Source organism: Lycium barbarum, chromosome 1, assembly GCF_019175385.1.
Source record: "Lycium barbarum isolate Lr01 chromosome 1, ASM1917538v2, whole genome shotgun sequence".
NCBI classification, from domain to species: Eukaryota; Viridiplantae; Streptophyta; class Magnoliopsida; order Solanales; family Solanaceae; genus Lycium; species Lycium barbarum.
In genome coordinates, this window is record NC_083337.1 from 156399726 (window position 1) to 156543904 (window position 144179).

The window sequence follows — 144179 nt, forward strand, 5'->3', positions numbered from 1 at the left end:
ATGCACATGAGCAGGCTTAATGTTAGGATACTTGTACATATTATTGGTACGGTAGCACAAATTTGTATATTTAAAATAGATTAATTACAAGTTTAATGACAATACAATTAAAGTAATTCCGGGCTTGTGTGACCCATACAACGTCAAAAATAAGTAGAATATGGTACCATGAGTATGGGATAAGTTTAAGGCATCGGGTGTTGGTCGCGTCTCTTTTAATCTGGGGGTGACATTAATACTGAAGAGTCTCAAATAAATGAAATAAATAATGATTGAGATAAATTGTTTCTCGAAGTAACTATTACCAATACAGCGACAGAATCATGGCCAATTTATTTAAGAAATAATAATAATGCAAAATTATGTGATAGAGCTACGATAAAAAAATTATCTTAAAAACTTTTCATATAATAAATATATTATCTATTGTAATGGATTAGTGATAGATTTACTATCACGATTTTAATTTATCTGATCATTAGAGATACACAGTGCGCTAATCATTACAAAAATTGTATTGAATATATATTTTGGAATGGTTTTTTGAGTTATGAAGTAGAAATTAGAACATATAAAACATATTCGACGTAAAACATTTTTCAAAATACTTTGTTGAACATAAAATTTATTATGCATTTTTCAATTTTGACTCTCCAAATTTTAAGTTAACTTATTAAGTGGGCGTATGGCCATAGAAACCAAATATTTTTTACTTTATTTGACATTTCTGAAGTTGAAGTTGAAGATGGAGTTGTGTTTGGTTATAGTTTTGTAACGAATATTTGATTATTTGAATGTACTAAAAGTGAAAACAAGGTTTTAGGATTTTTCCAAATACAACTTCAAGTTGTATTTGAAATTTTCATGGTCAAACGGTGATTTTCAAATAAAATGAAAAAAAAATCCGAAAAAAGTGAATAATTCTCATGACCAAACAGGCACTAAGCTTTGTGAATTTTAAAAAGAGCATACATATCTATGTATTATTATTATAAAATTTAAAAATACTTTTCATATTATTTTGGTGCTATTTTGTCATTTCATTTGCCAAAATACCTTAATATATATTACATGTATACTTTATATAATTTGAGTATTAATTTTATTTATGTAAATTAAATACATATTATTTCTTAAAGTACAAAATGTATTTAATGTTTAGAAAATTACAAATCATTTCAAAATAAAGAATTGTCTAATTACATACGTAGTTAAAATTACTAACTTATAACTATTTACGGCTTATTACTATTCATTTAGTCTATTTACGGTATTTAATGTTAGCTTGTTTAGTCCAAGAAGTTTGTTTAATTTATTTGATAGATAATTAAATCTCATTTTTAATCAAATTTGGTCAATTTTTAAAATTATATTTGAATTTGGTTTAATTGTGCAAGAAATTGATATTAATTTAAAACAAATTGACTATTCTGGAAACTAATGGCTATGATTAAAATAATTTTGGCTACGAGTTAAAACGAATTTGGTTACAATTGCAAGATTCAGATAAATGAAATAAAAAATTATTGAGATAAATTATTTCTCATAGTAATTCTTACCAATACAGTGACAAAATCATGGGAAATTATTTGAAAAACAACAATAATAATAATGCAAATTTATGTGATAGAGTCTCGTAAAAACCTTTCTTATAATAAATATATTATCTATTATAATGGATTAGCGATAGATTTACTATCACGACTTTAATACAATTGATCATTAGAGATGTGTAGTGTGCTAATCATTACAAAAATTATACTGTAGTGTGCTAATCATTGCAAATATATATATATATTAGAATGATTTTTGAGTTATGAAGTAGAAATTTGAAATATAAAAATCTATGACGTAAAACATTTTTCAAACTATTTTATTGAACATAAAATTAATTATGCATATATGTGTAGACATCATATTATAACTCTCCACATTTTACGTTAATTTATTAAGCTCCGTGACCTCTAAACATAGTAGAAATATCTATTGATTACTATTATAAAAGTCAAAAATATTTTTCATATTATTTTGGTGCTATTTACCATTTCATTTGGCAAAATACCTTAATATATATTATGTATATATTTTATATAATTTATATTAATTTTTTTTATGTATATTAGTTACATATTATTTCCTAAAGTACAAAATGTATTTGATGTTTTGAAGTATTAATTTTGTGTATGTATATTAGTTACATATTATTTCCTAAAGTACAAAATGTATTTGATGTTTAAAAATTACAAATCGTTTCAAAATAAAAACTTGCCTAGTTACATACACATTTAGAATTATTAAGTTATAACTATTTACGGCCAATTACTATTTATTTAGTCTATTTACGGTATTTATAGTTTTATCTTTGTTTAGTCCAAAAAGTTTAATTAATTAATTTGATACATAACTCAATTTCAATTTTACTCCAATTTGGTAAATTTAAAATTATATTTTAATTTGACTACTGGCAACTTAATGGCTATGATTGAAATAATTTTGCCTATAAATTAAATAGAATTTGGCTACAATTGCAAGGTTCAAATAAATGAAATTGAAAATGATTGAGATAAACAGTTTCTCGCAGTAAGTCTTACCAATACAGTGACAGAATGATGGCCAAATAATTTGAAAAATAATAATAATGCAAAATTTTGTGATAGAACTACGACCAAAAGAAAAAGAATTGCTCATATAATAAATATATTATGTATTGTAATGGATTAGTGATAGATTTACTATCGCGATTTTAATATAACTGGTCATTAGAGATGTTCAGTGTGCTAGTCATTACAAAAATTGTACTGAATATATATAGACACACACGCACACACATTCGCACAGTCAAGTCTCTCTATAATATTGTTCGAATTTATTTTTAATTGTTATACAGTCATAACAACATTTGACATTTAAATAATAGTTGGTCGTTACAGCAAAAAAGATGCATAAAATCGATTTTTTATCTTTTAATGTAATAAAAAATAATAAAATTATTTAAATATTTAACCTCAAAGATATGGATACTTCACTAATTAAACATTGAAAAAAGTTAATACAATTTCTATAAATTCATGATTGAATGTATAAAGTTTTTAAGTTCTATGGCCCACATTTTAAATCTACTTGAAAATTAAATTCTTTGAAGATTGATGGAAGAAATTTATAATTATAGCTTGTTTAAAAAAGATTAGAAGTAATTAAAGATTTGTTTCTTTGCTTGCTCTAAATAATAGGATTCATACTCCTTATTCACTTTGTTTTCTTTCTTGAAATATTTATAAATAAAAATAGAAGACAATGATATTTTTAGATTACAAATATATATATTCATATGTAATATTTTGTCACAAATATAATATATTAAATTAAATATGTTTAATTTAAAATCTCTACACTTGTTATAGTAATCATAGATATTCTATTTTTTTTTTTAAATATGGTCAATTATTATATTACCAAAAAAAGAATATAGTTGTTATAAGAGGGTTTACAAAGAGCGTACTGTTATAAAGTTAGTTGTTGCTGTTATATGTAAAATGCTGTCATAGAGAAGTAAAGTGTAACATAAAATATCTATTCCGAAAAATTTAACTGTTATAGAGAGGTGTTGTTATAGAAATGTCTGACTGTATATATATTTAGTATGATTTTTTGAGTTATGAAGTAAGAATTAGACCATATAAAATATCTATATCCAGTAACAAAATTGAAACATTTTATTGAATGTAAAATTAATTATGCATATATGTGTTGACATTCAATTTTGGATCTCCACGTTTTAATTTAATTTATTAAGTTTCATGAATTTAAACTGATTAGAAATATCTACTTATTATTACTCCTATTATAAAAGTCCAAAATAATTTTCATATTATTTTTGTGCTATTTTGTCATTTCATTTGACAAAATACCCTAATATACATACATAATATAGATCAAATAAATTACATATTATACAAAATGTATTTGTTATTTAGAAATTACAAATCAGTTAAAAATAATAATTGTCTGATTACATACATATTCAATCAGAAAATTACTAATTTATAACTATTTACGGCTTATTACTATATATGTAAGCTATGTACGGTATTTGTTTTATCTTTGTTTAGTCCTAAAAGTTTAATTAATTAATTTAATACATAATTCAATCTCAATTTCACTCTAATTTGGTCAATTTTTAATATTATATTTGAATTTGGTTTAATTATGCAAGAAATTGATTTTACTTTAAAACAAAATGACTAGTCTGGCAATTAATTGCTATGCTTGAAATAATTTTGGCTACGAGTTAAATAGAATTTGATTACAAATGCAAGGTTCAAAATTTGGCCTAATTGTCCAACGTTTGGCAGTCTAGACCCTATTCAATGCAACAATCTGCTTGTGTGTTGCATGTTTATTGATGGATAAAACTCTAAATTTTATTTTATCAGATTAAAGATATGTCTATCATTGATGATCTTTCAATTTATAATTACAAATGTTTTTCGTAGCCAATAATTTCACTACTCAACTATGAAATTTATGAATTTATGTCGTAACCGTTTGAAATATGTATTTTCTGTGACAAAATTTCGTCGTCACTAAATTTTAGGTTAAATAGAGACAATAATACGATCGTAATAATTGTTTCAACTATTAGTGACAAAAATAAAGGTTACAATTAAATACAAAATTTTTGGCTACAATGTACAATGATTAACTACAAATACTAATTCATCATTATTGTATGAATGTATTTTTTGTGACGAAAGGTTTTCTTGTCTAAAATTTAACTAATTTAGGACAAAAAATGGTTCGTCACAAATTGGGTACATCATTTATGACAAAATAGTGTGTCACTGATAATTTTAAATTTGTGGCTAATAGTACTCAATAAATGGCGCCAACTCATTTTTTGGTGGTAAATTTTAGTGGACAAAACTTTGCTACGACTTTTTGTGTTTCGTCATTAAAAGTATGTGCCTCATGTATTTAAAGACGAAATATAATTTTCATCACGGAAAATGAATAATTGGTGACGAATTCCATGTCGTAGCTAGTAATTTCGTAGCTATATATCACATTTGTTGTAGTGCACTCACCCTTTCACCGCCACTCACCACCCACCACGACTACAAAACATCTCCACCATTACTAGTAAACATAAATGTTTCATTTTTTTAATAAAATAATATTTTATTTTATTAAATTTTTATTTATTTTCTACTATTTAGTTACTTTTTAATTTGAATTGTATATTTATTATGTTTAAATAAATACATTATGCACATTCAGATATTGAAAAACAAACAGTCTTAATCATTCAGTGTTCAGACCTAGAGACAACGTCTTAATCATTCAGATGTGCATTCAGATTCAGACGTCTTAATCTTAATGAAAATAAATGAGGCCTAAGTGTTGTAGTATATTTGTTGTTCACCACTCTAAGTTGAACAATATGTACATATGCTGTTGGATTTCTTTTTCAATGGCTTGCAGCTAATTGATTACGCTTTAACATGTATGCTTTCGTTGATGATTAATTTCTTTTATCTATTAAGTGTTTTTAATTTATTAAAAAAAAACTAAAATAACAAGCTTGCATGGAAAAACATGCATTAATTTACCATATGGTACAAAATCATAAACACCTCTTGCCTCTTGCTGCATCTATTCGTGATGATTTAGCGACTCTCCATTTTTCTAGCTATAAGGCCTTCCTTCATTAGGAGCTAATCGATAAAAGGGATAAATTTGAAGCAGTGAAATCAACAGAGATTTTTACATATATAGTAGGGGTGGACATAGTCTGGGCCAACCCGAAATCTGAATTTTTTGAATTTTTGGATTATGGATTGGATTGCGGATTTTATTTTTAAAATTTATGAATTTTGGATTGGATATTAAATTTAGTACTACGGATATGGATATGGATATCCGAAAATTCAAATTTTTTATACCTTTTATTCAACCCTACCCATATAATATGTGTCCAATATATGCAGGCCAATAATACTAATAAATCTAATTTCGAAAGGTCCAATATATTAATATCCTACGGGCTATGACCCTACCTATTATAGTAATAAGTCCAAATATAAAATGTTCTACTAAATCAATTATAATATAGGATTTTTCTTACGTTTTGATACAATCTTATAATTCCTGTATCTTGCATATCGCCTAAAATATTTGTTTACTTATAAATCATCTAATTAAGAATAGAATGAGAATATAAAAGTTAATTATTTATAAATACAAACTATTTTTAAGATTAATTTAAAAAAGAAAAATATACCACATACCCCTCCGTCTCAAATTACCCGTCTCTTTTTATTTTACACGGCCCTTAAAAAATATTAATTAAGAGCGATATTGACTGTTTTGCCCTTATTTATGTCTAAGTTATTTATGTGTCATTTTTTCATTTACGACAAAATTCTAATAAAGAGCAAAACAGAAAAAATACTAATTGCGTCTTTGAACTCCTAAAATGACAAGTAATTTAAAACGGTTATTTTTAGTGATCATGACAGATAATTTGAGACAAATGGAGTAATTGAGACGGATGGAGTAATATTAAAAGGCGTAAGGGCAAATATGGACTTAGAAGTAGAAACTACAAAACTATAAAGCCCAAAAAGTAAATTGGTATGGAAAACTGAGAGATAGAGTATAATACAGTAACTCTTTTGACGGAGAGTTATACCTTAAGAAGGAATGTGTGTACCTAATTTACCGGGATATATATATATATATAACACAGGTGGCGGGATTCATGTATGCAAACGCCTTCCCTGTTCTAGCGCCGATCAAATACCCTCTCTCGAGAATTAATCAATTCCCTTCTAAGCTTCCCTTTCTGTCCATAATATTATACATACAATCGAGTCCAACTGGATTTGTGTGGTTTTTGACGTTCAATAGGTGAAGGACGTAGAGAGTGTTTGAATAATGGAGAAGAAAAGTGGTACGTTAGTAAAGAAGTCAAGTGAAAAGAGAACAATATATCCGATTGGATCGGAACAGTATACACTTTATGAGGAGATAGGGCAAGGTGTTAGCGCGTTGGTTCATCGTGCTCTTTGTATTCCTCTCAATGAGATCGTTGCCATCAAAATCCTTGATTTCGAACGTGATAAATGTGATCTGGTACCCTACTTATTTGCCTCAATTCTCACTATTCATTAATTCTCAACGTTGAAAAGAATTAATGCCTTGGTCAGCAAGTTTCACCTTTTATTTATGCACCCAAGGGTACACTGAGGTCGCAGGTTCAAATACCCAAGCTATTCCATCCTATGTATTAAAACACATCTGATAGTTAAGGTGTGTTTTAATACATAGATGGTGGTAATTCAGGTAGAAAAATGGAACAGTTGATAGTTGGGGTGTGAAACTCGCGAAAAAAATAATAATTCAGATGTATTTCTGACTATTATCTCTTGTTTTTATGTACTTATTGCCTTAATTGTCACAATTGATTAAAGTAATTCTAAATGTTGAAAACAATATGAAGTACTGGATGCTTGTTAGTAGTATTTTTAATACCTCGGTCACAAAGTTTTTTTTTTTTTTTTTTTTTTTATGTACGTCAGATTGCTCATTCTCCACAATACTTTAGTCTTTTGTTTGGTTTATTTTTTGTGTGTGATCACAACATTTCAGATGTTAATTGCTGCACATTGAAATGCCTATGGATGGCCGAACTAAAAGCAGTCTTTGAGTTCTGAAGTTTTACTGAGTTCTAGCAACTTGTGTTTTCAGTACTGAAAATAGCTGAACTGACTATTCATAGAGGTCTTATATCCATGGTGGGAGGGATATTCAGCTTTTCCATTGAGTTATTACAAGATAATACTCCCTCTGTCCCAATTTATGTCACATACTTTCCTTTTTAGCCAGTCCCAAAAATAATGTCACCTTTCTATTATTAGAAATAACTTGACTTTAAAATCCCCTTTTATCCTTAATGAAATGATTTGTAGCCACACAAATGTTTGAGGTTTGTTTTAGACCACAAATTTCAAAAGTCTTCCTTTTTTCCTTGAACTTTGTGCCAAGTAAAACGGTGCCACATAAATTGGGATGGAAATTTTTGCTTTTCAAAAGAAGGGATTGATAAGGCTTATGACTTTTATCCTATACCTGGTAGAAGGGTCTAAGTAAGGTTCCCACCTTGAAGATGTTTGCCTTTGTTACTATTGAGACCGTGATTAGAAGAATAAGTTGTGCTATCAAAAACTCTGTTTTGCAATTATCACCTTGAACAAGCTCCTTGATCTTTGCTTTTCCAGGTGAATCCTAGCTTGCCAATCTATAATTATTGAGTTCTTATCATCTTGGTGAAATGTGAGCATTGAATGTGATGCATTTTCTTTATCTTTTGATGAATAATCTTATGAAATATTTACTTCTCGAAAATGCTAGATTTCTAGATATTATCAGTTTGTTTGCGTTCTGGTTGCTGATAATTTGAATATATGAAGAAACAATTGGTTGAATTCATTTTCACATTTATATCCAGAGCTGTGTGTCACGGGAAGCACAAATAATGGTCCTAGTTGACCATCCCAATGTTCTAAAATCACACTGCTCCTTTGTCTCTGATTACAATCTATGGGTTGTCATGCCTTACATGGCTGGAGGTTCCTGTCTCCACATACTGAAGGCTGCTTATCCAGATGGTTTTAAAGAGGTGGTTATTGCGACAGTTTTACGTGAAACACTAAAGGGTCTGGAATACCTTCATGATCATGGCTATATTCATCGGGATGTCAAAGTAAGTCCAGCTGTTACAAAAATCCATTATTAGTTTTTTTTGCAGCAGCCGGTTTTTGAGAATTTCATGAGATTACATCTTCATGCATGAGGTTTCATTGTTAGAATTCTTGTGCTGCATTACATAAGGCGTCTATTGGACTTCCATTGCAACTTGTTAATTAATCTCATTTGAGGATCTCTATGGAGTTTGGACATGGAATCAAAGAAGAATATTTAGGATACCTTTTGTGTTTTACATCTCATGCAAATATAACAAAGGACAAATTCTTAACCCCTAATGGTAGTTTAGCAACCACATGGACAGTTAAACATCACTAAGTTGTTCAGGACGATAACTTTTCTGGAACATTTGGAACTTGAAGTCACCATATTTTTATGGTTATTGTAGGCTGGAAATATTCTCATTGATTCACATGGTGGAATAAAGTTGGGAGATTTTGGCGTATCAGCCTACTTGTTTGATTCAGGTGACAGGCAGCGTCTGCGGAATACATTTGTTGGAACTCCTTGTTGGTATGCTTTAATCCAGAGATTGCTTCTGTCTTTTTCTCTATTCAGCTTATGCAATGTATATAATAGTTGATAAGCGTGAACATTGGCTTGTTTATACATAACAATGAACATATGTTGCAATAGATATGAGTTTACAATGTGCACATTCAGAAACTTAGACATTAAAAATATTGATAAGTTCTGATTCAAAGTACAAGTTGTTGTTTCTCCGTAATTTGAGATTTCTTTTACAGGATGGCACCGGAGGTCATGGAGCAATTGCATGGTTACGATTGCAAGTAACATTTCTTTGTTTTTTAATATTCTGCTTTTCCTAATTATTACTTTATACAGTATATGGGAAGTATTTTATTTTAAAAAATATATTTTGCAATGGTTCCCCACAGAGCTGATATTTGGTCTTTTGGCATAACTGCTTTAGAGCTTGCTCATGGACATGCTCCTTTCTCAAGATACCCTCCAATGAAGGTACACTGACAGTGACATTCTATATTTCCTTTCCTTGTGGAACCTTTCTGAATTTTGACCACAAACGCATTGCATATTTTTCACTTCGCAGGTGTTGCTAATGACATTGCAAAATGACCCCCCACGCCTTGATTCTGAGAGGGACAGGAAGTTCTCGAAGGTATTTATCAAACCATTAATGTTTATCCTCCAATAATGTTGTTAACATCTGTGCAATCTTTGTCCTTCTCAGTCCTTTAGGCAAATGATTGCTAGTTGCCTGGTAAAAGATCCTACAAAAAGGCCCTCAGCCAAAAAGTTGTTGAAGCATCCTTTCTTTAAACAAGCTAGGTCCAATGATTATATAGCAAGAACATTGTTGGAAGGCTTGCCAGCTCTTGGCGATCGCATGAAAGAATTGAAGGTCTGTCGCCATTCCACAATAAGATTCATAATTCCCTCATTTTTGAGGACATATATGTTCCATCTAGATGACAACATTGCCTCAGTATTTCTATGGTAACAAAAACCTTTTCTTAATTGTAGAGAAAAGAAGAAGACATGCTAGCACAAAAGAAGATACCAGATGGGCAGAAAGAAGAAATGTCACAGGTTGCTGCGCCATAACCATAGCCACATCACTAGTAGAAGACTCTGATGGTTTTATATATGTTTACTATGATATAATATATTACAAGTGGCATTTGTGATTCTATAATCATAAGGATTATTAGCCGTGCATGAGTAATAATATATGGTATGGTATACACATCGTTTTCTAGAGTATGTATCCAGCATTAGTCTATAAGATGGTTCCTTTTATATAAAGTGCTTCCAGAAGTACAAGTGGGTAACTCATACAACTCACTGGGTTAATGCAGTTTAATTAATTTTTCCTGCATCTCATCTATGCTGTTTAGATTTGATATACCAGATGAATATTAGGCAATACTTTTTGGCGTAGACATAAAACAGGTTACAGGCAGTTTGCTGGGAAAAGATATTGAGGGATTATATTTAGTTCGCCCTACATATTCTTTTGGTATGTTTTATATCTAAAATGATATCATTTTCCACACAGTTTCAATAGATTTACTTCTAGGAATTTAAACAATACCCCCACCTTTGTTTTCCCAGCAAAAAGCTTCATGAGAATATTAGGATTGGCACTTCATGGGAAAAGCCTTTCTGAACTTGGATATGATAATTCAACCCAGACAGAGATTTGTAATTGTAAGAATACAATTTCTAGCTGAGAGTAAAACAGAAAAGAACTTAACTATGTCCGGAACAAGGGAGAATTTTGCTTAAAAGCAAAGATAAGAAACGAACTTAAAAATGTATTTGTTCCCTGCCATTTTCCTCTATTTCTGGCCTGTAGTTAAGCTAAAATTGAACCTTACTCTGCTTCAACATCATGTGCAGAATGAATATAAACGTGGGATTAGCGGCTGGAGCTTCAATCTTGAAGATTTGAAGGCACAGGCTTCCTTGGTATTTGAATCTATATTTTATTGCACTTGTACCAATAATATCTTCATATATGTGCTTTATCCTTTGATTTTCCGATGAGAAATGCATGTAATGCGAAGAGGGCATAGGGGCGGTTGAGTTTTCTCAAGCATAAATTAGTCTTAGTCTTTTAAATGTTAATTTTCACCTTGGCAACTTGCTACAAAACTATTTCACATCTGGATTATCCATTCTGGATTTTTTCTCCTAAAAGCAAGGGAAATGAATGCAAGTTTGCGAACAATACCTTTTATTTTCTTCCTTTTTTACTTTTAGATTCCAGATGAGGAAATTATTGGTGAGAATGACCAAGGTGATAGTACAAATGCTCTGCCGGGGCTTGAGAACCAAGGAAACCGGCTTCAATATCAGTTATCTTCTCTAACACTTCCAAAGCTTCAGCATCAATTCTCCTTTGGAAGTCAAAGTTCAGATGCTACAGGATTTGTATGTCTATGTCCCTTGGTTTTATATAATAGGGAGCAATTTTGGGTTTCTCCTCCTAATAATACATCTTTCAACAGGATGATAACAATGCATCTGCTCCTCCTTCACCTGCCGAGCGGACCATGGCTTGTACCAGGTAAACTTATGTTGAGACTCTCACCTTCTTGTATCAAGTTTTTTCCTAATTCAAAGGACCTACCAAATTTATACTTTTCAGAGCTAAATTTGAGAAGTCTGATGATGATTTAAGCATTGCTAGTTCGTTCCATGAAGCTCAAATTTCACAAAATTCTTCTCCATGCTATGAGGAGAGGAATTTACTAGGAAAAGGTGAACAAGGGACTCATGCAGAAACATTTGAGGGCATGCCCATAAATTCTTGTCAAAGGTATGATATTAATTTTCTCAAAACCCTCTTGAATATTTCGCCGAGGTGGTGTATGTCCTGTCTAAGGAAGCTAACATTTTCCATGTGAATTTTAAACCTTGTGCTGTAGCATCTATTATCTTCAGCATTTTATTTTTCTTGACTTATTAAGTATCAGCTCTTTGTTGCTCCAAGTGAATACTTTGACTGGGATTCTGTTCTCATACTAGTACATTTGAATCGGCAGGGTGTTGTACTCTGCCTTAATTTTGGTAATAGAGGATGCAAGTGACTATTGAATTTCCATTCCTTGTTAGATAAGGAAATAAAATATATTTTCCGAATTGCTCACTCCAACATTGGGGAAGTCAGTGTATGGCTGGCTTGTGGATTTCTTACCACATTTCATATCCCTTTTGCGACAATGTCTTACTACCAACTCCTTCTCCTTGTGATGCTTGTGAGCCTCGAGCACCTCTAAGGCTCTAACACCATCAAGCCTTGTGATTAAGTGTCTCAAAAAATGTATATATCATGTTTTTTTTTTAAAACTGGTAATGCTGTATTCCTCAGCATTAAGGATATGCTAGAGACCTCCAAAAAGGTAGTAACAAGCTAAAGAAGAAAGTAAGTAATTACAGTAAACCCAAAAGATCCACTAGCTGTTCAGCATCTTCTATACAATGTTCTTTACACCAAAAGTAGAAAGTTGCAATGCAGCTCCCTTTGATTTTCAGAATGCTGTTGAATCTATCTTCAAAGCTTGTCCCATTTCTCTTCCTCCAGATAGTCCACCAGATACAGTGTGGAATTATTCTCCACCACTTCTTCTGTGTCTTGCTTCCCTCTCTCCTAATCCAGCAACTTAACAGGTCTGCTGTGTGCTCTGGCATTGACCATTTGGTCTCTGTTAGACTGAGGAATAAAGACCAAAGCTGAGATGTGACTTTGCAATGGAGAAACAGAATTTGTCTCTCTAGCCTCATTGCATAGCATGCATCTGGACACAAATGACATTCCCTTTTTCTGTAGAATCGCATGAGTAAGGCAAGCTTTCCTTATTACTAACCAAGCAAAACATTTAACTTTAGTAGGAGCCATACTTTTCCATACTTGCCTCCATGGACCTATTTTGTTCTGATGCATCCTGGAAACCTCCTACCTATAAATTCTGCTCACAGAGAACTTGCCATCCTTCTCATGCTTCCATCTAATGGTGTCATCCTCTGTAGTAGTGTCTTTGAATCCACCAATCACCTGCAATAGCTCCACAAACCTGCCTACTTCCCAATCATTCAGATGCCTCCTAAGAGAGATGTTGCATCCCTGAGGGGACCAACTATCAGCCACTGTAACCTCAAGGTTAGTGCAGATATTAGCCAGATCAGGGAAAGCTTGCATCAAAGCTTCCTATCCAATCCTTAAGTCCTTCCAGAATAGTATTTTAGTACCAGTTCCCACCTCATAACAAGTAGTCCTTGCTAATCTAGACCAAAGATTCCTGATAGATCTCCATACGGATGTTCCATAATTAGAGATATACTAACTAATTATGGATATTGTGAACAATGAAAAAGAAGGTTTTACCAATTATTGATCTACCTCTACAATGAATAGGTAGCAAATCGGAGGCCATTTGGGTGAACCGAACGCTTAAAGAATCAGAAAATTCTCAGTTAAAATTGTCTTCACTTGTTAGACTGAAACTCAGATACTTTCCAGACTGATTTTCATTGGATTAAAGCTAATTTCTTTACTAAATTACCGATTTTCAGGCAATTAAGTAGGTAAAAGAGTGAAATGCCTGGGACAATTTATTCACAATTTTCTTTAGTCGATTTATTTTGATATGTTTTTGTGAACTGCGAAATTCTTATTAGTATACAAATTGAGTACATTGATTTCTAAATTCCCTTTACTTGAAGTCATTTTCCATGTGCGTAATTGCCTATTTCTTTAGTTTGATAAGCAACCATTTTCTGCAGAGTTTAAAATTGTCTTTTCTTTTCTGTGTTGAGTGATAAAAGTTCATCCCAAAACGTATCCAGTTGCAATGTGGCTTTTCCTCAAACAGCAAATGATTTGCCAGCTGAAGCATCCATTAAACATTCAAGAACTTCAGGCAAGTTATAATGATACAGCATGTATTATTGATCTTATGAACACACACTTTCATCTGAGTACATTCTTGCGTTTATTGGTTTAATATTTGCTTGCTAAATAAAGACTGTATATAGCCGGTAGCAGTGAAGATTTTGAGGAGAAGACTAAGTATCAAGTTGTTCAGCAGAGGGGACGATTTAAAGTTACCTCTGAGAATGTTGATGTGGAAAAGGTGAATATATAGAGCTTAACTTTTATTCTTAGTAATAATGCTATTGCTGAATATCCCTTAAACTGGTGAATATCTCTCTATGTCATTTGTTCTTTCTCTAATACATAGTTTCTTAGCTTGTGAACAGAGATGATATGTAATCTCATTTGCTGTCTCTGCTTTAGTGGATGTTCGAAGTATTCAAGAATCTCTTGAGTTTTGTAGTGGCTAATATCGTTCTCATCATTAATATGGACTGCGTTGCTAGTTTAAGTTTTAAGCATATCATTGAGTTCTGTAGTAGTTAATGTCATTCTCATCAGTGACAAGTATGTCTCTTCATGAATTTCCACTGATATTATAGTAACATTTAATTCATTCTTCAGGGCTGTTTAATAACATTGCATCAAATTATTTAATAGTTTGGAATTTGAGCTTTGGGATTGAGTAATTGATGCAGTGATAGAGTTTCAGATTGCTTGTTAATGTATGATGAATTAGAAACAGAGAGATAAGGACTATAAACATAAACCAAGTTGATAATTCTAGAAGTCTAGTAAACCACTGATCTTATCCTCTCTCTTTTTTTTTTTCCCATTTTTATTGTATTTATCAAAAAGAATTTATGGATTATACAGGTGACTCCAGAAAATCTGGCTGCCACTCAACCATTACCACCTGATCCTACACCAGCAAATCTTTCTTCCCAGTCCATATTTCCAATGTTGCAAAACGCTTTACAGGCAACTATTATTGGAAGAGTAAGAATGGATCTAGAATTATGACTTGCTAAGATTTTCTGTTCTGCTTAGAAACTTTGTGAAACTGATTTTATTCTAACAGGAGAGTATTCTTAGTGCAATGAGACAAGTGACCCGTGGTGACTCCACAGGTGCGGCAATATTTGCCTCTAGAATTTCGTTTTTCTTATCCATATAAAAGGTCTAACTTGATCTGTTCAGCTAACCTTGCAATGGATGCGGGATGCATTCCATCAAATTCAGCTGGAGTAGAGAAATCACTGGTACGGATTTGTACTAATCTTGTGCAACATCCTCTGCACATTCAACTATATTAGTGACTTTGGCATCTCAAACCAGGAATTACTGTTTGTAATTTCTCTCGTTTCTTCATTTTTGTGGGGGCATCCAACATACTATATGACATCCTTCTCTCTTTCTACGTAGTTGGAGGCAGCTCTTGAGAGGGAGAAGGATTTACATCGTGAAAATGCTGATTTACGGTGGAGGTATTATGATTATACATTAATATTGCATGTGTATTTTGGCAATTATATCTAGTGGTCTTGAAGCTTCTATTTCCTTGATATATAGGCTCGAGCGCGCACAGGAAGAGCTTCAAAAATATAAAGCAGAAAATAGAAGCTCGAAGTGACATTTCTACATCAAAGTGTAGAAGGAGATAGCTGACTTTGTAAATGAGATATCATAGTTAATTGTTCCTCCGTACAATTAGTTTGTTTCTTGGAGGGGGTAAGTTGTTTTTTTTTCTTTTTTTCTTTTTCACTTTCCTTTTTCACTTGTTTCTGATTGTTCTTGTTGTTCTAGGCTGATTCGTGTACATGCTGAAGTTTAGAGAATATAATACTTAGTGATATTGATTCATATATTTATTTACAACCTTAACAAGAATTTGCTGTTTTTTTTTTGTTACACCATAGGAAAGATTGTAGTTGGGGGTGGTAGTCTTTGTAACTTAAAGTACTTTTTAATAAAAAAGAATTGATGGATCTGACTATACTTGAATACATTGAAGTCCTCCATTAGCACGTCATTTTAGCTATCTATTTCATAGCGTGTGATGTTCTTAAAACCGAGTGGGACATTGTTTCTTATTATCTAACCATCCTTGGTTTTTTGATCTTGGTTATCCTGGTCTTCATGATCCAACTCCATACCTGTATAATTAAGAGACAGCAAGAGATGATACGTCCAACTGAACCAGGAATTGAAGGAGGAGAAGATGATCAAGTATGAAGGAAATCGCATCATTCTTGCACTGTTACTGCAAATGTACATATCAAACGTATTTATACAAGTAGTTTCAGTTGCTAAACCTCAGATAAGCACTGTGGTTTCAACAGAAAAGTGCATATTGGTTTACTAAGTACTCAGTAGGTATGCTCAGACACTTTTTGAATAGGCGAAGTGTCAAGTGCGTCGCCCATTTGGTTTGTTGCTAACTAGTTCTTAATTGGGTTTAACATATATATACTAATTATCAAGTCACCTAGAAGATAACTGCACATAACATAACCGTTCATAAATAGTGGGATTATATAGGCAGGCCACCAGCTACAACTATATTTTTGCCTGATTTTACTTTTCGCATGAAGAACACTAGGAGCTGAGTTGAAGAAATTTTAGTGCCATTGGATGCTTAGCTTCAGAGAGTTGATCAGGCTTTATAATTTCTACAATCTCCCCATCAACAAGCAGGCACACTACATCAGCTATTCTCTGTATTTGCTTGATGCTATGAGAAACTATCACAATTGTCATCTTCTGATCCTCCTTCAGCTTTACAAGAACGTCCTCAATATTTTCTATTGATATTGGATCTAATGCACTAGTTGGCTCATCCAGTAGCAGAACCTTGGAAAAGATGGAATAAAACGTCAGAGTCCTCTTTCCAGTCGATTCACTAAAGTTTCCTTTAATTTGCAAAACATACGCAGACTTATATTTGTATTTCACTCACCTCTGGTTCATTAGCTAGGGTCCTAGCAAGTGCGACTCTTTGTGCTTGACCAACAGATAGTTCCCCGCCTGACTTGTTGAAGAAATATGCGTCCAGGTCAGCTAGAGTCAGCAACTTGTTAACCTCGTTGTCACTTAGTTTATTTCCCTTTAATTTTGGCCCGTATTGTATATTATCTGCCACTGTACCTACAAATTCATTAATTAAGCATCAGTCATTGAGATTGTATCAGGCACAAAGTATGATCTTTCAAATTGGTCAAGCTCAAGACTGTCTAGTTTATGGCTGTTTCTATATGGTATATATGAGGGTCGCTGCATTGTGTTTGCTGTTAATATATTTGCCTGTTTCCAAAGGGGTTTATAATTTTCCTGGTCACTCCACCCATAATCTTACCCCCTGTTTGGATGGTGGTTTCCGTGGTTCATTAATGTATGGTTTTCTATGAAATTATATTTGTTTTCATTGTTCTTAAAATTATGTGGTATGGTGTTATAAAACCGTGGTTCATTCCATGGTTATATAACCGTGAAAAGTCGCAATTTTTGTAACCACGGATTTGGTGGTTTTTCCGTGGTTATGCATTTCATTTTTCCATTATACCCAACCCTCAACCATCCACCCTACCCCCACCCCCGCCCTACCACCCACCCCACCCCAACCACCACGCACTACCCCTCACCACCGCCCAACCCCACCCCACAACAACTCACCCCCATCCTCATCCCACAACCACCCACCTCACACCGCCCACCCCCACCCACTACCTACTTATTTTTTTAAAGTTTCTATTTTATTCTTTACCTGAGTTTTATTAATATAAATTAATTTCTAATTAAGAGTTAAAGGTATTTTAGTAAACTTACAAGTTATTATACAGTACCATACAGTCAAACCAAACAATACAAATGTTATTAAACCACAACAAACGATACAATCTATCCAAATATTGTGTTCATTAATACAGTACAATACAATACAACACCATGTTGTACCATACCATACTGTACATTAATGAACCACAGGAAACAACCATCCAAATAGAGGGTTAAGGTTATGAACCACGAGAAACAACCATCCAAATAGAGGGTTAAGGTTTTGAGTTGGATATTCAGATTCTTTCACATGGTAATTTAGCCAAATTTTGGTAACCTTGCTCACATAACCATTTCCCTCTTCGTGTTCTATTGCTCTGATCTTTCTCTCAACTCAACTGATGGAGCTCCTGTGGGCTTCTCATCTCTCTCTCTTAATTTAGGCCCGTTGAGCCACTAACATCATTTTTTTGCATGGATTGCCCTTCTTTTGGGGTGGTCTTTAAATTTTGCCCCTCATATTTGTAGTCTTTAAGTTTTGCCCTTCGCTTGGGTACTTGAGGTTCTGGGTTCGAACCCCCGCTCAGGCATAAAATAAAGAAATAATTTCGCAAGACAGGGCTGGGGGAGTGTATGCCGGATCCGGCATACAATCCTTAAGGAAAAACCAAAGTTATGCCGGAGGGGGCAGACTTTGCCTTAAGGCATATATTTTATTTTATTTTAATTTTTAAGGTAAATTTTTAGTTATGCCTTAAGGAAAAGTTCCGTCTTATGGGGCATACTTTTAGTTATGCCTTAACTAAAAGTGTGCCCCATAAGACATAACTAAAAGTATGCCACATAAGGCGGAACTCTTCCTTAAGGCATAACTAAAAGTTTGCCTTATAAGGCAAAGTCTATACCTTAAGAAAAAGTTCTGCCTTATGGGGCATACTTTTGGTTATGCCTTAATTAAAAGTCTGTCCCATAAGGCATAGTTCCTTAAGGAAAAGTTTTGCCCCATAAGGCATAACTAAACTATGCCTTGAGGAAAAGTTATGTCCCCTTCGGCATAACTTTAGTTTTTCCTTAAGGACTTTATGCCGAATCCGGCATACACTCCCCCAGCCCTGCCTTGCGAAATTATTTTTTTATTTTATGCCTGAGCGGGGGTTCGAACTCAGAACCTCAGGTATTCAAGCGAAGGGCAAAATTTAAAGACCACAAATATGAGGGGCAAAATTTAAAGATCATCCCCAAAAGAAGGGCAATTCGCAGAATTGCTCCAGGCCTACTCAATAGCCTACTGAGCCTAGTTTGTCTCCCTCTTATAAGGCCCACTAATCATGTTGAGCCTTCTCTCTTTAATACAAAATAGGAAAAAAAGAAAAAAAATCAAATCCACGTGTAATCCCTAGAATCATGTTACACGGGCCGGAGGTGTTAGGTAAAATACATTCATCCCTCATCCGTTATTAAAGGATTTTCAAAGGGGTTTAGAACATCTTGAGCACTCCACGCATAGATTGTAAGTTGGATGACCAGATTCTTTCACATTTCACTCATAGTTGGAGTTTTGACTTACTATCAATATTAAGTCCAAGGAAATGATTTAACTTTATCCTCTAGAACAGTAACAAATACTCGATGAAAGAATCGAAGTGCACACAAGTTGACCGCAGGGGCAGATCTACAGTAGCGGGTGTGGGCTCCTGGTAGATCTTGTAATCATATTGAAAAATATAATAAGCAGATAAGTATTTTGAGTAGGCGACCCACAACTAAAATGGCAAGATGGTCCAACGACAAGAAAGGAAACGCAATGTAGATCTTGTAATCACATTGAAAAAATATAATAAGCAGATCAGTATTTTGAGTAGGCGACCCACAACTAAAATAGCAAGATGGTCCAACGTCAAGAAAGGGACCCCAGAATTGCGTTTTGCCCATTATGCACGGGATCGATTCCCGCTAAACACGGTTTTTAAGGTTAAAATATTGTTTTAGTTCTTCTTCCAGCCCACTCCCTTAGGTTCTGCTCCCACATTCTCTTTTTGTTTATTTCTCTCTTATATTTTGCGTTTATTTTCTATTTTTCTAGTGTCTTCCACATCCTAATTTCCTCTTATATTGCTTATTTTCTATGTTGCTAGCCCACCCTCTGCGTTGATAGTTGATATCATTATCTAATTCTTTGGTTTTCGATATTCTATTTTAGAAGTTAATTTGTTAAGTTTAGTTATTTATTTTAAATTAAATTTTTGTTTTTAAATAGGTTGAACTTGTGAAATGAGAGTGATATGATTAAAAAAAAATAAAGCCTCAAACCACTTCCAATTCTCCTTCGCTAAGCTCTCCTTCATGTAATTTGTTCGATTATTATGACATATGAATTTATTTTACTAGGAACCCACAAGCTTAAAATCCTAGATCCGTCTCTAGTTGACCGTACATTATTATGTTGAAAAAAAATGCAAATACTGTCCTAGTTGATTTTGCATTGCAATTGAATAAAGCATAGTGGATCCTAAATTTCTATTGGAAGTACTGTAACCATACCTTCAAATAAAACTGGAAGCTGGAATAGCATGCCAACCTTACGACGAAGACAGAGTACATCCAGATCACAAATATCATCACCATCCAAAAAAACAGTGTTCTTAGGGGGTTCCCACAATCTGTTTAGTGCTCGTAAAAACGTAGATTTTCCGCTACCACTGGGGCCTATGATCCCCATGATTATTCCTCTTGGTATGTCAACACTGACACTGTTCAGTATAAAATCTCCCTTATCCGATACCTTGTTCAGACCCCTAACCTGAATCTTTGTTTCTGCTTCACCCTTTAATCCATTTTCAGTCATTTCCACTGCTAGAAGATGTCCTCTTTCTCCTGCTCACCATCATTCAAAATATTCATCAGCAAAATAGTTTGACTAGCTCAGCAGAAAATAAAAAATCCAATGTTAAGCATTTTGATGAACACTAAAAGTATGGTAGGACCGTAGGAGGTGGCAGGGAATTAGTTGATGTATTAGTTGATGTGCATGTAAGCTGGTTGAGACGCAACTATTATCAAATAGAAAAAGGGAATCTTGAAATGACAACCAAAGGTTGTGCTGGGGTAGTAATACCTCTTGATCCTTAACTAGAGGCCTCATATTCTGGGAATGAAATCACTCTTGTTTGGAAGTATTTTACCTCCAAACTGTAACTTTTCGGCGCGAACCCAAATTAGTTGGTACCCAAATCAGGTAACCAAGGGTGGAAAACTGGAAAAATAATCACGAAATGGATAAATAAAACTTTTTAAAAATTATTGGACTAGAATCATATTGATGATAAGATGAGTTTTGCTTCAACGAACCTTGTGAAATCTCCAAGGAGGGTAAGCTATCGAGCTGAGGACTACAACCATCAGGATTACTTTTGCTCCAAACTTGTGATATCTCCATGGTATATGAGTTATCAAGCTGAGATTAATTCAGTTGTCAATTTATCTGCAAACTAGAAGTTAAATGAAAGGATGCTAAATAGTCAGTTTGAGTTATAACTCGTGCCATAGTGATAATTTAAAGTCTTATAGGACAAATCTACCTTCCCTAGTTCGTCCTAAAGTTTAGTAAAGTCATGTCATCAATATTAATTGATTTAATAATTGCTTTTAGGGTTCGCAACTTAAATGACTCAAAAAGTGAATTTGGAAACATAAATACCGGCAAAAAAAAAAAAGTAACAGAAGTGCCTTTTAGTGCGCAAAAGACATTTAATAAAACGCTCCACCATCTTCCACACCCGATTGGTCCCCCACCAATTTAAAAAAAAAACCGCCATTAACAAGAAAAGGCGGAGGTCCCACCTTCCAAAAATGTCGTTTTCGTGTTATTTTTTAACCCGAAAGTCAATATTCTTGATATATTCAAGTCAAGGAACAAGTTTATAAGCTTGAATTTCAGAATAAAGCGGCGTAGAACTCGATTTCAAAAACTCAAAAATAACCTTTAATCTAGGTATTTTACTATGAATTTTCTATTACATTGTTAAACATATTATTATCCAAAGTATGATTAATGTTTAATAGTTGTGGATTTCGAAAAAAAATATTACGCCAAAAAACAGCGCGCAATAGGGTTGTCTAATGCGTTTTTTTCGTTTAAAAAAATTATTTGTTAATTATTTGATTAGCTATTTGTTAATGATATGTTAATCTTTAATTATTTGTTAATTGTTTGATTAGATAATTGTTAATTATTTGATAATGATATGTTAATCTTTAATTATTTGTTAATTGTTTGATTAGCTAATTGTTAGTTATTTGATAATGACATGTTAATCTTTAATTATTTTTTAATTGTTTGATTAGCTGATTGTTAATTACTTGATAATTACATGTTAATCTTTAATTATTTGTTAATTATTTGATTGTTAATTACTTGATAATGATATGTTAATCTTTAATTTTTGTTAATTGTTTGATTATAGGAAAATATACTAATCTCCTAATAATATCTTTATTTGTTAATTTATTTATTTGTAAAATTATTTAATCCATGTTAATTATTAATGTGCTAATTAGTTATCTAATTTTATGTGTTAATCTAATTTAATTTTTTTATGTGTTAATCTAATTTTATGTGTTGATGTGCTAATTAGTGGTAATTGTTAATTAGAACTAGTTAAACCTTAATATCCTTAATATTATATTTGTTAGTTAATTGTAGTTAATCCTTATTTTAGGATTGAACATCCTTAGTTTAAGATTAAAAATATCATTAATATAATATTAGTTAGTTAATAATAGTTAGTATAATAATTAATTAACAATTATTAATTTGAAAATTTAAATAGTTAATATAATTTCCGTTAAAGGATTAGTTAGTTAGTATAATTTTTAGATAAAGGATTACATACTTAATATTACATGTTAATGATTAATTAAAAATTATTAATACATTTACGACACCTCCATGGATCCCAACTCTCTTCATCCGTGGCCCCTCGATACTTTATTACATTATCTACAGGCTACTCATAGGTCCCAACTATTATGGAATAAGCTGATAGTGTAACACCCCGAACCTTTAACCTAAGCTTTGACCATGATCCTAGACTTAGAAAATCAAATAAAGAATGTGAAATTGAAATTTCCCTGTTTAGTTATAAGATAGTGGTTTACGCCCATGAACAGTGACCATATTTCAGTATACGGCCCGTAATCCAAGTCGTAAACTGAAACCAAGGATTTCTGAGCATTCTGGAATTTGGCAATTTGATGTCAAATGGTTAAATACGGATCGTATTTCAAAATACGGCCCGTATTTCAAAACGTATTTGGAATTTGGGAAAACTTCCTTCATAAAAGTTATAGATATTTGAAATACCTTTCCAACGGTATATTATGGGGGTCAAACGGACATCTGTGCAAAGAGTTATGACCATTTTACTGAAGAGAGGCAGTGCTGTCCGTATTTCAAAATACGGCCAGTATTCAAAATACGGCCCGTATTTTGAAATACGGCCAGTATTTAACTGGGCCGAAAAATTTATTTTTCCAGAACAGTATATATTCGTCCATATCAGTTCAAATCATTATTTTTCATTCCTTCAAGCTCTAGAACGACTTCCTACCCTCTTCTATCATCAAGAACACCAAGGTAAGCCTACTCTAATTATTCCAACTCAATTATAATACCTATCCTTGTAATCTAAACAAGAAATTATCATTCTAAAACTAGGGTTTTCAAGAAAACCCATCTCAAGGTTCAAGAATTCAAGATTTTGGAAATCTTCTTCAAAGCTCAAGTCTTTAATTTAAGTTTTGGAGCGACTAAGGTATGTAGAGTTACTATCTACGTGTGGGAACATCATTGTTCTTCCCCACGCCTCATAATCCATAAATTATGATTCTCTACTAAAACTAGGGTTTCTATACCATGCTCATGATAACTCTAGGTACATGTCCATGATTATATTATGTATGAATTATTATAATTCCATCATTGAATTCTTAATATTTCTTTATGATTATTGAGAATCCCTCCGTAATCCATGAAAACCCATGTCTCGTATTCCATGGGTTCTTGCATGCATGTTTTTAAATAAAAATGATTATTTCATGAATATCCTACATGTGTACAAGTTTTCATGCAACTATATTATATAATTACTTTCATGCTATGATACAAGATACATACATACATACTAAATACAAGTTATTTCATGAAACCATATTTACAAGTTATTTCATGAAACCATGTTTACTAGTTATTTCGTGAAATCATGATTGCAAGACAAGTACAAGTTAATTCACGAAAATCATGGGCTCTTAGCCAACTATATTATGTTCATGTTTTTGGGAGTTGCACGAATTACCGAGAAGGCTCAGATAGCCTGAAACTACGTAGCCACCGTAGGACAAGGATCGCTCCGCCCAGATAGGACGATACCTTAATTTTACACTGAATGGATCCATCAGGCATGATACCACGTTATACCCTGGCAAGGTATGGGGGCTCTGCTGGTCCGGCGAGGTACCAGACTCCACGTACCCACGTGGTGATATCACATGTCGGTTTATGAAATGCTCTCCCTACTTATCATGTTTTGCTTATATATATATATATATATATATATATATATATATATATATGTACCCATGCTCATGCTCATGCTCATGTCCAGGTTTTCAGTTTCAGTTCTTATCATGTTATTCCATATCCTATGTTATTTCTTTCAGTTGCTTTACCAGTACATTCAATGTGCTGACGTCCCCTTTTATTGCCCGGGGGCCTGCATTTCACGATGCAGGTACTGATATATAAGACGACACATCTGCTCAGTAGGACAGCATTCGTATCAGCTTATTGGTGAGCCCCATCTCATTCAGGGTTTAGTCAACTTTTGTTTTATGATTAGTTATGCATCTAAGGTATGCTAGGGGCCTTGTCCCAGTAAGTATGTTTTCCAGTCAGACTCATGATAGAGGTTTCATAGACTAGACAAGTCAGTTATGTTATGTCAGACATCCGGAGTGGTTTAGCCATTTTGGCTCATTCATGTTATTTCCGCACTCATGTTTAAATAAGTATTTTTATTAAGTATTATGACTTACTACGTTTTATAAAGGCTCATCATGCATTCACGTTATATTCCGCTCATGTTATGCCTCATGATGATTCAGCAAGCAATGTGATTCGCTCGGTCACATACAGTAAGGCACCGAGTGCAGTGTTTCGCCCAGGCCATGGTTCGGGGCGTGACAGATAGATTCCAGTACGTTGTTCTATTCCCGTAGGGTAGAATATGCGTGGGATCTTTTAGGGGCTCGGCCTCCACATCGTCGCGTATTAGATATACTTTATCAGGGCGGTATCTACTTTTGCATCGCTATTGGTCGGGTACAGCATGATAGGGCTCTTGTAACGGCCATGATTGAGCGATGACGACCAGAGACCCACATATTTCATCTCCGTACTGGTGAGGCCACTATCACGCTTTGAGGGTGTGGAGATCATATATGGTATACACGTAGATGGACGCCCATTATACATTGAGGAGCCTCAGCAGCTCAAACCGTATCGGCAGGAGTTGACTAGGCTTACTAATTTCGTGCCAGGGGAGCGTGATCTCTGGGGACAGACTCGGTTGTCGTTGGTTGCCGTCTGTACTCACTTGTGCCTCATAGACATCCAACATCCTATTACTGAGGACACACCTCAGGTGCAGGTCGATCATCGTGCCCGTCTATACTTACTCATCATATTCGGGGGCATTTGTTCCCAAACACATCAGGTTCCCATGTGAGCTTACGGTATTTGCTATATATGGAGGATCTGGGCGAGTTGGGATGTTATAGTTGGGGAGCTGCTGTTCTGGCTTACTTGTATCGATCATTAGGTCAAGCTTCTGCGGGCGAGCGTGTGGATGTCGGCGGATTTCACGTGTTCCTCTAGCTAATATATTTAAGTGTGTGTAATTTTATTCTAAATATAACTTTTTGAAATGACGACTAATAAAACTTTCTTTTAATAACCCTTTCAGATATGGGTGTGGTCTAGGATGAGGCCTTTTCAGATCGTAGTTGCACACCCTCGGCCTGACTTTATTGCTGAGGGCATGCCCTATGCTAGGAGATGGACGAGAGGCATAATCCGAGATGTGGATACGCACCACAGACTTCTTTCGTTCAGGGATCAGCTAGATCGTATGACGGAGGACATTGTAGGTTACTATCTTACTTTTTTTTTTTATAATTTTTATCTTGTATTGTTTACTAATTCATTTTTTTACAATTTTTTATACGGAGGCCGTATGACCAGATTTTGGATCAGTTGCCGGTGTTTTATAGGGCTGGTGAGCACATGTGGAAGTCACGGTGTCCATCGATACACATGGATATCATTGAGGATCACGTGCCCCATCGCGTCTTACGACAATTCAAGCATGTACAGAATATACCTGAGTCGGTTGTTTGGGAGCACGACTATTGTACGCGGGACGAGTATGCGGTAGTCGATGCTGCATTCTTGGCCTTTATGCAAGAGCAGCTCCATCGTTGGGATCATAGGATGGGGTCGCTAGCGGTGGTTAGACATACGACTCCGATCCTCGAGTACATAGAGTGGTACCGGCAGATCACACGCAGTTTGACTGACTACCCCAGGACGCGTCACGCAGAGAACTGAGGATATGAAGCACTCGCGGGACAGTATGAGGCATTAGTAAGTTTACCCCACTTAAACTTAATTAATCTTCTTATATATTACGTTACAAATTTATCCAATCATTAATATTTGCAAACAAATGCAGCTACGGACCGCACAGACAATGAGCTGGGAGATCATGGGCCATATGCATTCCCCCGAGATAGCAGGATACGCAGCCTGGATGGTTCAGCTAGCCGATAGTGGTATGCAACAATCACAAGAGCTCGGACGTATCCATGAGCATGTTCCAAATATCCCGTATCAGGCCCTTCTAGCACGTGGTCGTGATCGTGGTCGTGCTCGTGGAGGCGGTGGTGATAGAGGTGGGGTGTCAGAGGTAGTGGGGCCAGAGGGACTGGTGGCTGAGGTGGTGGGGCTAAAGGGGCTGGTGGTCGAGGTGGTGGAGCTAAAGGGGCTGGTGGCTGAGGGGGTAGGGACAGAAAGGGTGGGGCTAGAGGGGTTGTGGCCGAGGTAGTGGCGGAGGAGGCCTCTGTCTAGTAGATCAGCCTGATGAGCATGCTATCGTTCCCGCTTCAGCCCAGTAGCATCCGTCGACTTCAGAGCGCCCGTCGACACCTCTATATACGCCGGTGGAGCTATTTTCAAAGCACCTAGAGTGGCCATCATTAGAGGCACACCATGTGCAGCTACTAGTTAGTCATCCATAGGGTGAGCCACCAGTTAGTGATCTACAGGGTGGCAGGGAGTTAGAGTACGACTACACATTCCTGAACTTCGACAGCTGGAGCCAAGATGTAAGTGTTTGAAATAATTATTTTAACAAATTAAAATACTTATACTAATTATTATATAATTTTTCATTTCTTAGGATCTAGCTCCAGCTCTGGCACCATCTACATCTCCAGTTCCGGGGCCCGCTGAGGAGCCTGCTCGGGAGAGCGTTGAGGGGCCAGCTCAGGTGCCCTCTCATTATCCATCTCAGGAGCCCGTCGACACACAGGTTTGATTTTTTACAAAAAGATAATATATTAATTAAATCTAATTTATAATTAGGTTCATCATTTTTAATTGTTTATATATTATTTCAGGTTTAGTTTAGAATAAATCCAAACTAAATTGTTTATATGTTATTTTAGGTTCACTTTTCTGCGCCTGTGGGCCCATCTCCTGCTGAGATTGACCCATCTCCTGATGCTGATGAGGTTCTGACCATACAAAACCCCCCTCGTGCCCCATAAGAAGCATGTTATTGTCAAGGGCGCAAGGAAGGGAAGGAAGGATGATCATGACATAGAGCATCCTATTATTAAGAGGAAGAATAGGGATAGAGATGATGGTGAGGGTGATGGGGGTAGTGGGGATCTTCTTAGGCCTAGGATTACTCTAAAGGCTCTCACATGTAGGACCTAAAGAAGAAGGGGGATGGAGATTGTGTATATATAAATAAATTGTACATTTTCTGTTAATATTATATTTTTATTGGTATTATTTTCTTAATTATAATTAGTTATCTTAGTCTTTATTATCGTTTACTAATAAATCGTGCGACGTCCTAAATAAATTATGAAAAAAATCTCGGCATATTCGAAATAAAGTAATGGCTTGACTAAATAATAAAACGCTTAAATCAAAACCTTATAAAATAAAACACTTAAACCTAAAGATAACAAGTTTCCAAACAAACAAAACTTACTTCAGAGCACTTACAACCTCTAAAACGACGATCCAAACATTTAGGTATACTTGATGTATTGAGCCTGCATTATTGTTCGCACAAAAAGATATTAGGTTCTATATAAATATTGATATTCCGGCATTTTGAAACATGACTAATATTTGGTCAAAGTATGAAAAAAACGTGAAATTACACGAAGTGTTGTGAAAATGAAAAAAATCCCTTTTGCGCACTAATTTAGTGTGCAGTAGGACTTAACGGTGATCACCACGATTAAGCCCTATTGCGCATTAATTAATGCGCAAAAGACACTTTTGTCACTTTTTTTTATCGTTATTTATGTTCACAAATTCACTTTTTGAGTCATTTAAGTTGCGGACTCCAATATATGAAGAGCTCTCAGTGGTGGATACTCAGCAAGCACAAAAATAGACAAGATCATCGCATAGAAGGCTTTTGTGCTATTTGCTATCTTCAATGTCCTACCACTTTGGCCAGTCCATCCTAATTTCGTATACATAATTGATTAAGAAAAAGTGGTATATTCCCAGTACAATGATATCTATATGAGAAAAAAAAAAAAACTAAATTAAATATCAGTACCTCAATCCCAGACCAATTGCGGTTAACTATTAAGAATTTTCACTAATTATATGTTTCACTTAAGCTTATAAGAAAAATTATAGCACAAGAAAATTTATGATTTCTTTTAAAATAATAACACAACTACCACACATAATAATGAAAACGAAAAATAAATGTATTATACAACAGTGACCCAATGACCTGACTAATGACTATAATTATTGAGTAGTACCTTTTGTAACTCCTCAGCAGCACGACATGAAAAGTCAAAGTAATTGAATCTAACTTTCATTTTTTACAGCACCGCTCTAAATTTATGCCTCTCGTTTTGCCCTGCGGTTTAGGTTCACTTTTGGTGTTTATCTTTCCATTTGTAATTCATATATCTATGGATCACAGTGTAAATGGCGGCGGCAAGATTTTTGTCGAGGGGTTCAAAAATTAAAGAAATTGTTATCAGTCAAACTCAAACTTGAGTGTCTTCTGAAGAGTTGAACCTCCTTTACCTTATCTAAGCTTTTTATTTGTATTAAAAGGGTTTGACATTTAGTGTACACATTAATACATATAAAATAAAAATTAATCCAATATTAATCCTAGTTAACGCCTTGGCTCCACGTAGATGCGGTAGTAAACTGCTTATTGCAAGAAGTCTGACTGGACCTGCTTTGGATATAATGCTTACGATATCATAATGGCACTTGGTGTTTATCTTTTCCGATAATGAGGCAAACATTTAAAACAGACACATTCACTAAGCCAGAGAGATAATATGAGGAAAATATGCAAAAACTAAAAAGAACAGAATATAACACTGTACTAAACCAAATATAACTTGAGAAGAAAAAAAGTAAATTGAGAGGACAAGCTTACAAAATGCATCCACGCGAAATTGTTAATTAGTACTCACCCTATTTTAATTTGTTTCGCATACTTTAATTTGGCACAAAATTTCATTGAGAAAGAAATAAAGTTTTTTGAAACTTTTGATCCTAAGTATGATATAACATTTGTGGCTATAACACTTTTGAATTTGTAATCTTAAAATGTGATAACAGTTGTGTAATTATAAAGGTTTCTCATAAAAAAATACAAAAATATATAATTTCTTTTTTTAACAAACTATATATAGGCAAATAGTGTCAAACAAAGTGGGACGGGGGAATAACTTCATAACATTGTTTTAATTCTCGAAAGCTTAAATGTTTCCTATCCTAATTTTGTTGCCTAAGCAAATTATTATTGTAGTGTGAAAATTTGAAGAATCCAACTCTACCTTCCACCTCCAATATTGACGGCCACCCACCCTATTTCTCCTTCTGCTAGTGGTGACCACCGGCCTCTTTATTGTTCCTTCTCGATCGGCCTTTAGGCTAAGATCAAGCTTATTGTTTTCTCTATTTGATATGTGGATCACTGATATTAACTCAAAATATCTTTTTAAGAGAAGCGTTTATTATGATAGCTTACTATTAATGCTTAACGTTGTACTATTCACTTGGAATGGCACACTCTTCTCCACTTGGGAACGGGGCGGGTTAAAATATTAGTTCATCCGAATTTAATATTTTCAATACAGAGCATTAGCCATTATGTAATAATTCACAAAAATTTCAATAGAAGTTAGATTTAACTTATAATTAGAAGTGCAATGAGTTAAGTTTTAAAAATCTAAAAAGTCGAATCGATGTTTAAATGTTGAATCCGCTTATGCCCGCTTCTCTTTGTTTACCCCATTCCCTTACCTCCTCGCTTTTACAGGTCATTGCCATTCCTCTCTAGAACTTGCTTTAATATTCATTCATTCTTGTTATCTCCCACTGTTTGCTGCCACCCTTTTTCATCCCCATTTCTCGTTTCATGGGCATGGAAAATAATATATATATATATATATAAAAATATATAATATTGAGGTGTCAAAATGGGCTGGGCTTGCCAACTCAACCCTAAAGGGTCAAGGAATAAAATGAGCTAGGACGGTCTGACCCTTTTAATTGAAGGACCGGCAAAATGGTAGCCCAACTCAATCCTAAGCGGGCCGCGGGCTAGGACGGGCTAGCCCTTTAAATTTTTTTCGTCTTCCCAAATAACATTTTTTAAGTGATTTTTGGTACAATTTGTGTATGAAACTTTTGTAATATGAAATAGAATCTTCTACCAACCATTCTTGCACAAAACCATATCATAGAAGAAAAAAATTCAAGAGAACAAATATAAATTATTATTTTTAATCACTAGTTCAAATCACGTTCAAAAGAAATTAAACATAATATAAATTCTAAGACTAAAAAGTATTACTCGAGTTTCTAATTACTACTTAGTAATAAGTACATTCTTTTTTCTCATTACTTTTTATCTTTTTGTTTAATTTCCTTATATTTTTTTAAAAATAAATTAATTTATTATTCTTTTCTGACCTCAGCCCAACCCTTGAGGCCGGCGGGCCAAGAGAGACTGGGCTTTTGAGCCTCACTCCTATATGGGCTAAAGAAATCTTAGTCCAACCCTACTTAAATAAAAGGTTGGGTTGGGCCGGCCTCGCGGGCCAAGCCCATATTGACAGCTCTACATACATATACATACATATATATATATATATATATATATATATATATATATATAAGTGCAAGAAAATAGGCCATGTGACGTGACACTCTCACAAATCAAAATTGGTATCTATCTTTTTACCTGTTTTTTTGCATTTTTCCCTTTTTAGGCCATCTATTGGTTTGTTCTGTAACAAAATTAACAGTCGCGTCCCATTTGTTAACCGGTGCGACTTAATAACACAACGGCAACATTTAAAGGGTGATGCTACGCAACTGGAAACCTGCCAATTGACGACTTAAAGTTACCAAACAACATTCAAACTCGATAAATTAAACATAATCATATGCATTAAAACGGTCTCCCCAACCTGTGGCATCTCAGCAGTCCTTGCAATCTCTGCATCTTCATCTGCTAATATCAAATTTTAAACAGACACTACAAGAAGACCCAAAAATCTCTTTTCATCAATTGTGTCAACAGTCAAATATGGACACCACTTTTGTGAAGATCAGACATCTATTCTTCAGAATCTTCTTGTGTCATAATAGGCAAACATAAGTTCATCAACGAAGAAGTAAGTTTAATGATGGCGGAAGACTCATCGTGAGATATGGTCAAATGAGTTTGCTATGTGCAAGTATAGCATTCAGTTAGTTTTGGACTTTTGGTAAGCGTAAGTATAACATTCAGTTAGTTTTAGTTTGAATATTTTATAAATATAATTATTGTTGCTTATTTTAGTATTTTCATTTATTTATTTCTCCAAATACAAGTATATATGTATCCTCCAAGATCAAGGCTTTACCACAAAGTTTTACAATGTGTTTCAAGGACAAGAGGAAATGGTCTTCGAATGATTATTTCGTTGCTAACATAAAACTTTGTATCTCATTTATATAAACTTTTACCTTTAATAATAATCATAATAATAATTTAAGTTTCCTTATTGGTGGAATTAGTAGTTTTAAGCTGAAGATGAAATGTAATTTATACGACACTCTTCTTCCCCTTCACAATCAATCTTAACTGTTTACAGAAAAAAGGATTGATCATATTAAAATGGTAAGGAGATTCATCTGACAAGAGAGAATATGATTACGAAATTTTATAGAAATGTAGGTATTTTCTTGATTGAATAGAATATTGGTGGAAGAAAGGAGACAAAGAAAGAAAGAAAAAGAAATAAAGGAAAAGACGCATATTTACCACGAAATAAAAAAGTAAAGAGAAAAGAAATGAAGTAAAAGAAAAAAAGAAAGAAATAAGGAGAACATGCCAATTGATCCGTAAGATGGTTTTTGCAAATCTTAGAGTCAATTATTTTCTCTTTCTGTCTTCTTTTAGTGTTATTTCTCTATAAAGCAAGCATATGAAAAGGCTTCATAGAAATAATACTTATCCAATGTATTAGATATTATGAGCGAGGAACAACGCAAGAGTTTCCATGTTCTCATGCAAAATTAAATATTTTGAGATTAGACAACGTTAGTAGCTTAACTTTTTTTAAATTACTTCCTGAGATATTGTATTTAAGTTTCGTGTTTTGACATTCGACAACTTTTTTAAAATTTAATGGGTTGGGTCGTTGGGAAGAGTACCTAAGAAAGAAAAAACCAAAGATGGCTTTATCCCATTATGGTTTCTAATTTATGGCAGAATTATATTTGCTTCATCCTTCTTTTTCTTGTTGTGAATTTAGTAATTGTTAACTTCATCCCTTTTTATATCTTTTAACAGTTTGTCGTGTATTTTCCAGCGCAAAATAACAATATTTGAAATCCATTTTTCAGTATTGACAATTTTGTTCTAAAAGTAAAGGGTTGGGTAATAAAAAATAAAAAAAGCTTCCAATGATAGAAAATATAAAAAATATATCATAATAATCAATTGATTAAACTTGAAGTCTAATATATTTGATTTCACAAGTAATATATATTTATGATATTCCTATATTAATAGTATATTAGTTAGGTCTTTATAACCATGCGAAGCGCGGGTAAATTTACTAGTGTTATATATACTCAGACCCTTAATCATTTTAACGTCAGCCATGAATCTCACTTACGTGTCAATTTATATGATTAGCACATAAATGATATATGCTAATCGAAGTTTCATTAAAAATGAAGGGCATGTATATGATAAATTCCATAACAAGTTTACTTTTAAGCGGCTTTTCAATGGCGGGCATGAATGATTACGCAAAACTTTTGTAGTAAAATAATGAGTGACAAAACTAATTGGTAAAATAATGAGTTACGCAAAACTTTTATTGTATGTTGTTACGAATGCGATTCTATAATTTTCTTAATGTGTTTAGATATTAAGATACTTTCATAACAAGGTTATTTAAAGCGATCTTAAATGCGGGCATGAATGGATATTCATAAAATTTAAGGAAAATTTTGAATTTTCCCCCCAAATTTAATTGGTAAGTTAATGTGTTGCGCAAAATTTTTATAGTATATTTTTACGCATGCGATTCTAATAATTTTCTTAATGTTTTTAGAAATTAAGATACTATTATAGGGCATTGAATCTAATATTTCTAAGAAATGTTCTTAAAGTTTAATTGGTTTAAACACAAAACTTTCCCCAAATTTATACTTATAATTCTCAGAAACTAAACAAAAACAAAATTTAAATGCTAAAATTATCCCTTAAAACTTAGTACACGCACGCTCAATAGTTTGTTACAAGGCGCACGCCTCACTAAACACCCAATAACCATTCGCGTACCGTACCATGACACAGTGAGAGGGTGGATAATGTAAAGCTTTTATATGCAAGGAAGAGGAGAAAAAATATCACTACAAAATAAGAAAAAAAAATGCAATTATAAGGAAAAAAAAAATATTAAGGGGTCGTTTTGTAGGTGGTTCGGAGGTGAGTTATGTAAGTATTAAATCCTGCATAAGTAATATCACGTTTGTAGTTGATTAGGAGGTAAATTATTTATTGATAAAATTATTACGTGATTGGTTTGCAATTTAGAGACCCGCATAACTAATATATGTATAATTTATGAGGGGATATATTTAATTTAATTTTTTTATAAGGCATTGTGATCAATTATTAATCAAAGTTGAGTACATCATGAATCAAAGATGGGGATCTAGTACCCACTTCATAACATCCAGAAGCGGACCTACATGGAAAGGTTAGAGTGCACATGTACTCCCACCATTCGGAAAAAATTATGCATATATGTGTGTATATAGCTTGAGAAATTAGTATATATTTAATTGTGCACTCTAACAAACGAAAGTGTTTTTGGGGCATATTGGTTGCAACTACTGCTTCCCTTACATGTCACCACCGATCGAACCCAAATGTCACTTTTAATTATTTTTTGGAGCCTATTTTTAGGAAAACAATAAGCGTTAAATGAGCTCGCCCAGATTCGAACCTGCACTGTCACCACATGTTGCATAGCCTTAGCCACTGAGCTATCTCTTTCATTGCTTCACTGTATTAAATTTTATTTATTACACATATTTGACTTGTATACAAGTATTTTCGTCACTGCTTCGCTATTAATGATTGGTGTGACATAGTATTATCCCTCAATCGTCATTAAAATTTTTATTAGAGTTTATGTTAAGATAATAATGTCCCATCATCTTAAAATCCTGGGTCCGCCTCTAATAACATCAGACATAGAACCCAAAGCCCGAGCTAATAGATGGGCACACTAGTTCGCTAATCTCTTGACAAAAGACAAAGAAATAGAAATAAAATCAGACATGATTGCTTTACAATCATGAATAATAACATCAAATAAGAGTTGTCACCGTAAGATTTCTCCATTGCTTGTTTAACCAAAAGGTTGTTACTCTCCACAATAATACGTGTTAATGTAAAGTGATCCTTTAGCTAGCTTAGTGCTTCTCAAACACCCAAAGTCTCGGCTATGAGTAAGTCGTGTGGCTTATCTAATGGACTAGAGCGGCCTCTTATGAAGTTTCCATGAGAATCTCGGACTAGCATATTGACTCCTGCTACTCCTAAAGCAAGATCAAAAGAAGCATCAATGTTGCGTTTACGGATTCTCATCAGGAGGAAACTATTTAATTGCAAAGCTAGTTCCCATCACTATAATTCTGCCAAAATTAGGCTGCTTTTTGAATAACAACTTCGGATCGCAGAGATTTTTCATGCCACACAAGACTATTTTTAGCATTCCAAAGTTCTCAAAGAATATAATGGCTTCATGTAATTGATCGAGAGTCACAATTTCCATCAGCGAATTAAGCCAATTCAAAAGTGATGGACCAAATTGTCGCCTACCCAAAGATGAATTAAGCCTTAACTGTCTCGTCGCCTTGCACTAGACTAGATAGTGCAATATTGTTTCTGTCTCCTGGAGGTATGCCATAGGCCGAATTGAAGAATCTTGTAAATCGAATTGAAGAATCTTCTTACTCATTAAATTATCGCCGGTTGAAAGGACACCATTCGAAGCTATTCTCCAGAATTTTTGTCAAAATTGGCCATTATACAGGACAAAAGTTGAAATAATTACGACTCCCTCCGTCCTAATGTATGTAACACCTTTTTTTTTTCAGGTCTTAAAAAGAATGACACCTTTTTATATTTAGTAAAAGTTTAACTTTAAATTTACCTTTACTATGATATATCTTAGATTAAAGTTTCAAAAGTCTTAATTTATTTCTTAAATTTGGTACCCAGTCAAACACCCTCATATCAAATGAGATGGAGAGAGTACATAAAAAACTAAACACTGCATAACTAACCACATAAGATAATACATAAATTCTTTTAGGAGCCGTTTGGGCATGAGGTGAAATCATGTTTGGACATGCAATTTGAATTTCTTAACTTGTATATTTTCTAATAGACATAAAAATCCGACAAGTTGTGAAAATTATAAAAAAAATTCCAATTCTTATACAATCTTACTAAATGAGTAAATCATAGTTCATAATAAAGTTAATACGCTACTAGAAGACCTTTCTAAATCAACTTGCAGATTAATATTTAATACAAATGATTCGTAACATGATTGGTAAATATATCTACCAACTTATGAGTCTTTTTTTTTTTACAAAATATAAACGCATGGATCAAATTTTATATTTATATTTTTTGAAATCATGATTTCAAATCTCAAATCGTGCCTTTTTGGATGATTTGGGATTTCATCTCATGAGATGAAATCACTTGTCCAAATGCCTACTTATAACTTATACATATATTACTAATACCTGCGTAACTCTAAATATCCACCAATCGACCCCTAACTCTTTTCTTTTATATGCAAGGAAGAGGAGAAAATATATCAGTATATAATTTAGAAAAGAAATACTACAATTATAAAAAATAAAAATAAAACATTAAGTCTATTCTAATCAGACACAAAAACGAAAAAAGAGTCCGATTCAAAGAGAAAAGAAGAAGAAGAGAGAGAAAAGAAGAAGGCCAGTATATATCGATCAGAGAAATAAACAAGCAAAGTGGGTCTTCCAATTTTGATTCAAATTGTGAAATTTTGCAATTAACAAAGCAAAGGCAAAATCCAAATTGGAAACAATGTTGTAAGAGCAATGGAAGAAGAAGCTATATTTGTTTCAATGAACAAATAAAGGGTGGCAAAAAACATTTGTTTTTTTGTGAATCTTGAATTTTGGAAGCTCAATAAGGTCAGCCCAATTTAGTTCGTTGTGTTTAAGGTAAGCTAAATCTTTGTTCTTTCAGCCCAATTTTCTACAGAATAAATTTGAAGTTAAAGTGGGTAACTTCAAGTTTTGTGTTTTAGAAAAAGGTGGCATTTTGGGTATTTTTTAGGGAATTTGAAGTTATTGAATTGGGATTGAAGTTGAGGGTTTACTTGGAATTACAGGGTGGTATTTGTAATTTGGTGGAAATGGAGGGTTTGGGTGAGTTAAAGTTTTGATTTTGGATGTTGGGTTGGAGGTTTCTTGAAATTTTGGAATTTAATTTTTTTTTAGGATTGGGAGTTTTGGAGGGAGAGTTAGTTGAAAATTTGGATCTCTGATTTGGGAATCAACCCCTCTTATCCTTATACTGTTAAAAGTTAGAGGGTTTGAGATGGGTTTTGATTTGGAAATGCTGGGATTGGTTGTAGAGGGATTTAATGTTGTTTTTTTGTGGAATTATGGGAAAACCCTAATTTAGTGGTGAGTATTATTGGCCTCTGTTTGTTTGAGCAGTGGAAAGATTGAATCTTTTGGCTTGTTGTTGGTGGAATATATGTATTGACGGAGATGCAACCGCCACATCAGCATTCCCGGATTAATCTATCTGAATTGAAAGCTCAGATAGTGAAGAAACTTGGACCAGAGGGGTCAAAGCAGTATTTTCATTACTTAAGTAGGTTATTGAGCTTGAAGATAAGTAAGGTTGAGTTCGATAAGCTTTGTTTTAGGATCTTGGGGAGAGAAAATATTCCGTTGCATAATCAGTTCATTCGTTCTATTCTGAGAAACGCCTGTAGTGCGAAAGTTCCTCCACCAATTAATGAAGGTGGTATTGTGAAGCCTGGTGTAGCGGTTGGCAGTAAAGAGCCTTTAGATGATGCTTATGACCAAAATGGAGTGCATGTTTCCGCAAACCAGGCTTCAGGTCAACCGGGTTTATCCAATGGTGACGTGTTGCCATTATCTCCTAAGAAAGCCAGGACAGGATTTCGTGATCGTAGGGCTGGGGATCGTCGTAGTGTGCTTGGACAAAATGGGAAGACTAGTTTTGCTTTTCAACAAACAACGACGATGGAATCGAGTGACTTTGAAATTATTAAGGAAAATGGGAATTTGAATCCACCTAATGGCAAGGGGACTGTGCAGCATCATCAAGGAATCATGCAGCAAACAGATGATGAAAGGCAGGGATTCAGTCAAGAAACCGCGAAATTTTCTGTTATGAAGAGATCACTGGAAAATTCAGTATCTTTGCAGAACAAAAAAGACAAATCTAGAGATGACGGAAAAGAGATGCATGCTAGGAGTCAACTCCAAGCTCCCTTTGGGGTTCCTTTTTGCCCTGTTAGTGTAGGTGGAGCGCGTAGACCAGTACCTTTAGCAACAACTAGTAGATGTGTTAGCTCTTCTAGTTTTGGTGCTTTGTTGGATAGTGCAACTCTGAGAGAACGCATGGAGCAGATTGCTGCAGAACAGGGCCTTGATGCGGTGGCCACAGATTGTGCGAATCTGTTGAACAATGGTTTGGATTCATACTTAAAAGGTTTAGTCAAATCTTGTCTTCAACTTGTGGGAGCAAGGTCCGGTCATGAGCCTACAACAAACAACACCAAGAAGCAGGAGACTTATATGAAGCTCGTTAATGGTCTCAGACCAGGTTATCATTTACAGATGAATGGTGGTAGATCGTCAGAAGCTGTGCACGAACATGCTCCTGGTAACCTGGTGTCATTGCAAGATTTTAGGATTGCCATGGAGCTGAACCCCCAGCAACTTGGTGAAGACTGGCCACTGCTGTTGGAGAAAGTATGTACACATGCAGTTGAGGAATAAGACGTGCATTTTGCTGTCTTCAGGTCAAGCTTGTACCAGTTCCCAACTGGATCAGAGCGCACAGTTCTTTTCAAGTTTTGTGCAGTCACTCTGCTACAGTTTTCATTACGGCCTTCTGATCCAGTAAACAGCTGTTGAGGTCAAACTATGTCTCGTTCAAGGTGATAAGGACAAGATCCAGAAATCCTTGTTTGACCTGCTGCAGGGCCTTAATTTTGGCCAGAGGCACCCCATTCATTAGCAACCACTGAAAGGGACTTGAAAAACGAATGCCCCTGTTGGTTGCACTGTTGTATCATTAGCATAATTCTCTCTGGATATCTTCATACTCCTGTAATTTACGGTCAATGAGCAAATTTAGAACAGTTTTGCAGGAATAAATGTGTAGCCTAGTACTTCAGCTGAAAGGTGAAACTGAATGATGCACTAGCTGAATGTGTATGTATCTTCAACATCATAATTGATTGGAACCTCAACATTAACAATACATTTTTCCAGTAGCTTAATTGAGCTTATAACTTTTTTTTTTTCTGGAATTGAAGTTCATATTTTTATGGCTGATTCTTGTGTATATCCTCTAACATTTTTAGTTACACCAAAGTACTAGAATTTTATTGTTTGAGCCTCTGCAACAGGGTCATAAAAGCTGGAATACCTCTCAATCTCACTTGACTTTCTGTTTGACTTCATTAACTTCTTTGTTCTTCCTGATTTGCTAGAAGCACCAACTATCCGATCTTTTAATTTGCTTATAAATTGTGGGATTTATGTAAAGCACCGTGCATGTGAAGCTGTCAGCTGCAATATATTTGCATAATCAATATTGAAGATAGCTTTGTACCACAGAACTCTGTTTGTCATAGTCGGTGCGAGGAACAGGCTCGTTGTGTACTTCAATGAGATTCAAACCTATCTTACTGCTAACTGGTAACTGTATAATAACTTAGGTACTGGCTTTAAGACATTCCAGATTCCATATTTGTCCATTTCCTAAAAGATTTTGTATTTCAGTTCATGTTCTTGTATTACATTGCTGTGTTGTATTATTCTTGTTCTTTCTCACCAAAATTTTGGAAGTTTCCAGTCTCACAGGAGTTATATTAGACTAAATTCACATAGTATTAAGGTTGGATTTGTATGCTTTAGAATTGAGACTTAGAAGTGTAGCGTGAATGACAGAGTTAGCTGTTGCTTTAGGTTATGATGGCCTCAGCTTATATATTTCTTTAACCACATATTTAGTTTTTTGTCTCGATGTATTTAACCCTCAAAGATCTACCATTATTCTTTATTCAATGCGGTCCGTGTAGTCAGATAATCTCAATGGGGAGCTGGTCTTAATGACAAGTTGAAATCATATTCTGAATTGAAGGATGTACTGAATACTATGGAAAAGCATAGGTGGCAGTGATAGGTTGACCAAATGCGGGTAAAAAGAAAAATTGATAGGCAAGTAAACAAATAACTTCTTGTGAAAACAGAATAAAGGTTGGAAATGAAGGCGATATTAGCTCCTCTTTCTGGACTGTGAAATTGTTGCTGGTCATAGAGAACAAGTATACCTACCAGAAAGTGCGAAGGTCAGAAGAACATTTTATCTTTTAACTTCTCACTGCTTTTATATATCTTTGCTCTGAAACCTGAATTGAACTAATGCATAACCTTTCTGGAAACTTAAGTAATTATTTTTTTTACACACACACACACACACACACACACAACATATGTATGTATGCATCGTATGTGCATAGTGTGTGTGTGAGCATTTGTTTCCTTTTTCTTAGTTCTTGGTCTTTATGTGTAGCGTCCATTCATTATCTCTTATGTACTTCTCCAAATACAGGCAGGCCTACTACTTTGATAGCCGTGTTTCTGAGCTGTACAGAATCTGGACACCAGTAAGTTCACTACATGGCCTGCCAACGATCAACCATTTTTGCTATTTTTTCTTCTGTCAATTCGCCAGTGAAGGATTTCTTTTTTCAAGTTGCAGGAATATAAGTATATAATTAGCATTTATCTTCCTAAAAGAAAAGAAAATAAATAGCACATGCCATATATGCACCATCACAAATGGCAATTTATAACATGAGTTATTAATAAACAAAGGACGCGGAAATATATTAATACTTTATACTTGTATTAGCTTCATAGAATGCCGCTTACAGAAATGGAGAAGTCAGCAAATATAATGTATGAACGTGTGTGGTATTTTCACTAAGGTAATAAAAAACAAGTAGGCTTTTGCCCCTAGAATCATATTGACACATAGTAAACTAAAATGTTTCCATTGACCTGTTAAGCTATATTGTCAGATACCATTTGTGTGTGTGTTTTTGTGTATTCAGAATATGATGCACAACTTTGTGACCCTGTGAATACTGAAACAAAGTTCTTTAAGCAGAAGTAACTTGGATCAACTTTTAACAGATGTGCTAGTTGGATATCTAAGATTCTCTGTTGACATTTCTAAGGTTGACACGAGGCCAGTTGGGTTATTAAGGATCAGGGACAAAGAAGTAGAGGCGACAATTTTTTTTAGGAACTAATGCTGTTATATTCTGTTTAATAGTTGATCTAGTGTTTGTACTGGTTTCTGCAGCTGATTGATGCAGAGTTTGGGGAGTTAGAGGATCCATTCAGGTGGAATCTTGTGAAGAGAAGTTAGGCATGTCGTTTGAGTTTGGAGAGAATCTTGTGCTTTTTTGCATTATAAGATAGGTATTTTATTCTGCAAATGAAGTTTAGAAGTTTAGACTCTATTCTGCATTGATTTCTGTTTTTATTTGGATGTGAGTGATGCGTCTAATGTAAAGGTTATTCCTAAAGGGCCTGTTGAGGCTTGTAGCCATCACAACATGGCAAAAAATCGTTCCCTGAGAGTAGAGGCTTCACCAACCTTGACCGTCTGTTCAATTTCATTTCGCTTTGGTTCGGTTTCAAGCTCATAATTATTGGGTTATGTCTAGTTATCTCTACCCTCTAACCAACCTTTGAAGGGAACAAGAGGCTAGGGGTTTCTCTTTCCGAGAGTGAGGTGGGGTGGTGGGAGGAAGCTGTTAGGCAAAGAGAAGTTTGCTAGACATTTCACGTTGGCTGCTTATCTTTGAGGGCGAGAAAGTGTGGAATCACGTGCATCCTGCAATATCTATAAGTTTTTACGTCTATCTCCAAGAATGGGTGCAGCAGTAAGTACTTTAAGATTCTTCTTTAATTTTCTCTAGGGTGCCTGCTCGAATCCTTTTATTGATTCAATGGAGGTCTGCAGCCTGGAAAGGAACAAGTTGCATTTGGGACAACATTAGCGTAAAAGTATTAAGAGTGTCCAATGGGCCAAGTGCATGGATATTTATTGGCTATGTAACATATACAAAATCAATCTAATTAAAATATATGACAGACAAAAAAAGTAATTAATCTTCTTTACAGATTTTTTTTAGAGATGATATTCCTGCTGAGGTTTGTCTTCCTTGTCATCTACTTCTCAAATTAGATGCCTCCTTTATTGGTTTAGTATTTCAATTTACAGCATGCATCCTACATGGAGGAAATGGAGAGACAACTAGTTGTCTCATTAAGCATGATAGTTCCTTCCAGACACATGGAGGAAATGGAGAAAGATTGAGCATAAAGTTCCTTCCAGGCACTCTGAGGTCATTTCTGTAGATAATCAACAGAATCTGGACATAACGGATGTTTGTCCTACACATTTCTGATGATTTTACCAAACTGTCGTTTTGCTAATGTAAGTCAATAGAAAAGTAATTGTTGCCCAGTCCGTATTTTCCGATGTTTTCTGGAGAATATATGTAAAGGAAACCCAACTTTCCTCCTCTATAGGTTATTCTTGTTCCTCGGTAAGTGATTCAGTCTACGACACATAATTAGAAAAAGGTGTTGCAATTTATCAAAAAGAAGAATAAAAAAAAGAAAAAAGGTTTGCATCGTGTCATGCCATTTTACTACTTGTGTTGCCTTGCTTAATCTTTTTTTGTACACATGGTTTGCCTTTTTGCATGTAATGCAGAGAAATATTTGCTACTATTGCAGCCTAGTGGAAGAGGCACAGGATCAATCTTGCTTTTAGTAAAACCATCCTTCTATTGATTCCAGCATTGCTCAGTCTTGCATTTCCAATTTTAAAATACTATGAACACTTTAGTATTACATTTCGCAGAGTTAAAATTCATGTGTTTTTAGAAGGTGGAGTACTCTTATAAATAAGAATAACACAAAGGAAATTTTATTGGGACTGTACAATGTAGCAATAGAACAAACAACAAAAGTGTGCCCCGTCTTATCTTGTAGGGATTCTAATGTTTGTAGAACTGTTTCAGCCTCATTTATGTGCACAGCCCATCAGAATAATGCTTTGAATTAAAAGGAATCAACTTTTTAGTTGATTGTGGCTTGGATTATGTAATTATGTTGGATGGTAACATGAAATGGGTGAAGAGAATTAGAGATGAAGTGTAGCAAGTAGAGTACCCTTCTCTTCCACTGCTACGTGCAAAGGAGCACATAAATATGCAAACTATACAGCATGGCCATGAAACTGGTATCAAGTTTCAACCGTGACAGGGCAGAGCCCTCTTTGATACTTGTTGCATGGTTTACATCTTTAAAGTTATGCAGCAATTTCTGAATCTTATGTGGATCCCTTGTGATGTTTGAACAGTTTTGCTGAATTGTAAAATATGCTTTATCAGCGTCTAAACATGGTTAGTGGGACCTAACAGATTGCAAAATGGGAGATAGGTGGTAAGAATGAAGTTGAAATGGTTTTCTGGAGTGCATCCAAATCTGCTCCCTCTTGCTTTTCTGGATCTGAGTTTTGCATGAAACCCAGGGAAGTTTACTAGCACAGGTGATTGGTTTACCTTGATCATCTGCTTTTTTCTCTTGATGCGGTTGCTTTTATTTTTTAAATCAGCTAAATTTTGATTAAATTAGGTTTTGGAAACTCTTCAGAAATGGCTCGGTCTTGGAAGAATATTTCTCACAAATCTTTTCCAAAACACTAGCCTGGCCATATCTAGGTTTTAGACTACATTGGTCTTATGTGAACCAAACACAATTCCCTCCTTCAAGTTAAAGACTTATCCCAAAACAGTTTGAACAACTGCTTTCCAAGACTTAAACCAAACTCAACTTATGCCAAAACCGTTCCAGAAACTAAACAAAAACCAACATAGAACGATCAACATTTGAATGGAGGAAAAGCACAATTGGAGCCCTGCAGCAATCTTTCTTTGCCAAGTTATATGCTGCTTTAGCATCTACTTTACTTGATCAGCACTGGACTACTGGAGCATGTAGAAAGGCACTACAAAATTTTTGGTCCTAAAGGTACCGTAATTGCCTATGTTTAATCACCAGCAGGGATCTAGGTTTGTTTGAGTTGTTTCGATACTTTCAGGCCTTCTCTATTGGCCAAAACTTATCTTATTAGTCCAGTTTATGTTTTCCTTACTTGCAGTTGTGAGATCTTATGTGATTAAATGCTTAGATAATTTTGGTCAAACTCCGAGCCCTTGATTGTTACTACTTTCCTCTTTTATTGCTAGATTTTCTCAAAGTGACTGAATGATTAGATAATATTACTTTAATATCCTGTTCTTCAAATTATCTACACCCTCTATCCTAATTTATGTGGTATACTTATGTTTTAGTCTGTCCCAACAAAAATGTCATATTTCTATAATTTTAGACCACACGTTTTAACAGTATTTCTTTCTTTCTTAAGTTCCCTGATCAGTCAAACAGTGCCACATAAATTGAGATGGGGAGTATCATTTTAGAAACGCATGTGAAATAATGCAGACTACATTAAGTAACACTTCTGTGGTATCATGCTGCAACCAAATTGCTAATTAATGGAGCTACACTAGAATTTTTAATAGCTGAATGTTTTATATTAGTTGCTAACCCTGAGCTTCATTATCCGGTGCCAAGGCCCCGCATGTTTTTTCCTGTAGCATCTCTAAAGTACTCTGTGTGAATTTGGAAAAAGAAAGTATTTGGAGTTTTGAAGTTCTTCGTAACTTCATCGTGCTGATGGATGCTAAATTTTCGGATGAATGCATACAGAAGCTGAATCAACCTTTTGTTTTGCATTCACCTTCAGTCCTCTGATGGATATTAATGACCCGTTGTACATGAAATGTTTTTCCTTTTTTTTTTTTTTTTTTTTTTTCTCACAAAAGAATTTCAAAACTGCGTTAGGTTATACATCAGACTGATTTTTTGGAAAAAAATAAAATAATTGAGGATGAGTTTCAAGTTTGAGAAACTGGTTTTGACCGGTTTTTCAAGTGACATTTTTTTTTCACTCACAAAACATTTTTTTTCCAAGTTAAATGCATGTTAAAAAACAACTTTAACTTCGAAATACCCTTTCTAACTTTTTTTTTTCCCTTCAAAATATCACAGTTTTTGTGTCCAAATGCCTACTAGAGCTTTTGGTCAAATGCATGCTCCAGAGGCCGAATCAACCTTCTGTAATTGCATTCGTTTTACAAAGGTGTGTGAGAGCATTATGATGAAATATGAATGGGAATTCTTCTCTTTTATTCTTTTTCTGTGGTTTGAACATTGGACATGGCATCATTCAGTTTATCAACATTTGTGTCTCGAGTGATAAGACTACTACAAGTGATGTAGGTTTTGGCATTTTTATCTTCGGTAAAGGGCTAAATATACTCCTGTACTATTGGAAAAGGGCTAAATATATGTTATACTTTGGGTCATAATATACTCCTGTTGTTATACTATTGGCTCAAATATGCCTTTCTTCCGTTAAAGTTGTCCACTTTGGACATCTTATCCTACGTGGCAGTGACATATGATGAGGTGGATGCCACGTGGCATTGCCACCTCATCAATCCCTAACCCATTTTACTCCTCCCCTTATTCACCTCTAAAATTTCCACCCCTCCACCACCATTGCCACCATTATTGTTATAGCTCAAGTTGAAAATTGCCCTTCCAATTCCTTTATAAACATCTGCCTTTTGTCCTGCCACCTTTTCAGTGTGGGAAAAAGTCCATAGATTATTCAAAGTCTTCAAGAATGCAATGCAAAACTTGTGCCAGTTAGTGAATTTCTTTGTTGTTTCATCATTCATGGCCTATCTACCTCACTGTTATCGATACTAACTTGGCCCCAATTATAGTCAACTAATTAATTTCCGATGACAGGTAAATTTACCCACTCGAAGTGTCCTTTATTACCAAAAAAGATGTAACCTTTTGCACAATGAAATAGTGAAATACTTCACTAGGCAATCTTATGTTAAAAGGTTTAAGCACGGTCTAAGCTCATAATGTCATTTAATTGCCAATAATAAAACTCTGTTGGGGTTGAGGATGGTATAACATTCTGAATTGAGTTTATTTGCAGAAGAAGCTGAAGTTCATCAAAGTCACAAAATAATTTGATCTTATTATATTTATATCTATATAGTGTGATTGTCTTCTTAAATACCCAAATAGAGAGAATTGGAAGGGCAATTTTCATCTTGAGCTGTAACAATAATGGTGGCAATGGTGATGGAGGGGTGAAAATTGTAGAGGTGGATGAGGGGAGGAGTAAAATGGGTTAGGGGTTGATGAGGTGGCAATACCACGTGGCATCCACCTCATCATATGTCACTGTCATGTACGATAAGATGTCCAAAGTAGACAACTTTACCGGAAGAAGGCTATATTTGAGCTAATAGTAGTATAATAACAGGGATATATTATGACCCAAAGTATAATGAAAGGTATATTTAGCCCTTTTACAATAGTACAAGAGTATATTTGGCCTTTTTCCGTTTTATCTATTCACCAAGCTCACAAAAGACAAGGATATATAGCTCCTTACAGTTTTTCTTTTCCTTTGTTTACATAACAGGGTTATTTTAAATTATAAGTTACACACAATTGTTGCACCATGCTGGCCACATCAATAAAGGGGGCAGCCATGCTCCATACACTATAATCGACCTTCCAGTGGTGAATTGCAGCACATCAATGCCTAGCGCTTCATACAAAAAATTATGTTATTTTTGGTCCATCTGAGGAATATGATTTGATTATTTTTTCAGATGTCACCTTATGGATGGGCCTATTTTGATAACACTGCCTCCAATTTATTAGAGTTGCGTCGATATGGCCACCACAACGGGTATGAGTTACATCTTTGTAGTATTTTTTTTTTCTGTATTTCAGACTTAAGCAAAGGAAGTAGGAAAATTGAGCTCTTTCTATTTAGTGCCGGTTTTTCATAAATCATCAGGATGATGGTATAATTACAACTGATACTGTCCTCATGACAGTCCCGATATTGATAAACATACTTCATATGCAGATACGGAATACAGCAGACACTTCGTACCATATTATGAAAATATCTACCCAGTGGCATACATCTCTTCACCCTTCAGATACTCTTATTGATGCAGTGCGGCATACCATCTTAATGGGTGTGATCCGGAGAGGAGGATGATTTAGCACTATGGTTGAACCATACAAAATTCCTAAACAACGGTAGGCGTCTTATGCTTAATGTGCCGAGATGTCAACTCTGACTCCGTTCCTGCAAGCATTTCCCACATCACCTGTACATCCTCATATCCACACGACTGTATATCACCTTGAAGGTTCGATAGTCCAGCACCTGAAGGAAACAAAACCCAATATACAAACTTGTAAGTGATCCATAAAGCTACTGTCTGTTTTTACTCATCTCATTGACTATCCAGTTTCCATTTTTTCAAGTGCTAAGAGATTTATGAATTTAACAGTTTCTCTTTTATCCTAGCGTAGTGATCACTCATAATCCTCCGTCCCAATTTATGTTGGGGTGTTTGGCTAGGCACAGAGTTTAACAAAGAGAAAGAGACTCTTGAAATTTGCCGTCTGAAATCAACGATAAACATTTGTGTGGCTACAAATAATCCCTGTAAAGTTAAATTGTTTGTAAATAAGGAAGTATGACATTACAAACTAAAAATTAAAGTATGACACTTAAATTTTGACGGAGCCGAGTTATATATATGGACCCTTGGCAGAAAGTGAGGGTGCTATGTTAATTTTCCAGTAGTTGAATGGTTTGAGAATATTAGTGCATTATTAATGGGTGGCAATAGTAAAATAGATTATTGATTAGAAAACAAAGCCATCATGAATTGATTGGTAGCAAATTATGTTACTAACAAGTTGGCCGTTCTTGTTGGCTTAAACATTTAATTAAAAATCACTCAACGAATGACTCCGAATGAAACAAAATGGACGCAAGAAACCACTAATGGAATCCTAAAAGATATCCTGCCATTTTAATTTGTCTAGGGCGAAAGCTCACTAGTGACTAAGTGGGTATACTATCAAAATTATTATTTTCAAGGAAAAAATAAAGGTCTGTCTAACTACGTTATTAAAGGATTTAAAGTAGTTAAGACCCCTGAGTCCTCAGGTTCATATCAAGCGGAGTCAAAAACATTAGTTGATTTCTTTTCATTTGTCAAAGCCTTGATAGATGGAGTTTTACCCGATACTTTGTTGGTGGGAGGTAACAGTTACCGATGGTCTATAATGACATTGTCTTCCCTTCCCCCTTCCCGTTATGGAAGAAATGAGAAACCAAAAAAGGGTTTACTCAAAAAAAAAGAAATCCAATCTGCCTGATTCACAATTTTTCATTTAAGGAACCGCTAATATGAACAGAATAACTTCAGACCATTTGAAACTTAAGTTTCTTGTTTGTTCTTTGTTTTAGATTTTTATTTATTTTTTCAAATTCATATTGTTAATATGCTGGGACAGTTAAGGATCTGCTAAAGAAAAGCTTGAACTACTACTTAGATGCTAGTGCAGAACCAAGAAGAAAAAACATGGGGAGGAAGAAGTTAAAAAACTAGTTCATGCATATGTAGTTCCCACATGTTCATTATAAAGAATTTCAGCATCAAGTGAAGAATTAGAAAGAAAGAGTGAGTGCGAGTAGGTTTTTACCATTCTTATTAGGCTTGGCACGACCAGAAACAGCACCCCAAACACGTCTAACAGGAAACACCATTTTTTGCCACAAATCATCCTTATCTCTCCCTGAATTTGATCCTGCACTCTTTCCTCCCATGTTCTTTCTTTTAGTTTGAATTTTCTCCTTCTACAATGAACTAATGTTTGCTTGGAAGTAAAAGCAAAAGGGTTTATAGTGCTCTTGGTATGAAGAGACTGGCAAGTGACAAGTGACTGGTTACCAATAAAGGAGTAAATATAGTGATGTGTTTCTTCCACTCTTGATGTGGGGTTTCACAAAAGCAGTGTAATTAGTGATACTTAGGAGATATTATATACTCCTATGATATAATACGGATGATTATTAATGTTTTAAGTTTGAATCTTCTTCTGTAAAGTATGGAAACAAAATTTACCTCTCTTAGGATATTTTTTATCACTCCAAACCAAAACTTATTCACCGACGGGTAACAGTGCTTGTGTAAGAGATATTTTAGTGCCACGCGGCACTTGTGTTGTGTTATTGGACTTTGCTCTCTGATTGATTGGTACGTTGTATTGTCCACTGGTCTTTGACTTCTTTTAATTTAACAAGTGTCATGTTTTCAGTGGGAAACAAAGAAGAAAATGGCATCACTTTAAAATATGTGTGGTTGGGCGGTTTGACTCTCTGTTAAGATTTGTACCTCGATATAGGATAACATAAATATCAGTGGCCTTTTTAAACTTAAAAGACAAATTTAAGTGGAGATATATATTAATTAATTATTCTAATTAAATGACAAAAATTATATAAGAAGATATTTTGCGTTCCTTTTTTTTTTTTAATAGTATGAATTCTTTTATTCAATGTGAACATTGAGTGCAAATTACCCTCCCTGTTCACTTTTACTTTTTCGGAATGGATGTATACTTCTCCTAAGAAATAATAAATGAACTATATAGTTTATTATAATACACATGAGTATCAGCATTTCAAAAAGCATAGGAAAATGAGTATTTAATATTAAGGATAAGATAAGAAAATAATATTTTTCTCTTGATATGTTAAAGTAGACATATAAAAGTAATAATTTATTTTTAATATAGTAACAAATAAACATGCAGCTTTAGTTTTAATATAGTAGACAAGTAAAAATCATAGAAAAAATTATAGTATTTTCGTAGTAGCATTGCCAATCTGCCAAACTCTAATTTTTTTTTGTTTTTGTTTTCCGTCAGTAGGCCAAGTTCTTTAATTAGGTTTGCTAATTGGGTCAGCTAATCAGACCAAGATTCCTAATCATAAAAGAAAAAGGAGAAAAGAGAGAGGAAAATCAAGGCCAGGGCCCAGAATTAAGATTTTTTGTGTGTACTCTGTTTTGAAGGATATACGTGGAATCTGATGGGGCTCTATTATTATTAGAGCCTTTCCCATGGTGTCGGCAATGGGTCCTCAATCCACGTTTTTATCAATTTTGGGATGGATTTTATTTTATTTATACGTACTGATGGCTATTGGCTAGTGAACGCTGCTTATGATTTAAATTTTATGGGTTCAATTTTAAGATTCTTAACATTAAACTTATTATATTTTTAAAGTTATAAATTCATATATACTATTTATTATAATATTAATAATTTTTTACATATAAATTTATGTTTCGCGTTTAAAAGTTAGAAGTTTAATTGAAACCCAGACTCGACTTAGAGTGCTAGGTATGTCCAGCTAGTGATGGAACTATACGTAAAAAGAAGGATTTGGTTAAATTGTCGTTGTTAAAGAATTATACAATACAAATAAAGTAAAAATGATTTTGTACTTAAATATAAACTGTTGAATCATTTCAAACTGAAGATTTTTTTTAATGCAGTGGTAAAAGGAGTCAAAAGTTGCATTAGGTAAAAGGTTCAACATCAACCTTTTGAATTCCTCGTATAACATTAACTAATAGTTTGATAAAAATGGACACTAACATGTTGTTCATCATATATATAGAGAGAGAGGAAACATCAGATGTCGAGAGTCTTAGGTTGTGTTCGTTATGAAGGAAAATGTTTTACATGAGATCTAGGAGTCCATCTGTTAAAACTAAGGGCAAATTTGTGTCAAAATATAATGGGAGGAGTATATTTGAACTGAAAGTATAACGGAAGGGATATATTTAGACCAAAAGTATAACAAAGGATATATTTAATCCTTTTATGATAGTACATGAGTATATTTGACTCTTTTCCATATTTTTAATCTCAAAGCCTGAAAATCGAAACCCTTTGTTTAAAACCTTTACTTTAGAGTTTCAGTTTGTGTGATTTATCGCGCACGCACACAATACTTCAAGAGTGAGACAGTACCAAATTAGTGAGGAAATAAGATCTCTTGGCCTCTTACAATTTGAATAAAAGAATATGACTTTTTTAGATCTTTTATGTGTTTTTTTAGATCTCTTATGTGTAAAAAATGAAAATTTCTTATAAAAGAGTCATAAAACTAAAAATAAATAAATTATAAAAGACCAAGTAACCATTTCTCCCTTAATTAGTGGAGTATAAAGGAATTGAATAATACATAGGTACTAAGTAATTAAACAAAATCTTCATTAATTAATATTATTAAAGAGTGAGATAGGCTTCATGAGAAGTTCTCCTTTTGCGAAATCTCCGTACAGAAAGAGAAATAAGAGGAGTTCTCTTCCAACCAAGAACTAGGCCATTTTTAATTCGTTTCAAGCTGAAAGAATTTCTATTGTTATCGAAGTCATAATTCACCGCAGGTAAGGCAAAGTCAGCTAAATTGTAATTACCAACTTATCATACCACATAAATAAATCGAAGTTGAACTTAAAAAATACTGAATTACTATTTTTACAAAACGAAATCACCGAATCGATGTTTTCAAACCGTACTTACCATAAACATTCCAATATGCATGTAAAGAGAAAATGGCCAAGTGAGCCTCAAACGTTTGATCAAACTCTCAACTACACACCAAACTTTTGGGCCTATTGGATTCCTAAGAATTTTAAAAGTGAAATATTGTTACCCTTAAAAGCTGACCTGTACATGTGCGAACTACACCACACTTAGGCGCGTTCAAACAAAAAAGATACACCCCAACGTTAAAACATATCCACATGACAGTCCAAATCAGCAAAAATATATATCCCCAACGGTAATATTAACTTCCTTCATTAAATTCCTACCCGAACCACACCATTTTTTCCCTAATTCAAAGCTCTAATCTCCCAACCATTTTCAGCCATTTTTGAAGGTTTGGAGCTGCCAAATTTGTGTCGAACTTATTTGTAGTGCAAAGAGGTTAGTATAATTTAGTGTTAATTCGTATTCTTTACTTCATATCAGTTTTAGGGTTTGACATTTCTTCCCCAATTCTTGCTCATCTCCGTTGTAATTTTAGGGTTTGAAATTTCTTCCCCAATTCTTGCTCATCTCTGCTGGTTTATGCTATGGGTTGTTAGGGTTTGTAATGGAGAAAATCGACTTGAATAGATTATGTATGAGCGAAGCTGAACCAATGCTCAAAGCTGTAGTGCAATGCAAACATGGAAATTTGCTGCAAATGAAAACTTCTTGGTCGAAGCCGAATCCTGGAAGAAGATATTGGTCTTTCCCTTACTATGGTCTATGCGTTTTTTGCTCTATTGTTTCTTATCGATAAGTTTAATTTTGAATTTTCCTTGTTTATGGTCTGTTTTGCTAATTTGCAGGCTAAGAATTGCAAGCTTTTTCGGTGGACAGATAAAGAATAAGTTGATCCAAGATCAAAATTTATCCTCCCAAGATTGGTGAACAAAATTAGAGATTTGGAGAAAGAATTAGCGCAATCTGAGAGTATCAAGATGGAATTGGTTGAGCTTAAAAGCATTGACATGAATTCGGTTAGTGTCGACATGAATTTGGTTGAGCAAGAGGAGACAAGTCTGCTGGTTCAAAGGAAAAGCAAATGGTGTAGGTTCAATAGGAATTTCATTTTGTGTTTTATGGTTTGTGTTGTTGTTTTGCTCATCAGCGATCTATTCCTTATAGCATAATGGAATTGTCATAGTAGCATAATTGTGACATATCTCTTTTGGTTGTCTTGTGTAATGTAAGGCAAATGGAATTGTCCTTACCCTGTGTAATGTAAGGACCATTTTGTGTATTGTTTTATGTATGAATAAAACATTTTACTCCTTTCATGCTTTTGTCAAGTGGTTATTTTTCTCAACATTATAGCAAGTGAATATATATCTCACCACTTCTATAGCACAAACACAAAATAATTTGCTAAAAAAATACACACATAAAGGCACCTATAACAGTGCATAAACAAAAATCAATACACAAACAAAGGCTGCAATTTTCACAAACAAAGGCTGCAATTTTCACAAACAAAGTTGCACTATAATGCAGAATATTTTCATAACAACCCAAAACAACAAAAGTCAATTTGTTCGAAAAGCGGCAAAAGTAAACGTTTTCAAGGATCCACAATAATTTAAGATTTGTTTAACCAAAATAACTCAAGCTGAACGCTCAGACATCAGATTTGTCATGGCTTCTTGGTGTTATACCTCGGAAAATTTTCCGTTGGTACGCAAGTGAACGATCTAGTGAGGAATGGCATTTGATGACCCTAGTTGAGATTTTAAAGATGTTAGAGATGAGGGAAGAGGATTGCCAAGAGAAGGCAAAAGTATTTGATAAGTATCAGAAAGGAATTACGAGCAACGAGTTAGCAAGGCCTTAATGATGTCTTGGAGAAGAGTTGCAATGTCCCTTAGATCGATAATGAAGTGTTGAGCGAGTGTTAAGAAGGTTCCATAAGGATCGGAGGTCAAACGAAGTGATGAGAATAAGTTCAGTGGACTGATGGGTTATATGGCTCATTATACGGACCGTATAATGTTTTACGGACCGTATAATGGACCGTAAAACCATCACAGAGAAGGTTGCTCGCTGGTGAAGTTTTACGGTCAGTTATACGGACCGTATAATGGACCGTAAAATGGTCACAGTGAAAGGGGTGCAGGGCAAGCTCATTTGACGATCCGTTTTACGGACCGTATAATGGTTATAAGGACCGTAAAACGTATCGTATAACGGATCCCGACAGATCAGTGGTGATTCATTAAATAAGGGACCAAGTTCATGAAATCATTTCAACATTTCATTCCTCTCTCTAAAACATCTCTCTACATTTATTATACAAGTTTTCAAGGATTATAAGCCATCAACAACATTAAATAAGTGAATCAAGAGTAAGAACCCATCAAAGATCATCTAAAGTCAAGAAATCCAAATGGAGGAAAACTAGGGTTTTGCTCAAGGTGGAGTATTATCAACTAAATCTTGTTCCTACAACATCTAAGGTAAGATTCATGATATTTACATGATGTTTAAGGTATTGGAGAGTTAAAATACATGGATTGTAGAAAATATGGTAAAATGGGTTATGAATGATGAATAGTGACATTTTGAGGGATAGTTTGAATTGAATCATGAATGTTGTTGTGTTGTGATATGAATATGTTATAAATGGTATTAAGATCATGAACTAGACACTTTAGACGAATGGACGAAGTTGGGTGTAGAGACGCTAACATTGGAAGGGAACATGCAAGTGTAGAGTAGTCCGACGAAAAGGTATGTAAGGCTAACCCTTCTTTCATAAGGCATGGTTCTTTGGCCAAAATTCTCTAAATGATTGATATATTCTCTAAATTCCTAAATTCTCTATATGAGTATGTTGTCTCCAAATGATTGATATTCCGAGCTCATAAGCTCAAGATCCTTGATATGTACTACGATTGTACTACGCACCTCATAAGATGAGTAAGCCTATGATATAGACGTAGTGATAATGACGATGATAGTAACGATGATGATAATAATAATGATGTTAAAGGTGCCTACGGGCTAGTATGCTTATGTGTGCCTATGAAGGGATATAATGAAACCCCGAGCTTATAATGCCGGGTAGAATATATGTATATGAATATGTATACGATTACGTAACGCGCGCACACATCTGTAGATGGTACGGATAACCCTGAAGCCTTGGTAGGGCCAGGTATGAGTAACCTTGAGCCTTGGTTGGCCAAGTATGTACGAAACACCGAACATATATGGTCGGGTATGTTATATAAGGATATGTATGAAACACCGATCCTATGTGGTCGGGTATGCTATGTAACACTATGTATATGAAACGACTATGTACATAATATGAATATGAATGTGACAAGACTATGTATATGAATAGGAATAAGGATACGCATATGAATACGAGCACAAATATGGTACGAGTACTATTATGGAATATGGGTGATGATGTATGTATACAAGTACGTATGAGAAACGGGAAGTTCCTATGAAAGGCAAGTAAGTGCTATGACGATGATCTTATTGTCTCCCCCTCCTATGCTACTTCATATGTTGTCTATTATGCTTTCACATTGATATTGACCATGCTTTACATACTCAGTACATTCTTTGTACTGACGTCCTTTTGTTTGTGGACGCTGCGTCATGCCCGCAGGTGCATAGGGAGACAGACTTGATCCATAGCAGAGCTCCATTTCTTCCGGAGCCATAGCTTTTGGGTACTCATTCTTTTGTGTATATAATTATGGGCATAGCGGAGTCCTGTCCCGCTCATGTGATATGTTATACTCTTCTTAGAGGCTCGTAGTCACGTGTATATGATTAGATATGTCTGACCTTGTCGGCCTATATTTTGTATATCATTTTGTCGGCCACGTTGGCCCATGTACATTGATGTGGCATAGGTGCCTATGATGATATAAAGATGTTGTTGTCCAAATGGGACTAGTTTGACGAATGAAAGGAAATGTATGTCTAATTATATGGCTCACCTAAATATAAGTATAAGTGTAACCTAAGGGGTGCCCGGGTGGGCTAGCACCGGGTGCTCGTCGCGGCCCCCTAGACGGGTCGTGACACTTGAACTATGAACAGGTGTTATTCTAGCTTAGATTTGCTGAACTGCTTAGCCTTTTTCTCATTATTTGCTGGCCTTGCATCTCTTGTAGCTTCCTTGTTGTGATTGCTTGCTTACCTTGCCATTTCAGCTTACTATTAGCACTAGGCTTGTAACCAATACCACCAGTTACATCAGCTAATCTTGTCACCTTTGTGTTGACACCCAATTTTGTCCCGCCTCTCCTCCGAAATACCTATTTATGCTTCTAACACGTTTGGAAAATTTTAAAATATATATATTATGTTTTACCATAATTATTAGGCTTTTATCAATGCCGGCGTTTCACTATTCTATTACAATGCTTATTATTATTATTATTATTATTATTATTATTATTATTATTATTATTATTATTATTATTATTATTATTATTATTTACAATTTTATCATTTCGGCATTTTTGCCAGCTTACGCACATGCATCGCATTTATCTTTGCATAATTAAATAATAGTGTTTATTTACTGTGGATTTTCGAAATATTATTGCACGGCTATTACAACGCCATTTTTATCTGAGCATTAATAATTGCATATTTTATATTAAATAATATTTTAACACAAGTTATTTAAATAGGTTTTTTATTTAAATATAGTAGCCCAATCAACCCATACTATTTTCGGACCAATTCATAAATCAGTCCACATTTTAATTCAACCAGCCCATTCTTTTAATTCACTAGCCCAAATCAATTAACCCACATTTTATCCCAGCCCACTATTTTAACCCAATATTCAGCCCACTACCCGAAATCACCCGACCCGACCCGGATCTTCATTTAACAAAGGAAACCCTTTTAGGGTTTCCCTCATTTTTCCACTTCGTCCGCCGCCCCTGCTCCTCTCTCTCCTCTCCTCCTCTCTCTCATCTTCTCCCTCATCTCCCCTTCCCACGTTACCACTGCCACTCCACCACGCCCTGTCCCCTATGCCACTGCCGCCCCACTACACCTTGTCCCCCCACACTCCTCTGTCACCACCACTCCTCGCTGTCCCCGCTCCCCCTCCTCTTTCTTCAACACAAAACTAAAAAGCCTAAGAAGATATAAATAGGTGGTGGAGTGGGATCAAGAAAAGGGGGGATTTTCCATTAAAAGAGAGGGAGGCTAGAATCCCTTTACGAAAGCAGTTCTTGAACCCCAAAACCCCCTGAAGCAAGAAATAAGTTTTCTTTCAGTGAAAAAATCACCTAAATAATACCAGTTCATTAGACGCCTCAAAATCTCCATAAAAAATCAGTTTCTTTAGCAAATCGTAGTCTCAAAATATCGAGTCAAAATTCTAGAACATTTGTTTTTTTTTGTTGTTGTTTTCTGCTTATATTTGCTTTGTGTTGTTGCAAATCCGAGCATCGTAAATTCGGATTCGATAGTATTCGAGGTAGATTCGAGACCTTCGCCTCACTTCGCTGCACCCGAAGAAGGTAATCCTCTTTTTTTTTTTTTTTTTTTTTTTTTGCATTTTTAGATTTATCTATTCTATGTCAGTTTAATTTGCGGCTCTACATGATTTATGCGTGAAGTTCAACAGCTATAATGTTTAGAATGGTTTGGTTCCATGAGCAGCCATCATTTGGTTAAGTAGGATTGGATATGTTGTATTAATCAGTGATATGTTTATAAACCAGTTCAGTCGGAGTGTTGTTAATCTAGATGTCTATTAAATGCTAATTAGTAATTTGCTTGAGTATTCTTGGGTTCTGCTTAACCATGCATTTTCGTGTGATTCAGGCATGATTAAATCTCTGATTGTTCATATGCTTAGCAGTTTAAACCTAAGTCTGTCTATGTGCGTAACTGTTGTTATTTGACTCTGATGTTGGATTATGAGTAGGTCCAATCAGTTTGTTAGCTTTGGATGCCTTACGTGGTATAATTCATCATTTGTATGCTAGATGATTTAGGCATTTGAGTAGAAGCATGCTTCAAAGTCTACTCGCCAAGAAATTCTTTCCTTAAGGGTTTGTGAGGGGTTTAGATCTAACAAAAGGTTGAAAAGGTTTCAAATCAGTTGCATGAAGTCTTTACATATAAAATGGATTTGAAGTAGTATTTAAAACTCTAGTACGATTACTCAAGCTTGCGTTCACCATCTGGTATAGAAAGTGCCTCGAGTTGCTTTATATAAAGAAAATATGCATTAGTCTCTTAACAAAGAATTCTATATCCATTCTTTTATGCCAATCTGAAATTAAGCACACAAAATATCTCAAAATCAAATGATCCACCAATGTCTGTGCACTTATTTGATTTCTTTTGCGGTATATGGTGCATCAATGATAGTCTAAAGTATTGTTTTTGTTCATGTGTTATTTGAACTGTTTATATTTTGCTGTGATTCTTCAATAATTTATTTCAGGATAAAGTACGTATTGCATATGGTATTAATCAGTAATGCATTTTTTATGCTTTCTTGATGTTAGTCTGTAAGTCTAAATATGCTAATTGGTATAATGTTGTGATTTGGATCGAACAAACTAAGTACGCTAATGCACTTGAATAATCATGACTTATATACTATTTATAGCCTGAACAGTCTTAGATAAATAAGATAGCGCTGTTGACTCAACTGGTGTGATTAAGCAAGTTCCCTGCAAACTTGTGTCATTTAAATTTATGTAAGAAAATGGGTTGAGGCCATACATGTATGCCACAGTATTGGCCTTATGCTTATGTGTTAATTAGTACCTTGAGGAATGTTTAACTGTCTAAGCTCTGTATTCAGACAAGTTTCTGGCCGTGCGAATTCATGTTTAGTTTGGTTTAACTTCCAGTTGGGTAGTCGGTTAGGTGTTAGCTTATTTGACTTGAGAAACTGTGCTAATGTGAGATTTTATTGATGACAAATATGTGTTATCATGTTAAGGGATTAGTTTGAGTATACAGGAAAGTATGAGCGTGAGGTCTGACTGTGGTAACTACTTTGGATCTGCTAAATACTGATCTGTATATACGAGGCTTAAACTAAACTAAAAGAGTGCATCTCTTATATATTTTTTGTTGACTAGAGGATGAACAACTTATCTCGAACATGTAGATTTGGTGATCAAATGTAGACTTAATTGGTTCAAAACTCAGTTTGATGGAAATACTTATCAGGCCGATGTATTCATGAGTTGATTAATTGGTTTAGTGCATTAGAATAGCCTAGTGTTTACAAGTACTTATCTTGCCTGATCCAAACGTACTTATTCTATGTATACCCATGAATTGTGCAAATAAGCTCAAAGTAATCTGGTAAACCAAAATGCTGCAAGCGATCAGTTTCTTAAACCCTCTAGGTGGGTTTTGATCACCTACGCCTATAATGAGTATGGCTCGATTAGTGTTGCATTTCAAAATGTGATTCCTCAAACAAAAGCTTAGCATTTGATGAACTAAAGAAGGTTTGATTGTATGAATTCCTATATTTGTCTTTGTCTATTACCGTTGGTGCTCCATCTGATAATCTGGTAGTTCTGGGCAGTGTATTGCATTGAATATAAGTTTGTAGAATGAGATTTTTGTCAAAGCTACTCTCTCTTTGTTCGACCATCTAAGTATACAAATAAAATGACTCAATTAAATGTGCAGTTAGTGGGAATGACAATGGAACAACAGTACTGATGAAAGTTTGCTATGTTTGTTTTTGTATGAGAGGACTATATTTTATAAAAAATTATCTTGATTTGGCTCATGTTACTTCCATATTGATAACACGAAATGCTTTGTATCCTGTTCGTTTGCCTTTCCAAGTGATTAAACTGAAGTACTGATTTGAGTATTATCATAGACTATGAAAACTGGTAATTAGTTCAATACCTTGAGGCAGTTATTGATTAAAACATGAGATATACTTAAAATATACCCAGAATATACACAACTTACTGATTCCTTTTGAATTTATATTTTATATGTTTAGCTTATTCATGGTTAGATACTAATCCCTTCTCCTTTCGTTTTGTGCATGACCATCGCATACGAGTCCGAGGGACTCGTTATTCTTCCGCATTCGATGTTGGGCCAAAGCCCAACGGGATACCTTACCGAGTCAACCCCCCCATCAGATACAGCAGCAAACAGATCCTAGTAGTTCCAAAATGGGCAGAGCCCATTTAATGTTATTTGCTCCTTATTTAATTTTATACATTTAATTTGTATTGTGCAACTAACTCTTTGTTTTTTTTTTTGTTTTCTTAGTTTAGAAGAATACTAATAAATTAGTAGGTTAGTTTAGTAATGGGTAGTTAGTTAAAGGGAGATCAATAATTAATTCCATAAATTTCATTATCTTCTTTTTATATTAAAGTTATTTATAATATCCATAATATTTACTTCTAGAATAATTGATAGTATAAATTCATATTTTTCGAATTAAAGGAGTCATATTCTTATTATCTTAATTTCAAAACATCACTAATATGCAAACATAAATTCAAAAATATTTTAAATAATTCTTCAAGTTTTGAGTCAATCACGCATATTCTTAATCAAGCATAGTTAATAAGGATAATAAAAAATGGATAAAGAAAATCTATTAGCTATTTCGTATTTTTATTCACACTTCTAAAACTCAAAGTCAATTAATACCTCATTGCTTAGTTCATTTAAATATTTATTAAAATATTGCATAAATGCGCATCTTCTTCTACTTATATGTAAGTTATTATATTTTGTAAACTTCATTTTTTATTATGCTACTCCCTTTAAAACTATTAGTAACTATTATAAATTTTATTTCAAATAGCATTCTAAGATTTCTTTTTATACAAAGTATTAATCTTATTTTTAATAGCCTTCTTATTTAAAGCCTTAGCAATATGTATAAGTCTTATTTTAAGCAATTCATATTTTTCTTTTTAAAACATTAGCAACATTACAAACCCACTTCTTAAAATTAACATTTACATCTTTAACTTCAATTAATTAACCTAAGTTTGGTCGGACAACCGTAAGTTAACGGATTCTAAAGGATGCCTAACCCCTTCCCTTTAGGATAATATAGAGCCCTTACCTAGAATCACACTGGTTAAGCAGACTATTAATTGAGGTTTAGTTTTAACTTTGCCTTAGTTAACCTCTAGGTGTCCTAATTCACCGTTAAATTAATTAGGTGGCGACTCCTTAAATAAAACAAATAGGAATCACCAATATGTTGTACCCTAATCTTAACCCGGTTAAAATGGGGTATGACACTTTGCTGTACACAAACTAATGACAACACTTTAGTAGTGTCAACATACACATACAAGAACAATTTAAATGACCAATGTCACTGGTTAAGAGCTGAAAACACTCACATTAAGAGCTTTGAAACCATTTTCAACCTGGAAGACACCCATTCCTATGACTTTTGGCCTTTTATATGGGGCAGTGCTACCCCTTCCTTCCTCTTTTAGCAGTTGGACATCCAGAAGATGATGCAGGGAATTCAGGAGGTGCTGGAGGTGTAGCAGGTGTAGGAGTTGTAGTAGGTGCTCTATTTTCCACTGTTGGAGCTATTTTTCTAGGTCCTCTCCTTCCCCATTTTGGAGTGGGCTCAACTTCTGCCTGTGCTTTCTATAGTACAAATGTATATAAAATCAGAAATGATCATTTTAACTTGAAGAATGACATAAATGGGACTTACCTTTGGTCTTCCTAATGGTTCCGTTGTTCTGGCCCTTGCCCTGCTTGAACTTGGTGTTTCTGCCTTTGATGAATCAACACCTTTATTTTTTGTGCATCCTCTCTTGTTGCATCCTCTATTATGGCTATTACTACATGTCATGGTCATTCCAGTTCTTGGTAACTTTCCAGATTTCTTATTCTTATAGGCCTCTTTCGTTCTAACTTTTGGTGGCCTGCTAGGCATGCTTTTGATCTCTGGTGGTGCAACAGTTGGATTAGTAGAGACAAGCCACATTTCCATATTTGTTACTGGTTGAAGAACATTGGCATATGTTTTCAAGTAAGTCTCTTTGTTGTAGCAGTTGTGAATGTAGTCAAGAGGGTCATATTTTTTTTGGTATATTGCAGCAATAGTATGTGCACATGGTATTCCCTTTAATTGCCAAGCCCTACAACTGCAATTCCTTCTAGCAAGATCCACAGTGTGTTGGAAAAGTCCTTCTCTCACTTCATACCCTGTAACTCTATTAAACTCAATGTTACATCCCATTAACCTTGTAATGTTCTCCTCTAGGACCTTCATTGCCATTGGAGAGTAATTAGTTCTCTATTTATTGGCAAACTCCCTCAACTTACCAATCCTTATCATCTTCTTTAATCTTATCTCTTCACGCATAGTTATGATTGTCTTGTGCCTAATAGCCAAGTTAGTAAACATTAGTACACATACCTAGCATCTAACAAAATTCTAGTAGCCAACAAAAATAAAACAAGTACACATACCTAGCAGCCAAGATCCATGCATTAAAACACTCAGACATGTTGTTGTCTACAGAATCACATTTTACTTCAGTATTGAAGTACACCTTACACCAATACTCTACATTGTTGTACATCAAATCATCCATCATTTCTACTGGACCAAGCAACTTCATCTTGTTAATATTTCTTCTCAATTGAGACTCAAAATCACTCTTTGCAATCTTTCAAAGCTGTTGTCTTCTTTGAAGTCCTCTCCAACCCTTGCAAAAGTTAGCCAAGATGTGCCTAGCACGTTTTCTATGTTCAACAACAGGTAACAGATCCTTAACTGCTACAAACAGTCCCTGAAACAATGATCAATTAGTACTGATTAAGAGACATAAGTTAATATGAAACATGATTAAAAAAATAAACAAGTTCCCTACCTTTTGCATATCTGTAGTCAATGTTAATTCAGCACCATCACCAAGTGCAAAATCATCTTTCAGACATTTAACAAACCAAGTCCATGTATTCTTGTTCTCATACTCAACAACTGCCCAAGCAAGAGGCAGCATTTGGTTATTACCATCCTTTGCCACAACAACCAACAACTAGCCTTTACAAACCCCTTTCAAAAAACACCCATTTAAACCTATACATTTACTACGAGCCAAAAATGTCTTCTTCAATGCATTAAAACATATGTAAAAACTCTAAAAAAACTACTTACCAGTTGCATCAGGTTCACCAAGTTTCACAACACAAGTGCTCCCAGGATTGGTACTTAACAGTTCATCCTTGAAGTCAAGAATTCTTCCAAATTCCTGAATGCGGTCACCCATGATCTTTCTCTCCTAGCAGTAATCTTTCCAACATGAACTATAATCTTTTTTTCTAATTTGTTCTTGCAACTTGAAAACTCTTATGTTTGGCTGCTCTGTTATCCTCTTTCTAGATACCTCAGCTATAAAATTTGCATTACACAAGTAATTTCTGGTGGTCTAGTTGCAACTACGCTTTGAAATGTAAGTTTTTATTTGGAAATCATTTGTGATTTTGTCAAGACATGCATACAAAACTCATGGACAACCATCCTTGCACCTAACTCTTAACACCCTTTGGCTCATTCACCCATTTTTCTACTTGAACCCTCCTTTGAACAACATATTTAGTTACTGCTCTTCTAAACTCATCCACGTCTTTAAAGACCACACCCAACTGTCACACAACTTTTTTTGCAATGGGGTCATGAATGATCTTCTTCTTTTCTGTTCTCTCTCTTGAAGTACTTACCCTTAGTAATACATTTACCCTACCGGATTCAGCATCTTCATCATCCCAATACTCATCTTCATCTATTTCAAAGCTAAAATCATAAGAACTTGGATAATAAGGCTCATCACCTCCTAACCTTCCATCAAGACTTATTTTTTCAGTTTCAGTTTCATTAAATCCTAGATTTGGACCAGCTTCACCTGGTGGTACCTTTTACTTTTGCTCTCTCCTTTCCTTTTCTCCTTTGAAAAGTTCTTCTTCCAGCCCTCAACTCCCTAACCTCCTCATACACATCACTTTCATAGTCTACCTCGTCTTCTCCAACTATTCCCTCTACAGATTGTTTACTATCAGCAGTTGAGTAATTAGATCCCTCTTCTGAAAAATCAGATCCAACTGGACCAGATCTAGTTCATCTAAAGTAGGACAATCATCTTTAATAACACCATTTGCAGTAGCAGCAGGTGTAGGATGTGCAGTTATGGTAGAAGAGGGAGATGGTGTATTAGTAGAAGTTGCAGTAGGTGAGGGAGCTATTTTATTATCAACAGTTGTAGTAGCAAAGGCAGCAGGTGTAAAATAAGGGGATGTTGTATTTAAAGGATCCTCACCAACCCTATCATCAACTTTTATGTCTTGACCATCACATGCAGAGGCAAATCCAGGATTTCAAGAGGATGGGTTCACCATTAGCTATGGGGTTTTTTTGATTTTTTTGCCTTTGGTTCGTTGCAGCTTAGCGCCTATGGTTTTTTTTTTTTAAATTTCTTTTGCCTTTTGGGTCTTGGGTAATTAGAAACAAAGGGAAAAAAAATCATTAGATGTAACATAAAAGAGAAACACGTTTTTTTTTTTTTTTTTTTTTTTTTTACTTTTGGGTAATTAGAATTATAGAAGAAAAAGGATTTAGAATAATACAAAAAGGAAGTTTAAAAGGATGCTTTAGAAAATAAAAGCATAAAACATGCAGGAGCTCGGGTTTGATCCCGAGACCTTAAGGAAATAAATACAACCCTTAACTAGTGTTCCACTTGACCTGGTTTGACTATGTGTTCCTTCAGTTAATATTAGATATATTTTCAAAATTATACACATAATATATTGAGTTTAGTCGAGTGACTATGTGTTCACGTGACCCATATTTTATATGTAAATTCGTCTCTGATCACATGGCTCTAAATTATTAGCATTAAAAGCTGAATCAGATTCCTCCCTATTCCCATGACTAGCATTTTCTAATAAAGGGGAGGGGGGTCCACAACAGTTGGTTCATTAATCATGTGGTTCACATATACCTACACAATATCTCCATCTTACAAAGACATACATATGTCTAAAATATCCATATCATTCACAACATCTACCAAAATGCCACTGTTAGGTAGCTTAATGCTAAATGTGCAAGTTGTAGCGTATCCTAGTTTTTTAATATAGTTTCTCAACTCAAAATAGGACATCTTATCCACGTCTACATTCTATTCAGTAATTTCACCACCATCATATTTTGGTTCCCAACTACTTAAATCTAAGGCACCACTATGATACCATCTTAATGTTACCAAAGTAAAGTCAGCCATGTTCTACCTGATTACAAACAAACAACAAAGAATAACAAATTTAACATATTGTGCATTACATGAAATTACACGACTAAATTGACATATTGTAACAGATGCACATTTATTCAAGAAGTTACACGACTAAATTGAAATATTGCAACATATGAAATTACACGATTAAATCGAAATATTGTGACCCTAGTCTAAATCAAACGAGGGTTAAACAATAGCAATGCAAGAAACAAACGACAAAATAACAGGGCATAAGTTTTGTTCTTCAAATATCACATTTATTCAGAATAATAGTAAGGAGAAAAAACCCTAGTCTACATTTTTTTGGATTAACAATAAAAAAACTAACCTTTACACGACAAAGAAGAAGAAGAAGAAGTGAACAAATAGCATTCAAAGTTGACCTTCACTATCAATTTATGCTTGTTTGGGGGGTGAAATGGTAGTTCAATAGTTTTTTTTTTGTTAGGGATTTGACCCCCTTTTAGGAATTATAAAACGTAAATGAAATCTGGGTCCGGGTTCGGGTCGGTTTTAAGATAAATTAATGAGGAAAATTAAAATAAGGGAGAATAACCTATATATACATAAGAATAAAGTATATTTACAAAATATGATGATACTTTTTAGTTTACAAAACATATCAATAGATTTCTTGTAAAATATGTACGAAAATTTGTGTATGAAAAGTGTATGAAATGTGTATATCTGGCTCAAAGCTTAAAATTTTCGCTCAAAATTTTGTGTATGAAAACTGTATGAAATCTGTATATCTCGTTCAAGGCTTAAAAATTTCACTCAATTTTTTGTGTATGAAATATGTATATCTCGTTCAAGACTTAGAATTCTCATATTTTTCGTATATGAAAACTGTATAGAAACATTATGAAATATGTATATAACTGTACAGAAATTATAAAAAATTCATGTTAGGTTTTTGAAAATTTCATACAACTGTACTATAACAACATTGTATACAACTTTCATATAGTTATTTAGCAAATAAATTTTCATTGATTGTTATTTTGTCAATTTTCACAATGTTCACGTTAAGATGGAAGAGGCAAAATAATATCCAGAATAGGAGACGATATTTGAACTCTGATCAGGTTTACTTGGGCTTTGCCAAATTTAACACTGTAGGAAGTATGTAGCGAATGCCAAGCTATGGCTAGCCAAAGGCACCATATTGCTTAGATTGCAAAATGGGGAAAATGACCTAATAATGAGCAAATGGTCAACAATTTAAGTCTATCTTCCTTCTCTCTCTGCCAGACTCTAACCCCTCTCCTTTCCCTTCCAGATCAATAGAAAATAGGAGATTAAAAAATTCCAACACCAAGTCAAAACTCAAATCAGAAGTATAGGGTTCCTCCGATGGTATATCAGGCGAAGATTTGAAGTGTTTGGAGAAATTTCATGCGGAAATTGGTTCCATGGCAAACCCATATGTATTGAATAATGGAATTTGATGGCTCCATTCTCTCAGTATTTTTTTAAAATTTGCATTTTTCTAGATCTGCGCTTTTTCAAATTGTGTTTGTTTAGATCTGCCATCAGAGCGTGGCCTGAACTCGCCAAAGAAGACGCCGGAGAAGGGGAAAAGGGGAAGAGAAGGATGGGGCGGTGGAGTTTTCAGAGAAAACAGATAACAGGGAGAAAGGAAAAGGAAGGGTGTCTGTTTTGGATGAATCAGGGAATGGGGAAAAAGGAAGGGAAGGGTGCACTTTTATTTTTTTTAGATTCGTTATGTTTTGTTCTTAATTAAGTTGGTATGTTTTGTAAATAAGGAAAAATATACTTATGTTTTGTAATATAGAGTCTTAAATAATCTTATTAGATCATTTTCTCTTAAAAAATAATAGGAGTGGGGCCCGACCCGTGTTGACAAACATTTGAGCATAATTGGTTCACATGTACAAGTCAGCTTTTAAGGGTGACAATATTCCACTTTTAAAATTCTCAGGGGTAATAGAACCCCGCAAAAGCTTGGTGTGTAGTTAAAATTTTGGTCAAACGTTGGGGGCTCATTTGACCATTTTCTCTGCACGTGAACATACTTTTTATAAAAAGAAATTATATTTGGGATTCGATTTGATCATCAGTTCTATAATTCCTTTTGATACCCTAATCCTTAGCAAAATAAATGATCCACCAACCTGAAACTTCCAAAATATTGCCCATCATATTTTTTTCTTGGTACGTCATGACTAGTTGTAAATCACTTCATGATAAATAAACACTTTTTTAGTTAGCCACTTATTCTAAAATTTTGATACTAGCTAAAATCACATTAGCTTTCCTTAAAAGTTAGGGGACTGCAATTCATCAAAATCATTGAAAAATATTGGGCTCGTCTCTGGTATTCCAAATCCTTGTCAGTCTAGGAATATACTGCCCTTGTTACATGTATACATAAATGCTCCAATTGTTTTTTGTTGCACTAGAACCCTTACAATCTTCCTCTTGTTATTCTTGCCCTTGCCGCCTCTTCTTTCTAAGCTATGTCGAACTGGTCAGAATTGTCGTATGACCTCATTACTATGATTGCAAAGCGTATTAAAGTGATGGAAGATTTCATTGATTTTGGTGTTTGTTTCTATCTCATGTCACAATGCCGCCACAAAGGATAATTTTGATGTATCCTCGCCCCAAATTCCTTTGCTTATGCTAGCTGATAAACATGATGATTATCGAGAATTTTACTGTCTTTCCAAGCAGAAAGTTTCACGCATATTTCTCCCAGAAGTTAGAGGGCGACAATGTTTTCCATTTTCACTAGGTCATATACCGGAGAGTTTAACTTGTTGCATCCTTTCTCCCGTACCCAAATTCAACTTCCTCCACAAAAAGCCCTAAAGGAGGCTTTACATAAAGACGACACAGAAGTATCGAATTACTTGATTGACAAAGCTGTCTTATCTGCCAGTCCTTCTCTTACATCAGATTATGTGCTGGTGATTCAAAATATTACATATGTTAATGAGCTGGATTTTTGGCATCCCGGAGACGTCAACTGGACTAGAATTGTCACGGGAAAATTGGGTGCATTCAATAGTCTCATTTACCATAAGGGGAAATTTTATTATTTGGCTTATAGTGGGGAATTATGGGGTTTTGACGTTGCGGGTGTAGCATTCCTCGACCAATTGTAGAGCCACAAGAGCTTGCTTGGCTGGAAGATCCAATATTCCATAAACTGTCAATTCAGTTGTACCTTGTTGTTGGGATATCCGCTGCACTATTACTTGTTATTCGATTTTTGAAGAAGCCATATAGTAGTGATTATCAAACCATAAAGTTTAGGGTATTTGAAATAGACGTAACCAAATCTAAATTGACCGATATTAATAGTTTGGGAGATTCAACAATTTTTTTGAGCCGTAATGGAGCAAGTGCTATTAACTCTTCTGAGTTTACAGGAGTCAAACCTAATCACATTTATTTTACTGATGATGTGTGAGAGAGCTATTCTGACTTGGAAGTTGGTGGTGGAAAAGATATGGGGCGGAAAAGATATGGGGGCTTACAATTTTGAAGATGGACAAATTGAATATTTTTATCCTGGAGTGTCACTAAGTCGTATTTGCCCGCCAACTTGGGTTATGCCATCATTCTGATATCATCGTCATGTCGCGGCTCATTAGTTTTCTTTGTTTTTTAGTTTGGTTATGTATTATTTATTTTTTCCAAATTCTCATTATAAAGTCAAGTTGATCTGTTTATTTTCCTTCATTTTAATATGTTGTATGAATGTTATCATATTTAAGCAATTCTAGTTGTGCTTTCTGTAAAGTTGATCCGTTTATTTTCCTTCATTTTAATATGTTGTATGTGTTATAGAGTAATAAAGTAAGAACAAGAATATCGTAGAGAAAGAGACAAGAGTTCTTTTATTTCTCTTGAGGGATGTAAATACAATGAAGAGAGTCTCTCTATTTATAAGAGAAAAGTAGTTTGGTCCCAAGGTCACAAATCCTAAATCCAGTGGGAAAAATTTTAGTGAAGGAAAAAGAGCACACATTTCTAATAATACATCCTTTGGTTGCCTCATCAAAAACCTTACAAGGAAATACACAGTGGGACAAAAACCTTGAAAGGGAAAAAGAGTACAACGCGTATTAACTCCCCCTGATGAGAACTTCAATCGAAAAACTTAAATCTTCATATCTCCACCTTGTGCATCATCTTCTCGAAAGTTGCAGTTGTTAGAGACTTGGTGAACAAATCAACCATATTATTACTTGAACTAATATGTTGCACATTGATATCACCATTCTTTTGGAGATCATGTGTGAAGTACGAGTTTCGTGAAATATGTTTTGTCCTTTTATGAATTCTCTCTTTAGTTGGGCTATGTATGCTGCTGCATCTTCAGTCTTTGGATAGAGTTGCATCGGCATATAATATTGTTGAAATCACTCTAAGTGCATCCTGACTTGCTTTATAAATAGATGTTATCTTTATATGATTTGACTGTCATGTAGAACAACATCATATGACTGTAATCCCTCATAATCATAGCAAATATATAAATGCATCAATTACATAAAGATATGATACTTCAGGACCAAAGATTTCTGCAAGTTTCTTATTTCAACTTCTTTCAGCAGATAATCTATTGCTTTTGGAAGCTCTTCAAGAGTTTTATACAAGTCATCTACTTGCACAACAATATAATAGATTCTGATTTTCATAAAAATGTAAGGATAAATAGAGTCATTTGTACCCTTAATCAGTGACTATTCATTATGGTGATCAAATCGCGTTTATCTTGCTTAATTTAATTCAAATAAGAATTATGATTAAATTTCTAGAACTTGTATATACTTCTAGCATTTAAAATTCTCCAAGAATTTTTAACATAAATTTTGTCATATGACAATATCTATCAATATTTAAATGCATGACATTTTCTGATGTCTGGACTGCAGGTCCAATAAGCTTTAAGCTTAACAAAACGAGTCATTTCACTTGGTAATAATGTCTACGTCAGCATGCTTTATAGACGTAGAATTCAGATCCGCACAACCTTTTACAATATTACCCTATATTGTACCAAAGATATCGTGGATGATATATCATTTGTATCGGTTTCCAATGTGACATAACTTATTTAGATCTCATCACTTCCATTAGTTTTAGGTACCTAAACCTCTCATGAGGTTTCATGAAGTGTTATGTTGTAGGCTCTTCAAGAGCACGTTACCTCCTTATAATGATCATTTTGATTATTTGCTCCTCTCCCTTTTCAAGGATTATTTCATTCGAAACCGATTGATCTAACACGCTTCATGCATGTTGTAGACACTATCCCTCAGGGACATTAATTTAATAGGAGCATTTTGCAGCTAAAATTAGAAATTAATTTTGGGCAGCAAATACTTCTAGCACTTGACTTGAATTATCTTCGACTAAGGATCATACGAATTATAATTTATAACATATTTCAAAATTGCTTATTCCCCCCCCTTATGTTAGAAAAACTAACATATATCCCATCTTCTTTGGGGAGAATCCATCTTTGTGCATCATGGTAGATTAATTAATCATATACCACACATAAAAACTGTTAGATGGAAATATCTGGTTCCTAACGCTGAACCAATTGTGAGGGGAGAATTTATCATTATTTATTGGTTGAAGCATACAAATGTTGTTGGATGCAATATGTCATATTTTAGACCAACATATGAAGCTTTGTTCTCATAAACAATGGTTTGGCTATATATTGGAGGCATTTAACGCCAAACCAGCTTGGATATAAACCAGCATTATCAAGATGAATTGTCTTGGTTACATAATCTGGAAATTATGCTCTTAACTCAATTATTTTGAGCAAATAATTTTGTAATGTCGATCTTCAGGTTGACAATAAATGCACACGTGTACGTCTCATAGATGCATCTATTTAAGTTATTACATGGAAGGTGAACGGTCCCATATTGACCTTTTACATTTTCCGAGAATTTACGAAATTCAATCCCAACATTAGTTAGTATGATCAACTTATCGTGAGAACAAGCAATAAAAATAAATTCTTAAAGAATCTTCTAGTTCTTCAATATATGTCAAATACTCAATCTGCATATCATATTTGAATCGGGATGGCCAAATCGCTCATGCCGACTAATGAAATTATTTATACTAGTAAACTTCAAGTTTAGCATGCCATGTGCTATTTGTTTTAGTAAAACTTCTTATTGACTATGACATGAATTCTTTTTCGCATCGATAAACTTCTGGTTATCGTGAATTGTGGTTTCATCATGCTTACATTTGTAGTACAATCTAGAGATAAGGCGCGTAACCTTTCACATAGATATTTATTACCTACTATGATTTTGAAGATATTTAATCCTCCAATTAGTTATATCTTCAATATGATAGCCATTTACTTTAGTAAACTTCTAGTTTACTACAACTTGTGTTTCGATCATAACAACTTCGTATATTACAATCTAAAATGAATGACATAATAGTACATAAGCTCTTCAGGAGCCTTTAATTTATTCTCCATAATCACACATTATTTGGATAGTACTAGTGTCATGATCTTCTAGATAAATTGTTAGCTCTTCTGGAGCCCTTAGTTGATTTTGTACTATCAAATATTACCCTGACATCGTTGGTGTCATGACAAAAAATATTACACTAACATCGGGAGCAGATTTATGAGTTTATTACTTCAGGAGCAGATTTCTGAGTTTACTACTTCGGGAGTAAACCATAGAATATTTAGAATATTTTTTCTCAATTTTTCTACCTCTTCTAGAGGTGAGTCGTGATACCTTCACAACCAAACACACAGATATACATATAAATATATACATACATACATATATATATATATATATATATATATATATATATGGTTTACTACATACTGTCACATTCTTGTCAGAATGGATCTGTATTTATAACATTTATCAAAAGTTCTCATTCTTCAGGAATGGAACATATCTCAACTGAACATGTCTTAACCATACAAAATTATGATCGCTTAGAACCTCTTTTAAGATATCGCTACTTCAGAAGCAATCGAAATATGGATATAATATAGAGACTTTTCGCTAACACGTTTTCAATTATACTCATATAAAGCCTATAAAAATATTACTACTTCTGGTGATTGTATAGTTATTAAGAACTCTGCCGGAGTTCACGCGGACCATGAATTAGTGTCATAATAACGGAAATAGTATATTTACGGCAATGGACAACAGATGACTTGCTAATATCAAATAAAACTGTCATCAAATTAATTAGTGGTTTTCCAGTAAGTACTAGATCATTGTAAAGAATCCTTCAGATAATGTATTGATATCATAATACCCAAAGGAAGATCATGTTCACATAAGTGGGATAATAAGATATATACCTATATGTATTGCTCCTTTTGGGATCTAATTTAGATATTGTTAATAATTAATGAACACGGTAATAAGTGAGGGAGAAACAAAATTATATTTTAATCTCTAGTAAATTCCTTTCCGTGATAGAAGATTTAAAGAAAACTTTCCACTCCAATATGTCACTGCTTCTACAGAAGCAAGATTTGATCAATATTTTATGTTTTCTCTTAGCAAAATTGCTCCCAAGTTGGCCTTTGAATAATGTAACTAACAATAGATCTTAACGTGCAAAAGAGAACAACTAAAGAGCTTGCAAATATAAAAACAAAGTAGTATTGGAACGAACTACGTGATTTACTTCAACTGATGGTAAAGCAAATCCAAAAGTTGTTTAATCAAACTGTAACTTTGAAAAGATTAGAGACTGGTGCTAATAACGTGTTATAGATTAACAAAGTAAGAACAAGAATATTGTAGAGAAAGAGAGAAGAGTTCTTTTATTTCTCTTGAGGGATGTAAATACAATGAAGAGAGTCTCTCCATTTATAAGAGAAAAGTAGTTTGGTCCCAAAATCACAAACCGTAATTTTTTCTTCTAAAAAAAGACATCCACAATAATAAATAATATTTATAACAGTATGAATAATATCTAAGCAATTCTAGTTTTGCTTTCTCTAGATGATTGAGGCTTATGAGATTCAGTTTGCAAATATCAACTCTATATTTGTTTCCAGAATTCCATTTTGGTAGGTGCAAAGTTTAGTAACTTTAATTAAGTAGGTTTGATCCGTGCTTCAATTGTAAACCGCAATAGTTTGTAAGTAATCTCATTAACAACTGAAACTTTTTAAATAATCAATCTTATTAACAACACCAGAGGAAAAACTGTATAGATAAGAAAGTATCTTGTTTGTTCCCTCAAATATGTATGGGATCAGTGAACTCCAATATAGATCAATAGCATTAGCCAAACAGACTTTGCATAAGATTAAAATCTTGTAGACATCTATAGTTTACAAAGATAAACGTCTTTTGTTTGCTTGGAAGCATCTATGAGTTCTTCCAACTAAACTGCCTAACATACACTACTTAAAAAGAATTGTTATCTTGATTGACCTCTGTTCCTTCCTCATTTTCTACCCTGGCCAGGTGTCTAACGCTTGATAGCTTCACCAGTGCATCCATAGTGTTTTAGGAACATGCACGCACCCTGCCATATGTATCGACAATGCAATAGAATCTGATTCTGCTTTTTCTTTCACAAAATCACATCTGTTGCACAAGTTGTCACTTCTTTTCTGCAAATTATCCTGGGTTTACTGCAGTCAATCCAAAGCCAAGCCACTTTTGATGGTGCTTTTGTTTTTCTTATCGGTAAGTCCTTTTGTAGCTGTTCCTACCTGTCTCTCTTTGCAAGCTATAGCGTCATCTTACTGAAAACCGGTAAGTACTTTTGTAGCTGTTCCTACCTGTCTCTCTCTGCAAGCTATAGTGTCATCTTACTTAAAACCGGTAAGTCTTTTTGTAGCTGTTCCTACCTGTCTCTCTTTGCAAGCTATAGCGTCATCTTACTGAAAACTAACCATCCCTATTTCCATAAACGGCAGGTTACCGCTTTGATTAACATGCTTAAGGAGTTCTATCAGTGGATTCACTCTACTAATCTCCCAGTCATTGATTATCCTTCATACTGAAATTTCCAGTTCCCTCCACTTAGGTACTCTGCACTGGTGCTTTCCTTGTAACTCCAGCACTTATAGGTCAGTAAATGTACTTTCCATTACAAATAAAAAGAAGATGGTTTCCTTTTTAAAAACGGAACTTAGGAAAAGATTGAGCATGACTATTAGCTCTAGGAAAGCTACAAACTGTCAAAATTTGATCCACGGATTTTGTACTTAGCATTTAGTAGGTGGTGGTTATTTTTTCTCTTCTAAGGTATAATCCCACAGATTTTTCTCAAGCCTTAAATTCTGAAGTTGCTACAATACTAGAAACATTTCAATGTCTATCCAAACCTCGTTTAGAATCACTAAGAAAACCGAGTTTTAATCGAAGCAGCTTTCCATGGCATTGCATAGTAACATATTGATCATTCAAGTAAAGACCCTAACTCAAAACACAGAGGAAAGAAGACAACATCAGACATAAAAAGTCATAAACAGCACGTCAGACACTTTCCCATTTGATAATAAAAAACTGCAATCAGACACTTCCCCACACTAATAATATAGAACCAAACAGATCTGACATAAAATGCAACTCATAACATTTGAAGATCTAAAACATGAACTTGCTAACCAAGTCCTTTAGAAACTATAATTATATTAGCAAGCATGATCTGCTCCCCAAATCACTCCACATCTATAGCAAAATTGTGATCCGCACCTGCAAGTCATGTGCAAACATCCTTCTGTTCTTTCCACGAAAAATTTGCAATGAGGGCATCTACCCCACTGTTTTGCCTTTGCTAATTCCCTCACCATTAAATCCTCTCTTCCCCTTTCATCAGCATTCAATCTCTGAATCTCTTCACATTCAACCCCACAATGCCACGGGACATAACATTGTGCACAAAACAATCTATGGCATTCAGGACACTCCGATTCCCTAACAATTTCGTCCGAATCGTTCACTAGCAAGGCCGAACAATCTTTATACGGACAGTAGAATTTCTGAGAGCCAAGAATAAGCGATTCACACAAAATTTCATCCCACCTATTACGTACATCTTTAGGAATAATTGAACTACATGTTTCGAAATCAAGAATTCCGTTGCAAGCCACACCTGGACACGTCACAACTTGAACGTTGTCCTGGATTTTGGTCTCTACATGTTTGCAAATGCAATCAGTACAATAAACATGGCTGCAGGTCTCTATTGTGAACATTTCATCAGTTTCTTTTCGCTCTGCACAAATTTCACAGAAACTTAACGACGATTCGCCTATTGCCCGTTCATTTGCAATTACACATGATGATGCAGGGGAATTGGTAAAGTTTTGAATGAAAATTGTTGGTGCAGGGGAATTGGTTGAGTTTTGATTGAAAATTGTTGAAGTCATTATTACTTCTTGATTCTGGAGTTCTTCAGCGTACTTGTCATCTGATATTGTGAAGTTTTCGTCGTTTTGGATTTCGTCAAAAAGTAATGAGAAGTAAAAATCATCACAAGAAAGATCAAGAGCCGATTTGTTTGCCATTTGATTAAAGTTTTCCATTTGTTGAAAAATGATGTGTTATTTGATTCCTATGAACTCAACGAGTGACTTTACCAAGTAGTCTCACTAGAAATCCAAGTCTTTCACGTCTCTAAGGGCTTGTTTGGAAAGTCACCCAGGTAATTGGAATTGTGTGTAATTACACAGTCGAGCCTATTTATTTGATCAAATAATTACTTAATTAGGTAGAGATTAAGTGTAATTGAGAGGTATAATTACACTTTTCAATTCTCAAGGAGGAGCTGAGAATTGAGCGTAAATTGTAATTGCACCCTATAATTACATGATTACTTTTTAATTTCTTTCTTTTTTGTTTTATGTTACTTTAAATTTTTTTCTTTTTAAATTTATTTTTATTATTTTTACTTTTTAATTACTTTTATTTTAAAATATATTTTTCTTTTTATATTATTGATCGTTCACTTCCTTGTTTTCTCATTTCTAACCCTTACTTCTAATTGCTCGTATTTTTTTATTTTTTGTTTTATTCATTTAGCATAATTATATTATTATTCTAATTTTTAAAACTACATCTCTTTAGTATTAGAAAAAATAAGTCACTAACAAAATTTACATATAATTAGTGATGTTATTAAAGTAAAATTTTGTTGTGAATGATGTTATAAAATTATATTTTCTCCCTTTCTTTTACATTATATTTACTAAGTTTCGTTGGAACTTACTTATGTAACATTGGAATTTGACATAGAGTATTATGTTATACTTTTTTTGGATTTGAATTTATGTTATATTTTCGATTTTAATTTATTTACTTTAGGTTTATTGACTTGTTATTTCACATTGAATGCTATTTATTTTTCACTTACAATTAATATATTTTTTATTTTGTCAAACATTTGAATAATGTTATGATATTATATTTAAAAAAAATTAATTTTTTTTATCAAACATCCAATTCATGATGTCCTCACAGAAAAAGCTGTTTTTATTTTTTATAATTAAAACTAAATATTCTCCTTCTACGATGAACTAATGTTTGTTGGAAGCAAAAGCAAAATGTTGTGGAAAAATATGGTTGCCATGTTGGCTATCACTATCACTGTAGCAACTCCTCGAGCCAAAGTTTCATGCCATGCTTTGTGAATGAAAATGACATACGAAAATAAAAAAGTACTACACCTTGCTTTATGTTTCTCTCTCTACCTTTTTGTTGCTTTTTAATTTTAATATACAATTTTATTTTATAATATATTTTATAAAAAAGTACTACACCTGGCCAGCTGTCTATCACTTGATAGCTTCACCAGTGCATCCATTGTGTTTTAGGAACATGCACACACCCTGTCATTGTCGTTACTGACAGAATCAGAATTTTTATTAAGGATTTAAAAATATAAAAGAGTAAGAAACGAGAAAGCTAAAGAGTTCAATATATATTATTTACAAATAAAAAATAATTTTAACCTTGCGTATATATGTTAATTTTTCGCCGAAGGGGCTTGTCACCACTTGGCTCCGCCCCTACCTGCCATATGTATCGACAATGCAATAGATTCTGATTCTGGTTTTTCTTTCACAAAATCACATCTGTTGCATAAATTGTCACTTCTTTTATGCCAATTATCCAGGGTTTAAGCATGCATTATGTACTGCAGTCCATCCAAAGCCAAGCCACTTTTGATCGTGCTTTTGTTTTCCTTATCGGTAAGTCCTTTTGTAGCTGTTCCTACCTGTCTCTCTTTGCAAGCTATAGCGTCATCTTACTGAAAACTAATCATCCCTATTTCCATAAACTGCAGGTTGCCGCTTTGATTGACATGCTTAAGGAGTTCTATCAGCGTATTCACTCTACTAATCTCCCAGTCATTGATTATCCTTCATACTGAAATTTCCAGTTCCCTCCACTTAGGTACTCTGCACTGGTGCTTTCCTTGTAACTCTAGCACATATAGGTCAGTAACTGTACTTTCCATTTACAAATAAAAGGAAGATGGTTTCCTTTTTAAAAACGGAACTTAGGAAAAGATTGAGCATGACTATTAGCTCTTGGAAAGCTACAAACTGTCGAAGTTTGATCCATGGATTTTGTACTTAGCATTTAGTAGGTGGTGGTTGTTTTTTCTCTTCTAAGGCATAATCCCGCGATCTTTTCTCAAGCCTTAAATTCTCAAGTTACTACAGTACTGGAAACATTTCAATGTCTATCCAAACCTCGTTTAGAATCACTAAGAAAACCGAGTTTTAATCGAAGCAGCTTTCCATGGCATTGCATAGTAACATATTGATCATTCAAGTAAAGACCCTAACTCAAAACACAGAGGAAAGAAGACAACATCAGACATCAAAAAGTCATAAACAGCACGTCAGACACTTTCCCTTTGATAATAAAAAACTGCAATCACACTTCCCCACACTAATAATATCGAACCAAACAGATCTGACATAAAATGCAACTCATAACATTTGAAGATCTAAAACATGAACTTGCTAACCAAGTCCTTTAGAAACTATAATTATATTAGCAAGCATGATGTGCTCCCCAAGTCACTCCACATCTATAGCAAAATTGTGATCCGCACCTGCAAGTCATGTGCAAACATCCTTCTGCTTTTTCCACGAAAAATTTGCAATGAGGGCATCTACCCCACTGTTTTGCCTTTGCTAATTCCCTCACCATTAAATCCTCTCTTCCCCTTTCATCAGCATTCAATCTCTGAAACTCTTCACATTCAACCCCACAATGCCACGGAACATAACATTGTGCACAGAACAATCTATGGCATTCAGGACACTCCGATTCCCTAACAATTTCGTCCGAATCGTTCACTAGCATGGCCGAACAATCTTTATACGGACAGTAGAATTTCTGAGAGCCAAGAATGAGCGATTCGCACAAAATTTCATCCCACCTATTACGCACATCTTTAGGAATAATCGAACTACATGTTTCGAAATCAAGAATTGCGTTGCAAGCCACACCTGGACACGTCACAACTTGAATGTTGTCCTGGATTTTGGTCTCTACATGTTTGCAAATGCAATCAGTACAATAAACATGGCTGCAGGTCTCTATTATGAACATTTCATCAGTTCCTTTTCTCTCTGCACAAATTTCACAGAAACTTAACGACGATTCACCTATTGCACTTTCATTTGCAATTACACATGATGATGCAGGGGAATTGGTAAAGTTTTGAATGAAAATTGTTGGTGCAGGGGAATTGGTTGAGTTTTGATTGAAAATTGTTGAAGTCATTATTACTTCTTGATTCTGAAGTTCCTCAGCGTACTTGTGATCTGATATTGTGAAGTTTTCGTCGTTTTGGATTTCGTCAACAAGTAAAGAGAAGTAAATATCATCATAAGAAAAATCACGAGCCGATTTGTTTGCCACTTGATGAAAGTTTGCCATTTGATGAAAATGATGAGTTATTTGATTCCTATGAACTCGATGAGTGACTTTTAACTACTAAGAAGTCGAGTGACTTAACTACTAAGCAGTCTAGTCTCATTGGACATCCAAGTCTTTCACGTCTCTAAGGGCATGTTTGGAAAGCCACCAAGGTAATTGGAATTAAGTGTAATTACACGTCTGTTTGTTTGACTAAGTAATTACTTAGTTAAGTGAAAATTGAGTGTAATTGAGAGTTGTAATTACATTCTCCCATTCTCAAGGAGGGGCTGAGAATCTGGTGTAAATTGAAATTACACCCTGTAATTACATGATTACTTTTTAATTTCTTTCTTTGTTGTTTTATGTTATTTTAATATATTTTCTATTTTAATTTTTTATTATTATTTTACGTTTTAATTATTTTTATTTTAAAATATATTTTTCTTTTTATATTATTGATCGTTCATTTCCTTTTTTTCTCATTCCCAACTTTTACTTCTTGTGATTCCATGTAATTGCTCATATATATATTTTTTTTGTTTTATTCACTTAGTATAACTATATTATTATTCTAATTTTTAAAACTAAGTCTCTTTAGTATTATAAAGAATGAGTCATTAACAAATTTTACATATAATTAGTGATGTTATTAAAGTAAAATTTTATTGTGAATGAGGTTATAGAGTTATATTTTCTCCCTTTCTTTTACATTATATTTACTAAGTTACGTTGCAACTTACTTATGTAACGTTGGAATTTGACATAAGAGTATTATGTTAAACTTTTTTTTGGATTTGAATTTAGGTTATATTTACGATTTTAATCTATTTGCTTTAGTGCTATTGACTTGTTATTTCACATTGCATGTTGTTTATTTTTCACTTATAATTAATAGATTTTTTATTTTGTCAAACATTTAAATAATGTTATGGTATTATATTTTTAAAAAAATTATTTTTTTTTGTCAAACATTCAATCCATGATGTTCTCACAAAAAAAGCTGCTTTTAATTTTTATGATTAAAACTAAAATATTCTCCTTCTACAATGAAAATGTTTGTTCGGAGGTAAAAACAAAATGTTGTGGAAAAATATGGATGCCATGTTGGCTATCACTGTAGCAACTCCTCTAGCCCAAGTTTCAAAAGTCTCTTTATTTCTTAAACTCTGTGCCTAGTTAAATTAAGACACTTCAATTGGGACGGAGGAGTAGTACTATTTGTATAGTTTTTAAATATCTTAATTTAAATTTGAATATTAAGTTGATCTAATTTAATTTAACTTCAAAGTTTAGTTAAATTAACTCTTACTGACAAGTGCCACAATAAGTTGAAATGAAGAGCAATTAGTAAGATCTAATAAATATTCCCGTTACAAATGAAAATGTGGCTCGTCAGTACCTAAATTTTACCAAAATGTATAATGACAAATATTTTAAAGGGTAATATAACACTCCCTCTGATTCTTATGATATGGTGTTTTTATTTACGCCTAGAGAGTAGGAAGCGTTTTCACTAAATTTTTCTTAATTAAATAATCGCAATTTAATATAATTCGTTGATTATGTAAAAATTTATTTGTCTAAATAAGGATAAATTTGAAAGAATAAAAAAAATAGCTATTAATATTTTCTAGATTATGTAAAATTATTTATATCGAGCTAAGTATAAAAGTTAAAATATCATACAATATAAATTTGAGAGACTTAGGGGCTAAGAAAGATTCACAAAAAAATTGCAGGGCCCCACGTGAAATAGACTAAAGAAAAGGAATTAAATGTTAAAAGTGAGATAGGCAAAGAAAAGGGTCGCAGCAGCCACGTGTAACCATCAACCAATCAAACTTCTAGTATTTGGAATGTGAGGATGACAAAATTTGCATATTCCTTCTTATTTTAATCTCACTCGTGATATTTTATGCTGCAGAAGTTTGTGTTACTTAAATGTGGTAATTTAAGTTTAATTTTAGACGAAATTAAGGAAAAAATTAAATTTATTAAATGAATCTCAAGAATCATTTTAGTTCTTCATATATAATTTATACTTAAAAATATTAATCCTCATTTAAAAAGTGTAATTTATACTTCGTTCGTGTCAATTTAAGTATCTTACTTTCCTTTTTGATCAGTCTAAAAAAGAGTGTCTATTTTTATATTAGGTAAGTTGACAATTCAAACATCTACATGACAAGTTTATGACGACAAGATTCTAAGTATAATTTAGTACATTATACACATCTTTAATTTAGGACCACAAAATTCAGAAGTCTCTTTATTTCTTAAAGTTCGTGCCTAATTAAATTAAGACACTTAAGTTGGGACGGAGGAGTAGTACTTTTTGTATAGTTTTTAAATATCTTAATTCTAATTTAAAATATTAAGTTAATCTAATTTAATTTAGCTTCAAAATTTAGTCCAATTAACTCTTGGTGACAAGTGCCACATAAGTTGAAATGAAGCGAGAGTAATTAGTAAGATCTAATAAATATTCCCGTTAGAAATGAAAATGTGGCTCCACAATTACCTAAATTTTACCAAAATGTACAATGACAATGTCACGCCCCGAACCATGGCCTAGGCGTAACACGACACTCGGCGCCTTCCTGCATGTGACTGAGCGAACCACATGACTTGCTGAGTCTACATGGGACATGAACTGATGCGGAATATAAAGTAAACATGCATGAATTGTGAAAACATGGAGTTCAGTAATCATAAGTCTGAAAATATTATTATTATATCATGAACGTGGAACTATGGTAATGTAGCCATTGAGGCTAACTCAATTGAACATGACAACTGACTAGTCTATAAAACCTCTAACACGAATCTGACTGCTAAACTGTTCACCGGGACAAGGCCCCGGCATACCTTAAATGCATAACTGACATAAATAGAAGTAAAGACACAACCTCGAATGAGATGGGGCTCACCAAAAGCTGATACGAGCAATGTCCTAACGAGAAAATCTGATGTCCTGTAAATCAATACCTGCATCGTGAAATGCAGGCCCCCGGGCAATAAAAGGGGACGTTAGCACATTGAATGTACTGGTATGTAAAGCAACTGAATGAAATAAACGTGGGACATGAAAGTAACATGATAAGGGGGGAAACTGAAACTGAAACCTGGTAATGAACGTGAGTATCTGACATGAACATGAATGCATATATAACATGAGTAAAAGCATTTTAAGTTGGGAGGGCATTAATATAACCGACATGTAACCACTACGTTAACATGTGGCGTCTGATCTCTGCCCGACCAGCTAAGCCATCTTATACCTTGTCGGGGTATAAGACATGAACATAACTGGGCAGAGCGATCCTTATCCTACGGTGGCAAACGTAGTTTCAGGCTGTCTGAGCCTTCTCGGTAATCTGTGCAACTCCCAAAAACATGAACATGATATAGTTGGCTAAGAAGCCCATGATTTTCGTGAAATAACTTGTAAACATGGTTTCATGAAATAACTTATATTTAGCATGTATGTATCTTGAATCATGGCATGAAGATAATTATAAAATACAATTGCATGAAAACTTGTAGACATGTAGGATATTCATGAAATAAGCATTTTTATTTAAAAACATGCATGCAAGAACCTATGGAATACGAGATATGAGTTTTCATGAATTACGGATAGATTCTCAATAATCAAAATGAAATATCAAGAACACAACAATGAGATTATATCACAAAAGCTTAATATAATATAGTACATGGACCTAGGGTTATCACAAACATGGCTAGAACCCTAGTTTTTGGAGAACTTGCGTGTAATCATGGAAGAAGGGCGTGGGGAAGAACAATGATGTTCCCACACGCAGATAGAAACCCTACATACCTTAGTCGCTCCAAAACTTGAAGAAAAGGTCTGAACTTTGAAGAAGAAACCAAAGCTTTGAACTTGAAACCTTGAGAAGAGTTTTCACTGATTTTCGTAGCTACTGTTCATGGATCAAAAGGTACTTCTCCGGACCTCCAAATCTAATCTCCACCGTTCAAATTTTAGACTTACATGTTATAAAAATACTCAGTTAAAATTTGGGCTCGATCCAACGGTTAGATTACCGGGAAACACTAATTGAATATGGCTGGTCGGAGTGAAAGTCAACAGAAAAATACTTGGGTTTTCTCTAACTCGTTATAACTCTTTATTTTTATAGGGTATGGATTTATTCTAGTGTTTAAAAACGGTGTAACCTTGTAGAATTCAAAGATTCTTGATTGAAAGATTTACCTTAGAGGAAACCTCAAGGAACAAGATTGTCAAACCAAACTCTTGAAGGTTTCTTGATTGCAAGAATGATTTTCTTGCGGTTCTTGAAGGATTAGAGTGTCTAGATTCTTTAGGGATTGAGGTAGAAAGAGTATGAACAGCATCTTAGGTTTTATAATAGTGTTAGGGACGTTTTTACTTCATATAATAATAACATAAGGAGTCCCAATTGGAGTAGGAAAAGGCTAAAAACGTAGCCCAAAATATGAAAATTCTGCTCTGACCAGCGTTAGTAAAATAGGCATAACTCTTAGTACATAGCTCCTTTTGAGCTCCAAAAGATACCGTTGGAAATATATTTCCAAGGGCTACAACTTTCATGTTTTAAGTTTTCACAAATTCTAAACGAATAAAGGGGTTAAGGGTGCCCGAAGTAGGCCTGTCGACCATTCTTGCAAAACGCACAAACTTTCAAATTTTCCGCTAAACTCCAACGATACAAGTCTAACCTTTGTTCTAAGATACGGGATGTAACAAACTTGATTAGTTTTCAAAATACTTTCTACACCTCCCATCATGGTTTCATTATATCATCATCTTACGAGTCAAACCTTAGCCCGAAGGTACGAGGTGTTACACACAAATAATTTAAAGGGTAATCTAATAATCCCTCTGATTCATATGATATGGTGTCTTTATTTGCGCCTAGAGAGTAGGAAGCGTTTTCACTAAACCATCCTTAATTAAATAGTTGCAATTTAATATAATTCATTGATTATGTAAAAATTCATTTATCTAAATAAGGGTAAATTTTAAAGAATAAAAATATAGCTATTAATTTTTTCTTAATTATGTAAGACTATTTATTTTGAACTAAATATAAAAGTTAAAATATCGTACAATATAAATTTGAGGAACTTAGGGGCTAAGAACGATTCACAAAAAAACTGCAGGGCCCCACGTGAAATTTAGGGATGGCAACGGTGCGAGGCGGGTGCGGGGCGGGGCGGGTTTCACCTCATGCGGGGCGGGGCGGGTTTCACCTCATGCGGGGCGGTGCGGGTTTGTCCTTTCACGGTGCGGGGCGGGTGCGAGGCGGGTTAAAGCAATATTTTGAGAATCCTGTGCGGGGCGGGGCGGGTTGTGGGTTACTAGTTTTAAGACTGATTTCCTTGGACCTATGATGGCCTGTGGATATTTTAAACGCAAGTTTTCCATGCTCCCTGAAAATAAAAGTTCCCTCTTACTGTTTTTTAATACAGTAATCTTGTTGAATTAAGTTTTTCTATTTTTTCATTTTGAAAAATGGGAAAAAAGAAAAAAGAATGAAACAGAGCTTTTAGTCCTCTGTTTTATGTTTGGAAATTAGCTCTCTGTAAGTTAGTCAAGTAACTACTAAACATGAGTCAAATTTAATACTGTAGCTATCAAAATTAATCTGTCTTGGTTAGTTGTTGAATGAAAAATAATTCTTTTTTTTTTTTTTGGATATTTCATCTCCAAATGGATCAAGCTTTAGTCCTCTGTTTTATATATGGAATAGGCTACTGAATGTTCGTAACAAAGAGTGAAAACCTACGCGGGGCAGGGCGGGGCGGGTGGACGCGGGTATGTTGCGGTGCGGGTTAATGCGGGTGAAAATGCAATGCGGGACAGGTGCGGGGCGGGTTGAAATTTTGCGGGTTGAGACAGAACCCACACCGCACCCGCCCCGCCCCTTTGCCATCTTTACGTGAAATAGATTGAAGAAAAGGAATTGAGTGTTAAAAGCGAGATAGGTAAAAGGAAAGGGCAGTAGCCAGTAGCAGCCACGTGTAACCATCAACCAATCAAACTTCTTGTATTTAGAATGTGAGGAAGACAAAACTTGCATATTCCTTATTATATATAGTAGCAAAGTATATTTACTAAGTTATATTGGAACTTAGCTATGTAACGTTGGAATTTGACATAAGAGTATTATGTTAATTTTTTTTTTGAATTTGAATTTAGGTTATATTTCGATTTTAATTTATTTGCTTTAGTACTATTGAGTTGTTATTTCACATTACATGTTGTTTAGTTTTTACTTACAACTGATAGATTTTTTAATTTTTCAAACATTTGAATAATGTTATGGTATTATATTTAATTTTTAATTTTTTTGTCAAACATCCAATCCATCATGTTCTCACAAAAAAAAAAAAGCTTCTTTTAATTTTTATAATTAAAACTAAAATATTATATTTGAAAAATATATATCAATTATTTTTTACGATATTTGTCACAAGTATATGATTATTAATTAATATATTTTTAAGAAATAATGTGTTGTTAAATACATAATCTAATATCATTTATAAAGGCACATATTTTGTAAATATTAATTTTAATTTTTTTATAATTAAATATTATTTTTAAATTAAGCTAACTGTGTAATTGCACTTGTGCAACCAAACAGTACGCTTGTAATTACACTATAATTATATTATGACAACCAAACAGTACGCTTGTAATTACACTGTAATAAGAAACAAAGACATTAAAAAAAGGAAAAGACAAAACAAAAAATTTAATATAAAAAGAAATAACGAATGAAGACATCAGAAAAGGAAACTACATTCAATACAGCCGTTAGCATTTTTTAAGGGTTAATTAGTTGGAAACTTGAGATAAAAGGGGGTTTATTTTGGATAAATGTGGCTACTATTGAAACATTAATTTTTGTGTCAAGAATATGTGAGGTTGTTTTTAACACTGTATGGCCTATGCTGTGTTTTCCCTTACTGGGCACTTATGATGGACACTAGTCTAGGAACCAGCCCAGCACCGGTGAAAATGGTAAATTTGGGCCTGGTCGTTCCAAACTGGGCCTATTGCCCCATGTAACATTGTACCATGATCATATTTTAAGATAAATATTGAAAAGAATAAATAACAATTTGGAATGTATAATACTTATAGTACGAAATGCAAATTTATAACATAGTAATGCAACTGAATTAGCATAATGGTTCTCGAAAATAATAAAGGTAGAGTAAGTGTTTGTTCGATATTGAAAAACGGGTTGGTTTTGAGAAAGCAACATTATATGCTTTCGTTTTTTGTGGGAATATTTATTTACTTCCAAGACAAATTTGCATTCAGAACAAAACACCATTAAGTTTTTGGTTTTAAAATTCTTGAAAGACCACAGTAAAATTGTCACGCATTAAAAAGGGGATTAAGGCTAAATCTAGTCGAGTGAACAAAAAAACTTTTATGTTGCACCAGAAAATGCATGATATCACACAAATAGTACCACAAAGACATTTGAAGTATATACCACATTTTAAGCAATTGAAGTCCTTGCATTCAAATTTACATACATTTTCCTCCTTTTACCAATCGGTTAATTAATTTTGACCGAAGATGCAGGTGGTTGAACGTACAAATACAATGCAAAGAACATATTATGTAACTTTTAATAAAAAATAATTTGTCTTCGATTATAGTTAGTGTCTCCATTAAAGCTGAAGCCAAAAGTATTAATTTGGATATCCAGCAGCTAGTTTAGCTCTCAAGTCCTTTCTAAGGATTTTGCCAGCTGGAGATTTAGGAACAGCATCCACAAAAAATACCCGCTTTATCCTCTTATAAAATATCACCTGGAAATGCAATTTTAAAAACAAAAATGAGAAGGTCATTTTATGAACTACAATATTATTTTCTCAGTTTAAAAGGGTAAAAGGACACGTCTATAGTTAAAGGTTGTAATGAGCTAAAACAAACTGTTTTGGAGGATTTATAATTTTCCCTAAAGTGAATCCACTTAGCATATTTCTCTACCTTATATTAGCCATGACCAAATCAATGCTCTTATGTTCGTGGACCACATTTAGAACATTTTTAGTTTGTGATCGAGTGTGCCCAAATCAGTGTTTAAAAAGGCAGGGGCGTAAGGCGGGCGTTTTACATATGCCTCGATGAGGCGTAAGCCCCATGGGTATTTAATTTTTTGTATTTTATAAAATAATATAATTATAACAAAAAAATTTAAATAGGTAAAATTACATAAAAAAAATTATATATATATATAACCTTATAAGTATAAACAATACAATGAAATAAAAGCTATTATGAAATGCAAATCAACTCTAACATCTTAACTTTCAAACAATGAAAAAATCACAATTTGTTAAAACAATATTACTATCATACTATTCATTGTATCTTCCTATAAATAACTTTATCAGTATTATAATTGAAACGTAACTCCTTCATGAATTAAAATAAAATTACTTTCAAATAGAGAAATAATAAAATATGATAATTTTGATACATAGGACAAAAGACCAATGACAAGTGAAAATTCACAATTCGGTTATGTATTCTTAAAAGAAATATTAAGTGATATTCTCCCTCACGATGTTCTCATATAGTAAATATGCAATACTACGACTTGTTATTTGAGTTATACCCAATCTTCTTATTTCGGTAAATGAAAAATTATTAAGTATCACTCATTTGTTAAAGAATTATGAGGGTCAACGGTTTTAATTAAGGAATTTAACATATAATTGTGTAAGAACTGTTAGGCGAGCCCCGAGCGTTGGGCGTTAGGCGTGTTTAGGGCGTACAATAGGACGCTTAGGGCGTAAGCCTCGCAGGAATTAAGCCCCGCACGTGAGCCCTGGGACATTTTGCTAGTGCCCCGCCCCGGGGCGAGCCCCGATGCGAGTCCCAGAACTGCCTTTTAAAACACTGGCCCAAATATGAGATAGGTTGCGGCTACGGTCAAAATTCAAACTTGACTAATTTCAATATACGAAGGAAATGTCAAATGGATGAAACTTTTACTTTATCATTATTGTCGCTTGTAGTTGACACCTAACATTAGGACATTTTAAAAATATTTAAATTGATTCAATTTTGAAATATATACCTAAGGAATAGTTTTAAGTGTGAGTTCTCCTAAGATTCATCTAATGAATTAAATCATGTTCTCAATAAAAAAAATACCTAGTAATTATATCAAGTGAAAGTCCGCAAATCTTTTTTTTTTATTTTCGTTTTATTTTTCCTCTTACTATTATATTAGGAAGGATATAATCCCAATTTTTTTTTGTCAAATAGAAAAAAATAAAAATAAATTACACTAACCTGCTTTGATACGAATTCCTTGACCTCATCTTGAGTAATAGTGGATCCAATTTTTCTAACAACAAATGCCACTGGAACTTCTCCCGCTTGCTCGTCATTCATGCTGCGGAAATTGAAAAATTAAGAAATTATTAGAATTTAGACAGCCGTTGCATTAACATGCTGCACCATGGATGCTATCTTAATTTAAAGAGTGAATCTCACTTTACCCCCTAACATTTAAGAGTCGGAAAATGATACCCCCCTCACATATTTAATGGGAACGATAATCCCCCTATCAAATATTTTCCTGTGAGAATCTTTTATTTTTTAATAAAGATTTTTTTTTTCTTTCTAGAATTAAATACAAAAATATATATCTCTTATTATTGTCCCATTCACCTATTTCGCTGAAATAATGTACAACAACTACTTGAAAAAATCTGTTAAAAATTATCTTTCTTAAAAGGGTGAAAATGATTTTCACCCCCAACTTTACTTTAAAAATCAAACTCCCCCCTCAACTTTGAATAATAGACAATCTCCCCCATTTATTCTATGCAATGACTATTTCATCCTTGTTTTTTTTTTCAATCCTCCATTTATGTAATACATTTTTATATTATATATAATAATTATTTTTTAATGTAGGTGTTTATAGATTCTTATTTAAGTTCATTAACATTATAAGTAGAATAATACTTTTATGAATTTGTAACAAAATCTAATGCTATTTTTTATGATTGTTCAATATTATATGCAGTAAGTATATATATGTATGTACATGCATGTTTGTATATTTAAGTTTCACTTCTCTCTTACTCTCTATTGTTTGTATAATAAAATTCATTTACAGTATAAATAAATCATTTTTAAAAATTTACCTTGATTTTTTAATTGTTTTTGCATTACCTGCATATAAATATATTTATAAAGTTATGACGAACCATTTTCCACTTGTATAAATAAATATTAATTTTTTTATTATTTTTAATAAAATTAATTTTTTGTTTATTGTGCTAATTTATTTTATTATAAAACATCATTAACTTATATACTCAATTAGTATTCTCACTTTTTTCTTTGACTGCAAGATAATATTTACTTGTTATAATACATAAATTAAAAATATCATGATTTTAAAGAAGTAAAAAACAAAAAAAGACAAAAGTTGATAATGTAAAGGGTGAAATAGGCATTTAAAAAAGTCAATTAGGATAAAGGGGGGAGAATGTCTATTGTTCAAAGTTGAGGGGGGAGTTTGATTTTTAAAGCATAGTTGAGGGGAGTAAATGATTTTCACTCTTATTAAAAACAAAAGATTCTCACCGGAAAATATTAAATAGGGGGTTATCGTTCCCATTCAATATGTGAGGGTGGTATCATTTCTCAACCCTTAAATGTTAGGGGGTAAAGTGAGATTCACTCTAATTTAAATATACATCTTACAAAAATATCAATCACACACACATTTACATATATAAAGCGCGAAATTAATGAGACTTACGGAACAACAGCAGCATCGGAAATGTTAGGATGGTTGAGGAGAAGGGCTTCGAGTTCAGCAGGTGCAACTTGAAATCCTTTGTATTTTATAAGTTCCTTTAATCGATCCACAATGAAAAGTTCATCATCGTTGTCAATATAACCAATGTCACCTGTATGTAACCACCCTTCTTTGTCTATTGTTCGTGCACTGGCCTCCGGGTCATTTAGGTAACCTGTATACAAAGTAGCAGCGGAGCTAGAATTTTTGGTAAGGTTGTTCAAATGTTGACGAGTATATAATTTTTTTCCTATGAATGAGTGCAACGAAATATTTTTAACATCTTCACTGCACACGCGCCTAAAAATTTATAGCCCATTTGATTTTGCAAGTTATTCTTGATAAATTTCATTGCTAGAAAACTCTTACAATAATTACAGTATCAAATGACAGCAACAACAAACAACAACATACCCAGTGTACGTAATCCCACAAGTGGAGAACAACAAGAGGCATTCCGAGAATGTTACAAAGCGAGAGATAACGACTAATTAATTTTCTTTGGAAAAAAAAAAAAAAAGAGAACAAAGTTGGATAATAAAAATGTTCACAGAAGCAATTAAAAAAGAAAAGAGAACAAAATAAGTGGTAGCTAACTTGCTATTAGATCTCGTTGTTGTCTTTTTAACAATACATCTTTTTTTTTTTTCCAGGAAATAGGAAGGAAAGAAGAAAGACTAAAGGAGCTTCAACAAATGAGTCCAACGTAACTTCAAACTAACATAGGAATAAACCAAATGCAAATCATAACTCAAGTACAAATAAGTTTAGTCGGAACATGGAAGAAAATAAGTGCAAATACAAATCAACCAAGTAGCTTCAGACATTGTTTGGATGTTTTCTTTTAAAGAAAAAAGATGACTAGCGTTTAACGCAAGCTTTAAACCGTGACTTTTAGGTAAAACTGAACACCCTTATCTATCTCAATTATTTTAATGGTGTTCAAAATTTAATTTATATCTAATTAACTATAACATCTAATCCATATATTAGTACTATTTTCTAGCCAAAGGTGTGCAGGTGACCACCCTTAGTCATGAGTGACGGAGCCACTGATACAAAGTTCACATCAACTACATATTAATCAAACATCTAGAAAGAGAAAAACTTTAAAATAATTATTCTTATAATATATACAAAGGTGTGATAACTTCATTGAGCTTTAGAAATCCTAGGTGAAGTTTTTGGGACCAAAAGGAAAAAGCTTTAATCATTTCCACCATGATACAATGATTTATTATTTTTGTTAGTGTGGTAAGGTCAATTGTTTCGTTCAAGTGTGTTGTGCTATGGCCCACCAAAATCACTCGAGGTTATCGTTGTGACTTGTGAGTCGTGACATACATTTTATGGGTTAGTTGTACCAAATTTATAATCAGTGATGGAAACACCTTGAATGATGGATATCATTATCGAGCTAAAATTTTAATTTCATATGAATATGTAAATAACGTTTATATATATATATATATATATATATATATATATATATATAGTAATGGAAATAATTTATTAATGTGCGTAGAATTTTTAGAAAAAATGGCAGATAACAGTACTACTAAATTCAAGATTAAAGTAGATGATGTAGTAGAAGTTATGGGAAATAGAGGAATAAAACTCATAAAACCCATAAAAATAAACCTAAAAGAATATGCAGGATTAGAATGGAATTTGAAAGATTTGGTATCAAGGTACATTTCCTGTACTAGTGTCTATTGTAAATTATTGCTCAGTTGTTCTTTGGAATGGGCTAGAACTAGTTGAACTTGATTCCATTAATTTCTTTTGACTTATTATGGAGGCTAGTTCTATTTCTTCATCACTTTCTTGCATTCGGCTAAAATTTTATCAAAATTGTCTGATTTGTTTTGTGAAATATTTAGTAGTATCGTCAGACCAACTTTTATAAAGTAGCTTTAATAAAGTAACTAAAGGATCAACAAAGGACAGTAATATAAAGAGTAGTGTAGTTATAGTGTGTGAATCTTATATATATATATATATATGCACTTTATTATATGCCGGCCCACTTCAAAAATCATATACTATAAATATTCATTTGGGATGTGTTCAAAGGTTCAAATGTATAGATAGATACAGTTGTGCCACAAATCAGAAAGGAAATTGAAGTGGTGGGAAACTTAGGTGCTCCTTGGTTGTATTGTGTTGTTGGTTAATGGTAATATAGCCTTGGAATCTCATCGTCCCAAATTAAAAAATGTCTAATTATGAGTTGAGTCATAATAATTTGTTATTGTAGGGCGAAATTTTTTCGAATGTCAATATCTATATCGCTACCAATTTATAAAACGAGAATAGCGGAAAATGAAAAATTGAAAAAAAAAAAAATAGCAAAAATGATTGGACGATCAGAAGAAGATAAAGCTAATCAAGTGTGTGGGGATGGAAGATATTGGCTCCCATTAATGTGTTAGTGGAAGAATAGAAGCTCCATTTTCTTTTTGTCATTTTTCTATGGAAAAGGTGCAGATAATAGGATCAAATCAACAAAATGAGAACGACGGTCTACTGAACCGGACCAGGGACATAAAAGGACTAACTTTGAAGTGATTAAGTTATATATAGTCGTTAAATTTTTTCAAAATATGAGATTTGTCATTTTTAAAATAAAGACTTGCAACGGTGTATATAACTTAAACTCATTTAAATATAATAAAACGCACCTTTCATGATCTGGTCCCCTCTAATACAAATTTCTCCAGATTGGTTTCTGGGAAGAGAAATGCCAGTATCAGGATCCACAATTTTCATCTCAGCATTTCTCACAACTGTACCACATGCTCCTGATTTTATTTCAAAGCCTTCTTTTGCAAATGCCAAACACATTGCAAGCACTGGTCCAGCTTCTGTCATCCCATAACCCTATAATGTATAGATCAAATCACAATCAGTCGTTATTATTTTTGCTGTATTTGATAATTTCACATATCAGGCAAGTGCCTTTATGATTATGACTCGGGAAATCACTATCGTATTTGCCTTAAATAATTGCATCGACAAAATGTACAATCAGCTTTCATTTCCGTGAGGCAACTGCTACTAGTGTACATTTCTAATAACGATTTAAGTTATATATAATGACAGTTTGTATCATTTATATGATTTGACATGTTATAATAAGTTACTTAGCATTTAATTTAAGCTACTAATCAAATGTTTATTATATAATTATTTGTTATTACCTATTAATTGACTAGATAGTATAAATATTCTTTACACAAGAATAAGAAAAAGGCAGCTGCTTTATTGAAATATTTTCTAATCCTAATTGATGGCCTCTTTTCAGCAACTTGAGATTAGACGTCTACCAACCACAAGGGAATTTCTAGGGAAAAAATTAGGAAGTTCCTAAAAAAGGAAAAAAACATAAAAGCTGTTTAATTTTGCAAATTAGCGAATGAAAAGCCTTACAAGTGACACTAATTAATCCCTATCATTATTGTAAGAATATTCAGCAATTAAGTAACCATGTGCATTGAGATCTGAACTTTGATTAAGTCAAATCGAAATCAACAAATAATTTTATATTATATTCCAAGATATAAAGGCGAGAAACGCCAGCCCTCATGTGAACAATTATACGAAAATATAAAGGAAGAAGCTAGGAAATGAGAATCTTACTTGACCAAGTTTAGCATTAGGAAATTTGGCTCGAACAGTGTCTTCAAGTTCCTTTCCTAATGGTGCAGCCCCCGACATAACGGTTCTTACTGATGAAAGATCGTAATTATCAACCATTGGACTCTTAGCAATGGCCAAAACAATTGGTGGCACAAATGGCCCTATTGTGACCTTGTAATTTTGTATCAATTCCAAGAATGGAACAATATCAAATTTCTGCATAATCAGAATGGCGGCACCAACCCTTAACCCACATAGCAAAACGGAGTTGAGGGAGTAGATATGAAACAAGGGCAACACACAAAGCATCACGTCCTCACTATGGATATACAAATTCGGATTTTCACCATCAACTTGTTGTGCCACGCTTGTGACAAGTCCCTTGTGTGTCAACATCACCCCTTTAGCTAAACCGGTCGTCCCGGAGGAATACGGCAACGCCACCACATCGTCTGGCTGAATTTCTACCTATTGAGACATAATATAATTAAACAACTAAATATATGCTCCCTCAAACAACTTAAACATTTAAATGAAATGATGCACAATTCAAGATGATATCAACGCAGACAAAGATCTTGATTTAGACCTCAGCACCACCCAAAAAGTAGATAATGAACAGTTTGAAATTTGAACGACTAAGCAACTACAAAGCTCCCGCCCACCCCAACAAATTCAGGTAAAGTGTTCATTCATACCAATATTTTCACACGTTTGACTAGTTAAAAAAAATCAAGCCCGTAAGTGAGGGACGTATCTCAACTTAATATAATAGTAGCAACGAAAAGTATATATATTTTCTCCAATAGCTTAAACATTTAGATGAGGTGATCACACAACAAAACATGGTATTATATATAGCACGTATAGATCATCACTTTAGACCTTAGAGCCACCCAAAAAGCTGAAAATAATTTTCTCTAACAACTTAAACATCTAGATGAGATGATGACATAATTTTATACTACCTCAGGGATATCGTGCTCATCGGCCTGAATTAACTCGGAGAAGTGGAAACAACCCTCCGGCGCCGAGTCGATGCACACGATCTTCACATCATTCTCTAACGCATAATCCTTCACCTTGTTCGCATGACAAGCTTGCGTGACAATGATCTTAGCATTAGAAGCCTTAGCTTGCTTCACAACCTCAGCGGACGTAAACAAAGGATTGGCCATTGTTGAAATAGCTCCAAGGTACGATGCACCAATGAAAGCAAATACAAATTCTGGAGAATTGGGCAATAGGATCATGATGGTGTCCTTTTGTTGGATTCCAAATTTCTTGTGAAGGCCGGCAGCAACTTTTCTTGAACTGAGCTCAACATCGGCGTACGTGTAAATTTGATTGTTGGCTCCGTTGATTAAACACGGACGTGAACTAAATTCCGAAATGTTTTCGAAGCAGTACGAGTGTAATGGAAGATGATTCGGGATGTAAATATCAGGGAGCTTTGATCGGAAAATTTTATCAACTTGTTTTGTTTCCTTCTCCATCGTCATATTTGTTATTACTTAGTTTGAGAATTGAGAAGCAAAAAAAAAAAAGTGGTTAGACTTTTAGGTGTCCTGAAGATGAATGTTCAAAGGTGGATTATAAATATGAGTATGTGTTGTTGAAGACGTGAAGCCAAACTAGGGAGTTGGTGAGAAGGACTTGATGGGAATTTAGGGTTGTTTAGGGGTAGTTTCATGGAACTTATTTTATTTTCTTGCATTTTTTTGGGATATCAGAAATGTGAGAATATGAAAAGGTGTGGTTGGTGAAAGTGGTTCTTTGATGAGGATTTAGGTCCAATAGTTAGGTGGTAGGGAAGGGGGTACTCAAAGTTGACCTTCGAAAAATGTAGTAAGATTTTTTCCAGGTAATGAATTTCACCTACCGCAATATGCCGGAACGGGTTTGTTGATGACCCTGGAAGGCGACATTTTCACCAACTAATTAACACATAATATGATCAATGAGTTTTAAATAACTCCCCGTAAGTAGGTGTTACATAAACATGATCAATAACCTAAAAGGGTAGTAGGTGATCATTAGAACAGAATTTTTCTTTTTGATTAAACATTAGAACAGATTTATAACGTAACATAATTAGATTTAATTTATATACATTAACAGTGAAAAAATAACTTTTATAGTATCAATATAATTTGCACCTATTACAAGAAGTTATTTACGTTTTTTCTAGGTTATTAAATTAGACTTAGTATAGAAAGTTACTTGCTTATTAAGGTGATATAACCTGATAGCTAGTATAAAACAAATATTACACCATTACTAATACATAAAAATTAAATCCAATCTTTGTTATACTTCTGATGGGTATAACTCAAATTATTTTAACAAAAAAAAAAATCTCAGATTATTACTCATATACAGTCAAACTTGTCTATAGTAGTGTAGTTCATCCCAATATTTTTTATAGTTATAGTGAAATGTTATTATAGAGAAATATAACATAACATAACATGAAAGATCTATTTCACATAAAACATGGTTACTATAATGCAATATTGTTACATAGAATGATTGTTATAGAAAGTTTTTTTTTTTTTTAAATCGAAAGATTTGACGGTAATAAATTGAGAAAGGTGAGCTAGTGTCTCGTTGATCAGCACTCTTTCTTCAAAGACACGAATATTAGGAGATGACTTGCACAGTAGATATTACCATAAGCACGCATTCGATTAGAATAGATGTTAGTATCATTTTTCATAGGTATTACTAAACCTGAATTGGAAAAATTGTCTATACAATTTTCCATAAACTAGCAAGTAAACTGACTGAAAATTAATTACTTCGAGGCCCCCAAATATTGTAAAAAGATAATATGATATTTCATTTTTTAAGCGTCAAAAATTAAATGAGTCAAGGTCTTATTCGTCAAAAGATTTCGTTTCTTAGAGTAAAGAGTTAACTAAAAAACGGATCGTACCTTTTTCTTTTGGAAGACCCAATCACATAATTTCATTATCTCCCTTCTAAGCCTTCAATTTCATCTGCTATTTTTTAGGAATAAAAAAGGATACACAGATAGAGTACAAAATAGACTTCTTTTTATTATATTTTTATTAAATTAATCAATATTCTTATTATTAAAACTAATAAAAGAAACCCTCGAATCAAACAAGACTCAAATTCATCAATTACTTGATTGACGAGGAATCTCACACTACAAGAGAACATGCAATTAGCTAGAGACCAAATCCCTGGCTAACTTACTAAAATCCCTAGCTAACACTGTTTTAGCTAGGAAATTGACGCTAGCTAACTTTCGTGGCTAATAGGCTCATAGCTAAATATTTGCTAGGAATATTGGGTCAGCCGTAGCTAATTTGGCTAGGATAATTTGCTAGGCAATATTCTATAGCTAAGTTAGCTAGGCTTAATTCCATAGCTAAAGTCATAGCTAAGTTTATTTAGGATGTTCACCTTTCTTTACAATTAGCTAGGAATGTCCCTAGCCAAAATATTTCTACCTAGAGTCACTCCCTATTCATTCTCAACTTTTAATGGGCACAAGAAATGCAATTGCATTATCGTATATAATTTGGAATATGACAAAAACAATAATAGAAGCCATACAAGCTCTCCAACAAATCATTAATATCTATTATATATATCAAAAAGATGATGTACATGTTTACAAATGAGATTAAAAAAAAATGCTTTCAACTAAAAAGATAATAAGATTAGCCCTCAACTATCTTAAGGTTGGTGCAAAGGAAGAATACAACCATTGTACCAATGTCTTCATTTATTGTCATTTACCTCCTCGACTTCAACACAAACTTTATTCTTTGGCGTACAAGTCACATTCACCTCCTTTCTTTGTAAATATAACCTGCATATAAAAATTAAGGTAATTAGTCATTACATTTAAACAAAATCTACCAAATCTCAAAAATAAAGTTTAAACAGTACTCTAATATCTTTATGCTTACTAGTTTCTAATAGAACCTTTTATACATGAACTATCACTTGCTCCTAGTGATTATTCATAAAGATATATCAAACCCCACTTGAGTGACAAAAAGCAAAGGAAAAGAGAGGAGCACAATAAATAAGGAAGAAATATAAGTCATTCCACAAAACATAACATACCAGAAAGTAATAGTAATATAAAATTAAATTCAAGAGTCTTTGAGATCGAAGGGGTAATTTTACCACTAAATATCTTTGTCACATATAGACTAATTCATATTTGAAGATTGTGTATGTTTCTAACACTTCTTTGTGTTATTTATTACTTTACAAATAAATGATGGATTACTAAATTAATAAAAGGGAAACAAAAAATTACCCCTAGGGGAACTTCTGTGAAGTTAGTGTCTTTCTAACTCATCAACAACATTTGAATTTGTATTATTACTGCCAATAATGTAAACTAGTATTAATGACCAACAACGAAAAGAAATTTAACACAGGATGATGAATGAGGACTAGAAAGGATTGAATGCCTATCATATCTCAATTAGATGATCTTCTAGTTACTTTTAAAATTTAAGCTGCACTGCTTTGAACTTTCTTTTTAAACTAATCAAATCCATTAAAGATGAAGTAAGAAAATTAAAAATAAGAAAAAGAAATTATGAAAGCATAAAAAGTTCTACTAAGAAAAGTGGAAACACAGGGAGAACATAGTATAACAGGAAAGCATTTAAAGGGATGGAAACAACCCTCTTAAGCACCAAACAAGTTTTGCATTATTTTCTGACTTCATATGAGTTTATTTAGTGTTAACAAACATGGATTGGACATGGGATAATATACTAATGAGCTTGATCTTACTTCGTAGAGATGAAGGAGTACATACATCTCCATGTTTAACACAAACATAAATCATCTGCAATAATCTCATTTAATTTCTTTTAGACATTCTTAGATTTAAATCTAAATGGGCACATATTCATTCTCAAGTTCTTCAATTGTAAGGAGCGTAAAGTACCAATTTAAGCCGGTCTGAATACCCTACTGTAAACAAGGTTCTTATTTAGTTTGAGTTATACCTTTTGAAGTCCTAATAATCATGTTGTACATATAAGACAAGATTACATCAAGACAAATGAACATGTAATATGAACATTACCTTAGTAAAGAACAAGGCCTCCATGTAATGCTTGTAACAAGCTTGGCCTGCATTGAGAAGACTTTGCAATACTAGCCTTTAAGATTGAACTAAAGGATTTTGGACGTTTTAGCAAAAAGTGAAAGTTGCATTCAAATGTGTACTAAAGCTGTGAAATTCAAGCATAAACAGTGATAAGTATGCAATAAAAGTACAAAAAGAAACCTTGACTTATCAACTTAATAACATATATGGTGATCCCTACTGTTTTTCATATTGCAGAAGCTACTAAAGCGGATACTTTTGTAAATAATCCCTCTTGTAGTAGCATTCCAACTATGACTGATACACATATATGTTGGAATCATACATCTGGGCACATACCCTTTGTTAGACTGAAAGTTATCTATATTTTCCCTCCAGTTCTTTCTAGCAAATGATTACTTTCTGCATCTATATGTCCAACGACAAGCAGCAAATACTATCCTTTACCTAGAATCCTCTTACCTCGACTCATGCACCTAATAGGCTACAAATGTTGGATGGTAGCAGGAGTAGAGATAGAGCACTACACGTGCACGATACAAATTTCTTCCATTCTATTTCGAGAAATTTTGCCAGTTGTGTGCCAGATACTCAAGTACGTGATACATCTTCATACCACGAACAATAAAAGAAGGTTATTACTGATCTATACTACTATTTGACACCTCATCCATCTCAAGTTAAACTCTCACTAGTATATTTAGTTAAACCTCTTAACCAAATCTATCGTATTTTCATAACTGAAAGGTCAACTAAATCACCCCTATATTCCAGCATGAATATTAAAAGTACAGAACAACACATTCTACAGAGAACAATACAACTACATTCAAGCAGAAAAAATAGTTTTTCCTGGATAGGAGAAGAAAGAGCAAATCATCATCAACAATTTTATAATATTTAGTTGCATATTACAGATAAGTGAGTTCTACCTGATTCCAAATTCAGTTTAGGCTTCCAATTCAAACCATTATTTTTCTCTTCTCCAATATAATTAAAGCACTGAGGGAATTGGAAACGGGAAATCAAATCCATAATCTTGATATGTTGGGTTCAACCTTTTCTATAATCTGTTGTAGCATCCCAGGATTTATGCATTCAACCAGTTACTTTGTGCATTTGTTCCCATAATCAATTAAATCAGTGGGACAATAGGAATGTTCATTAAGACAAACTAAGAACTATTACTACAACTACTAGCATAGAGAATCTGAAACAAAGTGGGTTTTATACATATGAATTCAAATGGAAGATCACCTTGAATGTAATGAAACCAACAAGAAATCACACAAGCATAACTTTTACAGAAAGTTCATGTATAACATTGCTTTTCTCAAGGATTTAGACACATAGAACATCACAATAAATACAGAATTCTGCTTTAAACTATTGGGCCGATTGGTTTATGGAAGTTTAGGTGAGATAGTGGCACCATCGGATCAGAGAAAGGGCAATGTAGTCATGAATTAGGAATTAACACCAATATACCATGGATTAGGTAACTCAAGAGGGCAGAACTCGGTTAGTGTCAGCAATTAAAGTTCTTAACAGAGCCTTAATTTTATCATTGAGAGGATGATAACCCTCTAATTGGAGCACTTATTTATTAGAATGGGACAACTAGTCAAGAAAAAAATATACAGAGCGAAAGTGAATAACAACACTAATTCTGTAGATGTTTACATAAGAAATTAAGTCACCAAAATTCTAAGCTTTAAACAACTGAATTAGAGGGAAAGAAGCTTACGATTTCAAACCCTAAATTTGAGCTGAGGGAAGGTTGCAGTTCCCTTTGCTACTGCACGATCTAAAGCGTTTGACGGAAGTTGGGAGGGTTTTGGACAAAAGAGGGAAGGGTTGGCCAAAAAGGAGAAAAACGAGGGAAGATTTTGCGCCTTTTCTTTTTGTGAAAAATGAAAAAATAATTTGGCGCCTTTGCTTTTTGTGAAAAATGAAAAAATAATTAAACAATATTTAGGCAACAAATCCAACAAGTTGTTGAGAAGGTCAGATGTTTTACCAACAACAAACATATTTTTGCCAACAATTAAAATATGTTGTTGCCAATTTATTATTTTAAGTTTATTATAATACCCACGAAATATGGCAACAAGATTAGAATGTTTGCCAACAAGAAAAAAATTATGGGTAAAAATATTTACTCTATACCAACAATTGAATAAAGTTGTTGCCATTTATTGATATTTACATATTATTGTTGCTAGAAAATTGTTGTGAATTCTACACTTTCTTGTAGTGGGCGAGGAATTAGAGATCACTGAGACAGAGGAGGATCAGACCAAATTTGACATTTCTTTTGGAGGGAATAAAAGAATTTCAAAATTAGTTAGGAAATCATCGCTTTAATTATACATAGAAAATTGTTTAGTCTAAAATATATTTATTAGGAAAACCAAATAAATTTATTTGTTTGAGGTCTTTAGCAACGACATTAATCCAAGTTAGTTCTGAAAATCAGTGATGTAAGGTTTGAAATGATAACGTATAAACAATGTTAAACGAGACAATTATAACAACGAAAATAATAAGGTAAATGAGATAAGAAAGCTCATTCAATCCACAAATGATGAAACTGGACGCTTCCAGGAACCAAAGCAAAAAAGCGTGAAAGTAATGAGTTGATCATAAGAAAACAATAGACTTGTATTCCTCAATGTATCTTTTTATGTGTACAAATCAGGGATTGAGGGGTAAATATAGGTTTGATCTAACTAACTAACTAACTCCCTAACCCTAAGCACATCGGATCCGTTGTGGGCACAAGGATCATGGATTCTGAAAAAGGGATAAGTCGTGGTCCCCCAAATATCGGGAAGCATGACTATCCTTAACTGATCTTCGAGCAAGAGATTGTGCTAATCATCTAGCTTTGAGCGGAAGGTGTGTGACCGCAGTGAGGTCTGAGGCTAGGACGACATAGAACCTCTTTATACCATACTTCAACTCTCTCATCATTGTCACTGATCCACCTAGTTGCGTTGACCTGATCCTTTAGCTTCCAAGTGTATGTCTCTTAATGCTTGTCATGTTTTGTCCAATGCAACAACCATTTTAAAAGTGTGCACTGTTACTGCTATGATTTTATAAACTCTCGTATTAAAATCGTCTTAGTTTTCACAATTGGCACGAGATCGAAGGGTTCTGATTGGTGAACAGAAGAAACAATTGGTTAATTTGGAGATAACAGGGTTCAACGGGTTAACACAATCGAGGTCCTTGTTCTGTGTTTTATATTTTTGCATTTTTTCCATGTTTCATAATTTTCTATGAATTTAAACAAAATACTTACAATAAAATAGATTACCACTAAATTCAATACGAAATAAACAAAAAAATTCAAACACAACAAATAAATAAATTTAAGAAATTAATATAATTTACCTCTTTCCCGTTTTACTTCGCACACTTTTCTTTTTAACTTGTCCCAAAAGAATAATATTATTCTATATTTAGAAATAACTTAACTTTAAATTTTCATTTTATTCTTAATCAGATGATTTACATGCCTTTCAAATGTCTATGACTTGTTTCAAATCACAAGTTTTAATATTTTAATTTCGTTCCTAAATTATTTCTTAGGCCAAACATCGCAAGTAAATTGGGCCAGATTGTAAATAATATAGTGAAATAGTCACTTAAATTAAGAAATCCAAAAATATTATTAAAATCTTATTATCAATAATAATAATAATAATAATAATAATAATAATAATAATAATAATAATAATAATAATAAATGTTACCATATATTAGTAGGGATTCGACTAACTAAAGAAAAAAATTAGCGTAAGTTTAGAATTCCCGCTAAAACTTAGTTATAGATTTTGCAGGGAACTTCCCTAGCTACCTTTTAGCTATTAGCACGGACTTTTTTCCTGGCAAAACCACAATCTTTTGGTAAATATAAAATATTGCCAAAATTTTATGCTAAACATTAGCTACAGATTTGCTAGGCTACTTCTCTAGCTAAAATATAGCTAGGGATTAGCTATGGATTATATTCCTAGTTAGAAAATTTGCGCCAAATTCGATTTCCCGCAAAATATTAACTAGAGATTTTGCTAGGAAAAATCCCTAGCTACGTATTAGCTAGGGATTGGCCGTAGCTAATTCCTAGCTATAATCTAGCTACGTATTAGCTAGGGATTGGCCGTAGCTAATTCCTAGCTATAATTTTACTAAATTTTTAGATAAAAAATTTTGCTAGGAAATAGGGCATTTCTAGCTAAATCCGCCGCTAATGATGCACATTAGCTAGGAATCTGATTTCTCTAGTTAAAAACCCTAGGTAAATAGCATGTTCTCTCGTAGTGATGATCTCTTAGTGTCGAAGCCGCTAGCAAATCGTGAATGATCTGAAAATCAATATTGAAAAACAAAATAGTAATTCTGCGAAATTGCATAAATGCAAGGCAGTCTCTCAAGTAAAAATGAATATAATGCACTGTAAACTAATACTATAAATTATCAAAAATATAATGCACTGTAAACTAATACTATAAATTATCAAAAATATTGACTAGGGTTAATTGAGTAGAATTTGGTTATTCGCTAATGAATTTTCACTAGTTGCATTTTCTTATGGGCAAAAAACATATATGTACATACTAAGAGGTTATATTTACGGAATATAACGATACTTTTCAGTTTACAAAATATATCAATAGATTTGTTACAAAATCTATACAAATCAGGTAAATTAAAAAGAATTAAATAAAACACATTAAATAAGGTAAGGAGATTGCTTTCATTATTTTATCTAATTTTCTCTCTCCAATCAAAATTAAAATATATTGTTACCTGATTTTCTCCATGCTCCCTTATTTCATCCACTTTTATCTCCCCGTTCAAAGATATTGTTCTCTAATTTTCTTCAACTTTTATTCAAAAAGTCAATACTAATCGGTAGTTTTTATATATATCAGAAAACATATATGTATAATTTTTATATGCAATATGTATAACTATATAAATTTGTTATAATTTTTGTATATGAAATATGTATTAAAAATATGTGTGTTTTGATTATGATAAAGTGCATAAAAATTGTATAAAATTTAATCAAAGTATGTATAAATTTTGAGAAAATATGTATAATAAATTTGTAATTTATACAAACCAGATTTCACACAAAGTTCATACACCAGAAAATAAATTTGTGTAAATTTTTATATGCAATATGTATAAATGTATAAATTCGTTATAATTTTTATGTATGAAATATGTATAAAAGTTGTATGTATATTTTGATTATGGTAAAGTACATATAAATTGTATAAAATCTAATCAAAGTATGTATAGATTATGAGAAAGTATATATGGATATTAAGCTTTTTGATTGATACGAACCACATTCCATACCCGTATAATTTTCAACATTTTTTAGATTAATTTGTATCGAATTTATTCGCATTCCATACACACTATGCCACATATATCTAAAAAATGATAGTATATAACAGATTCCATACACATTTCATACATATACTAGTTTTCAACATTTATACAGATTTCAAACACACAATGATCGCACATATCTCAAAATGATACAAATTAATTTTTATAGACAATTAATACACATGTCAGTAATAAAAAAAAATTGTAATATTAGTTTGAAAATTTATATTATGAAAGAAGATGAATTTTAGGTCTAGAAATGGTGTCTATCATAGAGGGAGAGAGGGAGAGAGAGAGAAGAATATTTTAAAAAAGGAGAAGAAGTTGATTGGTAACTATCCTATAATTAAGTCCACATTTAAAATCATATTCTTTTTCTTAAAAATGCCCAAAATCGTGGGTATCTCATTAAGTCCAAATCTGATATTCTATTTGGTATACTTTGTAATTTTGTTAGTATGTTTTGTAAATAAAAAAAAAATATCTTTATATTTTGTAATATAAACTGGTATTATTAAGTCATTTTCCCTTTTCTTATCTCTTTCGTGGAACTCATGGGCCATGGCACTATTGCCTTTAATAATTGAGTCAAGTTTTTATTAACTTTAAGTAAGCAGTCCATGTGATTTTTTTTTTTTTTAATGTGAAGATTTATTCATTCTGGGTCGACAAAACAACTAACGGGTCTTGCGTAAATTTGATTTGCCTTGCGAGAACTGGTCAACGAAATCAATAAAATATTTTAGTGTAAGAATTCCACTCTTGTTGCAGTGGAACTATATATCAATGAATCTCTTCTAATCTATCCAATAGAAATCACTCCAATGACATATGTCATCCAAAAGATGTTCCCCTGCTTGAGCTACATCAGAAACCACTCAATAGTAATTGGTTACTGACTCCTCAATCCATCATATCATATGCACTTCCTCAATGCTTATACGATCCTCTGGAAAAGGACAACAAATAAAGATAAGGGTGGCAACTTGATTTTGAAATAAGGCTATTTCAATTGATTCTCATCCGTGAAAGATTGTATACTCACCAAAACCTGTGTTAAAATTAAGGAAATACTGGCGGACCTAAATTGCACATATGCATTGTGACAAGGCAAATACCGTGTGTCAAATGAAACTCATGACGAACCTAGATTGGACATATATATGCATTTGCAATAAACCCAATGTGTGTCAAAATTAAGACTGCGACGGATCTTGATGGCTTGATTGTACATATGCATTGTAATAAGGCCAAAGCGTGTGTTTAAAAACATTGGCGGGACCTAGATAAATGTATTATTATAAGACTAAAACTTGTCTCGAAAGATAATGACCTAGATAGTTTAGATGAGTGAGTTCAAAAAGACTTGAAACAGCGAAGATAATTGAGCTCAGTTACTATACTTGGGTCATCTATCAGAGGTATACGGACAAATGAGTGGCAACCATCAAAACAGACTAATGTGGTAGCTCCACTACCCAACAGATGTGTGATAGACAGCTATCTCTAGGCTACAAATTATCGTTCCTCCAATTACCACGAGCAATCTTAGCTTGTTGAATTCGAACGTCCTTTATAATTACGACTTAAGTTCATTATAGTCCTGATTTTAATCCCAAAATTATAATCTTGAGGTCCCGGTTTCAACCAAACAGCACCTTACTAAAATAACAATCTCATGGATTTACTCTGCCTTTTGAAGGAGTAAAAATGATGTAATTGAGTTGTTGTGGTGCAAGTGATGTCAGCCATTTAGTTGGAATAACTGTTGAAATATAATCATGGAAACTCCCTTCTGGCTTGATTTTGACACACATTTTGGTGTATCCTGTGAAGTAATGGATTATGGGTCTAACTCAATCTCAAAAGCTAGCTTATGAGGGGAAGATTGTCCAAGTCCATATAAGGAGACCAGCCATCTCATTAACTACCGATGAGGGTTTTTTTTTTTTTCATTCATCAACACCCCACCTCATGCCCAGGGACATATGGAGCGTGGGCAATTTAATTTGAGGGCTCAACATCGGGTGAGATGGGTCCTGCTCTGATACCATGTGAAGAAATGGATCGTGGCCTAACTCAACCAAAAAGCTAGCTTATGATGGGAGGATTGCCCAAGTCCATATGAGGAGACCAAGTCCCGTAATTCAATCAATTATTCTGGTATAAACTAAGAGTTGAGCAGAAACAAAAAAAAGATTAATTTAAAAAAGAAAATCAAGGGGATCAGAATGGAAAATTACAAGTTTTTTTGTCATCCCGGTAAGTATGTATTTGAATTGAATTTCAAGTATATCTCACGTACATGGTACATTTCCTTTAGAGTAACTATTCGCAATATATCTAGCACTAGTTTGATGCCAATCAAAATAAGATATTAATTTATATTAAGATCAATGCACCTTGACATTCTTTATAACGCAAAGCAACTTCAACAATAGGAGGATACATTTGCCAGAACAACATTTAAGACGTACAATAACCAAATTATTATTTTATATTTTAAATAGGATTTAATTATAGACAATCTTCATGGTTAGAAAACCAATTAATAGCTCCAAAATCCCTTCCTGCAGCAGAGGGGACATCTTCAATCACTTTCTCATGTCCCTTTGGATAAAATATTCCAGTACGATCATCAGGTACCCACCAACTGTCATCATGATTTTTCATCACACCCTTGCTACTCTTCACTTCTTCACCATTCAGTTTAACTGTATCACTAATCATGTCTGGGGAAGTGCTTTTTCTATGATATGCTTTGCGCAGCATTGGCCTGTGTACAATACCGAAAGATTGTCAAAGGTGAACTTCAAAATATTTTAACAGTAAATCAGGAATTTGATGACTATATTCTAATTTTACTGTTGATAAACGAAACTTTTCTCGTGGAATTACTCAATTCACATGTCTCATTAACCTTGAACGTTTTGTCTTATTATAATAGTAACAATTAAGCCTAATTAAAACTAGTTGGGATCAGCTACACCAACGTTGCTTAATGCTTATGTTAATATGTGATTTGAATAGTGTGATCCCGTTCTGCTCTTAATTGTCCTTATATTCTCATACTTCAATCCTGCTATCACTTTCTCGCACCGATTTTAGTTGGTTTATTTTTCTCTTCCCTTTGTAGGACATGTTGGTTTCTCCTCTAAAGATAGTAGCTGAATCATTTCAGTGTATCTTTTCTTTTTATGGCAAAGTATAACTTTTGTGGGTGAAACATTACTTGTTTATTTAAAAGAAGGTGCCACCGCATTAGGGGTTACAAGATTAGTCCATGACAATATGATCCGTAGCTGGACATATATTTTCATGGTTGGCGCTAATTAATTCAAGCTAACTCATCTAAAATCACCCCATATATATAGGTTAATTTGAGCTAAATGAGTAGCCCAAATTGACGCATAAGAAAAGCTATTGAAGTATGTTTATGATTTTTTTTCTTTCTATTTGATATGTTAAATACTCATAATAAATGAAAAAAATTGTACTTATTAGGATTCTTTGGTAATTAAACAGATTATATGATAAAATAATGAAAGAAATTAAAATTTGGTTAGAGTTGTGCGAGATGGACACTATGATTTGTTATTTAACCCATCTAATTGACCCAATCAAGTAACTTTTGGCAGGATTGCTAAACTCGCTCATTTATTGATTCGACCCAATTCGACCCAACAAAATCAGACTCCTACCCCACATATTAAACTTCAGCAATCATAGAGTTAGCTAGATAATTAAAGGTAAGATACCCCAATCGGAGAGAGTGAGTAAATGATCTTTAACTTCTATTGCCATCTCTTTTCAATCCCAAAAGAGAGTGAGAGGTTTGCATCAATATTGAGTTTGATAGATTGGACAGAATATTTAGGCTTCACGTTATATTAAACCATGATCACACGCGCAATAACACATGTTCTGATAAGGGTTGCATGTGGCCAAAAAGATAATTTGCTAAATAATTTGTTATTTTGAGTTACTCAATCTAATTGAACTTAATTCTCAGCTGAAATTATCCGAAAACTCCATGACCTTCAAATTATTTCCATCAGGAGAGATATTGGTTAAGCACTAGATCCAAATTCTTCCTAATGGTTGTATTGCTACTTTAATTTTATATCCTCGAACAGCTAGGCCTCATAATTTGCTTATTTGCACCTTACCTTTCAGTGACAACAATAGATTGATGTATGTAGGACTTAATCCAAATTAAATGCAAGTAAAGGGCAAAATAGTTGTGTGTGTGTGTGTGTTTTTTTTTTTTTTTTTCTTTTTCTTAGTTATCTTCTTTTTTGCATTTCCTTCTCTGAATGGATGAAAAATGTCATTATTTCCTGGAGGGTCTTATTTGTGGACAAAGTCAATTGGTATAACCTGATCTCCCATGGTACAGTTTAAAATTTATCTCCCTAGTTACCTACTCAATAAGCTACTTATGAATTATGATCACTAGAGACCATCAATACAGGCATATTATCTATACAACAACGTCCAATGGAAAACCCGCATATCTCTCTAGCTACTGCAAAAGAAAAAAGAATTAGCAATGAATACCTTTTGTTGCTACACAGTAAAAATTCGTCAATAATTCAAGAACCTAGTGATAGATCAGAGATGAATTTTAATTTGTAGCTACTTTCCTTTTTTTTTTTTTTTTTGTAATAGTGCACTGCTCACTTTGTCTGAATTATAATATGCATTTCAATTAAAATTGGTATGGTAATCTTTCCACCATGTAAGAAACACTAAATGTACGTAACCATAGCCTAAAAAGGAAAAACACGATGGATTAATTTTACTTGAAATATACTACTAGTAAGCTTACTTGAAATACATGAAGTTCATGGACTGTGCTCCTCTACCACCTGCTGCAGTTGCCATTGTTCACTTCTTACAATTTGATGTACTTTTAGTTGATGTTGTGAGAGCTAGCCAAAGACTTTCCATTTTTATAATAGTACAATATACAAGGGTAGTTAATTGGTCATGGATAATTTAGTTTCCCGAGAAAGAGGGTAAGGATAATCATCTTAAAATTCGTCGCATATGCATCCAGATCCAATCATACATAGAAGAATGATGGACCATAATATGTCATCACGCCGATAATGTTAGTTCCACAGGATATGGAAGAGCTTGCTTCCACTACTAGAAGACCATGCAACTATATCCTTTTTTGTTTTCCTTTCCCCTAGCTATTTACAAAAATATCCATGACTACAGGGAAATTTGAGCTATTTACAAAAACATCCAAACTACTCAGTAGGCGTTTGGCCGTAGAAATCAAATATTGTTTCACTTTATTTGGAATATTTGAAATTGGAGTTGAAGATGGAGTTGTGTTTGATTATAGTTTTTACAAATGATATTTGGTTGTTTGAATGTACTTTTCCTGAAAAAACATGAAATATGATTTATACCCCAAATTTCTAAAAAAAAAAAAAAAAAACTAGCAAAATCACTCAACTTGAATAATTTACTCGAATCGCCATCTTTGTTGTTTTCTTCTTTATCCAAACCATATGATTCGTTAACTCTAATCTTTGTTAGTTTATGCAATATATAAAAATCATTAGTTAACTCTTATGCTTATTATTTTTTCAAACTAATCAACTCTTAAAGAATGTCAAATTTTTTTCTATGAAATTAAGAATATAGGGTAATAGAAAGTATATCATGCAACAGCTTGTAGAAGGGAAGAGAGAAAAATGATCAAAGGGGTAAGAGCCCATTTGGCTGTTTTCAGCAACTTATAAGCTATTTTCAGCTTTTTTGAGTGTTTGACTGACCAGCTTATAAGCCATTTTGTGCTTAAAATAAGCCCAAAAAAATAAGTTAGGGTAGCCCAATTTTTTTTATTTTTTTTTGGCTTATAAGCTGAAAATAAGCTGCTTTTTTTAAGCTAAGCCAAACGGGCCCTAAATCACCACGTTACTACATGCATCTAGTAGCTCAGTTGATTGACTATCTGAACTTTCACCTTGTTGGTGAGAGTTCGAATCCCACGTTGTAATCCCCTCCCCCATTTCCCCTTCCCCTACCCCCAATGTAATAAAAAAAAAATTAAAAAAACTTTTATTTGAATGTGTAGGGCAAATCACCACATTCATTTCATTCAAATTCAAATTCAAAGTTTCGGGTAAAATTTGAAAAAGGAAAAATAAATGAAATGGTCCAAACTGAAAGTGAAACTAAGGTTTTAGGTGTTTTTCAAATTTCAAATACAACTTTAAGTTGTATTTAGAATTTCCATGACCAAAAGCTGATTTTCAAACAAAGTAAAAAAAAAATGAGTAGTTCTTATAGCCAAATGGGTCCCTGTTGAGTTGTAATTTAGACTAATAATATACATAATCAAACTTGAATGCAATCACCAAAATAAACGAGCAATGTTTAGATTTTCTTAATCAATCAATTTTTTTAATTTAATTTTTCGAATGATGTAGCATTACATAGAACTAAACATTAAACCATCGACTCGTGTTCGGTTCGGGTCAGCTCAAGCTCGGTTATGTTTTGACAAAGCTCGATTAAGCTCGGCTCGGTACGATATAATAAAAATTTATTGGACTCGGCTCAACGCTCAAGCCTACACCCAAACTATAGGGAAATTGAGTGTTATTTTATGTCTTTTTCCCTTATTTATCCTTGTTCCCTTTTCTTTATGCTCCTTTTCTTAATTTCCTCTATTTCTCGTCTTTGTATTTTCTTTCTTTGTGCAAACGTAACCCCATTTTTTATTACAAAGAAGAACTTGTTCATGCGACGTTAAGAATTGCCGAGAAGCTTGGGGATTGAATACCCCTATGTTCCAAGTGTATTAATTATTAAATTATATAGTTGTTTCCTTTTTATTTTCTAGATTTTTCAAAATTTTAATTTGAATGTAGTTTTCATCTTTTTCTCTTTTTATCCATCTAATATTACTTTTTGCTTGATTTTAAAATTTTTATTAGAATGATAGCATCAAAAATCTTGTAAATCAAAATGAATTAATTCAAAATGGATCGAACCGATCCGAATTAAGTTGAAACGGATTGAACCAACTAAATGTACACTAAAATTAAATCTTCTTCCGTAGTGGTGAGGTAGGTTTGTGTTAAAGATAATGACACTTGTAGTCATCAAATTTTGGATTCTGGCCCAAATAACTTGCAATTCAACTCTGATCATGAATGTTCAGTCCAAGTCGTAATCATACATAAATTCATCATAATGACAAACTTCAAACAAACGTTTGCTCTCAATCATCAGCGAAAACTAAAATTATGGCCAAACGAGGATAGTCAAATTTTAGTATTTTCTCTATCTCAATTTATATGATAGTATTTGATTGGTTACAGAGTTTAAAAAAGAAGGAAAATTTTTAAACTTTTGATCTAAAATAAATTATAAATATTTATATAATTTATAAATCATCTCATTAAAAGTATATTAAGAAATTTAAGAATAAGTTATTTTTAAATTAAAAATATAATATTCCTTTTTAAATAAACTAAAAAAAAAATGTATCGCATGAATTGATACAACTATTATGTACCATGAATGAACGTGTGGACCCGAAATCAATTGGAGAAAAAAAAAGAAAGATGATGATGACGGTCTTGGGTCACTACCCAGTGTAATCCCACAATAGTGGGGTCTGGGGAGGGTAAGATGTACGCAGCCTTACCCCTACCTGGGTAGGGAGGCTGTTTCCGATTGACCCTCGGCAACCCTCCTCCTTTATCCGGGCTTGGGACCGGCAATGTGAGCGAGCTCACACAGGCGGAGTTAAGATGATGATGACGGTAACGGTGAGAAATAATATTCCGAAATATGATTAAATTATGTTCATCCCGATCAGTGAGTGAATATAGAATCTCTTGCCCTCTTATAATATGAATAGAAGTAAATGGTTTTTTCAAATCTCTTATGTCTTTTTTTCAGATCTCTTATGTGTAAAAAAATGAAGATTTTTTTATAAAAAAAATCATAAAACTAAATAAAATTTGTAAAGGACCAAAAATCATAACAGTACACTTTTAGTTAGTCCCTACATTTTGAAAAGGCTTACCCTTACATAAATTTTGGAGAATGATTGAATAATTAGGTGCCTGGATGATATCATTATTTAGCTCCTTGCAAGAACCCGTGCATCTCCTCACAAAAATTAAATAAAAGTTTTAAAGAGTTTTTGGATATGGCATAATCCAATACAGCAGAACTGAATATTAATGGCTCATTTGGTATAAGAGATAAGGATAAATAATTTCGAGATTATATTTGAGATAAATTTGTCCCGCATTTAATTGGGATAAAATGATAGTATAATTAATCTCGAAATTAATTATTCTGAAATTATAGTGTTATTTTATTTTTGTGAGAGGGTGAAATAACTAATCCCTAAATAAATTGTCCCGGGATAACTTGTTTCCAACCAAACATCCCCTCATGTATGAGACATATTAGTTGTGCAATGATTTTCTTAGGCTTAATACCCAGATAGACCCTTAAACTTGACATGTTTTGTAAGATAGGCATATAAACTTACAAGATGACCAGATAGACACTTAAACTTACTCAAAGTGTATTTTTCAAGTTTTCCAGTTATTTTGAAAACAAAAACTATATTTTTCAAACACTCACAATTTTCATGGCCAAACAAGCCCTAAATATATCACAAAATATTTTTTTTTAAAATGCAAAAATAAGGCAAACGCATATACATGAGACTATAAATGTGCACTTAAACCAATAAATACTCGCTAATCGCAATTTTGCAGCTTTCAATTAACTCGGGTTTTTTTTTTACACTTGAATAATTAAAAAACAATAACTTTAACCAATAAAAATCCTTAAAAAAAGAAATTTCAAATTAAGAAATTTCTAAGTTCAGTATTTCAAGTGTAAAAGAAATTTCAAATTAAGAAAACTGTAAAGCCGAGAAGAAAATCCTTAAAAAAAAGAAATTTCTTAATTTGAAATTTCTTTTTTTAAGGATTTTTATTGGTTAAAGTTATTGTTTTTTAATTATTCAAGTGTAAAAAAAAAAACCCGAGTTAATTGAAAGCTGCAAAATTGCGATTAGCGAGTATTTATTGGTTTAAGTGCACATTTATAGTCTCATGTATATGCGATTGCCTTATTTTTGCATTTTAAAAAAAATATATTTTTTGATATATTTAGGGCTTGTTTGGCCATGAAAATTGTGAGTGTTTGAAAAATATAGTTTTTGTTTTCAAAATAACTGGAAAACTTGAAAAATACACTTTGAGTAAGTTTAAGTGTCTATCTGGTCACCTTGTAAGTTTATATGTCTATCTTACAAAACATACCAAGTTTAAGGGTCCATCTAGGTATTAAGCCATTTTCTTATCCATCTAACTGGACAGTGGTCCACGCACCTTTGTCTCTAAAATAACCACGGTATCTTCTCCCACCCTATCTGTACCTTACATTATCCCCTTTCACTTTTACTACTTTGTAAAAGAATTCTCCATTAAAATAAAAATTGTCAAAGATTGTATGGAAATGTAGCCACATTGTAAAAGATTTTTTCCATTCCTTTGTAGAGTTCAAAGGCCTTATCTTGCCTTCATCTGGAGTGAAGAAATGACAGCCACTCAAAATTTAAAGTAAACACATAAAGAAATTAAGAGAATTTAATATCTACAATATGTTGGAAATATTATGAAAATCACAGAAACTCTTGTAGCTTGAGGCGTGTCAAAAAACACTGTCCTTAAGGATAATTCACCTGCTGTAGGTGTATCCCCCAGGATTCAACAAGCTCTTCTAGTATAAACTAGGAGCACAGAAACTGACAAAGATTATATTTTTGTATCGAGCACTAAATGAAGAAAAAGTGTTCAAAAGTTTTTACTTTGTTTCTTTTCTCTTCGTCCTTTCTGTTGTTGAAGACATAGAATATATATAGGTTGAGAAGGGAACAAGATATTATTAACATAATAAAGACCATAGAAGGCCGTTCAAATGGTCAAATACGTTTTCCATCATGAAATCATTATTTTGAATAAATTATAGTAAAGACCAATAATGGCTATTAATGATAATAGAACCGTTAAGATGATTTCACGATTTTTCCTCATAGTCTCTTAGACACAATCTGCCAACTTTTAAAACACCATTGAAGAAAATATTAATACCCATTAAATAATGAATCTAGACATTTCTTTTTGAGATATTAAAACAATTTTTATAACAATCCCCCACTTATCTCAAAAAGAATAATAAAATATAAAAAATAAAATAAGAAGTTTTGCTGGATTTTTTTTTTTTTCATGAGCACAATGCGTCGAATCTGGTGTCTCGTAGACTATGAACCAGACCTAGATAAAATAAGATTAAACTCACAGAATAATTGGTGAAGCTTAGAACTTCTATGAACCAAGAATTCTTTTGTAAGCTTAGGGTCTTATTCCATCACATTATACTCGCACTATCTTTGTCGTTATCGCGGTTTTGCGCTATGAGGCCGTGCGCGTGTCCTGGTATTCATGAGTGCTCTAGAAATCTGTCACAATTTCATAGGAGCGGCACCACCCCACACTCATATAGTTCCAATCATCAAGTGTATTCTGCAGAGCTATACACCACCTATAAAGGATATGAATTGGATTAAAAGTCTAACTCAACCTCACTTTGCTTTGCAGAATTGCACTATATTCACACATCATAGGAGGGACATAGTTTAATAGTGCATACTTGATCAACTAATGACTTGTTATTACCCATATGAACCTAATTCATGGGATCTCCAATCACATAGGTTGGGTTACCATCATTGTTGATCTTCTCAATTGACAAAACAAAAATTATTCTCACTCCCCTCGATGTTTCTAATAGTCCGTGAATTGATCAAGTTCACCTCTGACTACACATAATTTATTTACGTAAATATTTCATCTCACAACAGCTGGTTTATCACTTTATGTCTCAGACAAAAGATTTTTCTTCGTACTACAGCTAACACTGCTTGACAACTATAATATATATATGCGTTGATTTTATCTCAACCCGAATACTTGCTAAGAAGTTTCTTAGCCTTATTATCAGCCAATACCAAAATAACAAACTTTATTTATCAGCCAATACCAAAATAACAAACTTTATTTAGCTGATTTTATGTTTTACATCCCTACAAGGATGACACATGATTACAAGTGAATTTTAATATCCAATCATTTGTACCTCTTTAGTAAAATAAGACAAATTCACAATATTTAGTATCAAAAGTATGATACCTTTCAAATATATATATAATTTTTCTCCTTAAACTCGTGTAGCACATTCCAAATTCAAACTTAAAAGCCGTCAATTATGGCAAACAGTTGCAAAGTTTAAAAACTACCAACCATCAAGCCAAGCACTAATAACGATCCAACATTTATTTCACTGTTCATCACTATGATTTTATTAAGGCCAGTCAAATTCATTTAAAGCTATTTCAATAACATATAATATTTGTATTGAAATTTGTAATAAAGAATACTGTCCTAAAAATGTAACTTTCTCCATAACACTAAACCACATTTCACACCATCAAAATAAGTAGTACAAACCAGGAAAGGAAAAACGAGAATTCAACTAATTATCACATTGAAGCAATAAATTAACATTAATTAAGAAGGAACGGACTCAAATAATTGCAGATTGAATATCCTATAACGTTAAGACCCATGCGCCAATAATATAGCAATTGACTTTAGTGATTTTAATGGATGAAATGATTTAAAAATTTATTTGAAAACAAATAAACAATTTCTAAGTCATAACATATAATTCTTCAACATTTTGTTACTATTATATGAAAGCCATCCACTTGGTCAAATACAATTTCCAAAATCCAAAGTCAGTATATTTTGAAATAAACTAATATAGTAAAAATCAAATCACATATTAAACCATAAAGATAGATAATAATGAAATTTCTTATTTATTCCATAAGTTTCCAATTCTAGCATGCCTTAAAACAAACAACTTATTTATTCCATAAGTTTCCAACTCTAGCATGCCTTAAAATAAACAACTTATTTACTAGCATTTTCACTCATAACTTGAGAAACATTGAGTGCGAATAAACCATGATTACAATACCCTTTGCCCACAAACACGTTGTTCTTGGTTAACACAACCTTATCAGATTCAAATGACACTTTCACCCCCACTTTTCCTAATAATCCCACTGAAACAAAATTGGTTCGGATATTAGGGACATGCAACACTTCAGTTAAGGCCAAAGTCTTTCCAAATGTGAGTTTGAGAAGAACTTTTCCTTTTCCAAGAACTTGAGCAGTCCTTGAGTCACCAAGATACACCACTTCTTCTCCTTCATTGACTTGGGTGTAAGACACAAAATCAGTTTTATTGACACAAATATGCCTAGTAGCACCAGAGTCTAGCACCCAGTCACACACATTAGCCACAAAGTTCACTTGGGAAATGACTGCCACAATAATATCATCTTCTTCAGCCAGATTTACTCTTGGCTTAGCAGGATTGTCATTATTCCCAACTCTGTTTCTACACTGAGCTGCATGATGGCCTGATTTGCCACACACAAAACAATTGCCTTTTTTCTTGAAAGTTTGATTCTTGGCTTTGAGATTGTAACCATGTTCCTTTTCATACCTGGTATTTTTGTTGCGAGACTTATTGTCTTCTACAAGATTGGCTTTTGTAGTGATTTCTTTTCCTTTGGCAAAAATTGATTGCTTCCGATTGGTATCTTCTATGATGATGTGTTTCACCAAATCATCAAGAGATAGTTGCTTTTGTTTGTGCTTCAAATTTTGTTTGTAATCACTCCAAGATTGCGGTAGTTTTTCAATCAACATACCAGCGACGAACTGCTCTGGCAAAATAATTTTCTCCGACTTAAGATCTTCAACTAGTTTGTGGAACTCATTAATTTGTATCTGTTAGAATAAGGATGATAATAATAAAAGAAATCCAAAATAAACTTGCTTGGCTTAGAGGCACGTTAAGACGTTTCTTGAAGATAGTTGGAGTCTCTCCCACGAGCAAACGGAAGAATAAATAACAACTCTATCTTCGGGATTCAACTAAGCTACAACAAGTATTATTCAAGAAAGTTGCTCTTCTATTCTTGAATTGGTGATTTCACCTTTTGATCAATGTCTCTAAAGTTTTTAGGGGAAATTGTTTTCTTGAAGTGCTTGCCTTTTCCAAAAGAATGAAACATTATTTATAGGATAAAAATTACATAACATAAAAGTTTTCATTAAATAGGATTTAAAATAGGTTCATGAATTTTTCTTAAAATACATGCAACTTTCATGTAACTTTCAAGAACCTACAACGTAAAATACTAAATGAAGAATGTATCTTCAAATTCACATTCATTTAGTTTGAAAACTTTTATCAGATGAAATGTTTCAAAATTAATTAAAACATTAACTTAACAATCCCCCACTTGTTTCAAGAAATTTTTTTTTTTTTTTTTTGAGACATTAATCTAGTAATATGCATCAATAATGGTGTCTTTTGGACTTGAACCATTAGCTAGTGAATACATTCTAAATCATTGACTACTTAGTGAACGAATCTTGAACTGAGTAGATCATTAAATGAAGTAGAAAAATTTCCACGCACATTACTATGTTCCGGTGAAAATCGTAATCCTTTGACACCTTACGGCCATGTGTCCTGAACCCTTTAAACTAAGTGCTTTAAGATTTCCCTGTTAAAAATCTTATTGAAGCGACCTCCACTTCGCACTTAGCGCGGTGAATTCATCAAGAGTAACTTTGCATACTCCGACCAAACAGTCTATGAATTCATTAAGAGAATTTAATCTCATCCTCCTTTAAAGCAAAGTGTCGATAAATCTATCAAGAGGGTTCCTACACACTCCAACCGATACCGGTTTATAGACTTATTAAGAGAATATTATCTCATCCTCCTCTACAGTAGGAATATTGGTAAATCTATCAAGAGTCGTCATACTAACTCCAACCGAGATCGGTCTTATAGATTTATTAAGAGAATAGAATCTCAACCTATGCACATTTACTCACTCTTTGAAGAAATGGAAGTTTTATTGATGTGCTCCACAATCGTAACTTTACTTGTTTTTCCCTTTGAACCTAAGATTACATCATTAGGTAGGGTTACCATAAAGTACAAATAATTTACAACAGGCTTTATTCCCATCCCTTTACAAGTTTCCATTACTAACTCTTTGCCTAACCCTTTAGACAAAGGATCTGCTAGATTAAATCTGGACTTCACATATTGAAGCGATATTATGCCATCCTCCAATAGTCTTCTCACATGATTGTGTTTGAGACGAACTTTCCTTGATTTGCCATTGTAACAATCACTTGAAGCCCGAAAAATAGCAGCTTTATTATCACAATAGATAGTCAAAGGTGGCATTAGCTTACTCCACATAGGAATATCTATCAACATACTTCGAAGCCTGTCAGCTTCTTCTCCAGCAGAAGACATAGCTATAAATTTTGACTCCATGGTTGAGTGAGTAATACATGTCTGCTTCTTTGATTTCCAAGAGATTGCTGCTCCGGCCAAAGTGAAAATCCAAGCAATAATAGATTTAGAGTCATTTGGATCAGAATTCCAAGTAGCATCACTATAGCCTTCAATAACTGCTGGAAAGGTAGAATAATGTAGGACATTATTAATCGTGCCCTTTAGATACCTTAAAACACGAATTAAGGCATTCCAATGTTCAACTCCGGGGTTACTGGTAAACTTGCTCAAAGTTCCTACTGCATAACCAATATCTGGCCTAGTACAATGCATGGCATACATAAGACTCCCAACAATCTGAGAATACGTCAATTGATTAAGAATGTCACTAGAGTTTCGCACTAGTTTGATGCTAGGATCAAATGGTGTAGGAGCAGGCTTGTCATCAAAATGACCAAATCTCTTCAGAACTTTCTCAATATAACTTGCTTGAGTAAGAGTTAAACCATTAGCTGATCTCAAAATTTTAATGCCCAAAATTTCATCAGCTTCTCCAAGATCCTTCATTTCAAACTGAGAAGCAAGAAATGATTTTGTTTCTTTAACTCTTTCAATATCAGTTCCAAAGATCAACATGTCATCCACATAGAGACAAATTATAACTCCCGAATTTTCTTGAAATTTACTGAATATGCATATATCGCCACCATTGATTGAGTAGTCATTAGAAATCATGGCCTTTCTACATTTCTCATGCCATTGCTTTGGAGCTTGTTTTAATCCATAAAGAGATTTACGAAGCTTACAAACTTTATGTTCCTGACCAGGAATGATAAACCCCTCTGGTTGTTTCATGTAAACTTCTTCATCTAGATCTCCATTCAAAAATGCAGTCTTAACATCCATTTGATGAATTATCATATTATGAATTGCTGCTAAAGCAATTAAGAGCCGAATAGATGTCATTCGAGTTACAGGTGCAAAGGTATCAAAATAATCAATATCTTTCATTTGAGTAAAACCTTTTGCTACCAACCGAGCTTTGTACTTATCTATAGTACCATCAGATTTTAATTTCTTCCTAAAAATCCATCTACAACCAATAGGTTTACACCCCAGAGGAAGATCTGATAAAATCCATGTATCATTTGACATGATAGAATGCATTTCATCATCAATAGCTTCACGCCAGAAAGGAGTGTTATACCCCATTTTAACCGGGTTAAGTTAGAAGTACAACATATTGGTGATTCCTATTTTTTGTTTATTTGTTTTAAGGAGTCGCCACCTAATTATTTATGGTGAATTAGGACACCTAAAGTTTATTAAAGTTATTATCTAAAGTTGATTTTATTTTAAAGTCTACGAAGCCAAAAGATCCTAGATACGGGTTCAACTAACCTAGAGGGAAGGTATTAGGCATCCTCTAAATTCCATTAATAATGGTTAACCGACCGGACTTATGTTATTTAATTAAGCTAAGTGTAAATTGTAAAAATATGTATTAACCTATAAGGTAATTGATTTAAACTAAAAGGAGTGGAGATTAGTGTTTAAAAATGAAAGGCAGTGACTAACTTTGTATTTAAAAAAAAAATGTGTTGTGGGATTTTAGAACCTCTTTCTTCATTGAATCTAATAATCATTTTAATTCCTCATGAATACTAGCCAAACGTAGAATTGCTACTTCAATGATCTAACTGAACTTAACTTCAAGTTTCCCCTTTTTATCTCTTCTTTTTGTCTCCCAACGTGACAATGCCTATCTTGACTCTTCTTCATCTTTTCTTCCACCTATATCCCTATTACTTAATTTTCTTGAGTCGTTAGTCAGGGATGAACTCCAACATAACTAAATAAAATTGGTTATTTCGTTCTATTGTGTACCAAACCCCACGCAAGCAAATAGAGACAAGTAAACTACATAACGAAACAAATTAGGAATATTTAGCCAAGGTCCAGAGCTTTCTACGTGACCCATGTGGTTCGAAGGAAAAAGAAAGAAAACAGAGGCATGATCAGCAGCTTATGGCAAGCACGCCAACAGCTTGCCTAAAGGATGCAACAGTTTGTCGCGGGGAAGCAGCAGCAACAAGCAATATTGTTTCATAAACGTAGCAGCTAGGTCGTTGAAGCAACTCGAGGATGTTTGGTACTCGAAATTTTCAGTTCATGCAAAAGAAAAGAACGTAAAGGGAAAAACGATTAGTACATTGAGGATTTATGAGACCTGCACTTCAAACACAGAAACAAGAAGGCAGCAGCCGAGCTTAAGTGAAAGAAAGAAAAGGAAATAAAAGACAGCACAACATATAACAAACAAAACAGTAAAGCAACCAACAAACAACAATCTCTGCTCAAAATAGATATCAAACGAAGAATCGATCCAGCCGAGTATAGTAAACATTTGTTGGAAAATTTTCGGCAACCAAATTAATCTAAAAGCAGTATTCTCAACCTCAACATTCAATAATAACTTGGCTCAGAACAAACTGAGAGTTAACCTAAATCATGGCAGAACTCAGTTCGAAAGGGAGTAGTTCGTTATATCGTATTTCATAGTTCATACACCCAACAAAGTAGGGCTAAGACACTTACAAATCAACTAAACCATGTTGAGTTCTAGTAAAACAGAAACATAGAGTCGAGAAATTGATTGGAGATGTGAGCAGCAAACAGAACTGAAGCAAGTTAAAGTATTAAGCACTATATGGAAACAGAACCAAAGGAATGTGGGAAATAGGGAATTGATATACATTCTCGCAAGAAGGGTCAGTGAATCATGATAGGGAATAGTATAGGCAGTAGTATATAGAGGAAGCAAGTAAGTCATGAGAAATTACACATATGCCCACCAGTTGAGATAACACAAAGCATGACCTTATCTTTCTTATTTATCTTAGTCGCTAGACTGAAATGAGTAACAAAAGCATTTAAGCATAATATGTTATATGAATCAATGATAGACAGTAGTCTTCGAGTCAAACATGCAGTCATCAACATCACCAAATGACATCCTAAACTTTAATCCACATCACGACAAACTTACCAATAACTAAACACAAGCATATCTTTGCAGATGACTTCGTTTCACAGATTTTTTTTATTTGTATAAAGCCACAACAGACAGCAACATACATGAGTCAAAACTGACTGATGTTTGACAAACAAACACAATATCATTCAGTACAGAATTGCTTTAAAGCTACTAAACGAATGCCAGTTATTTAACCATCATCAAACATTTAAATAATGTCCACAAACTCCATATTCCAGGTATAACTTAGAACCATTCTTACTAAAACTCATTTTAGAAAATCATATCATTCAAAGCAATGCTACACATATCAAGCAAGGATATTACTTTAGCATGAATCAGATAATACACAATGATCACCTTTTAAAACTAGACTGAAACCAAAACTGATCCAAACACCTATAAATATTGATTCTAAAAAATAGCCTCATCTCAACTAATATAATATCACCTCAATGAAACAAACTCAAACATCCCAGACATAAAACTTAGACCCTACTGTAATGATATGGTAGACTAACCAAAGCCTCAAACCAACCATTCGACAATAATCCTACCATTTTAGACAACTGGCATGAATCTTAAACTGATTAACTGGCGTGAATCACATCAATTTAAACAAGCAGCTACCACATTGTCGACTGACAGAGGTTTCAATTAACCAATATCAATATAATAAACCGACTACCAGCATCTTGATATGGTTGACCGGGAACTAAAACACGCATAACTCTGCCTAATTACCAGCACAAAAAAAAACTCTTCAATTACACTAACATACAAAACTGCCCAAATTAACGAAATTACCACTAACTCAAATCACACAAAAACTCATAAACAAACTAAATTACTAGAATGAAAGTAAACTAAGACGAGGAATAAATTACCCTTTTGTGGTACAGTGAACGGGGCGTTAACGTCTCGAATCTACTCGAACACGACGAGCTCGAAGCCGATTAAAGTAATTAAGGCTTCAGACCAAAAATAAAATAGAGTGATATGTGGCTATTTTTCAGAACGAGGTTATCTTTTCGATGAGGATTTCAGTCCCAAGTCTTATATTTCAACAGAAAGGTTTTTTCGATTTCAGAGAAAATCAAGATTAGAGTAGAAATGAAGCTTAAGACTTGAGGATGGGAAACTTCTGTATCCTCCGAAAACCTGAGAAAAATCCCCCCTTTCAACTGAATAATTCTTGTACCTTTATAGAGTTGAGGAGATAGAGGAGCGTATGAGAGAGGAGCGGCGTGGGGAACAAAGGGATGTGGAGATGGCAGAGAACGTGGGGAGCAGGGAACAGGCATGGGGGAAATGGCAGGGAACGTGGGTGTGGTGGAGAGGAACGTGAGGGGCGAAGGAGGAGAGAAGGGAGAGCGGACAGAGGAGGCGGAGAAGATGAGAGGAAAGGGATTAGGTTTAGGATAGGAAATAATAGGATTGGGCCGGTCCATTAGGGTAGAAAATGGGCTGGTCCGTTTGGTATTTTAGTTGGGTTGAAAATGTGGGTTGTTTATTTGGGTAGGGAAATAATATTGCATTTGTATTTTGGGCCATTGATTTGGCTGAAAATTGTTGATCCTTCCTCCTCTATTTAATTATTTTTGGGTTTCTAATTTAATAGCTAGTACAATACATGCTATATTAAGACAATTAATAATTAATATGTAGAAGATAAGGATTTTACAAAGTGTTGTCTTGTAATTAATTTAACGATTTCAAACCCGAAAATGAAACGATGACGAACATTTAAAATTTGTGATAAAGTAATACTAGTAATATTGATAGTAAAATAATGAAAATGAAAGTACTGATATTAATTATAGTAAAATAAAGTGTTTGGCTTATCAATGAATTTAGAAGCCCGAGTAAATAAAATTAAATAAGGAGGGACAAAATTGCGTGTCAACAAGGAGCATCATGGGAAGATACTGCTTCAGCATAACTTTCAGGATCTTTTTCAATCAAATAGACTTAAAAATCAGGTCCAAAGTTCTTTGGCTGGGCTGATCTTATACTGCGCCTCAGATGGCTTTCTTCCACGGAATCAACTGTTTTCCTTTTAAGAGGAGATGTAAAAGAACTTGCATCTTGTTCTAAAGATTCTTTTTTCGTAGGAAATATATGCTCAAAAAAGTTAGCATGTAAAGATTCAATAATTGTGTGAGGACTTGGAGTCTCAAGATTTAAGAATCTATAAGCCTTACTGGTCTGAGAATAACCAATAAACACACAATCTACTCCTCTATAGCCAACCTTAGCCAAATGTTGATCTGGTAATCTAACATGAGCCAAACAACCCCATACTTTAAAATAATTTATATTTGGCTTTCGATTCTTCCAAAGTTCATAAGGGGATGCCTCAAGTTTCTTGGAAGGTATTCGATTCAAAATATGACAGGCTGAAAATAAGGCTTCAATCCACAAATTTCCAGGCATACCAGATCCATAAAGCATAGAATTAACCATTTCTATGAAAGTCCTATTTTCCTTTCTGCTACACCATTTTGTTGTGGTTAGGGGTGGGCGTTCGGGCCATCGGATTGGATATGAAATTTTCGGTTTAGATATTCGATTTTCGGATTGAAGAAATTACAATCCAAATCCAATCCAAATAAGTTCGGATTGGATTGGATATTTTAAGTTCGGATTCAGATTATTCGGTTTGGATATTTCGGATTTGACTCTTGAGACTTAAGGCAAACCTATTAGGAACGAAATTCATGTGTTAGTTCCACAGAGGTAAATCTAAATCTTAATTGCTCAGTAAAAAAAGCCTTCCAGTTCAAGTTAGGATTAACAAATCCAAGTCATGTCCAACATAATAAATCCATACTAAATAAAAGCATTATGGAAAAGTGGAAATGAACAAAATAAAATCTAAGTAGTCATCTGGAAAAATAACAAAGAACATTGCCTTAGGTGACACTGACGTGAGACTTTTGAGACTTGAGAAGTAAGAAAACCATATATTATATTTGATTTAGTAGAGAATTGTATATTGGATTTAATATTTTAATGGGTAGGGCCTTAGGTACTAATCTATTGGACCTTTAGAAACTAGACTTATTAGTACATATGATATAGGTAGGTCTAGATAAAAGGTATAAAAAATTCGGATTTTCGGATATCCAAAAATCCATAGTACTAAATCCATATCTAATCCGAAATCCATAAATTTTAAAAATAAAATCCGAAGTCCAATCCATAATCCAAATATCCAAACCAAATATTTAAAAAGTTCGGATTTCGGTTTGGATTTCGGGTTGGCCCAATTTGTGCCCACCCCTAGTTGTGGTGTATAAGATGCAGTCAATTGTTTTTCAATGCCTTCTTTTTCACAAAAAACAATAAAATCTGATTTTAAATATTCTCCACCTCTATCAGATCTAATTGATTTAATCTTCAAACTCAATTTATTTTCAACATCTGCTTTATATGTTTTGAAAGACTCAAATGCCTCATCTTTTGTTCTTAATGGAAAGACATATGTATATCTTGAGTAATCGTCAATGAAAGTGATAAAATATCTCTTACCATGACGTGACAAACAATCCATCTCACAGATATCGGTGTGAATTAATTCCAAAAGTGTGGATGTCCTTTCAACCGTCTTAAAAGGTTTCTTTGTTATCTTGCATTTACTACAAGTAAGACACTTAGTAGTATGATTTTTTCCACAGTCCTTAATTAATCCATTTTTCACCATAAGTTGTATGGATCTAAAATTCACATGACCAAGACGTTCATGCCATAAATCTAGAGACTCCACAATATAAGCAGAAATATTTTCATTATCAATATTGAGTTTGAACATTCCATTTGTAGCATAGCCTTTTCCAACAAATATGCCATTTTTAGACAGTATAAATTTATCTGCCTCAAAAATCATTCTAAAACCATGCTTCGAAAGAAGCGTACCTGACACCAAGTTCTTCCGAATTTCAGGAACATGCAACACGTCCATCAGCGTGACTATCTTTCCGGAAGTAAACTTCAATTCAACAGTTCCTTTTCCCACAACCTTAGCAGAGGACGAGTTTCCCATATACAAAACTTTGTCGTCCCCCACTAATTCATAGGTCTTGAAAGCATTTTGATCACCTGATATATGACGAGTTGCGCCAGTGTCTATCCACCATTCCACTTGATTTCCTGCTACAAATGCTTCGGTAACCATTGCTACAAATTCATCTTTTCCATGATTATTTGCCTTTTCTTTCTTCTTTTCAGCTTTAAGAATTTTACAATCACGCGCATAGTGACCAAATTTGTGACAGTGGTAACATTCAACCGACTTAGAATTGGTACTAGTACGCTTAAAATTCGTACTTCTTTTTGCCTTCGGAATTTTCTTATTAACAGATTCCTTCTTGGTTGATTTTTCTTCAACCACATGAGCTTTCATGACGGGTTCCTTCAAAATATTATTGTCACGATATCGAGTCTCTTATTCAATTTGCAAATGTTGCAACAATTGCTCAAGAGTCAAATCTTCTTTTTTGTGTAAGAGTTTGCTTCTGTATTCTTTCCAAGAGGAAGGAAGTTTCGAGACAATAGCACCAACATGAAAGTTTTCATCAAGAGCAATTCCAGAGATAGCAATTTTATTAGCTATAAGTTGGAATTCTTGCACTTGTTCAGTGATTGACTTATCATCAACCATTTTGAACTCCATATAGTTTGAAACAAGAAATTTCTTTGAACTCGCCTCTTCCGCCAAATAGATATTTTGGAGAGTGTCCCAAATATCCTTAGCAAATTTGCACTTGGTATAATATTGATCATAAAATTTGTTGGACATTCCTCCAAGAATATAATTCTTACATAAATAATCATCATCTTTCCACTTGGCAATTTGTTCTTTAATCAAAGTAGCCTCGTCAGTTGCTACTTCAGAACCAGGAGCATTAGGACAAGGTTGTTCAAGAACATATGCCAACTTCAACCGTCTTAAAAAGAATTCCATCTTTCCACGCCATCTAGGAAAGTCTTTGCCATCGAATATTTCAAAATTAGGATTAGGCAGAGATGGAACACCATTCAATGTTGATGTAGTAGCCATAGAGACAACTATCTTCAAATTGTTAGAACAAGGATGATAATAATAAAAGAAATGCAAAATAAACTTGCTTGGCTTAGAGGCACGTTAAGACGTTTCTTGAAGATAGTTGGAGTCTCTCCTACGAGCAAACGGAAGAATAAATAACAACTCTATCTTCGGGATTCAACTAAGCTACAACAAGTATTATTCAAGAAAGTTGTTCTTCTATTCTTGAATTGGTGATTTCACCTTTTGATCAATGTCTCTAAAGTTTTTAGGGGAAATTGTTTTCTTGAAGTGCTTGCCTTTTCCAAAAGAATGAAACACTATTTATAGGATAAAATTACATAACATAAAAGTTTTCATTAAATAGGATTTAAAATAGGTTCATGAATTTTTCTTAAAATACATGCAACTTTCATGTAACTTTCAAGAACCTACAACGTAAAATACTAAATGAAGAATGTATCTTCAAATTCACATTCATTTAGTTTGAAAACTTTTATCAGATGAAATGTTTCAAAATTAATTAAAACATTAACTTAACAGTATCTTCATGTCTTTGTCCTCGGTCATCTCCCATTTGTAGAAATTACCAATAACAAACTTTTGTTTGGTAGCATCTTCAGCAGTATACTTAGCATGCAGCGAGTCCCAAATTTCCTTTGCTTCTTTATTAGAACAATACACATCGAACAACTCGTTAGAAAGAGTACTTAATATAGTGTGCTTACATACCTTGTTAGCATAAACCCATTGGTTTTGTTCCGCAGAAGAAGATTCATCAGGTTTTGAATCTGTTAGTGCAAACGCCACACCATACATGTCAAGAGCAGAAAAAATTCGTTCCTGCCATCTCTTAAAATTTTGTCCACCAAAAACATCCACCTTTGAAACATCTGGGAAGTGTTTAGCAAAGTTGTGTGGAGACACAACAGGAACAACAGCAGGAGGTGTTTGTGAAACAAGAACACCATCAGTATTATCGGTAATGGTAGAAGTTTGATCTTTTCCGTGATCCATGACAATAAAATAGTACTTATCCTTAAGATTGTTGGAAATATTATGGAAATCACAGAAACTCTTGTAGCTTGAGGCGTGTCAAAAAACACTGTCCTTAAGGATAATTCACCTAGTGTAGGTGTATCCCCCAGGATTCAACAAGCTCTTCTAGTATAAACTAGGAGCACAGAAACTGACAAAGATTATATTTTTGTATCCAGCACTAAATGAAGAAAAAGTGTTCAAAAGTTTTTACTTTGTTTCTTTTCTCTTCGTCCTTTCTGTTGTTGAAGACATAGAATATATATAGGTTGAGAAGGGAACAAGATATTATTAACATAATAAAGACCATAGAAGGCCGTTCAAATGGTCAAATACGTTTTCCATCATGAAATCATTATTTTGAATAAATTATAGTAAAGACCAATAATGGCTATTAATGATAATAGAACCGTTAAGATGATTTCACGATTTTTCCTCATAGTCTCTTAGACACAATCTGCCAACTTTTAAAACACCATTGAAGAAAATATTAATACCCATTAAATAATGAATCTAGACATTTCTTTTTGAGATATTAAAACAATTTTTATAACACAATATATACATAAAAAATAGTTCAACCTCACATAGTAGAATTCAACATCTACAATATATATATATAAAAAATATTTTAACCTTACATAATTGATAGTACTGGAATTTTCCGACGAAGGAGGTTTGAAATGCACCTCTTGCGCCTCCTTACTCTACCCTTGCCTACATCCCTCTAAGCCGCCCACCCCCTTCAACTCTCCTCCACAACTATAATTATTTAGCTGTGAGTCTTCCTCATACGTTAGTAGAAAGATTTCAAAGAGGTTTATAATGTCCCTTACCGCTCGTTATTGCCTTAAATTTTTGGATTAAATGCTAAAATTATTTCATAATAGCTAGCCAAAAAAATTGCAGATCACATCAAGAACGCTATCATTGTTGATTGAAGTTAAAGGAGGAACATGAATGACAGATAATTTACACAAGATAAGTCCAATTTTTTTCTCATTTCAAGTCTTTATAGCGAGTTAGCCTACTAGAGAGTCTCAAAAAGAGTTCATTTTCTCTCAATGAAAGTTTGGTTCAATTGGTAGGTCAGACAATATTTTCGTGTCTTTCCACCTTCATGTTATAATGAAGCTTATAGCTCAACTGCAGTGATGAGTGATATGATAATTGGCTTTTTCCTGTTCTGAAAGCGCATATCATTATCGTATAAATGGTAGCGATTTATAATGTTACAGCAGTATTGAAACTATGATTCCGAATTTCATGCATATTTTCTCTGTTTAGACCTAGGAATGGATCAGTACTGCAGAAACCAGCAAGTTTCATTCTTGACAATTTTAAGTACACTGTTAACCCTATTGACGATCTCTCTTTTATTCGGCGTTGTATTAAAAACTTGCGTCTTCTGTTGTTGGTCTCCTCAAGAAATAACGTAGGCTATTCGCAACAACCTGCAAGGTTCAAGATTGAAAATTGTCGATAATTTTCTTCAAGCTACCAAAGTTTAATAACAGAAAAATTGTATAATGCTTCCACTTTAGCATCGGTTACCTGTTGAAGGGGCTTGATCAGAACTTTGCCCTTGTAACTGACATGAAATTTTGCCTTAGCTAGCAATCCCTGCAGCAAAAAGGAATTGTTTAACTATATGCTAGTAACTGCTGCTGCTACTTATTAGTTGGCACAAACACCACCTAAACAGTTTAGTGAATCACTCGAAAAACCTCCTGGAATAGTCTCACCTCAGTATCGAATTCTCCTGATATAACGTCAACGTTTATGTCAGTAATGATCTTGACAAGATCAACTATCAATCCAGGCCTGTCTGCTGACTCTACACAGAGTAAGCTGCAAAACAGAGACATTTTACTATCTTCAAGTTGTGCATTCAATGGATCACTTAATTAGGTTGATTATTAAGTCTAGCAGTATCAGGATGTACTGATCAAAACCAAGAAAGGGAAATGTGACCTTACCTTCTTTCAGGGCCATCGTCATATACATGGATATGGGTTGCTATATCCACGTCAATCTGAAAATTTTCACCACGAACAAGAAAGTAAGTTTTAAGTTACTTGGTTGAGATATTAAAGCAAAATACATCAAGCCTTTTTTCTGCATCAAACTTGTATTGGGAGAAAGGTATGAGTCATTACTAGCGATGCAAAGACGAAACCTGGCACATTTGACAACCCCCCCCCCTCCCCCCGGGCAACCCCCCCAAACAAATACGCACCTTGACGATGTTCAAAACAACAGAATACAAACTTGCATTTTCTTGCTAATGCCATATGCACATTCAAGATGTGAATAGCATATGGAAGCAATTAACAACCTTCTGATATGGTTGAAAAGCACCAAAAGCTTCCCCCATAGCAAATCTGGAGCTCGATTCCTGCACCAGAAATTATGCAGTAAGAAGAAGCGGCTAAATATGAACCCCTCGGGAGGGTACTGGATCAAGCAACTGATGCTCAACAACTTATTGAAGTTTCTACCGGGTGGTATTCCATCATATTATTGATTATTGTCAAACGAATTGCTTCAAGCAGCTCTGGATCATCGACCTTTCTACCCGTAGAACTAGAAACAAGTAGCAATAGCAAAACAATCAGAATTTCAAACAGAAGATTCATTTCAAAGTGTTTTCTTATATCTGGCGACTGATAGTTTGAAAGGATCCACAACATGAACTTACGCTTTTGTGATGGCGAATTTGTTATGCTTCCCAGATGAATCAAGACAGACATTACCCTTGACAACATTCAGCCCGAGGTTTTTTAGTGCATTCATCTGAAATACATTTTGCATATCAATACCAGAACTGGCAGGGGCAGCAATAGCGCTCAACACGGGAAAATTCATAAATGGTGACATAATTATAATATTTTTTCACCAAAGTCACATAACTACTACATTTCTTACAGAAAAATCAGAACTTTCACCCTACTAACACAAAAGTCATAATTGTCGGAAAACCCAATCTTCCAATGAGTGGTAATTTTTTACTCTACATTTTAATCTTTTTATATTTTTAAAATCATAAGAGTAACGGATTCTTACTGTGTCGAGAAGTGCCCCAAGGCGATCTCCAAAGGTAACCTCAACGATAGTTGCATCCGGATCTGAATCCAAATCGATTATAACTTTGGGTGTTGGAACTGCACTTGTCTCTTGTGCACTTCCATCCTGCTTGTCCATTTACATCAATCAAAAACATCTCAAAAATACTAAAATAAAAGGAACAACTTTTGAAAATTCAGTTAGTATGCTAGATACCTCCACAGCTGTAGGAGCGGATGCTTTTGGAATAATTGTACTTCCAGATAAAGCTAATCTGAAAGGACCAAAGTAGATTTATTTCAATTGTTTCCCATCTAATACTACTGAAATTTCAAGACCATACAATTTAACGAACTTTAGGAAGTCAATAAATATAATAAGGTTATAAAATTGTCCTTTCCTAATTGACCAATTGATCACATAGTTAGCCAGTCCTTTAGTAAAGCATTTATCCAGCTGCATGTCATGTTTTGTGGTTAGGTTAAATATATTAGTTGAGGGGTGACTCACAAATGTACTGGAAAACATATATTTAAAAATTTTAAAAAAAAAAAAAAAAAGGAGAAAACAAGATTTCAAAATTACAATTGGAAAAGCTATTAATTATTGGTATTCCACAATCAATAGATTTTTTTTTTCCAGCTAAGAAGAATTCAACCAAATAACCAAATTCAGACAAAAATGTAGCTTACCTCTTGGGTGTAATGTACAGTCTCTGAACTGGATTTAAAGCTAAAGAGCCATTAAAGAAACTTGGACTTGAAATGGGTTGTCTCTCTATAACTTTTAAACTAGTATACATCCCACAAGAAACCATAGGCACGGCCATTTTAGTTCAATAATGTCAAGAAAGAACAGAGCTTTTAAAGAAGATGAACTACTGTACTAGAAAGTGGAAACTTTATTCCTATTCTTGGAATATATTTGAGAAATAAAGAGATTTAAGAAAATGAAACTATGGGTACTGGAAAAAGAAGAGCCATCTGGTTTTAAGAGTAGAAGGAATCAGGTTGATTGTGCAAGTCTAGTAATATCCGCCATTCTAATGCAAAGCCACCTATTATTGTCTTTAGTACTAGTACTATGCTCCCTCCATGCTATTTTATACTCCCTCCGTTTTAATTCACATGAACTTATTTTCTTATTAATTTACACAAAAAAAAAAAAACTCTTTCTATATTTAAAAATAATTTATCTTTATGCAATAATTTATAACAACATAAAATATATGTAACTCATTTAATATCACAAATTTAAAAGTCTTTTTTACTTTACTAAATTTTGTGCTCAGTTAAATAATTCATATAAATTGAAACGGAGGGAGTACAGTACAAAGGTGTTTGATTGGATAGGAAGTTTACAAAATAAAGGAAGATTTTTTAAATTTATAGCCTAAAATAAATTATAAAAATTTGTGTGGATAGAAATCATTTCATTATGTGTAAAATGATAAATTTAAAATTGAATTAATACTAAATATAGGAATATCATTTTTTTTTTACCGTTAACAAAAAAAATGTCCCAAAAAATTGGGACGGTGGAAACGGCATGTATATGTCTAACAGCTTGACAAGCACAAATATGTGGTCCTCTTTTGTCTTTGTTCAAGCTGAGCCTAACAAGTCACTCTATTTTATCTTTGTAATTAATTTTTATATATACCGGTAGCGTTAAAAAATATCGAGTGTGTTCAAATTTGCTGTATTCCTTGTGTCATAATGTATGTGGCATTTTTCGCTTTTCGATATTCAAATTGCATGAACTTTATCTAATATTTTATAATATATTTTTCATCAATTTGATATGAGAAAAGTTGCAATTTATAATACTTTTCATGTAATTTTCAAATATGTAAATTGTAACCTTAAAATATTGAGTTAATCTAATTCAATTTAACTTCAAAGCTTAATCAAATTGACTCTCAAAAAGCGAAAAATGCCACATAAATTGAGATGGGGAGTAGTACTTAATTACTATTAATCTTATTTTAAGGTTATTAATACAATTTATTATGAACGATTATCTATAATTGTATATCTTCATTCTAATTTATGTGATAATATTTCTTTTTTCCGATTGAATGACATGTTTTTATATACTTAAATAATTTTAATTTTATACTTTTTATTTAATCTTAATAAGATGATTCTACACAAATACTTATTGCTCATTTTAGGGCACAAGTCTTTAAAGTTTTCATTTCTTTTTTTAATTTCATCTACACTAAAGTACTGCCAACACATACACTAGAATGCAAAATGTTTTCAAATGATTTTTTTAATATAAAAATTACAGATTTGAATATAGAAGTTAATTTCTTTTACCTTTACTCTTTTGGGTGAATTGTGTGAAATTGTCTTTGAGTGAGTAAAAGTAGATGATAAAAAATTATTGATATCGGGTATTTATTTAAAATTAATAGATGCATAATATCCGTTTGAATATAAATATTATTAGAAACCGTAGCCACTCCCAGTGTGCAGCCTCCGCCTGAAATTAAAGACTTTAAGTTAAAATCTTTTTCAGAGTTGGAGCAAATGCTTGATAAAAAATTCAGAGGATTACAAATTCGTCCGGTATTTATTGAAAACTAATAGATGCATAATACCCGTTTGAACATAAATGTTATTAGTTAATCATAATTAATTATTAATATTTTTATTTTATTAAATTACTTGACCATAATAAATTGAATTAATTTGATATCAACGTTCATCAATACAAATAGTTATCAAGTTAGACTTTGGCAACAATCCAGGCTGCCTCATCTTTACTTTTCACAAAAAGGTGCAATCACATTGGCTAAGAAACATGGGCCCGCGGCATCTCTTTTTTTTTTATTCTTTTTTCTTTTGTCTTTACCTTATTTTGTCTCACATATAAATATCTGTTGGAAATTGTATGGGTTTATGCAAGCCAATTTACGACAGTATATCTTAAAATTAACTGTATAACTTAACCAGGAACTGCAGTGTAGTGTCGGATGTACATTAAGTTGTTTGTGGATTAATTCGGTTTCGTCTCTTGTATGTCTCTGGTTTGGACTTAATTGGATTCTTCAATTTGTAAGAAAAATATTTCCCATATTAATTACTGAAGTCACTTTAAAATTATCTCGTTATAGTACAAGGAAAGTCTATTAAAAATAATTACATTAGAAAATATTACGGTAATAGAAGAATCTAGCCGAAGCCAGTCTGTGTCAATTTCACAGTTGGTATAATTTCTTTTTGCTAAAAAATTGAACAATTAATTAAAGATTTTTTTTTCCGAAATTCTTTTTCTAAAAAACTTTGTTTCAATTAGATGCATTTTTAATCCAAAGCCAAATAATACAGCACCGAGTGGTTGATTGTGCTGGATAAAGTCCAATTTCATATCTAATGTCAGACTGACACCTTATTTAGTTAAAAAAAATCATGAGATAATCAGTTTTCACTCGCTATTTAATGCGTTACATACACCTAACATTCCCTCTTTATTATAGATTGTGCTGCTCCATTCTTTCCACCTCTGCTTGAGAAATTCATCATAACCTTTCATCGGCTGCTCTTCATATCAAATTTGTTTCACTGAGATTAAGGGCGGGTGTAGCTATTCATCTCCTCAATCACCTCAAGGAAAATCCAGGAACCACGAGGCTCTCATTCTTTTGTAACCTCATCTCAATCTTGAGTTATGCGAAGCTTGTCCACTTAAGCCTTCATTTCATCATCTGAACCTCCTCGGGGAAAAAAAGTACTATTTTTACAAGGTTAAAATTATTTTTTATGATATATAGTAGATGTTGAACCTCCTTAGGCTTCTTTGTATGTTTACTTTTTTATATTTTGAACCCCCTCGACGAAAATCCTAACTCCGCCACTAGCCACGGCCATTTTATTGGTTCAATAATACCAAGAAAGAACAGAGCTTTTAAAGAAGATGCACTACTGTACTAGAAAGTGGAAACTTTATTCCTATTCTTGGAATATATTTGAGAAACAAAGATATTTATGAAAATGAAACTATGGGTACTAGAAAAAGAAGAGCCATCTGGTTTTAAGAGAGAAGGAATCAGGTTGATTGTTCAAGTCTAGCAATATCCGCCATTCTACTGCAAAGCCACCTATTATTGTCTTTATACTCTAGTACTACTATTATTGTCTTTATACTCTAGTACTAGTACTATACTCCCTCCGTACTATTTTATATTCCTTCTTTTTTAATTTATGTGACTTATTTTCTTATTAATATGCACAAAAAAAAAACTCTTTCTACGTTTGAAAATAATTTACTTTTATGCAATGATTTATAAAAACAAAATATATATGTCTCATTTAACACTACAAGTTTAAAAGTCTTCTCTATTTTATTAAATTCTGTGCTCAGTTAAATAATTCAGATAAATTGAAACGGAGGGAGTACAATACAAGGGTGTTTGATTTTGCAGGAAGTTTACAAAATAAAAGAAGATTTTTTAAATTTGTGGTTTAAAATAAATTATTAAAATTTGTGTGGTTAGAAATCATTCATTAAGTGTAAAATGATAAATTTAAAATTAAATTGATACTAAACATAGAAAAGTATCATTCTTTTTTTTTACAGTTAAAAAAAGAAAGTATCACATAAATTGAGACGGTAGAAACGACATTTATATGTCTAATAGCTTGACAAGCACAAATCTGTGGTCCTCTTTTGTCTTTGTTCAAGCCGAGCCTAAAAAATCACTCTATTTTATCTTTGTAATTAATTTTTATATATACTAGTAGGGTTAAAAAAATATCTTGTGTATTCTAATTTGTTGTATTCCTTCGGTCTCAGGCAGTTTTTGCTTTTCAATATTCAAAATGGATGAACTTTGATTAATACTTTAAAATGTATTTTTCACCAATTTGTTATGAAAAAAATTGCAACTTATAATACTTTTCATGTAGTTTTCAAATATGCAAATTTTAACTTTAAAACATTGAGTTAATCTAATTCAATTTAGCTTCAAAATTTAGCCAAATTGACTCACAAAAAGCGCAAAATGCCACATAAATTGAGATGGAGGAGTAGTACTTAATTGTTAATCTTATTTTAAGGTTATTAATACAATTTATTATGAATGATTATCTATAATTGTATATCTTCGTTCTAATTTATGTGATGATATTTTCAGGCTGTCCAATTGAATGACATGTTTTTATATTCTTAAATAATTTTAAATTTAAATTTTTTATCTTAATAAGATGATGGCTTCTACACAAATACTTATTGCTCATTTTAGGGCACAAGTCTTTAAAGTTTCCAACACATAAACTATAATGCAAAATGTTTTCAAATGATTTTATAATATAAAAATTACAGATTTGAATATAGAAGTTAAATTCTTTTATCTTTACTCTTTTGGGTGAATAGTGTGAAGTTGTTTTTGAGTGAGTAAAAGTAGATTGTAAAAAATTATTGATATCAAGTTTATTTAAAACTAATAGATGCATAATACGTGTTTGAACATAAACATTATGATTTAATCATAATTAATTATTATATATTTTTATTTTATTAATTGAATTAATTTGATATCAACGTTCAATACAAATAATTATCAAGTTAGACGTTGGCAACAATCCAGGCTGCCTCATTTTACTTTCCACAAAAAGGGTGCAATAACATTGGCTAAGAACACATGGGCCCGCGGCATTTCCCTTTTTTTTTTTAAATTCTTTTTCCTTTTGTCTTTACCTTCTTTTGTCTCACATATAAATATCTGTTGGAAATTGTATGGGGTTTATACAAGCCAATTTACGACAATATATCTTAAAATTAACTGTATAACTTAACCAGGAACTGCAGTGTAGTGTCGGATGTACATTAAGTTGTTTGTGGATTAATTCGGGTTCGTCTCTTGTATGTCTCTGGTTTGGACTTAATTGGATTCTTCAATTTGTAAGAAAAATATTTCCCACATTAATTACTGAAGTCACTTTAAAATTATCTCGTTATAGTACAAGGAAAGTCTATTAAAAATAATTACATTAGAAAATAGGCCAGTCTGTGTCAATTTCACAGTTGGTATAATTTCTTTTTGCTAAAAAAATGAATTAAAGAAAAAATTATTTCCAAAAGTCTTTTTCCTAAAAAACTTTGTTTCTGTTAGATGCATTTTTAATCCAAAACCAAATAATACACCACCGAGTAGTTGATTGTGCTGGATAAAGTCCAATTTCATATCTCATGACGCTTTATTTAGTTAAAAAAACCATGAGATAATCAGTTTTCACTCGCTATTTAATGCATTACATATACTTAACATTCTCTCTTTATTATAGACTGTGCTGCTCTTTTCTTTCCACCTCTGCTTGAGAAATTGATCATAATCATTCTTCGGCTGCTCTTCATATCAAATTTGTTTTCATTGAGATTAAGCGTGCGTGGAGCTACTCAATCTCCTCCACTTCAAGGAAAATAAACCACGAGGCTCTCATTCTTCTGTAACCTCATCTCAATCTTGAGTTATACGAAGCTTGTCCACTTAAGCCTTCATTTCATCACCCATTTTTGAAAAGAAAAGTTTTCACTTAAGAATTGGATTTCTTCCTCCATTCCAAACAAAGAGTTGATGAGCTAGTTGTGTTTGGAAACAAATTTTTTGCTCATTAATTTCTTCATTAACACCACCCCCGCCCCCCATCACAACCCCCCCCCCCCCCCACCCCAAAAAAATTGCCTATTATCAAAGTGCAAAATCCCGAAGATCGCCACTCTGAATTACAAATCACCTTTTACCTTCAATTTGTCAAAGAAAAAAGAAAAGAAGAAGAGATTTCCCGTTTCAAAGCCACTTTAAAATTATCTCACTATAGTATAACGACAATCTATTATATAAGAAAATATGACACTAATAGATTTCAGGGGTTTTATTTATTAAAATGGAAACACTAATAAAAGAAGGTCGAATAGCCTGATAAGCATCTCTACTTGTTTGATTTTGATATCTCACCCGCTCATACTTTACGGAATTTCCTCCGAATATTTGAAATGGTTCAAAATTAGTATTTTAAACCCCTCAGATCCCGTGTATGCCTCAATCTCACTAATATGGAAGATACATCAGCATCCAGAGCCAATAATATTTGCCACATCGTTTCCTCTCTTTTTTAAAAAAAAAAAACATTTTCTGTTTAAAAAAAATATATTCTCAAATTCATTCTACAACCACCCACTTGAAACTTCTACCAAAGTCTTAACGTAGAAAATGACCCATGCAGCTATTTTCCACCCAATCTAAGAGCATGTTTGGATGGGCTTATGCCTATAAGCTGCAAACAGCTTATAAGCTAAAAAAAAATAAGTTGGGTAGTCTAACTTATTTTTTTTGACTTATAAGCTGTTTTCAGCTTATAAGTTGCTTTAGATAAGTTAAGTCAAATGAGCCCAATTATTTTTTTGAGCTTATTTTAAGCACAAAATGACTTTAAGCTGGCCAGCCAAACACTCAAAAAAGCTGAAAACAACTTATAAGCAACTTATAAGCCAATCCAAACGGGCTCTAAACCGACAAAGTGCCTTCTCTTTCTCAAATGTACCCCTTACAGGAAGGTCCCTCCATTCATCACCCTCTCCTTTGTTGGATACACCTTATTTTTACATAAATGACCCTTCATGCAATAATTGAGTTAATCTATCCTTAGTAGTTAGTGTTAGTGTCACGTTTTTATGATGATAATTTTACTTGTGCAGGTATAGTAATTGAATCGCACAAGGAATATATGTGAGCCCACAAAATAGCCCCAACAAGATGAAAGCCCACAAAACAGCCCCAACGAGCTGGGCTCACTCAAGTGAAGACTTTCAAGCCCTAACGTGGCTAACAGTAGTACTCTCCAGCAGTACAAAATCGTTCAAGAAAGGAAATGATATCTGCAACATTAAAGAAGGAATATTCCAGCAGTATCAAATCGTTTCAAGGAAGGAAAGGCCACCTCCAACATTAAAAGGAATATCTCATGAAGTGTAATAATCTTGATGATTGATAATGCTGCCTCAACGCACAAGGAAAGCAGCAAAAGCTCTAGCCTTATTCTTGGTAATAGGATCGTTAATTCCATTTCCAAGGATCAAATCCCTTGGGTTGATCTTTCCGCATGAAGAGCCTAAAACGCTATAAAAGGGTTGCTTCACAAACACAAGAAATATGCTTAGTCTCATTCTCTCAGTGCTCTGCTTTACTTTTCATAAACATTGTTTGTCTGAGTGATTTATAGTGTAACAAAAAAGAAAGGAGAGTTACAGTATAACGTGTGAGGCTTTGTATTAAAAAGAATAAGAGTGATTTGAGTGTAGACGTAGGAATTCCACTCAAAACCTCCATTGTACCAAACCTTTATAAAAGAGCTGCAGAGAACACCCTTGCAACCCAAGGGGACTGGACTAGGATTCACATTGAATCTGAACCAGTATAAAATACTTTGTGTCATTTATTTTCTGCACCTTACTTTAGCATTCACTGAGTAAGCAGTCGACTACTGGTTTAACCTAGTTGACTAAGAGATCGAATTTTTTTACAATTCACCCCCCCCCCCCCTCCCCCCCCTGCACTTTCAATTGGTGTCAGAGCAAGGTCTCACTTTCAATTGCTTAACCGCACGTGAGAAAAGATCAAATGGCTGGATATCAAATTCTTGGTGCAATATTGCAAGATGGGCACTCCACAACAAGACCACCATACTTTAATGGTGAACATTATTGCCATTGGAAGGAAAGATTTAAAATCTTTGTGCAGTCAACTGATTATCAAGCCTGGGTTGTAATTAAGAAAGGACCTAAACCTATTCCAAGAGCCGACACTGAAAACAAGGAAGACGCAGAAACCTCAACAATTGATCTAGAGTCACATGACATTACCAAAGAACAACAAGAGACACTGCAAATAAATGCTAGGGCAATAGCTTTGCTCTACTGTGCAGTAAGTGGAGAAGAGTATGCAAAAATTTCAAACTGTGACACTGCCAAAGAAATGTGGGATAAACTTGAGGTGACTTATGAAGGAACATCAAAAGTAAGAGAAGCGAAAATTGATGCTCTAAGACACGATTATGAAGCCTTTATGATGAAAGACGATGAGAACATCGAATCAATGTTCACAAGATTTAGCAAGATCATTAGAGAACTCTCAACAAGTTAGAAAGCTTGTTAGAAGTCTGCCAAAGACTTGGGAAACCAAAGCAATTGTTCTTGAAGATGGAAATCTGGATATGTTCACCTATGATGAATTAAGAGGAAATCTAATAGCCTTTGAAAAGAATCACATACAAAGATATCAGAAGGATGAAAAGAAGAAAGTGGTCGCCTTCAAGGCTCAAGTTGAAGAATCTGATGATGACTTTAAAGAAGAAGAAGTGGCTATGATTTCTAGGCATGTGATAGAAGCCATGAGAAGATCAACAAATAACAGAAAAGGAAGCTCAAACTTTAGAAAAGGTAAGACTTCTACTGGACAGCAAAAGACTGATGGAAAGTGTTATGAATGTGGAAAATATGGCCATATTGCATCTGAATGTCCTTAGACAAGAAAGAAACCAACTAGAAGTTATCAAAAACAAAGGGCCTTCAACAGTTGGAGTGAAGATGAAATTTCAGATGAAGAATCTGAAGAAATTGAAAATGTGTGTTTCATGGCCCTCGAACAAAGCAGTAAGGTAAGTTCTCATCCCTGCTCTAAATGTGAGGAAACTCAAGAATTATTAGATCAAACTCTTATAGACCTGAATAATGTCTTTAATGAATATAGAAAACTGAAGAGAGAGAAAAAGGAATGGGAATCAAGATTAGAAATTTGCAAAAAAGAAAAAAGTTCGATTCAAAATGAAGTTTACAATTTACTATCTAAATTAGATATTTTACTGAAACCTTCCAACCATAACTATGTCAAGTCAAACCGGTCAACTTACACAAATAAGTCCACTGGGAAAAAGGTCTTCCAAATGACTAATAATTTTGAAGGAAAGAAAACAGTTTCCTTAAACACTGATAAGTCAACTAGAACTTCTAAGTCGACTGAAAGGAAGTTTGGAATACATAGATCAACCGATCCCTGTAAAGTAGAAGGAAAATCTTTTCAAACATGTTTTGTTGTGGAAAACACGGCCATAACTATCATAACTGTAGATTTTGTTTTTCAACTGCACCTGGTTGGGTATGGAACCCAAGAAAAATAAGTGTTTTGAAACTAACCATCAAGGACCCAAGAAATCTTGGGTACCTAAACAAGAGTAAAAATTCTGTTTTGCAGGAACACCACAAGAAAAGGAAAAAGGGAAAACGGTATCTAGATAGTGCGTGTTCAAAACATATGACATGCGACAAAAGTCTATTCAAATCGGTCGCTGACTTTGATTGAGGATTGGTAACTTTTGGAGACAACTCAACTGGAACGGTAATTGGTATTGGTACTATTACCTTTGATAATTCTTGTGACATTTCAAATGTTTGGTTGGTAAAGGGACTTAAGTATAACCTGTTAAGTGTAAATCAGCTATGTGATTCTGATCTTGAGATAAGATTTAGTAAATCAGGTTGTGTCATAGAAGACTCCTCTGGGATAAAAATTCTTCCTGGAAGCAGAAACAAAAATGTTTACACTTTGGACTCTGTCAAAAATCCTAAAGGTCATATATGCCTGGCATCAATGGGAGAAGATCTGTGGGTGTGGCACAAAAATCTTGGGCATGCCAGTATGCGCTTAATTGAAAAACTAGCAAGACATGATCTTGTAATAGGATTGTCAAAACTCAACTACACTAAAGAGCATTTATGCGATTCGTGTCAAAAAGGTAAACAAACTAGAAACTTTTTTAGTTCGAAAGATATTGTGTCTACATCCAAGCCTTTGCAACTACTTCATATGGATCTAGTTGGTCCTACTAGAACTGCTAGCATTGGAGGAAAAAGGTACGCATTTGTTATAATAGATGACTTCTCTCGTTTTACCTGGGTAATATTTCTTGCTCATAAAGATGATACTCTAAAGAATTTTAAGTTTTTTTGTGAGAAAATTCAGCGTGAGAAAGGATATTACATCACTTCCATTAGAAGTGATCATGGAGGAGAATTCGAAAATAAAGCTTTTGAAGAATTCTGCAATGATCAAGGGTACACACACAATTTCTCCTCACCTCGATCTCCGCAACAAAATGGTGTAGTTGAACGAAACAACAGAACCCTTCAAGATATGGAAAGAACAATGATCATAGAAACAAGCTTACCACATCACTTTTGGGCTAAAGCGGTAAGTACAGCTTGTCATATTTTGAACAGATGTCTAATCAGACCAATTCTCAAGAAAACTCCGTATGAGCTATGGACGGTAAGAAACCAAATATTAGCTACTTTCATCCTTTTGGATGTAAGTGTTTTGTTCACAATAATGGGAAGGAAAATCTTGGCAAGTTTGATCCTCGAAGTGATGAAGGTATATTTCTTGGTTATTCTCCTACTAGTAGATCCTATAGAATTTATAACAAACGTACTTTATCTATTGAAGAGTCTATTCATGTTGTATTTGATGATACTAATCACCTGGTCGAGAAAAGGAAAATTGCAAATGAAGAAGATAGTCAAATACTTACTGCAGTGGTTACAAGACCCACTGAAGAAAAGGCACCCTTTGAGTCGACTTCTGATGCACCTCAGTCGACTGATGTTACTATTGGAATAGTTCCAAACGAATGGTGAAGCGAACCTGACTATCCAAAGAAATTTGTTATTGGAAACATCCACGAAGGGAGGAAAACTAGAGCATCTAGTAAAAATAATGTAAATCTGGCACTTATTTCTCAATATGAACCAAAGAAAGTTAGTGATGCCTTAAAAGATTAATACTGGGTCAAGGCTATGGAAGAGGAACTTGATCAATTTGAAAAGAACAAGGTGTGGAATCTAGTTCCCAAACCTGAGAATGCTTCAATCATTGGCACAAAATGGGTATACAGGAACAAGCTAAATGAGGCCAGAGAAGTAGTTAGAAACAAAACCCGACTTGTTACTCAAGGATACTCACAACAGGAAGGAGTTGACTATGATGAAACTTTTGCTCCTGTTGCCAGGTTGGAATCCATTAGAATTTTGCTTGCATATGCTTCTTTTAAAAAATTCAAACTTTTTCAAATGGATGTCCGAAGTGCTTTTCTAAATAGGTTCATTTTAGAAGAAGTGTATGTCAAACAGCCGCCAGGTTTTGAAAACTTAAAATTTCCCTATCACGTTTTTAAATTAAGTAAAACTTTATATGGTCTTAAACAATCCCCTAGGGCATGGTATGATCGCTTAAGCTCCTTCTTGGTAAGTCACGGCTTTTTTCGAGGAAAGATCGATACAACTCTTTTCATTAAACGATCCTCCTTAGGAAATCTCATTATACAAATATATGTTGATGATATTATTTTTGGAAGCTCTAACCCTTCTATGTGCAAGGAATTTTCTGATCTTATGCAAAGCGAGTTCGAAATGAGTATGATGGGAGAATTAAAATTCTTCTTGGGGCTACAAATTCATCAAACTGACAGTGAAATATTTATATGTCAAGCAAAGTATGCTATAGAACTTGTTCAAAAATTTGGGATGTCTGCCTCAAAAGATATGGGAACTCCAATGAGTCCTACTTGTTCTCTTGATAAGGATGAAACAGGAAGACCTGTTGATGAAACTAAGTATCGCGGTATGATTGGATCGCTGCTTTACCTAACTGCTAGTCGACCAGATATTATGTTTAGTGTGTGCAGGTGTGCTAGATTCCAAGCTGCTCCAAAGGAATCTCATCTTACTGCTGTTAAACGTATCATTAGATATCTTCATGGAACAACTAACTATGGTTTATGGTATCCTAACACTAACGATTTTACCCTTGAAGGTTTTTCAGATACAGACTTTGCAGGTGATAAAGATGATAGAAAAAGTACCAGTGGTACTTGCCAGCTCCTAGGAAAATCTCTTATTTCCTGGAATAGCAAAAACAAGGATCAGTCTCTCTATCTACCACTGAGGCTGAATATATTGTTGTTGGTCAATGTTGCACACAGCTAATTTGGATGTCTTATCAACTGAGTGATTATGACTTGTTTTTTAAACCTATAAAAAATTTCTGTGATAATTCGAGTGCTATCTGTCTGTCCAAAAATCCTATGCATCATTCTAGGGCCAAGCATATAGATATTAAGCATCATTTTATCAGAAATCATGTTGCTCAGGGAGATTTTGAAATAGTCTTTGTTAACACTGAAAACCAGTTTGCTGATATTTTTACTAAACCTCTTCTTGAAGAACGTTTCTGCATCCTAAGAAGATCTTTGGGAATTATTGATAAATCTGTCTATTTTTTTTTAACAATCTGTGCCAATATTTTCGGCTATTCAAATACTTGCCATAAATTGTATCCCCATCCAAATTATGACCGTCCCATCTTCCCGTATTTTACTTTTTACTTTCCTCATAAAATATCTTCTTTTTTCATCCGTATCCCCATAAACCCTTTCCACCTTCCTCTCTACCTTTCCCTACCAA

At 33.6% G+C, this 144179-nt stretch overlaps 10 protein-coding genes, 1 long non-coding RNA gene and 1 pseudogene across 17 annotated transcripts; 5 read left to right on the forward strand and 7 right to left on the reverse strand.

Annotated features, from left to right (window-relative positions):
• The first annotated feature begins 6640 nt into the window (after positions 1 to 6640).
• Positions 6641 to 16242, forward strand: LOC132599148 (serine/threonine-protein kinase BLUS1-like). 4 transcript variants are annotated; one of them, XR_009566774.1, is made up of 20 exons: positions 6642 to 7134; positions 8510 to 8764; positions 9155 to 9279; positions 9513 to 9557; positions 9666 to 9747; positions 9839 to 9907; positions 9980 to 10150; positions 10273 to 10338; positions 11152 to 11220; positions 11515 to 11685; positions 11763 to 11821; positions 11903 to 12073; positions 14080 to 14174; positions 14290 to 14387; positions 15005 to 15127; positions 15210 to 15258; positions 15329 to 15390; positions 15554 to 15615; positions 15701 to 15859; positions 15935 to 16241. XR_009566774.1 is itself a non-coding variant. In XM_060312399.1 (19 exons), the coding sequence occupies exons 1-19, from the start codon at positions 6937 to 6939 to the stop codon at positions 15759 to 15761; spliced, it is 2010 nt and encodes a 669-aa protein (XP_060168382.1). In that variant the 5' UTR covers positions 6641 to 6936; the 3' UTR covers positions 15762 to 16242. The 4 variants fall into 4 exon arrangements, 3 of the variants coding, with proteins under 3 accessions (XP_060168382.1, XP_060168389.1, XP_060168370.1); XM_060312399.1 differs by having other exon boundaries at positions 6641 to 7134; positions 14101 to 14174; positions 15701 to 16242; XM_060312406.1 differs by having other exon boundaries at positions 6641 to 7134; positions 11945 to 12073; positions 15701 to 16242.
• Positions 16243 to 16292: 50 nt separating this feature from the next.
• LOC132599166 (ABC transporter I family member 17-like) lies at positions 16293 to 21441 on the reverse strand. Of its 2 annotated transcripts, XM_060312426.1 has the most exons (5): positions 21251 to 21408; positions 21018 to 21155; positions 20444 to 20776; positions 17088 to 17275; positions 16294 to 16981 (listed from the first exon to the last, which is right to left on the reverse strand). In XM_060312426.1, the coding sequence occupies exons 3-5, from the start codon at positions 20745 to 20747 to the stop codon at positions 16727 to 16729; spliced, it is 747 nt and encodes a 248-aa protein (XP_060168409.1). In that variant the 5' UTR covers positions 20748 to 20776; positions 21018 to 21155; positions 21251 to 21408; the 3' UTR covers positions 16294 to 16726. The 2 variants fall into 2 exon arrangements, with proteins under 2 accessions (XP_060168401.1, XP_060168409.1); XM_060312418.1 differs by lacking the exon at positions 21018 to 21155 and having other exon boundaries at positions 16293 to 16981; positions 21251 to 21441.
• A 15262-nt stretch (positions 21442 to 36703) lies between these two features.
• Positions 36704 to 39360, forward strand: LOC132599181 (uncharacterized). The gene has a single exon (XM_060312437.1). It carries the CDS (start codon positions 37608 to 37610, stop codon positions 38871 to 38873), a length of 1266 nt encoding a protein of 421 aa, XP_060168420.1. The 5' UTR covers positions 36704 to 37607; the 3' UTR covers positions 38874 to 39360.
• A 12653-nt stretch (positions 39361 to 52013) lies between these two features.
• Positions 52014 to 53053, forward strand: LOC132622215 (uncharacterized). The gene is made up of 3 exons (XR_009575851.1): positions 52014 to 52172; positions 52334 to 52478; positions 52583 to 53053. It is a non-coding gene; the product is annotated as an uncharacterized LOC132622215 (long non-coding RNA).
• A 7612-nt stretch (positions 53054 to 60665) lies between these two features.
• On the reverse strand, positions 60666 to 66464 carry LOC132599192 (uncharacterized). 3 transcript variants are annotated; one of them, XM_060312478.1, is made up of 5 exons: positions 62920 to 66464; positions 62633 to 62742; positions 62229 to 62551; positions 61465 to 62140; positions 60666 to 61394 (listed from the first exon to the last, which is right to left on the reverse strand). In XM_060312478.1, the coding sequence occupies exons 4-5, from the start codon at positions 62032 to 62034 to the stop codon at positions 61212 to 61214; spliced, it is 753 nt and encodes a 250-aa protein (XP_060168461.1). In that variant the 5' UTR covers positions 62035 to 62140; positions 62229 to 62551; positions 62633 to 62742; positions 62920 to 66464; the 3' UTR covers positions 60666 to 61211. The 3 variants fall into 3 exon arrangements, with proteins under 3 accessions (XP_060168461.1, XP_060168454.1, XP_060168445.1); XM_060312471.1 differs by having other exon boundaries at positions 62633 to 62817; XM_060312462.1 differs by having other exon boundaries at positions 62633 to 66464.
• A 1075-nt stretch (positions 66465 to 67539) lies between these two features.
• On the forward strand, positions 67540 to 68190 carry LOC132616847 (uncharacterized; annotated as a pseudogene).
• Positions 68191 to 74463: 6273 nt separating this feature from the next.
• LOC132599211 (E3 ubiquitin-protein ligase RSL1-like) lies at positions 74464 to 75658 on the reverse strand. The gene has a single exon (XM_060312490.1). The coding sequence runs from the start codon at positions 75609 to 75611 to the stop codon at positions 74718 to 74720; it is 894 nt and encodes a 297-aa protein (XP_060168473.1). The 5' UTR covers positions 75612 to 75658; the 3' UTR covers positions 74464 to 74717.
• A 2114-nt stretch (positions 75659 to 77772) lies between these two features.
• Positions 77773 to 79044, reverse strand: LOC132599219 (E3 ubiquitin-protein ligase RSL1-like). Its single transcript, XM_060312500.1, has one exon. It carries the CDS (start codon positions 78982 to 78984, stop codon positions 78091 to 78093), a length of 894 nt encoding a protein of 297 aa, XP_060168483.1. The 5' UTR covers positions 78985 to 79044; the 3' UTR covers positions 77773 to 78090.
• Positions 79045 to 86462: 7418 nt separating this feature from the next.
• On the reverse strand, positions 86463 to 95206 carry LOC132599227 (4-coumarate--CoA ligase 2). Its single transcript, XM_060312512.1, has 6 exons — positions 94442 to 95206; positions 93474 to 93941; positions 92516 to 92714; positions 89793 to 90006; positions 88307 to 88409; positions 86463 to 86811 (listed from the first exon to the last, which is right to left on the reverse strand). Exons 1-6 carry the CDS (start codon positions 94973 to 94975, stop codon positions 86692 to 86694), a joined length of 1638 nt encoding a protein of 545 aa, XP_060168495.1. The 5' UTR covers positions 94976 to 95206; the 3' UTR covers positions 86463 to 86691.
• Positions 95207 to 105634: 10428 nt separating this feature from the next.
• Positions 105635 to 109005, reverse strand: LOC132622271 (uncharacterized). Its single transcript, XM_060336887.1, has 2 exons — positions 108839 to 109005; positions 105635 to 106783 (listed from the first exon to the last, which is right to left on the reverse strand). The coding sequence occupies exons 1-2, from the start codon at positions 108892 to 108894 to the stop codon at positions 106525 to 106527; spliced, it is 315 nt and encodes a 104-aa protein (XP_060192870.1). The 5' UTR covers positions 108895 to 109005; the 3' UTR covers positions 105635 to 106524.
• Positions 109006 to 128767: 19762 nt separating this feature from the next.
• On the reverse strand, positions 128768 to 131716 carry LOC132599233 (ACT domain-containing protein DS12, chloroplastic-like). The gene is made up of 10 exons (XM_060312525.1): positions 131351 to 131716; positions 130875 to 130932; positions 130659 to 130784; positions 130294 to 130388; positions 130094 to 130178; positions 129931 to 129990; positions 129572 to 129627; positions 129338 to 129443; positions 129147 to 129215; positions 128768 to 129046 (listed from the first exon to the last, which is right to left on the reverse strand). The coding sequence occupies exons 1-10, from the start codon at positions 131485 to 131487 to the stop codon at positions 128984 to 128986; spliced, it is 855 nt and encodes a 284-aa protein (XP_060168508.1). The 5' UTR covers positions 131488 to 131716; the 3' UTR covers positions 128768 to 128983.
• A 7568-nt stretch (positions 131717 to 139284) lies between these two features.
• On the forward strand, positions 139285 to 142355 carry LOC132616852 (uncharacterized). Its single transcript, XM_060331590.1, has 5 exons — positions 139285 to 139656; positions 139739 to 140139; positions 140239 to 140320; positions 141124 to 141909; positions 142056 to 142355. The coding sequence occupies exons 1-5, from the start codon at positions 139285 to 139287 to the stop codon at positions 142353 to 142355; spliced, it is 1941 nt and encodes a 646-aa protein (XP_060187573.1).
• The last annotated feature ends 1824 nt before the right edge of the window (positions 142356 to 144179 follow it).

Coding starts and splice junctions, on each gene's coding strand:
- LOC132599148 (XM_060312387.1), top strand. CDS start 6,937: ATGGAGAAGAAAAGTGGTACGTTAGTAAAGAAGTCAAGTGAAAAGAGA. Junction 8,765..9,154: donor ATATTCATCGGGATGTCAAA/GTAAGTCCAGCT, acceptor TGGTTATTGTAG/GCTGGAAATATTCTCATTGA. Junction 14,388..15,004: donor AGAATGTTGATGTGGAAAAG/GTGAATATATAG, acceptor TGGATTATACAG/GTGACTCCAGAAAATCTGGC.
- LOC132599166 (XM_060312418.1), bottom strand. CDS start 21,338: ATGGAGATATCACAAGTTTGGAGCAAAAGTAATCCTGATGGTTGTAGT. Junction 20,777..21,250: donor CTCCTTGGAGATTTCACAAG/GTTCGTTGAAGC, acceptor GATGGTGAGCAG/GAGAAAGAGGACATCTTCTA. Junction 17,276..20,443: donor GCTTCCAGTTTTATTTGAAG/GTATGGTTACAG, acceptor ATGAATTTGTAG/GTACAGTGGCAGATAATATA.
- LOC132599181 (XM_060312437.1), top strand. CDS start 37,608: ATGCAACCGCCACATCAGCATTCCCGGATTAATCTATCTGAATTGAAA.
- LOC132599192 (XM_060312478.1), bottom strand. CDS start 62,034: ATGGCAATGAAGGTCCTAGAGGAGAACATTACAAGGTTAATGGGATGT. Junction 61,395..61,464: donor AACCATTAGGAAGACCAAAG/GTAAGTCCCATT, acceptor TTTGTACTATAG/AAAGCACAGGCAGAAGTTGA.
- LOC132599211 (XM_060312490.1), bottom strand. CDS start 75,611: ATGGAAAACTTTAATCAAATGGCAAACAAATCGGCTCTTGATCTTTCT.
- LOC132599219 (XM_060312500.1), bottom strand. CDS start 78,984: ATGGCAAACTTTCATCAAGTGGCAAACAAATCGGCTCGTGATTTTTCT.
- LOC132599227 (XM_060312512.1), bottom strand. CDS start 94,975: ATGACGATGGAGAAGGAAACAAAACAAGTTGATAAAATTTTCCGATCA. Junction 93,942..94,441: donor ATGAGCACGATATCCCTGAG/GTAGTATAAAAT, acceptor ATGTCTCAATAG/GTAGAAATTCAGCCAGACGA. Junction 88,410..89,792: donor TCCGATGCTGCTGTTGTTCC/GTAAGTCTCATT, acceptor CAATTTCCGCAG/CATGAATGACGAGCAAGCGG.
- LOC132622271 (XM_060336887.1), bottom strand. CDS start 108,894: ATGGCAACTGCAGCAGGTGGTAGAGGAGCACAGTCCATGAACTTCATG. Junction 106,784..108,838: donor ATGAACTTCATGTATTTCAA/GTAAGCTTACTA, acceptor TATTGTACACAG/GCCAATGCTGCGCAAAGCAT.
- LOC132599233 (XM_060312525.1), bottom strand. CDS start 131,487: ATGGCCGTGCCTATGGTTTCTTGTGGGATGTATACTAGTTTAAAAGTT. Junction 130,785..130,874: donor CCGCTCCTACAGCTGTGGAG/GTATCTAGCATA, acceptor ATGGACAAGCAG/GATGGAAGTGCACAAGAGAC. Junction 129,047..129,146: donor TGATCAAGCCCCTTCAACAG/GTAACCGATGCT, acceptor TGAACCTTGCAG/GTTGTTGCGAATAGCCTACG.
- LOC132616852 (XM_060331590.1), top strand. CDS start 139,285: ATGGCTGGATATCAAATTCTTGGTGCAATATTGCAAGATGGGCACTCC. Junction 139,657..139,738: donor AAATGTGGGATAAACTTGAG/GTGACTTATGAA, acceptor TTATGATGAAAG/ACGATGAGAACATCGAATCA. Junction 141,910..142,055: donor ATCACTTTTGGGCTAAAGCG/GTAAGTACAGCT, acceptor AATAATGGGAAG/GAAAATCTTGGCAAGTTTGA.